A 142,918-nucleotide genomic window follows, 5' to 3' on the forward strand; every position below is an offset into this window, starting at 1 on the left:
CTGGCCTTAATTAAGTTTGATATATTTTAAGAAATGTACATGAAAATATGTTAGAACTTCTGAATTTCCTGTTAGCACTGTATGACCAATACTGTATAAATAAAAACAAAGAAAAATAGACCATTTTGTCTGATCTGGAACTTTTGACATGTTTTCTTAACACAGTCCTTGTAATATATAAGACTCATGTGAGAACTAATAAACAATCAAAATGATCACTAGGAATTTAATCCAAAATCTGAATATCAAACAAATTTTATCAAAAAGATATTGATGTTGATGTTTACTTTTACTAAACAAGGTTATTCAGAAACACCCATTCCAGGCCACTGTTCTTTTATCTGAAATATCAACATTAACAGCTAAAATTACAAAATATTTTATTCCAGTTTAGCTGTTTTTATTTTCAGTCAGGAATTCTCTACTGATGATGACCATAGTTGTATTTACAGGAAAGTTCACACATATTTGACACTCTACAAATGCAGTACTCATTTTTTTTTTTTAAAAGAAGCAATAGTTTGTGAATTGCTTCTAATAAACTTAGCTGAGAATACATGTAAATTACATGTAATTATATTTTTAGAAAATAGCTACCGGTACATGTATGCATTAGCTTGTCAATTGCCAATCAATTCAATATGGTCATTTAAAAACATTTCTGTGTAGAAAAATCATAGCCAGCGGGCTTCTCTTCTTCTCAAAAAGAGGGGCTTCTCTTCTTTTCAAAAAACAAATATATAATGCCAGAAAGCTTCTCCAGAAGCCAGAATTTGATTTTTGGGGACCTTGTTTTCCCTCCTTTGCAAATGAAGATACAATGAATTAAAAACCTATTCAAATTAAATGAATAGACTAGTAGAATAATATAATACAGAACTGATTGACATCATCCTAATTTCTATAAAATTTCAGTTGCATTAATTGTTTATGTAACCAAAGTTACATTCTACAGCAGCTACATTTAAAATGAGCAAAGTACTTATTAGAAGATAGTGACAAAATGCTATCTGTTTTTAATAAAGACTGTTTTGAATAAAACAGGACACTAATTTTTATTTGGTAGAGTAGTTAAAAGGTACAGAAAACTGAAGGAAACCTACCCTTTTCATTATTATCCATACATTCTCATGTAATTTCATTTAATTAAATATGGGGACGGTTATAATTTTGGAAAAAAAGAAGACAAATATATCACCTAATAGGATATGAAAATTCCTAAGACACTATTCTGTCCCATTTATCCTTAAGTTAGCATCGGTGTTGTGTAAATATTAATAGTATTTCGTACCAAAATACAAATTACCTTCAAATAACCTTATGAATTTAATGAAATGTTCTTCAGACCTTAAGATTACATCATTAAGGCACTTACCATTCAAGTAAAATAGATACTTATACAAATGTTGGGAAGATGGATTAGATATTTTACTAGACAAACAACTGTGAAAGTAAATTAAATCAATGTCAAAGTATGTATAAATAGTATCAAGAGTGACTGTATTTTATTGTCTGAAATGAGCACAAACACTTTCCATAGATAACACTGAAAGCAGTGCAAAGACTGATAGTAACTTATTGACTAAAGGTAGTTTTGTAAAAAGAAATACCAAATAAATCAGTGCCCTGTTTTGGTTTTGTAAAATTTTTACATAAAAGTTGGTCCAAACTTACAAAAAAAGCACAAAGTGTGTGCATAGTTCAGATCTTAGTAGTGTGCCTTAAAAAGCTGATGTTCCTAAATTTAGCATTGACTTAGAACTGCCAAAATATAAAATGTATAGCTAGAATTTGAAAGATGTACAATTATCTGGATTTTCAGAACAGCATGAATTGTAAGCAATTTCTTATTGTATGCAAGATCCTTTTCTGAATAAAAATAAAGCTGCTGAATTAACATTATTCAAGTCTGTTGGATTGCTGTTTGAAATCACAGTTAAAAAAGTTTTTCCAGGATACAAATGACGTGCCTGAGGGCCAAGGGGAAGGGGGAAAGAACAGAAGCTTAGTATGGCAATCCTCTGCCTCGACCTCTGATAGCGGATGTACTAATTTGTCCCCTGTATCCTTGTGAATATCCAGGTCCTTGAGCAGGGGAAGTCCAAGTTTCTCCATGAATGTGGCTCACACTGGCAGGAGGTTCTTGTAAATTACTTCCATAGCTATAGTTCTGCATCTTTGAAGGCAAAGAATGAGAATGAGTACTTTCAGACGCAGACCTTCCAACTGAATCACCACTGTTTTCCAGTACTGTGATGGGACCATGGCTATATTCAAATCTATGATCCTTATCACCACTAAATAGCATGGAACCACTGTTGAGATAAATGTCTCCATAATGAGTTATTGAACTATGAAATGGTTCTGAAAAGGCAGGAGTTGGAAGGGCACTATTTGAATGAGATGAAGCAATATTATAGTTCTCCAAGTGTTGAACATCTGAATTTCCAACAAAATTTGCCCTTTCTAATGTCCCAGATGATATATTTCCTATTCCATCACTACCACTATAGTGGGCACAGGAGAACGTAGTAGATGCAAAACTATCTTTATAGTCTGGACCTGCTATAAAGGAATCTCTTGACTGGAACTCCACATTAGATGTTGCTGGTTTCTCAGATGTTTGAACTTGGTGATGAGCCAGCAGCTCTAAAAGAGCTGCTTTTACTCCAGCATGAGGATCCATCCCTGAAGAGCTACTAATTGAAGGTAAGTGTTGATTTGCTGTCCGATAATCGAGGTCTTCATCAGTAACTGGTGGTGGTTCAGGGGGCTCGGGGGGTCGTTGATCTGGTGGCAAGATACGAGGACGTTCTTCTGGGGTTTGAGGTTTCATTTCAGGGGGTCTCACCAAGTCATCTTGTCCTAAATTAATTTTGAAATAGTTAGGATTAAATATGCAGCTAGAAATATAGTTTAGGATTAAATATACAGTTAACGATAGAGAATATTTATTAAGTGTTAAAGGTTGGATCAAGCAAAGTCTTGTTTGAACATAATTACTTTCAGAAATATGCTTCTCTGTCCAAACGTGCACCTGCTGTCCAAAATAATATTCTACCAAAAATTCATTTGGCCCTATCCTGAGTTTTGTTTTAAAAGGTCTTTCCTCTGGTCTTAAGACAAAGTGAATATTGTACGACTATGTTTAGAGTTGTGGGAGGTGAAGGGGGCTAGGATTATTTCCAGATCCCTGTTGTTCTTTGGTTGCATTTTTTAATTGTTTTAATACTGCACTCTCCCCAGAATCTCAATGGAATCTGGCAGCCTTATAAATTTAAAAATAAATAATACATAGGAAATTCTTCTGCCAAATTTCTCCAAATTCCTTTATTTGAAGTCCTTTTTGCCCTATCTCACATTCTTCTTGAGACTCTAGATTTCCCAGGAAAAGACATATGGGATTTAAGGGAAGGAATCAGCAAAGCTGATGTGTATGGATACCATTCTGCTCAATTTCCTCTAGAGCCAATTCAGAGTACGGACACAGAAATGCATTGATTCTGTATTCATAGTATCTGGAAAATATATTTGTATGCTGCTACAAATAACTATTACTAAAAGGAAAATATAAATGTCAATAAAGGAATTCTATAAATTTCTAATGTATTCTTTATTTGGTATCACAGGAATTTTTGAAAAATAAGTTAATCTTTATTACAGAATAATAATACTTTAACATGCCACTTAAGAGTCATTAGCAACTGAAGCAACCTAAGAAAATCACTCAAGAAATAATTTCTAATCCAAGTGTTTGAGAGAAGCAATAGTAAGCCTGACATTCTCTATCATATAAATTACCCACCTGCCTAAATATAATTTTCCTAACACCAAAACTCATACCTGCACATGTGTATAATGATTTAATAAGATGGGGATAAACAGATGCCGGAGATTCTACATCTTCCCAATTGCCAGATGCTGGGGTACTTGGTTCTGGAGGCTGTCTTGACTGTAATGATATGTCATTTCCTGATCCATTTTCCTTTTCTTCTAAGAAATTTTCTTTTTGCTTCAATTGTTGAGCCTTTAATAACTGAGATAACAAAACTGTAAATGCACTCTGCACAGCTGCTTGGGTAACTTCTGTGTCAACTTTAGCTTGGGTCAATGGAGTGGCTTGCACAGAAAACTGTGGTGTTGCTGTTTGTTTTAAAGGCTCTTTGTCTGGTGAGGGAGGCAGTGGTGGCTTCGGTGGTGGTGGTGGCGGTGGCGGTTGTTGCTGCTGCTGCTGCTGCTGCTGTTGTTCAGACTGTTTTTCAGCCACATCCAAAATGCCAGCTGGCAGATTTATTTTATTCAGTTGTTGCTCAGTCTCAGGATTCATTTTAATATTTAGCACTTGAGCAAATTGTGCCATATTAATACTAGTTTTAGACTGGAGCAGATTTAGGAGAATTGCCACTTCATTTTGATTTAGTGGCTGACCACCTGCTTTCACTGAAAGTAGCAAGAAAAACAGAAAGGAGGCACTTAGTATGCTCATATTTAAAGTCCCAAGCAAAATGCAATTGACCATGACCCACTTCAATGACTACTTAAACAGCGGTTAGATATTAAGAACATTCTTGACGTTTCTTCAATATGGGAGAATGAACATTTTGCTTTCATTGTAGAGGCAGAGTTTCACATACAAATAATCTTTTGTTTTTCAAGTTAAGCTTGGAAAATAAAGTTTATTTTAAAACAAGAACCACTTCTACTGTCTTCTACTTCACTTGAAAGTTCTATATATTTTTTGAAATCAATTAAAATACAAATAAAGCAATTTTATATATCTATCAGGCATATATTTATATTTTCCAGCATTCATAGGCAATAAGGTAAACTATTTGTTTTGTTTTTTTCATTTTATCCATTTATTAAATTTATATAAGTTTTCCCTTTAAGGTTAAATAATTTGAAGAAGTAAAGTGAATTTTGTTACTATAAATCCGTGATGGCGAACCTATGGCATGTGTGCCAGAGATGGCACGCAGAGCCCTCTCTGTGGGCACATGTGCCATCACCAACTGCTCTTTTGGTTTCTAGTGTGGGCACCAGAGTGCCAGAAAATGGCTTGAAAACGCCCCCAAAACAGGGCTTTTTTGTGGCGGTTTTCAGGTCATTTTTCGCCCGAAAAATGGCCTGAAGCAGCCCAAAAAATGGCCTGAGAATGGCCCAAAAACTGCCTGAAAATGGCCCAAAAATGGCCAGAAAACAGGCCGGAAAACGACCTGAAAAACAGCCTCAAAACGCCCCCAAAACAGGCAGGCACGCACCAGCCAGCTGGTCTCTTGAGTTTCTGGCGTTCCAGCGTGTGCACATGCACACACATTCCAGTTTGGGCACTCAGTGCGGAAAACGTTTGTCATCACTACTATAAATGATGATAGTCTACAAAGATTAATAAATGTAAATAGAACTATTTATTACTTCCCATAACAGGAAAAAAGCAGAGATGGCTAAATTGACTGTTGTAATCAAAGAAAAGAACAATCTAACTTTGTTTCCATTTAGAAATCGCTTCTGGATTGTTTTCTTGAGTTCAAAAAAATGAAACTTTAATTTAGGATTTTATTGATTAGATGGGTTTGTTATTCTAGAAACGGCTAATATATATTACTGTCTAAAAGTAACAAGTCAAGGCTGTAGTGTTACTATTATCTGTTGTGCTAAAAAACATTGGAAGTCAATGCTTTTCTTTCTTTCTTTTCTTTTACCCTACACTTTCTCCTCTTCTCTTTTAAATCTCCTAGTTTCCCATTATTTTCATTTTCCCTTATATTTTATATTATGATAAACCAATAAAAAATTGAAATAAAAATTGAAATAGCTACCCTGTTTCCCCCACAAATAAGACATCCCCTGATAATAAACCCAATCGGACTTTGAGTGCATGGCAATAAGGGCAAGCGCTTATTTCAGGGTTCAAAAAATGTAAGACAGGGTCTTATTTTCAGGGAAACATAGTATTCCAAGACAGAATAACTTCTGGGGTATTTTTAAATTATTAAATGGTTATTTTGAGTGTATTTTGTATCCCTAAGAAATAGATGTTACAATTCTTTATTATTGGGATTCATATCTAAGAATGAAAATACAGCAACATGCCTAAAATAATCTATTTTGATAATGTCTCAGGAACAGCAATTAATGAATTCTTTTCCAGCATCACAACTATTGAGGAAAAAAATAAAATGATTTCTCTAATTTCAAAAGTCAAGGTTTACTATTTGCAGGGCAAATTTATGAAAAGAATAGCCAGATTTTACCTGGCATATATATTTCAGGCACAAATATTCTGGGATGGGAGATAATGGGGGAAATGCAAAATCAACAGTATTCACTAAAAAAATATAAAGGGAAGGAAAGCAGTAGAAAGGTCCAGGAAAGATGGGAGTACTAACAAAGAAGCAAACATGCATAAATAAACAAATGTAAATTAATTGAATTAATAACTAGTGCTTAATATCACTTGCCTCTAAAATAAAGTTAGCCTCTTAAACATTAATTTCCATTTATCAAACAATCAATCTCACTGTCACACACTCTCCTTCCTTTTACTATAAAGTAGCATGAGGAAATAGTAGTTAATTGCAATGGTAAAGGAAATCTAAGGTAGAACCCAACTGAAGAAATAAAATAAAGTGGGTAAGTAATTGACAGGAAAAAAAGAATTAAAAAAGCCCAGTAAGGATTCTTATTATAAAAAGTATCACATTATTCAGACAAATACTTTATAGTATATACTAATTAATCTTCTAGTCAATTTCCAAGTTTTGAATGCCTGATCTTTGGATTCTTTTGTATTTTATCTAATTTATTTCTTTTCCAGGGTTTCTTTTGGTCTAAATGACCTCTTCTAAAAAATATAATGTCCATCTTAAGTTACAGGTTCAATTTACGACCATAAGGGAGCCTGGAATTTACATCATAAAACATAATGGTCATAAGTTGAGGCACTCATGTGATCAATCAGTTTTAAAACATTTTTTGCAGCTGTTGTTAAGTGAATCAATGAATTCTTTGAGTATGTTTCACAGAAACTGACTGAAAAGGCCAGCTTCTTGCAAAATTGGTATAAATTGCATCATATGACCAGGAAATGTTACAACTGGCCATAAAGGCTAGAAACTGTAGCGGAGTGCTACCATTAGCATGTCATAGCCATCTTTTGGAGGATCCATTGTAACTTCAAATGGCTACTAAGTGGGCAGTTATTAAATAAGGACTACCTTATATTTGGTAAAGAAAAATGAAAACATTACCAAGTGCTATATTAGAGTTGCCCTGCATCTTCAGTTGTGAAGAGGTCTGCAAACCCTGGGGGGTGTTGGCTCTGCTATCATCCATCCCCAAAGATAAATCCTTTCTTGGAACTTTAGCTGCATCTTCAGTCATGCCCATTTGCTTTTGCCTTCTACGTTTCTTACTCCACAGTTCATGGCAATCTTGCCATAATGGAAGACTATCAAGAAAGAAATTATAGTTATTCAGCACAGAGTAATCACCACAAGGATCTTGAGTGACAAAATTTAAAAAGGAGGCCACAAAAATGTTAAAAGCCAGTAGTTAACTATTATGAAAGAGAGCTCAAGAAGCCATTATCTGGACACAAGAGAGGCATGTCAACATATCAGCCTGTTGTGTCTGCGCCCCCCAAGCCGGGCCCCCTGCCAGAAAGTGACTCGGAAAGTGAGAGGGAAGGGCCATCAAGACTTACCTCTGGAGTACCGGCTTCCCTGGCTCAGCTCCAGGAGCCAGAGGCAGGCCAAGTGGAAGAGATAACGAGGCCTCCGTCCCCTGACTCTTCCCCCCCAGGCCACGCCTACAGACCCAGCTGATGGCAATCAGGCCTGGCTGGACCCTAGGTTTCATAGGCAGGAGAGGCGGGAACAACAGAAGCAAAGGTGGGCAGGCCTAGGAAGTGCTGAGTCATGGAGCCACACCCCACAGGATATAAAAGCAGCAAGAGCTGCTATACCACTTCGTGGCAAGCAAATCAACTGCTTAACTAGAGCTGAAGTACTGTTTATTTATTTATTTATTTATTTAATCAAATTTGTATACCGTCCTATCTCCCGAAGGACTCAGGGCAGTTCACAGGCCAATAAAAAACATATAAATACAGATTAAGATCACAATTAAAAAACTTATTCTAAAGCCAAATTACCGTATATACTCGAATATAAGCCGATCCGAGTATAAGCCGAGGTCCCCAATTTTACCCCAAAAACTGGGGTAAACTGGGGACTCGAGTATAAGCCGAGGGTGGGAAATGAGGCACCTACCGGTTGAAACCTCCTCCTCAGCTGAGAAGGCTGGCGGCTCCCCGCCCGCCTCTCACTGCACCGCAGGGCTTCAGTCCGTAAAATGTGAAAAAGAAAAAAACTCGAGTATAAGCCGATATATCGAGTATGCCGAGGGCTTAAAAAACAAAACTTGAGTATAAGCCGTATAGACCCGAGTATAAGCCGAGGGGACGTTTTTCAGCACAAAAAATGTGCTGAAAAACTCGGCTTATACTCGAGTATATACGGTAATTAAAATGATATAAATACTAAAACCAATTAAAATCAATATAAATTTAAAACCTAGTCCAGTCCTGCGCAAATGAATAAATATGTTTTAAGCTCGCGGCGGAAGGTTCGGAGGTCCGGAAGTTGACAAAGTCCTGGGGGGAGTTCGTTCCAGAGGGTGGGAGCCCCCACAGAGAAGGCCCTTCCCCTGGGTGTCGCCAGACGACACTGCCTAGCTGACGGCACCCTGAGGAGTCCCTCTCTGTGAGAGCGCACGGGTCGGTGAGAGGTATTCGGTAGCAGTAGGCGGTCCCGTAAGTAACCCGGCCCTATGCCATGGAGTGCTTTAAAGATGGTTACCAAAACCTTGAAGCGCACCCGGAAGGCCACAGGTAGCCAGTGCAGTCTGCGCAGGATAGGTGTCACGCGGGAGCCACGGGGGGCTCCCTCTATCACCCGCGCAGCCGCATTCTGAACGGTTTGTTCCTCGTTGACTCATCGGCATCAAGAGAGATAACAGAGACACTTGGCAGATGCTCGCTAGTTTGCTGCCCGAGCTGATAGTTGCTGGCTAATTAAGTCATCGCTCGGACTGAGGTGAGGGGGACAGAACACAGCCAGCTGACAGACCAAGCCAGGATTTGATTAAAATTGTAAATTGTTGAAGCTTTTGCACAGAATCTAGCACTATGAAAACTGACATCCTTGGGGTATGTCTGCTGTTGTTATTAAGGAGCTCTTGATAACTATAAAAACTTGGTATGTAGGTTATACTTTTAATTCTGTATGCTTTTAGCTAATAATAAAGCTTAAAAACCTCTTACTTTCTGGAATTTTCACTGTCTCTGGATCAAAAAGAACTAACTACCTGGGCACCTGATCACTGTCCTGAGACTTTTCTACCAAGTACCTATTACTTTCAGGAAATCAGGAAAAGGAATTCACTAAATGATATGTGCATATTACCTCATCGTTTTTTAACCATGCAAAATAGCCACTCAATCACTGTCATTAAGTTGCTCAAAGCAAATGGGAGAAACTTGAACACATCCTTGAAGATCAGAGAAAAAGACGACTGCTTGACTATAAGTGAGAATCACAAAACTAGTCTAGTTGTATAAGATGAAGAAAACTAATTCCACCCCTAAAATCAAATTTGCAGACAAGTGGAGCCGATCTTGAGTCCATCATTTTCAGTTAAATAAAAATATGTGGTTAAAAACAAAAAGACTGCTACTTGTCGATTAGCTAAACTTATTTTTACTTTTAAATCCTTTGTTACTGAGACGTTAAAGTTCCGAATTGTTGTTTCTATATATTTCTGTGTGAATTATGTTTTATTTTTCAAGAAGGTAAACAAATACAAAAGTGTGTCTTGGGTAGGGAATGCATATTATAGCACAACTGGGTTGTAGACTTTTCCAGATAAAGTTTGAAATATTTTCCAGATATGTTTTTGCTAAGTTAATGTGGTATGCTGAAGTGAACCTATTGAGACACTTAGTCCTTCTCTGGGTTCAGTTCTATGGTTGTTGGTACTGTAAAATCTTAGGAGATTAATAAATGCAATTTCAACAATACGTTTAGACAATGCAGTCATAATATGTAGTAAACCTTGATCCAATGTGCAACAAAAAATGAGTATATATGTATATCTGGTTTCTGTTTCACAAACAGTTTTATTTTGTAGAAAATAAACTCAACTAAGAAACACTTACTCTGGTGGAGGCATCTTTGAAGGGTCCACATCTCTCAGAAATTCACACTGAAGTGCCTGTTCCGCTGTGCAGCGTTTGCTGGGATCAAGAGCAAGCATGTAATCAAAGAGATCTAGTGCAGCTACAGGAATACTGTAAAAAATAAATAAAAGGAAGTCAAGAAAACAAAATAATATTCATTCAAAGCCTTCAAAAATATAATGTATATGCTAAATGTTAAATGTTAAATATAACAATATGAGTCTGAATGAAAAGTAATGCCTCAAAAGTTGTCAGATGACACTAGAAATTCTGACAAATTCTTTAGTATCTGTTCTTTCCTTTCAGTTGGTGGAAATTGCTATGTGAAACAGTTATATTGTTATTGTTTGTGAAACAGAAGACTCAAATGAGCATTTGTCACAGCATTTTAAGGAACATGCTTTAATTGAATGTTTGACTGCTAGAGGAATACTCCAACTGAAATTCAATTCCAAATGCTTATGCCAGTGACAGTGACATGAAAACTGCATGCTGGACCAAATTTTTTTTGTAAAAATGGTAAACTGTGCAAAAGTGTTTTGCTTGAACAACAGCACAACTTGAACTAAACAATTAATAAATTTCATATGAGAAATGTAGATGAATTGACAAATGGCCGACACTCAAAGAGGAATTGCTATCAAACATGACATTTCACAGGAACACATTGGTCATGTTATTGATTTCTTCAATTTAAGAAGATTGTGCCAGATAGCTTCTTTTCATGCTTGATGGCAAAGATGAATGCCTTAAGAACTGAAATTTACCAGCAACTTTTACCATTCTATAAGAATAAAGTTAAGGATTTCAAAAATTTTACATTGTAACAGCTGATTAAATATGGGTTCATAATTATGACCCAAAAACACATCAAAGCAGTATCATACAGAATTTTACTTGTGAAGAAAAAAATTCAAGACTCAAGTTTGGATCAGAAAAATACATCATGTGGAGGATGTAAATGATATTACGTGATCACATAGATTTCTTGAGGCCTGTGACTAACATCCAAAACATCAATTAAAGAGTTCAGAAGTACAGAAAGAAATTTTGTTGCAATATTTTGCTCCCAATGTTATGAGCCATCCAAGAAGTAAATGCCATATTTTCTCAATATTGAAGGAATGTTTTTATTAGCATCTTTTTTTACTCAAAGAGGTAGAAAGGTCTAACAGGACCAAGTTGGAGGGATAGGATATGAAGTTCTTTTGCAGTGGCTTTAAGATGCTCATCCATCATTAACAAAAGTGTGTAACAAATGATGGGATTATATAGATAAGTAAACACAGATAACTGAAGAGCTGATTTCAAGACTTATTTTTCTGTTAAATTCATTAAAATATCCTTATTTATTTATAAAATTGATATGGTCACCCATCTCACAAGTTACTCTAATACAGTGGTAGTCAACCTGGTCCCCACTGCCCACTAGTGGGCGTTCCAGCTTTCATAGTGGGCACTAGAGGTTTTGTCTGATACTGAAGCACTTTCCTTTTTTTTAATTTAATTGACTTCTTTAAAAATTTTCATAGCATTATTTAAAAACATTTTCATTAGGTTTTCATAAAATTCCGCGTGACAATTTAAATTTCTGAAAATATACTATTTGTATCGCCCGTGCATAAGTTTAGTTCATGTTATGTAAGTGAAACTAAATAGCGCTATAGTGAGACCGCAAGCAAGAGTCTCATCCCAGAATAGCTCGTGCATGTCCCCCCACACCACCCAGCTGTAACAGACAAGCAGACCTGGTAGCCAGCGCCCCCCCAACCAATCCATGATGCACAAGAAGCATGTGCAGATAACGATACACAGCGCATTACTGTGGAACTGGTGGGTGGTTAGAAAATGTTACCACTAACAGAGATACAAAAGTTGGCGGTAGGTATAAAAAGGTTGTCTACCCCTGCTCTAATAAATAAAATAGTATTTGTCTCACATGTAATATTTATTTATTTCTCTCTATGTAGAGAATAACAATTTAACTAAATAAAGACCACTTTTCAGAATTGTTTTTGAATCATACAAAAATGTGTGGAGACCTATGAAAATAGATCGAAGTAAAGTCACAGCCCGCATAAAATAAGGGCAAAAGCATTCCTTAAACTCTGGGAAGGCTTGGGAAAAGACTTAGATTGGATGAAAGGGAATGTAAAACATAAGTAGACATGCAACATTTGTATTACTACAGTTTATCTCAATAAAATTTAGTTCCACTCTCTGTTGTTTCCTGATCTGGGTCTACCTAGGCCGGATATCTTTTGTTGTCTATAAATTCTGCTTCTTTTAAAGGTGATATTATATAGATACAGGATATGAAGATAAAATAAATTCATGAATGGGGAGAAAACATATTATATTTAAATAGTTAAATTCTTACAAAGCAAACTCTTCCCTCAGTCTTCGACGATATTGCTTCTTTGGTTTCATGGTATTGAAATATGCCAATTTTATAACATCAGGCCATACTGCAGGACAAGGACTCCCACATATGCGGCTATGTAAAAATAAAATATGTCATAAAATTAACAAGTACTACAAAGGTTACTGCATCAGACATGGATTTAATTAAAACAATGCCACTCAAATCTACACAATTAGAGATACTTAAAAAGACCAAATTAATTTTAAATTGTAAGAATATCCCATCAGTAGAGAATTTTTGTTTGCCTAATAAAACTATATAACTTGTTGGCTACAACATTTTATCTTAATTAAAAAGTACTGCAACAGAAAGAAGATAAAAATTGTAAAAAGTGCTTAAAAAGCATCATTAAATTAAATCTATAATCACAGTGTATTGCAACGCTAGTTCTTCACTCTTTAAACAATCATTTTTTTGCATAAAGTTCTTTTTATTTTTGTAAAATATGGCAAGTAATAAATTTTAATTGTATGAAGAGAAATAATTGCAGACTATTTGCTGAAAAGTAGATTTTTCAGAGACCTAGGATATACTGATGGAGAAGCTCTATACAATCAGTAAAAACAAGACCAGGAGCTGACTGTGGCTCAGATCATGAGCTTCTTCTTGCAAAATTTAGGCTTAAACTAAAGAAAGTAGGGAAAAGCACCAGGCCACTCAGGTATGAACTAAATCATATCCCTGATGAATATACAGTAGAGGTGACAAATAGATTTATTTTAAAGAATTAGATCTGATAGACAGAGTGCCTGATGAACTACGAACGGAAATTCGCAACATTGTACAAGAGGTAGCAACTAAAACCATTCCAAAGAAAAAGAAATGCAAGAAAGCAAAATGGCTGTCGGAGGAAGTTCTGCAAATAGCTGAGGAAAGAAGGGAAGCGAAAGGCAAGAGAGAAAGAGAAAGATACACCCAGTTGAATGCAGAATTCCAGAGAATAGCTAGAAGAGATAAGAATGCCTTCTTAAATGAACAGGACAAAGAAATAGAAGAAAACAATAGAATAGGGAGGACCACAGATCTCTTCAAGAAAATTGGAGATATGAAGGGAACATTTCATGCAAAGACGGGCATGTTATAGGACCAAAGTGGCAGGGACCTAACAGAAGCAGAAGAGATTAAGAAGAGGTGGCAAAATTACACAGAAGAACTATACAAGAACGAGCTTAACATCCCTGATAACCATGATGAGGTGGTCAATGACCTTGAGCCAGACATCCCACAATGTGAAGTCAAATGGGCCTTAGGAAATCTGAGCAACAACAAAGCTAGTGGAGGAGACAATATTCTAGCTGAGCTATTCAAAAGACAATGCAGTAAAAGTGCTACACTCAATTTGCCAGCAAATTTGGAAAACTCAACAATGGCCACAGGATTGGAAAAAGTCAGTTTACATTCCAATTCCAAAGAAAGGCAATGCCAAAGAATGTTCAAACTATCGCACCACTGCACTCATTTCACATGCTAGTAAGGTTATGCTTAAAATCCTACAAGCTAGGCTCCAGCAATATGTGGATCAAGAACTACCAGAAGTACAGGCAGGATTTCGTAGAGGCAGAGGAACTAGAGATCAAATTGCCAACATACGCTGGATCACGGAGAAAGCTAGGAAGTTCCAGAAAAACATCTACTTCTGCTTCATTGACTATGCTAAAGCCTTTGATTGTGTGGATCACAACAAATTGTGGCAAGTTCTTAAAGAGATAGGAGTACCAGACCATCTTACTTGTCTCTTGAGAAACCTGTATGCGGGTCAAGAAGCCACAGTGAGAACTGGACACGGAACCACTGATTGGTTCAAAATTGGGAAAGGAATCCAGCAAGGCTGTATACTATCACCCTGCCTATTTAACTTATATCATGAGAACACATCATGAAAAAGGTGGGGCTAGATGAATCAAAAATTGGAATTAAGATTGCCGGAAGAAATATCAACAACCTCAGATATGCAGATGATACCACTCTAATGGCAGAAAGCGAAGAGGAACTAAAGAGTTTCTTGATGCGGGTGAAGGAGGAGTGCAAAAGTTGGCTTGAAACTCAACATTAAGAAAACTAAAATCATGGCATCTGGCCCTTTCAATTCCTGGCAGATAGATGGTGAAGAAATAGTGACAGATTTTATTTTCCTGGGCTCCAAGATCACCGCAGATGGGGACTGCAGCCAAGAAATTAAAAGACACTTGCTCCTGGGGAGGAAAGCTATGGCAAATCTAGACAGTGTACTAAAAAGCAGAGACATCACCCTGCCAACAAAAGTGCGTATAGTCAAAGCTATGGTTTTTCCAGTTCCAATGTATGGCTGTGAAGGTTGGACCATAAGAAAGGCTGAGCGCCAAAGAATTGAGGCATTTGAACTCTGGTGTTGGAGAAGACTCCTGCGAGTCCCTTGGACTGCAAAGCGAACAAACAAGTCAGTTCTAGAGGAGATCAACCCTGACTGCTCTTTAGAAGGCCAGATCCTGAAGATGAAACTGAAATACTTTGGCCACCTAATGAGAAAGAAGGATTCACTGGAGAAGAGCCTAATGCTGGGAAAGATTGAGGGCAAAAGAAGAAGGGGACGACAGAGAACGAGGTGGCTGGATGGAGTCACTGAAGCAGTAGGCATGAGCTTAAATGGACTCCAGAGGATGGTAGAGGACAGGAAGGCCTGGAGGAACATTGTCCATGGGGTCGCAATGGGTCGTACACGACTTCGCAACTAACAACAACAACAACAGGATATACTGACCTTATCAGTTCCAGTTGAGCAAGTTCTTGATTTGCTTGAAAAATTGGCTTTTTAGTAAAAAGTTCGCCCAGAATACATCTACAAAAAGAGAGCAAATAGTTCTAGACTATGGGTCCAAACTGCTATCAAATTTTGCAATTAATTCTTAATAACATTTTCTCAGAAATTTCAGCTTAAAGTCTGTAGAGATTCTCAGGCATCTAGGTCATGGCTATCCCAAAAGTGCTTTTTTAGGAGGCAACTGGACTTTCTTGTTTTTCTTTTTGAAGATATTTCTCTTCTCATCCAAGAAGCTTCTTCAGCTCTGATAGGACAGTGGGGAATGGAAGGATTTATATTCCTTGCAGACAGCTGGTATTCTGTATCCTTTTAGAGGGTTCTTGAACCATTTGGAGGTTTATCTGTGTCTTCAGGATCACCCGAGTAGTGCTCCTGGTTCCTGTAATCTGCAATTCCCCCCACTCTGGAAAATCATTCCTAATCCCACACCATTCAAAGAGTGAGCTTTTAGCTATACAATTTCGGATGAACACCCTTTAAATGGTGTGAAGTTGGAATGGATTTCTTGGGGGGGGGGTGGAATTGCAGACTACAGGAACAAGGAGCACTACTCAGGTGACCCTGAAGACATAGATAAACCTCCAAGTGCTTCCATTACCCTCTAAAATAGGGGTGTAAAACTTAATTTCATTGAGGGCCGCATCAGGGTTGTGTTTGACCTCAGAGGGGTGAGCATGGCCAGGGTGGTATTTGACACAGACTCAAGATGCATTTTTCCCCTTTTACATTCAAAACAGCTATTCCAGACAAAGGAAGGTTTATTTTCTGGCACAAATAGTCTCAATTCCATAATGTAGAGATTAAAGACATGTAGAGTCCCCAGCTGCTATGGAGCTTGACTCTTTTGTATAGGAGCAGAGCAAAATGAACTGACAATTTCTCCAGATAACTCTAAAAATTGTCTGTCCAACAGTCTATCAATCTTTGTTACTACCTGATACAGCCCTAGAGGAGGACTTAATATTAGTAACAATTTACAAAACTGATATACCACCCAATTCTCAATATCCCTGGGTGGCTCACAACAATAAAAAAATTCACAATTGAATCAATCACAGGTAAAAGATTAAGATAAAAGATGACAAACTCAGTGATACGAGGCAGCTCGTGTGTGTGTGTGTGTGTGTGTGTGTGTATTTATATATCTGTATCTATATAGCTATATCTAAATAAAATTGTTGCTATCTCTTCCATCTCTTTGATGCTTGTATCGTTTTTGGATTTATCTCCTCTATCCTTTCCTCAGCTCTCCTCTATTTTCTAAATTTTTTGCTCATTTTTTAATTGTCATTTGCCAGGGGTTTTCTACTCTCATACCTGTATCCTGCATCAATTCCATCATCTCCCTATGATTCCTTGTCATATCTTCCTTAATACATTGAAACATCAACAATATTTCTTTATAAACTGCATTTGTTTTCCCCCATTGAAACACTTTGTACTGATATATTAAACTAATCACTGCTCAATATTCCACCAAAATTTCAACATCCCAGTTATCCAGAAACACTAAAAATGCCAGTATTAGTAAAATTTAAAGTCTCAGAACTGTTCCTCAAAATTTCCTAAATTTATAGTCCTTAAAATTTTCCAGTTTGTAATTTCCAGTTTCCAAATTTTAAAATCTTGTTTATTTTTTCTTCTTTCAGCTCACAGAATGTTTTGTCAGATGATCTTAATAATCCCCAAAAGACCCACCAAATTTCCCAAATGCCTTTAGTCCACAAAGTCAGATATTCAGTTTCAAGGATGTTTCTTGTTAATTGTAATCCACTTGCTTTAAAAATCTTCAAACAACTCACTAATACTTCCAAGTAGCCAAGACTGCATAGATATGAAACCAAAATAAAAAGCCTTCCAGGTGTTGTTTGCCTTTCACTATTCTCTTTTTTCTCCTCTTTGTTGTTCTTGTATTATCAAATAATATAAAATAAATCTTACTTTCCAAGGTTATTCCCCACCATGTACTAATAAAATACCTTCTCTGACCAATAGGTGGCACCTCCGCTCTAAAATCCAGCATTAAACACAAAAAATGGGGAGGGGGACAAGAAAATATAAAGCAAAGTTCCTCTTTCTTTGTACAAATTCTTTCAATAATCAAACATTGTTATCCACAGATTAAATCACTTGTGAAGCTATTACCAGTTCCAGTCCAGTTTTTCTCTATTTTTAAAGCGTCACAGTCTTACATTAACAGTTTGTTTCACTTTTAGGTTTATAATCTTTCTCTGTGTGATAAATTGCCGATTTCTTAACATTTTGGAGAGTCTTTTTTTAAAGAATTCTTTTATTTAGGTTTAAGTCTCTAATATAGAAACTGAAAGTTGTCTCACCCAGTTTCAGTCCATTGCCCACAAATCGCTCCAGCATGTATCCTTGTTGTCCCGGTTGTCAGAGCTTCGGCCTTGCCAAAATAGCTGTGGCCTCTGCCAATCAAGAGGGTTTTCTTTGGATCAAACAAGGAAATTACTGTTTCCTCGGGATCTACAAAGCATTCCTCCTTTCTTCACTAGCCATCTAGGGTGGCTTTGGCCCTGTAGGGTCTCCTGGCAAGCAGGTATGAGCTGGATTTCGCCAGGCTCCACGAAACTCTGCTATCCCATAACCATCCCGCTGCAATGCCAACTGGTCAATTGTTTTTGGCTCTCCTGAACAACAGCCATCCAGAGGGTACCTATCTAGTTGGCAAATGCTGCTAACGAGAAGGTGAAGAAGGTGCTGCCTCCTGCAGCACTCTGCCAGCCAAAAATGGACGTGTGAGGCCTCATGGAGCCCCATGTGCCCCATTTTCAGCCTGTAGCACTCTGCCAGCCAAAACATACCAAGAAGTGCCTATGCTCCTGCAGCACTGTGCCTCCTGCCCGCAGGGCTGGCCTGGAAATATCAAAGGATCAGCCTCCAGTGCCTCTGCCGGCCAAAACAGGCCTCCTGCAGCACTCTTGCTGGCTGAAAAACGGGCCATGGGGGTGGGCATGCAATCTGGATAAGGCCCACGGCCCTTGAGTTTGACACCTGTGCTCTAAAACTATGCAGATTACCAGCTATCTGCAAGGAATACAAATCCTTCCATTCCTCACTATCTCCTGTCAGAGCTGGAGAAGCTTCTTGGATAGAAAGCGAAATGTCTTCAAAAGAAAAAACAAGGAAGTCCAGTTGCAGCACCTTTGGAACTATGTTCAGCTTAAAATATTTAGAAAGCCAAGGAATGCTGAAAATCTCCAAAAAAACCAAAAGCTCCTAAACTACTAAAAAAAACTATATTCAGAAAATATTTTGAAATCAGTGGAAACCCCTTTATTTGTAGTCCTATTTCACTGCACTGTAGTTACACTCTGATGGCCTCATTAATTCCATTAGTACATACCTGCTGTTGTATCCAATCAGTCACGTTTTATGTGAGTAAGTATCAACAGGGACTGTAACTGCATCCCTTTTTAACAGACCCTAGAGATAATCTCCAATGCTGTCAATAAAGCAGTTGCTGCTACAGTGTAATGTATCCTGGTCTCTGTTTCAAATGGACCCATTATACCACGTAATCTGTACCTTTTTCTTTTACTTTGCTGCATAAAGTTTGATAGCAAAAAATGCCTCACCCACAGCTCCAGACATCAATGGCAGGTGTGTATCGTTCCTCTCCTAGCAGAAGTTCAGGGGGACGGTACCATAAAGTGATAACTTTGTTGGTATATGGACGACTGAGAAAAAAAGAGAATATTTTTTGCATTTTTATTCAAACATAATTTCCAATTAAACACTTTTCCAAATCATGTAATCAAAATGAATTAAATCATCCTGTATGTCTTCTGAGCTTACTTTTCAACATAATTACACATTTCTTCCTGAAAATTTATTCCCTAAATTGATACTGGGCTGTTGGGAGTCAGTGGATAAATGTATTACATTTAATAAATTATTATTTTCTACATAACAGCATGAAATAAAAGTGACCAGTTTTTTTAGCTTGTGTTGATCATTATTCTTCACAAGAACTTAGGATATTGTAATGTATTGGCAAGATATATGTGCAGATCCAAACAGTTTTGTAATTGACAGATTGGATGCTTAAATATGTAATTTCTCTAAGTACCATCCAAGATTTCTTGGTACGCCACCTAGCATGCCCAATAACCAATAGGACTACCACAGCCAGTTTATGCCATAAACTTTCAATTTTAATTTTTAGATTGTGATACTCTTGTGATCTTCTCCAATTCTTTGTCCTTTTGTCCTATTATTTCCTGGTATTGTACATCAATTATACTTTCTTCTTTTCAACCATAGTCCTATCTTGTATATTATGAGTCAGATAACATACCAGTCTGTATTCTGTATTCTGAAATCCCACAATATTTTAATCTGCTATTTTCAACTACCTTTTCAATTTTTTCCCTCTTCTTGGGGGGTGGGGGGTAAGGGGGAGGGGAATCGGGGGGTTGAGGCTAGTGATGGAGTGATGGTTAATGTACAGGGATTATTGAAGATGTATAAATATAATTAATCTAGGGTCGGGTCTGCCCAGTTGCCATTTTAGAACGGTGGGGAGGGAGAAAAGAGAGTGTAGGAGGTAGGAAAGAGGAGAAGAGGAAGGAAGAGGGGTAGAAGAGGGAGAAGGAAGGCGTAGGGTGGAGGGAGGAGAGGATGTAGATAAGACAAGGAGAGGAAGGTCTGGAAAGTAAAAGAAGGTAGAAGAGGGAAGAGTGTTAAAAAGTGGGGTGGTGACTGGGCAGGCCCGACTAATTGTATATAACTGTACATTGAATGAGTTGTTCGACATGATTGTAAAAATAAAACTTTTTTATGTGGAAAAAAAATTTTTTTTCCCTCTTCTTTTGGCAACCCCTGAGATATTGGAACACAGCTATCATGTCTCCCCTAGTCCTTCTTTTTATTAAACTAGGCATACCCAGTTCCTGCAACCGTTCTTCATATGTTTTAGCCTCCAGTCCCCTAATCATCTTTGTTGCTCATCTCTTTCTAGAGTCTCAACATCTTTTTTACATCGTGGCGACCAAAACTGGATACAATATTCCAAGTGTGGCCTTACCAAGGCATTATAAAGTGGTACTAACACTTCACGTGATCTTGATTCTATCCCTCTGTTTATGCAGCCCAGAACTGTGTTGGCTTTTTTCGCAGCTGCTGCACACTGCTGGCTCATATCTAAATGGTTATCCACTAGGACTCCAAGATCCCTCTCACAGGTACTACTATTGAGCAAGGTACCACATATACGGTACCGGTGCATTTTGTTTTTTTGGCCTAAATGTAGAACCTTACTTTTTTCACTGTTGAATTTCATTTTGTTAGATAGCGCCCAATGTTCAAGTCTGTCAAGATCTTTCTGTAACTTGAGCCTATCTTCTGGAGTGTTGGCTATTCCTGCCAGCTTGGTGTCATCTGCAAATTTGATGAGTTCCCCATCTATCCCCTCGTCCAAGTCATTGATGAAGATGTTGAAGAGTACTGGGCCTAAAACAGAGCCTTGGGGTACTCCACTGCATACTTCCCTCCATGTGGATGTAGTTCCGTTGAGGACTACACGTTGAGTGCGGTTGGTCAGCCAGTTACGAATCCATCTGGTGGTGGTGCTGTCTAACCCACATTTTTCTACTTTATCTAGTAGTAGGTTATGGTCTACTTTATCAAATGCTTTACTGAAGTCCAAGTAAATTATATCGACAGCATTCCTCTGGTCTACTAATTTTGTCATTTTGTCAAAGAATGCGATAAGATTAGTCTGGCATGATCTGTTTCTGACAAACCCATGTTGGCTTTTGGTTATTACTTTGTTTGCTTCTAGGTGTTCGGTGATTCGTTGCTTGATTATCTTTTCCAGAATCTTCCCCGGTATTGAGGTCAGGCTGATAAGTCTGTAGTTTCCTGGATCTGGTTTTTTTTTCCTTTTTTGAAGATGGGAACTACATCAGCTCTTTTCCAGTCCTCTGGCAGCTCCCCTGTGCTCCAGGATCTTTGAAAGATATACTTCAGTGGTTCTGAAATTACGTCTGCCAGTTCCTTCAGAACCTTGGGGTGTAATCCATCCGGTCCTGGTGATTTGAACTCGTCTAGGGTAGACAGGTGTTCACTTACCATTTTCTTCCCTATTTTGTGTTTCTAATCTGTTTTTTGTAGTGCTGTTTTTGATAGGTTGGATTGTTTTTTTCCTTTTGTGTAAAGACAGATGCAAAATATGAGTTAAGTAGATCTGCTTTCTCCCTGTTGCTTGTCATCTTCTTGCCACTTTCTCCCAGCAATGGGCCAATTGTTTCCTTGACTTTTTTCTTGTTTTTAACATGTTGGAAGAAGCTTTTTTTGTTATTTTTTACTTTTGTAGCTAGCCTTTGTTCATTGTGAGCCTTAGCTTTCCTCACTTCATCTTTACAGGCTCGGGCTATTTGCTGATATTCTGCCTTAGTTATTTGCCCCTCTTTCCACTTTTTATATTTGTCCTTTTTGTCTTTCAATTTGTCAGATAGTTCTTTATGCATCCATGCTGGTTTCTTTTGAGATCTATTATTTTTCTTCTTCATTGGTATTGTGTTAGACTGCACTTTTATAACCTCACTTTTCAAAATTTCCCAAGCTTCTTGAGTCGTTTTCCCCCTGAGGATTCTCATCCATTGAATCCTTCTCAAGCTCTCTCTAAGTTTATTGAAATTAGCTCTCTTAAAGTCCAAGACTCTAGTTTGACTTTGTTCTACTACTTGTATTTACTTAATGTCGAATTCCAATATTGCGTGGTCACTTGCCCCCAAGGTTCCTGTAGCTTCAACACCTTCTATCATTTCATCTCTGTTAGTGAGAATTAAGTCCAGTATGGCTGATCTCCTTGTCGCCTTCTCTATTTTTTGGGAAACAAAGTTGTCTGCTAGGTTTGTTAGGAACCTGTTGGATCTTCCACTTGGTGCAGAGTTTGTTTCCCAGTTGATGTCAGGGTAGTTAAAATCCCCCATTACTACTGTGATGTGCTTCCTATATACCTTAATTAGCTGACTAGCAAAAAGTTCATCTACTTCCTCTGTTTGGTTGGGTGGCCTATAGTATAGACCTATGGCAATATCATTTTTCACCCCTTTTATATTGACCCAAATACATTCAAGATGATTTTCATCATTGTTGTGTTCTATTTCTGTAGAGATGTAGTTATTTTTTATATATAGTGCAACTCCACCTCCTCTTTTATTTGATCTATTTCTTTTAAATAATTTATATCCCTCTAGCTGTATGTCCCATTTGTCAGTTTCATCCCACCAAGTTTCCGTAATGGCAATAATATCATATCTGCCCTCATTTACTTGAATTTCTAATTCACCCTGTTTATTCCTCATACTCTGTGCATTGGTGTATAGACATTTGAGTCCATTTGGGTTGACCTTGTGTTTACTGTCTACATAACCTGTGCTGACTGCCCCTACTTTCTTGCCACCTTTTGGTTTAGTGCACATGGTATGGCACTCACTGTTAAATGCTTGGTTTTGCTTGATATGTCTATACCCATACAGACATACAGACATCTATGTTACATGCACGGATAACCCTTTTAGTTTTCGATTGCTGGGGAAGAAATTTTCTGTATCAGTTAATTCTCTGTCCCCACTGTTCAGTTTAAATGTTTATTATTATTAAATGTTTACTTTGTTTTCTTTTGCTATAATTATTCTACTTCCATTTTCAAGTCTTTGTATTTTATATTCCCCTCCTCCCTAGTTCTTTCTCTTCTCTTCTCCTGTCTCCATATATTGCCATGTCCACTATCCAAACTTTTTTGTCTTTCTTGTAAGTAATTGTTCTATCTGTTTATAAGCAGTCTGTGTGATCTTCTTGCAGCAGCAAACTTGATAGTTCATTGTTTCTTCCACTTCTGTGCAGAAGCTTCATTTGCTCTCCGTGGCTCTCTACTCAATTCTTGCTTTGTATGCATTTAGCATTTGTTCTTAAGATTTCATTTTGTGCAGCCAAAATTAGTGCATCTTTTTTTTTTCTTGTTCTTAACCATTGCCATGTTGTTATCTGCTATGCCTATTTTTTCTATATTGGCTGTATAATACTTTTCCTTGCCGTGTCTATTTTCTACTCATTTAGTCATTCTTTTAGGCCAGTTTGGTCTCAGCAAGCCTTCCTGGTATACTAGCTTCAGTGCATCTTCTTCACTATCTTTCAGATAGTCTTCCAATGCCCATTTCTTTTCTTCAACTGTCTGGTGTACTTGCAACATTCCTTACTTACCTATTTTTCTTGGAAAGCAGAGTCTGTCAAGGACATGATTTGTTGTCATTATTTTCCAGGTTTCTTGTTTGTTTGAATCTATTTCACTATTTCATCCACATGAATATTGGAATTGCCCAGGTGTTAATCACCTTGATACTATTTCCTCCTATGAGTTTGAATGCTAAGATCTTCCTCATTCTCATTATTTTATTCACTTCTGACCTTTGTGACTTCAGTGTGCTTAATACTGTCAGTTTGAAGAATACCAAGGTATTTGTAATGATTGTCTTCAGCCAGACTCTTGAAGTTATTACCATAGGGCATTAATTACTTCAGTATTCACCATGTCCCTTTTATTTATTTGACTGATTTAAGAAAATTTATGTGACCAACTCATTCTCAGTGACTCTGGGTTAAAAGAGGTTTTAGGGTTAAAAGCTCAATTAAAAAAAAGAACTAAAAAAAAGAAAAGTGCTTTTCTTCAAATGCAATTACATTTTTACACAAAATAATTGGGTGATCTGTGACTGATAATTTTGGCATTATTTTCTTAATCAGTTTCCATGGAACAGTAATTCTGATCATCTTCTGATTTAGAATGTCATTTGACATCACTGCAGTTATCAGGTTTCTTTTCAAACTACCGTAAGATCGGGTTTGAATCAATTTTTGTTGCCCAAAGCAAAAGCCAATATGGCATCCTATGCTATGTACAAAATCAGTTACTGTTACTGATTTTGCAGTTACTGACTAACAGACTATTAGTCATGTCTTACTTCAACAATGACTGTAGGATTGCCTGACACCACTGAGATCAACAGCATACCATATTTTTTTGGAGTATAAGATGTACTCTTCCCCCCCAAAAGGGTGAAAATTTGGATGCATCTTATACACCGAATGTAGCCCTGCCCCCCACTGCCCCCCCTTTGGCCTCTGCCTCCCAGCAATTTATCTTCTTGCAGCAAGCAGCAAGAAGAAACAGCCCATTTCAGCTTCAGCATAGCCTAATTAGCACAAGTTGATTGTTGGATCAGCCTCCCGACTCTCAGCTGTTTTCTGCTGCTTGCTGCAAGGAGGTAAATTGCTGAGAGCAGATTTTTTTTCTTATGCTAATCAAGCTATGCTGAAAATGCAAATGAAAATAAAGCAGGCTATTTGTAGTTTGCTGCAAGGAGGCAAAATTGCAGATTTCTTTTTCTTATTTCCTCACCAAAATAGGTAGGTGCATCTTATACTCCGAAAAACACAGTAGTTTAAGTAACACAAAGGAAACTACCACTATATTATAATCAGCCCCTGTTCTCCCCCCCAACCCGTTTTATAGAATTTTAATTTTTAAATCCACATCAATATCAATACATGAACAATGTAGCCTCTGGGTATAATTCATTTTGTTACAAATAGCAATAGCATTAATAATATTTGTTACATTATTCGAACTTGTGTAATCCCATTATTAATATACATATTTGGATTTTTTTTTAGAAAAGTTTTTTATTTTTTTGAACACAAACACACAAACAAACAATACATTTTTTCTGAACAGTGTATTGGTGGAGTCCAAATTTGTACCACTTTTCTCCAACATAATTAGTATATTTCACTTTTTGCCATAATATTTTTTCTTTTTTTCTTTTATTTTCCTTCTGCTTCTTCTGGTATATAAACAATATTACACTTTGCCCTAATCTCTAACCTTATCAATTTTTCTTTTCCCCCCCATTCCTTTTTTCAAATTGAAACGCTTTAAATTAAAATCAATCATTTTTCTAAAACCTAACCCTAACTTTAAATCATCTTATTCAAATATTTTCCCATTACTCCCTTTTCACAATATTCAAATATTTTCCATAAATTCCATTATTACAATTATAGATATTAATATTCATACAATTTTACATATGTAACCCATTTCCTTCCCTTTTTTCCATTTCTTTATCTACTTTCCAAATACTACAATCAAATATATTACCACAATTGGTAATTAAAATCATTAAAATCATTCAATTCTATTTCTCACTTCCAATTGTTTTTTTAAATAAACCCTATTTTCCCTTTTCCCAATGTTATGATTTCAAATATTTTCCCTAAATTCCATTATTACTACAACTCACTTAAGTATATAACATTAAAATCATTCAATTCTATTTCTGAATTCCAATTGTTCTTTTGTTTTAAAATAAACCCAATTTTCCATTCTTTTTTCAAATACATCTATCTTCACCTTTTCATAAGACCGTCATTATAGTCAGTGATATTTAAAAAATAATTTAAATTATTGCTAATAGTGTCTTAATCTCTTCATATTAAACAAGAAACAAAGTCATTTTTTATCTTCACAGTACAATAGAATTCCAAATGCTTTAGCTGAATTCCCATTATTACAATTAAAGACCTTCCAACTATTACATTCACATTTATTAAACTTACTACCATTCATTTATAATTATAGCTCCATTAACTAACTCTTTCTCCTTTATCCCATTCTCTTATTTTCTTCTTTTTCCCTTCCCCTCCTAATTTTAAGGCCCCATACTCCCCTAATTTGCCTTGTATTTCCATCTACTCTCCTCCTTTTTTCCCTTTTCTCCCTTTTTTATTTTACCACTGTTGATCCCAGTGTAATCATTTGATTTTTTTGTATTTTAATTCTTCCCCTTTTCTCTTCTCTTCTCTTTCCAACCTCTCTATTTCTGTCATTACATTGTCAATGTAATCTTTAAAATTCACATTCATTTCTAACTTTTTCCCCTTTCCTTTTCTTCCCTTGTTTCCTTTTTTCAGTTAATTTGCTTCTAACTCCTCTCTTTTTTCATTGCTACTCCCAACATAATCATTTAATTTTTCATAATCAATGTCTTTGTTTTTAGTACTAATTTCTTGCTTCTTGTTCATGGTTTCTTTGTCCACTTGGATGTGTTCTAACCCAGTCTCTAGTTCAGACTTAGGTTTTCTATGCATCGTTATAATCATTTCATTTAATTCCAATTTGAGTGATAGACACAACATTTTAATCATTTCAGTCAGTTCCTGTGCTATTTTGTTGTTTCTGGGTTATCTTTGTTCCAATTTTATGTTTAATTATATTCCACCTTCTTTGGTAGTCAAGATCAAATAGCTTAAATGAAAACAAATCCTCCTCAAAAGTTCCCACCGCTCTTATCATTTTAAGAATTTCCCCCCTCAAAATACAAGTTAACCGTTGTAGTGTTTTTTTCCGCCTGTAGGTGTCTCTCTCCAATCCACAATTCCAATCAACAAGCTAAGAAAATATCCAATTTATTTATTAAATCCACGTTAGTTAGTTAAATCCAATATTTGCCAATTCCCATCATCTTCTTCTTAATTTTGTATTCCCCAAATTCCAATTTAAAATCCAATTCCAAATCCAATTAAAAGATTTCTGTTGCAGGACTTTTTAATTTTCATTTTTTCTTTTGTTCTTCCTTCAATGGTCAAAAGTTTTAAAATTATTTCCAATCCTCTTCACAACTATTTCAGGTTTCTTCTTCTAATAATTTAATTATCTCCATTCAAATTCAAAACCAAAAATCAAGTTCTGTTTCGGGCTTTAACACTTTAAACTTCCGCTTTGTTCTTCTCTCTCCATTGACATTCCTGAACGCCCATTAGCTGCTGTTTCTTCGCTTTAATAATTTAAAAGTATTTCTTTTTTACCTGTGAGCTGGCCAATCACTCACCCAGTACCAGTACCAGTACTCCAAATCACTGCTCCGACTCAAAACTTAATCCGTTTGGTCCCAGGTTTATGACGGCCACTATGGCCGCCGGCCCTGCCACTGAGTTGAAGAGTTTCCTCCGACCTTTGAAGAACTTGCCTGTTCCTCTTGGTCATCCAAAGTGCCTCTCCTTCTCTTTTCCTACAGGACAGATCTGGTTCGAAGACCCCAACAGCAGTTTGTCAGCCCGGAATTTCACGAGGTTCATCAGAGCCCACTAGTTCCCAATTGTCTCACTGCGATGCTTCCAGTCAAATCCATATTTGTTTTATAATAATTATTCAGTATATCAGTATTCCATTTTAATACTGATTATTACTTACATTCTATCATATAAAATTATATATATTAATATTCCCCCTATTTCTTATTTCTGCCTCTATTCCAAATTCTAGTCAGGTCATCATTACTTATCCTAGTGTTAATACACGTTTATATTAAGACATAATCCTTCCATTATTAGTTGTTCAATATTTCAATACGCCATTCTAATGCCAATCATCATATTATTTGGACATATAGTACATAATAATACTATCTTTCAGTCTCTAATATCTGTTAAAGGTAAAGATAAAGATTCCCCTCGCACATACGTGCTAGTCGTTACCGACTCTAGGGGGCGGTGCTCATCTCCGTTTCAAAGCTGAAGAGCCAGCGCTGTCCGAAGACGTCTCCGTGGTCATGTGGCCAGCATGACTCAACGCCAAAGGAGCACGGAACACCGTTACCTTCCCACCAAACCTTTCGATCAACAAGCTCAACATCCTACCCCCTGAGCCACTGCGTCCCTCCAATATGTTACCTTATGTAAAAGTGTATATTCTTATTTCTATATCTATTCTAGTTTTTCAATAGGCCATCATATTAGAAAAGAAGAAGAAAATATTTCATTTCTATCCATCATCTCTTGTACGTTTTGCCAGAAAGAAAACACCGAGACGTCACACGGAAGGAATTACTGATGTTTTAAATGTATGTTTGTTTATAAAATAAAATTAAAAATTAAAAAAAAAATCTCTTGCCCATTTTAATACTTCAATTCTTATTCATTTTTGAACTTGCCTCCCATACTCCTCTCTTGGATCTTTATTTCTATCAATACCATACAGTAACAACAAAGCTTGGTTCACAGCTAAACTTAAGCAGCTATGTCGTTCCAAAGAGGAAGCCTACAGAAAAGGTGACAAAATGCTGTACAATCAGGCCAGAAATGTTTAACAAGGGAGATCAGAGCACCAACAAGAAGCTACTCTGAAAAGCTAAAGAATCAGTTCTCAACAAATGAAACAGCAAACATGTGGAAAACTCTTAAAAATATTACCGGCTACGGCAAACCTCCTTCCCAGGCTGAAGGAAATCAACAACTGGCAGATGACCTGAATGTCTCATTTGAGACAATGATGAATCCGCATACAGACGGGAGGTTGAACAACTAGCCTCATGGTGCGACCGGAACAATCTGGAACTGAACACACTCAAAACTGTAGAAATGGCGGTAGACTTTAGGAGAAATCCTTCCATACTTCCACCTCTTACAATACTAGACAACAAAGTATCAACAGTAGAGTCCTTCAAATTTCTAGGTTCTATCATGTCACAAGATGTAAAATGGACACCTAACATAAAAACATCATCAAAAAAGCACAACAAAGAATGTTCTTTCTGCGCCAACTCAGAAAGCTTAAACTGCTAATACAGTTCTACAGAAGAATTATTGAATCTGTCATCTGCATCTCTATAATTGTCTGGTTTGGTTCTGCAACCCAAGAAGACAGACACAGACTTCAGAGGATAATTAGAACTGCAGAAAAAACAATGCTACCAATCTGCCTTCCATTGAGGATCTGTATACTGCACAAGTCAAAAAGAGGGCTGTGAAAGTATTTACAGACCCCTCACATTCTGGACATAAACTGTTTCAACTCCTACCCTCAAAATGACACTACAGAGCACTGCACACCAGAACAACTAGCCACAAGAACAGTTTCTTCCCGAACACCATCACTCTGCTAAACAAATAATTCCCTCAACACTGTCAAACTACTTACTATATCTGCACTACTATTAATCTTCTCATCGTTCCCATCACCCATCTCCTTCCATTTATGACTGTATGAGTGTAATTTTGTAGCTTGTATCCTTATGATTTATATTGATATTGATTGATTCTGATTGCTTATTTGACCCTATAGACTATCATTAAGTGTTGTACCTTAGAATTTTTGATAATCTTTTATTTTATGTACACTGAGACCATATGCACCAAGACAAATTCCTTTGTGTCCAATCACACTTGGCCAATAAAAAATTCTATCCTATCCTATCCTATCCTATCCTATCCTATCCTATCCTATCCTGTCCTATCCTATCCTATCCTATCCTATGTCTTCTCCATTCAATCTAGGTATTCCTCCCATCCACTCAATGCCCTGATCTCCCTTTCAAAAGTATCTTCCAGCTTATCAGATTCCCTTTTTAAATCTCTTAAAGTACTTTTTCCTTGGTTTATTTCATCAGTCATTATTATTTTTGTCATCTTCTCCTTCTCATCTTGTTTTATTTGCTGATTTGTCTGTTCTGATTTTCCCTCTGTTATTTCTATTATCTCCTCTCTTTCCTGGACTCTTTAATTTTCATTCATTATCAGTTGTAAGATATTTTCCATTTTCCTATTCATACCTTGCAATAAGTTCTGTATTTCTCTGTAATTCTTCATCATAGCATCCCTAATATCTTGAAACATCAACACCATTTCTCCTGGAGTCCCACTCATTTCCCCTTGGTAAAGCCCCTTGTCTTGTTTTAATAAGTCCACACTCTTACCAGCAGTCCAGAAATCAAGTGTGATGTTGCTCCTCAGAATATTCAATAATAATTCTTTACATCTCAGGGTTATTAATCCATTCCATAGGTAGTCCAGGAAACTTTCCAAAGTCAAAAGTCACTTTACTTTTATGAAGAGTCTTCCTTGTTCTCACAATAGAATCTCTAATAATTTTGTGTTTCTCGAAAATAAGACCCTGACTTATATTTTTTTGAACCCTGAAATAAACCCTTGGCCTTATTGCCATGCTTATTATCAGGGGATGTCTTATTTTGTGGGAAACAGGGTATTTATTGAACAGTAAATCACCACAATCCTCCAAATAGGTCGTTTGGTTCTCTTATCAAAAATTTCTGAGTCTTGTTGGGATATGGTATATTTTCCAGTAGATGGCGCCCTCAGTTTATGTTTCAGTGTTGTTTCAAATCTAACGAATTAATTAATCCAAATTTTAATTCAGTTTATGAAAGCAAAGTCGGCTATTCAGCTAAATAGTTCCAGCATTTTATAATGCCTTTCCAATACAATGCCCAGCCAGTTTAAGCAATCCAATTTTCTGTATTTTTTAAAAGAAAGTCTTTAGCTTTTCTACCCTTCATTTCTTTTGGGTCTAGGATTTTTCTTTCTATGGTTATTTGCCACTTTAACAGATAGTTCTAAGAGTCTCTTTTCCTGGATTTTCTCTTTTTTTTTTCCTTTTAAGATTGGGGTCTAAATAAAAAAGGAATCTTCTCACTCAGCTCCAGTCACTGTTCATCTACATAGCTGCTTCTCATTTTCTCTGTTGCTTCAGCTCTCCCAGCTTCATGGCAGCCATGATGGCTGCCTCTTCTCCTTGTCGTGGATGAGAGAGATAAAGCCCTGGATTGAGTGGAAGAGTTGCGGCTCTCTGTGACCTGCAGGACTCCCCTTTTCTTCACCCCTAAAGGGTGGCTTTAGCTCCTTTCAGAGCCCTCCTACAGGAAGATGTCAGCACGGGAGCACAAAGACCCACCTCTCGCATCCAGTCCCGCCATGACATCAGCCAGATATTCCAAATCAGCCCCTGTTCTTCAAGGGTTTGTCATTGTTTCTGTCTTAGCACATGGTATCTTATGTAAAATCCTGCACCCTAAATAGCTTAATATTATGATATTTAGAAAAATATTCCCTCACACAATAGAATGTATTATACATTTAGTACAATGATGCAGTATAGAAAGATTTTTACTATAGACAGTTCTCATTTAGAAACTGCAATTGGAACTCACAACTTGCTTGTTAAGCAAATCTATCACTGTGAAAAATAACATCATCATTATTATGTTTTCAATTTTGAGCTTTTCTTTTCTTTAGAGAATCAGAAGAATATGACCCCAAACACTCAAATGAACCTAAGCAGCAAGGAAAGTTTCCAGAATTGGACTTACAAGGAAGCAGAGTAAAAGCACTCCCCCTCCCTTTGGAATGCTCACACTGACATAATTAGCAAGAAGAGATTTAATGTTTGCTATTTACATTTATTAGAGGTGAAGGCAAGAGAGTAAACAAGCAAACTATGATGAATATACACAAAAATGAAAGTTTTGGTGGACTGTTTGCCTTAGGAGCAAAATAAATAAATAAATCCTTGGAATGAAATTGGTTAGTTCTAAGCAGCTAAATAAGGTTGCTAAGCTTGTTAACTTGCTATTAGCATCTTTTAGGGATGAAGCTGCACTGCTGAGAAAAGCAGCTCAGGAAAAGGTAGGTTTTTTAGGTAATCTAAGGAAAATCTTTAAGAAAAACAAAAGAGGTTAGGCACAGGACAACAGGTACCAACTGGTTGCAATAGAAAACTCATAATTAAGAAAGATACTGCATTGGTAATTAATGGAAGCATTGGTTGCAAAGTTACTTTTTCATCACTGTCACAACTGTGAAAGGCAGTCACTAAACAAGGACGACTTGCATCTTCATGACAACTACGCCAATGAGTAATGTTCTGTTATAATTATATATATAAGTAATGTTACCAACTAATTATGTCCATTTATATGCTATAAGAATCAAAAGATTTTACAATAAAATATGTTTCTGGGTATATTTAAAATATACCCAGAAGTATTTAAAATATACCCAGAAGTGCATCTGAAATATTATTACCAAAAAGGTATATCTTTTTAAATTATTGTGCAAACCAATACAATAAACAAAATTGTACAATACATTTTAGATATTGTTGAATAAATAAAGGTGTGATGGAACACAGTCCAGTCACAGGAAGGAGGGACTCATTTCCAGTCAAAAAGCATGAAATATTTGGTATTTATTTTTTATTTATGAAGGAAATATGTGAAAGTGAACCTAAGCTAATTGTTTACAGGGTAGATTTAATGAGTTAGGAGATAAGTGCTTTAGTCTTACGAAATTTATGTCTATAGGTAAGCATCTATAAAGAAACTACTTTGAAATAATTTCTCATGTTGTTCCTGCTTCCTTTTCATATTGTGAAAAAAATATTCCTGTAAAAAAACCCTGAAAATGAATGTTAGTTAATTCAAACCCACTGATTTAAATTTAAGTGTAAGTTGATGCTAACCTGGTATAAACCAACTTAGAATAAAAAATAGTAAGTATAACCACATCCTTAAAGGTCATGGAAGAATTTTTTTAATTCAGCATCTTTTATTACATTTAATAGTTTTATGATATATTTTCAGAATACTTCCAAAAAAACCCACAGTTTTAAATTAATATTAAACTTACCTCTCTTCAGAGCTGTAAAGGCGAGCAAGACCAAAATCTGCAAGCTTGATCTGCCCTCTAGTGGAAACAATAAATTTTGTTTGATGTACAATTGAATAATATCCATAGTATTTATATTTAACTCAATTTTAAGGGTGTTTTTTTTTTGCTTTGGATCCACCAAAACTCTTCGCAATACAATCCTCATGCATAAAATTCAAAACTAAGTTTTACTCTTCTCCATAAACAGCTGTATTCTCATGATTTAGATGTTGCAAACATGCAATCAAAAATGAGAAAAATAAAGCATTAAAAAGTAATAAATCTTTTAATACTTAAAAACATGTTACTGTAATGTTGTATGATTAATTATCCATTTATGCCACTTAATAGCTTTTTAATTAGTTTCTCAAACTGTTATATAGTTAAAACATTATTTTAAAAGCACATAAAATACAAATATAATAAATAAACATAAATACAAATAAAATAAATAAATTACTGTAGAATTTATATGGATGGTAAACTAATTAAACCCATCTCTCAACAGTCCCAACCATGATTGGTATTCCTGAGCAACACCAGAAATGGTACTTTAGCATCCCAGTGTGAGCACTGGAGGACTGTAAGTTCTTCTCAATAAATACATGCATACAGTATGTCATTAATCTACCTCTGTGTGTATGTATCATAATGTACAGGTGAAAAAAGAAGGTTCCTTGGGAATGAAAAACGCAATCCTACTACTCAAATGCAGAGTTCAGTACACATAGTACAAGTCTTATTTTTTGTCATAATTTATTGATCCTATGGCAGTTACATAACATATCTAATCTTAAAATTAGAGAGCTTCTGCAGAATCCTTATGGGTGTATCTAGCCTAAAAATATTCTGATTTTATCAACTGAAAATTTAATCATGAGTTAGAAAAATTCACTGCTTTCATACATCTATTCCAAATATACGCCTAAGATGGACTGTCCAGGAGGGGGTTTTCTGGAACGTTGACATAGACTCTAGAGTCATATTAATTATGCATTCAAATAAATGAAATGCTGAAGTCTACCATGGAGTAGGAGTAGGAGTAGGAATAGAGTAGAGTAGAGTAGAACAGAACAGAACAGAACAGAATAGATAGAGTTGGAAGGGACCTTGGAGGTCTTCTAGTCCAGCTCCCTGCCCAAGCAGAACCTATACCATTTCAGATAAGTGACTGTCTAGTCCAGGGCTGGGCAACTATGGCCCCTTTATGACCTATGGACTTCAACTCCCAGAATTCCTGAGCCAGCATGCTGGCTCAGGAATTCTGGGAGTTGAAGTCCATAGGTCATAAAGGGGCCATATTTGCCCAGCCCTAGTCTAGTCTCTTCTTAAAAACATCCAGTGTTGAAGCGTCCATGATTTCTGCAAACAAGCTGTTCCACTGGTTAATTGTCCTCACTGTTATGAAGTTTGTCCTTAATTCTAGGTTGCTTTTCTCTTTGATTAGTTCCAACCATTGTTTCTTGTTCTGCCCTTTGGTGCTTTGGAGAATAATTTGACCTCCTCTTCTTCATTGCAGACCCTCAAATACTGGAATACTGCTATCGTGTTACCCCTAATTATTCTTTTCTTTAGAATAGCCAAACTCAAATCCTGTAGCCATTCTTCATATTTTTTAGCATCCAGGCCTTTGATCATCTTTGAAGTTGCTCTTCTCTGAATTTTTTCCAAAGTCTCAACATCTTTCTTGTAGTATGGTGACCAAAATTGGTTGCAGTATTCCAGGTGTGGTCTTACTAGGGTTTTATAAAGCAGTACTAATACTTCATGTGATTTTGATTCTATGCCTCTGTTTATACAACCTAGGGTTGTATTAGCATTTTTGGCAGCGGCTGCACACTGCTGGCTCATATTCAAGTGATCATCCACTAGGACTCCAAGGTCTCTCTCATAGTTATTGTTTTTGAGCCAAGTCTCACTTAATCGATACTTTACACATTTGATTTTTCCTGCCTAAATGTAAAACTTTGCTTTTCTCCATATTAAAATTCATTTTGTTGAATAGAGCCCATTGGCCAAAGTTTGTCAGAACTTTTTGGATCCTGAGCTTGTCTTCTGGGGTGTTGGCGATTCCTGCCAGTTTACTGTCATCTGTAAATTTGATGAGTTCCCTTTCTATTCCCTCAACTAAGTCATTTATAAAGATTTTGAAGAGTACTGGGCCTAAGACTGGGCCTAATTATTAGACTAAAAAAATTTAGTATCTCCAGCAGCTTGAACAAAAAATGCACCATATGTATCAATAAAATGTTATTCTTTGAAAATGAATTTACAAACTACATTTTGTTTCATTTCTAAATTTTGGAAATACATTTTTTATAAAACTGGATGATTACCTGTTATTTAGTAAGATGTTAGAACATTTAATATCTCGATGTAAGAAATTCTTTTTATGGCAATAATCCAAGCCTTCCATCAACTGTCTCATGAAAGATTTAATATGACTTTCATCAAAATGAACCAAGCCAGATTCCAGAAGCCCCATGAGATCATGATCCATATATTCAAATACAAGGTAGAAAGCACCTGGAACAAATTAAAATAATTTATATATCTAGTTTAATTTTAAAGATTATCACTGTTTATTCAAACTATAGCTGTGGCTTCACTATCAGAATTCATATACATATTAACACTTGCTTAATATATACACAACATAATTCCCTGGAATACTTTGTAGAAAGAGAGGAGACATTTAATTTTAAAATATCCTTATCTCATCAATCATCCTAAATAGGGAAACAATACAAATATATTCTGATTTGAGAGTTTGTTTATAAAATCACAACAAAATAATAAAATTAAAAAGAAAAGGAAAATAAGTATTTCTAAGATGGATTAAAGGATGAAAATTGAGTTAAAGTAACAGGTGGTCCTCGAGTTACAATAACTTGTTCAGTGATTAGCCAAAATTAACAACAAGGCTGAGCAACTAGTACTTATGACTCATCCTCAAAGTTCTGCCTATCACAACTCTCCTGTGTTTATGGTATCACAATTTGGGTGCTTGGCAAACAGTTCAGACTTGATTGCATTGCCCCACAAACACATGATCAACATTTGCAATCTTCCCTGCAGGCTTCCCACAAGCAAAGTCAAAAGGAAAGCTGGCAAGAACAAGAAAGGGGAGATGGACAACAGGAGGAAAAGAAAGAGCAGTCAAGGGAGATGACTAAAGAATAAGAAGAGAGCAATAAGAGAAGGAGCACGAGCAAAAGAAATTGGAGAACAAAGAGATAAGAGTGACTAGTTCAACAGCACAAGTAATTAATTAGGAATGGAGGAAGAAATTAAAGTAATATCTTTGAATATAAATGGATTAAATTTGGCAATAAAAAGAAATTAGATATTTAACAAACTAGAGAAGTTAAAATTAGAAATGATATGTTTACAAGAAGTTCATATTAGAAAACAACATAAAAAATTTCTGGAATGAACAAAATTGGGGAAGTTGTATGCAACACCGGTCTCTCAAAGTAAAAGAGGAGTGGTATTTTATATCAAACAGACAATTCAATCCAAACAAATATTTGAAGATGAGGAGGGAAGAGTATTAATGGTAAAAATTGTAATGAACTATAAAAAAATATTACTTGTGGGAATATATGCTCCAAATAGAAGAATTTTATGCAAAATTACATAGAAAAATACTAGAATATAAATATGAAGATATTTGTATATTGGGAGATTATAATGCAATAGTTGATAACGAATTAGATTATAAATCTACAAAAATGAAGAAAAAACCAAGCAAGACACTTCCGAAAACATTTCATACAATGGTAGAGGAATTAAGTTTACAAGATGCTTGGAGAAAAAATTTTTAAAGGAAAAGCAGTATACATTTTATTCAAATAGGCATGTCATGGTTAAGAATAGATATGATGTGGATGTCTACAGATTTAATATCTAAGATAGACATGATTGATATAGAGACAAATATATGGACAGACCACAATCCGATAACGATGGCATGGAAAAGCCAAAGAAAAAGAATGAGATGGACATTAAATCAAAGTTTATTAAATGAGAAAGACTTTATACAATACATGGAAAAAGAATTGACATTTTTCTTCAAAGAGAATAGAAAAAAAGATACATCATAAAATGAAAAAGGGAAAAGAAAAGAAAAGAACTCAATTATCAGACCAAGATGGAAAGATATGTTATCGAAATGAGGAAAGGAAAAAAATAATTGAGGAATATTACAAGAAATTATATCAACAAGAGCAGATATCAGAAGGGAAAATAGAACAATATTTGGAAAAAGCAAAGATCCCTAAAATACCAGAAGAATTCAAAAAAGCACTAGAAGAAAGAATATCAATGATGGAATTGATAGAGGGGATTAAAAGACAGAAGAATGGAAAACCCCTGGGGCCAGATGGATTACCAGCAGAATTATATAAAGAATTGCAAGATGTACTAAGTGATAAAATATTACTAGTTATGATTTATTAATAAAAGCCAAGGCATTGAAGTCATGGATGGAGGCATATATGACTCTTATACCAAAACAATAGACTTGCAACAAATAAATTTCATTACTAAATGCAGATTATAAAATATTTGTATCAATTATTGTGGAAAGATTGAAGAGGCTGCTGAATGAATTTATACATTCAGACCAAAATGGGTTTTTGCCCAAAAGAGATAATATACGAATTATATTGGACACATTGGAATATTATGAAGCTCATTCAGAAAAACAAATGGCATTGCTATTTTTAGATGCGCAGAAGGCATTTGATAATGTGAATTGGCAATTTATGACCACACAATTACAAAAGATGAATTTTGGGGATAGATTTGTAAACATGGTTAATACTATATGGTGAAATGACAGAAAAAGTAGATAGCAGAAAAGGAACTAGACAAGGATGTCCATTATCTCCATTGTTATTTATTTTGACGTTAGAAGTTTTAAATAGAAAAATAAGACAAGATAAGGAAATAAAAGGAATGAAAATTAAAAGAGAAGAATATAAGTACAAACATTTGTGGATGATTTAGTATTCATTATGGAAGAACCAATGGGAACGAGCCTAAAGTTAATGCAACAAATAAAGGAATATGGAGAAGTAGCTGGACTGAAAATAAATAAAGACAAAACCAAAATTATAGTTAAAAATATGAGAGAAAAACAAAAGAATCAACTAATGCAGAATCTAGATATTCAAATAGTGAAGAAAGTGAGATATCTTGGCATTCAACTAACTTCAAGATGCATTACATTGGAGGAAGATAACTACTACAAACTGAGGAACAAACTGAAATAGATTTGGAAAAATCTGCAATTATCATTAATGGGAAGAATAGCGTTAATTAAAATGAATGTACTGCCAACAATTTTGTTTTTCTTTCAAACAATTCCGATAAAATTGGAGAAGAAATATTTTGAGACATTGAATAAAATGATGTGGAAATATATATGGCAAGGAAAAAAAGCAAGAATTAACATTAAACTGTTTCAAGACTCTCAGACCAGAGGAGGATTTGATTTACCAAACTGGGAACTTTATCACCAAGCAGCGATGTTGACCAGGGTTAAAGAATGGATTTTATTGAGAAATACAAGACTACTGACTTTGGAAAGACATGATGTGCAACTAGGTTGGCACGCTTTCTTATGGTATGGCAAAAATAGGATACATGGATATTTTCAGAGACATTGTGTAAGAAATGGCTTGTTAACAGTATGGGAGAGAGTGAAAGAAAAACATTATATGGAAATACCAATGTGGCTTTCAACAACAGAAGCGTTGACACATCCAAACATGATTAACATGAACAATATTGTATGTTATAAAGATATTTTAACTGCGAAGGGAAACTTAAAACAGAAGCAAGACTTAGAAAAACAAGGGATTGAGACTGATTGGTACACAAGATTGCAAATATAATCAAGATATTATAAAGACTTGAAACAATATAGTTTTAATTTGGGGAAATCAGCATTGGATCAGATATTGACTGGGAAGAATGAAAAAATGATTAAAAGATTGTATAATTACTTATTGCAAATTAGATTAGAAGGTGAAGAAGTAAAAGAGAATGATAATATGGGCGAAAAATTTTGGTTATGCCATAGAATTAGAGAAATCGCAACAACTATGGGAAAGGAATTATAAATTGACAATGGCAACTGCATATAAAGAAAATTTATATAAAATGTTTTATAGATGGCATATCCCACCAGAAAGGCTAGCAAAAATGTTTAAAGATAAATCAGCTAAATGTTGGAAATGCTCGCATTTGCCAGGATCGTATTATCATATGTAGTGGACATGTACAGAAGCAAAAAACTTTTGTTTTTTTTAACCATGCAGACATGGTTAAAGGAAATGCTACAAAAATCTATAGAATTTAAAGTCAGAGATTTTCTTATTGGGTATTTTGCCAGAAAGATATAGCAAAGAAGAAATGTATTTAATTATTCACATAATAACAGCAGCAAGAATTGTATTTGCACAAAATTGGAAGTTAGAAAGAATCCCATCAGAAGGTGAAGTAATAAAAAAGATTTTAGACTGTGCAGAAATGAATAGATTAACTTTAAGAATCAAGTTAGAATAAAAAAGAAAAAAAAGGAATCGGTATATTTCAAGACATGGGAAAGATTCTATGTATGATTAGAAAAGAGACAGAAATAAAGGATGATAGATAGATAGATAAACAATGTTAATAAATGGAAATTAAATGAGAGAAATGACAATGAAGAAATAGAAACCCAGATATCACCAGAGTAAATGGAAAAGGGGGAGGGGGGGAAGAAGAGAAGATTATAAATATAAATGTACAATTATGAAATGGTAGATTGGGTAAAATAGAAAAGAAATTGAAATGAAGTATATACTATCAGAAGATTGGAGTTGCTCGGTTACCAAACAAGGGAAATATCATACAACAAAGATGAAAGAAAGAAGAGAGGAATAGAGGGTAAGATAGAGGAGGTGAAGGAGAGAGAGGGATGGAGGGAAGGAGAAGGAGAGGAAGATAAATTAGGGGATAAGAGTAGGAAAGAAGGTGAGAAAGGAGGGAAAGAGGAGTGGGGGAGATGTAGAGGAAGTAGATATGAAGAGGGAGAAGAGGAAGAAGAAGGTTGGAAAGGAAAAGAACGAAGAAGGAAAAAGAGGAGAAGGTTTGTTGTAAAACGGAGGGAAAGAAAGGATAGAAGAGCAACTCCAAATGCAATTAAAATGTTTTATTTTTGTGCTTTCTTTGGACAGAATATGTATGATTATCTATAAATAAGAAAATGTGTATAAGAAAATAAAAGATAAAAAACTTTTTACAAAAAAAAAAAAAAAAAGGAAAGCTAGCAGAGAAGGCCACAAGTTGCTCCTATACATTGCGTTTGCCATTTGTATTCCCAAAGAGTCCTATTATAGTGTATGAGATCCCAGTCACATATTCAACTTGCCTGTGACCCCAGAACCGACCCTTATATCATTTATGCAACTGTATGTGGCATCCATGCAGTCCCCCCCATTCCATAGTGTTTGTCTGGTGCACCTAGGACTCTTGCCTCCTCATACTTAATAATCCATACAATCCTGGGATTATGATGACAACTGGGACTTCCATCTCTAAGTAATGCAGTCATATCACATTACATTCTGGTCCCAACTGCCACCTGGAAATTAATATAAAATTGAACAACATTTATGTGTATAGGTAGTCCTTAACTTACAAATTTCATTTTGTAACTGCTTCGGTGACTTAGGACCATTTTAGAACAACTATTGCAGCATCCCCACGTGACCAAAATTCAACTGCTTGGCAACTGACTCATATTTATGATAGTTTCAGTGTCCTGAGGTCATGTGATCACCTTTTCCACCTTGCTTTCTGATAAGCAAAGTCAATGGGATGCCAGATTCACTTAACAACCATGTTATTAACTTAACAACTGAAGTAATTCATTTAACAACTGTGACAAGAAAGGTCATAAAATGAGGCAAAAGTCACAATAACTGTCTTGCTTAGCAACAGAAATTCTAGACTCAATTGTGATCATAAGTTGAGGACTATCTATATTTATACACATATATACATACAGAGCAATAGCAAGATAGTAAACTAAATAGTATTTCCTTTTACAGTCTCTGAAAAATGAATTGTGCAACTACAAAATTTAAAGTTACTTACTTTAACTAGCAACAAATACAACAATATTTAACACCTTTGTTAAAGAGTTCAGTCGAGATGTCTCCAAATAAAGCATGTCATTTCATTCAAGCAATCTTACATGACCATCAGGAAAAGTGTGTATCCAAACTGACTACAAATCTTAGTATAATACGCAATGCAGCAGATTATGAGATATTTACTCAATTTACCTTAGAATATAGGCCATAAGGCAGTGATGGTGAACCTTTTTGGCATTGTGTGCCAAAAGTCCAAGTGCGTGAGCGCTCTTGCGTGCCAGCACCCATAATGCAATGGATGCCCCCATTTGCGCATGTGCGCATGACTACCCATCACGCTCCCCATGCACAGTGTACTGTTTTTCCAAACACCCAGGCCAGGCTGGGCAGCAATTACCAGGGAGGCGGCCTGATCGAGGAGACTCAGGCTGTATCCCACGGCTTGCATAAACCACTCCTCCTTTCAAAATTGTTTCCTGGCACTTCCCTCGAATGCCTAGGGCTGGCAAGTGGCTCTTCTTCTGAGAAGTGGGGGAGAAGCAGGCGCACCGGCAGAGATAGGCTTTGGTTGCTTGTTCTGCTGCAATCCCAAAACCTTGCCTAGGCTCTTCCCTCCTGGGTGCTGGGCCCTGCACCTTTGCTGCCTCGGCCTTCCGTGCCTTCTCCGATTTCCACAGTTTCTACCCCCATTGAGTCCTAGCATTCTCCTGCCTTCCGGGCCTGGCCCTAGTGTTTGGAAAACCAGTACACTGCTGGAAGGGGAAGGGGAGAAGAGGAGGAGGAGGAGGGGCCTTACCCAAAGGCCAGCCGGCAGATAAAAGCTGCAAAGCTCTGCCATAGTTCTTTCAGGAGAACTATCCCTGCACCACTCTCAGGTCCTGCCCAAATCTGCCTAGAAGCAGTGCGGCACCATGCACCCGCAAGCGAGGCAGCGGCTGTTCCCGCTGGTAACAGAGCCCACAAATTGGCCTCTCCTGGGCCAGGAGAAAAAGGCGATCGCCCTCCACCTCGGGTGTCTGGAGAAGGGGCAGGTAGAGTGACTAGCCGCCTTGCCTTACACCTCCTGTGCAGTGCTGGAAACTGTGATGCTCTGTTTTGCCTCTCCAAGCCCTGTTTTTGGAATCGGGGAGGCAGCAGAGATTGTGGCAACAGTGTTTGCGAGTGGCATTGGGCGTGGTGGGGGCTGGGTAATGGGCCCAACCACAGGCCGCCAGCCAAACTGGGCTCTCTGGTTGTATGCCAGGGAAGGAGCTGTGGGCGGGGCAGCTGTCTACCCTGCCAGCAAATACTGCCCCATGCACCTGAGCCAGCCAGTTGCTTTTCCCGTCACCCTGCAGCTGTCACTGCTGTTGCTTTCCTGGGGCGGTACAGCTGTGCAGGAGGAACGCAGCCCAGGCAACCCATTCGGCTGGTGGAGCTAGCCAAGAGGGGCATCTTGGCCCCGCTTTGATGGCAGCCACAGGGTCATCTGTGCAGGTAGCCCCCACTAACCCATTCTCACTGGCTGCCAAAGCCCTGCCAGCCGCACCTGCTCGCTCTGCGGCTCCCAGCGGGGAGGAGCCCAGGCAAGGCTGAGCATTCTGAGCTTCCCCAGCTGGCACATGGTGCTGCCAAAGTGGAGGGCCTGAGAGCGCTGCCGCTGGCCAGGGAAAGTGACTTCCATCAGGGAGGAGTCCAGCCACAGGGTCATCTGCGCAGGCAGACCACCACCACCAACCCACTCTCACCGGCTGCTGGTCCACTGGTGCTCCGGACCACCTGGGACTGCACAAGAAGGCTGCGCGGGCAGGAAGGGAGGGAAGCCTCGGCTGTCTTGCTCTGCTCCTTTAGGAAGCAAGTGCCGGGATCCCCTCTCCGCGTCTTTTGACATGTGTGCCTGTCTTTGTCTTCACACGTGCGTGCGTGCGTGCGTGCGTGCGTGCATGCCAGAAACCAGACTAGCTGGCCGGTGCGTATGTGCACTTTGGAACTAGGAAGATCATCTTCCTGAAGCACGCATGTGCAATGGGTGGCTGGTTCTGGTTTCTGGCATGCTGGCCAACGCACCAGAACCCGGAAGAGCAACGGGCCATGGCTCCGCGTGCCGGGAGAAATGGCTCTGTGTGCCACTTCCGGCACGCATGCCACAGGTTCGCCATCACAGCCATAGGGTCTAAAGATAAAATTTAGTAATTGGCTCTTTCAACAATATGGTATTATATCCTTTATATTTAATAAAGAGAGTAACTTACATAGTGGGGAATAGCTAATGGACTGAGATAAACATTCTCTAACATACAGCTTTCAATTTTGGATCTATCAGTTTGTAAATTAAAATACTAAATATATTATTTTACCTTAAAAATAGTACTCCAGTTTCTCTTCACACAGTATCAATCTTTTGTCCCCAAGTGAGGATAAAGGCAACTATTCACTTAACTGAAAAAAACCTTCGCTTTTAAACAACAGAATATTTTTCTCCTCATTTCAGAGCAGCTATTGCAGCATCACCATTTATAGTATGTTCAAGTTCCAAAAAATAATTCTGAACTTTTACCATGATCCCTTGGTTAAACAAAAATAAATACCTTCCCTCTCGAGCCCACTTTCCATCTTGGAATTTATCAAGATCTGGAGAACAGTCTTTATTGTAATATAAAAATAAAAAGATATACCATATTAAGGATTCTTTTCAAGTTTAAATCTTTCTTAGGTTTCTGTAATTTTAAATTCCAGACATTTTAGTCAAAAAAAGTTCAACCAAAAACATAGTACCCACAAATCCAAACAACATTAGGAACTAGCATTAATTGCTTTCTTCATAACAATGTATCAAGAATGATCCAAGATTCTTCCCACTGCTGTCACCATCACCATACATTATTTTAAAGAGTATTTAAATCGGGGAACAAATACTGGGCCATCTGGAAACATTACCACCTTCTCCTATTTTATGACATATAAGTCTATGAAGCACCTGGACTTTCTTTGAAGATGTTTAGTTTCTCATCCAAGAAGTTTTTTCAACTCTGTCTGAAAGAATGTCTTTAAAGAAAAACCAAAAAGTCCAGTTGCCTCTTGAAAAAGCAGTTTTGGGACAACCATGACCTGGATGACTGAAAATCTCCACTGACTTAAGTCTATGAATTTACCTTTTATCTTAATTTAATATTTTGTATTAAACATTGTATTATCCACATATCATGTATATGTACAGGTAGTCCTGAACTTACAACAGTTCATTTAGACCTTTCAAAGTTACAACAGCACTGAAAAAGTGACTTATGACCTTTTGCAGCATCCACATGATTTACATTCAGGTGCTTGACAACTGATTCATATTTATAAACGTTGCAGTCCCAAGATCATGTGATCCCCTTCTACAAGCAAAGTCAATTGAGAAGCCAGATTAACTTAACACCGGGTTACTAACTTATCAATTGCAGTGATTCACTTAACAATTGAGGCAAGAATGGGGCAAAACTCATTAATAAATTTCTCACTTAACAGAAATTTTGGGCTCAATTGTGGTCATAAGCTGAGGACTGCCTGTATAGGTAGAATTATAGGTATGCTGACGTTTTACTTAAATTTACATATCAGTGATTACATGACCTCTACAGATGCTCACTCCAGGAGTTTGATCCTAATCTGCTCAAGGTTGACTCGGCCTTCCATCCTTCCAAGATCGGTAAAATGCGGTCCCAGACTGTTGGGGGCAATATGCTGACTCTGTAAACCGCTAAGGCTGTAAAGCACCATGAAGCAGTATATAAATCTAAGTGCTATTGCTATAATGAACAAGTAAATATGGATTTACCACAATTCCTTGCTTCTTGCCAATCTTTCATTTATTCAAAAACAGGTGCATAGGCCCAAATTAACAACATATGCTTTTAGTATATGTTACTGTACTTTGACAAACCCCAGAATTTCATCAAAATGGTGAAAAAAAAAGTCAGAATAAGTTCTTCCAGACAGTAAATCGCAAATACATACTTAAGAAACTCACTTAAGATAGTCCACTACATGTATTTTGCACCTTTTATTTTCTTTTCTATTTCCATTAAACAGATCTGGGAGGCACAATCAAGATTGCATTCCAACTTCAGGGACCTTTGTTGTAAACACGTGTATGAAAAAGAAACAAGCCATAGCAAACTTCAGGTTTGCACAGTCCTATCCTCCTCCTTCCAGATGGCCAAGAGGAGGCAACTGGAAGCTTTCACTTCCATTCTTAATTAACAACAGTTCTGGGTCTGGAAAATAAAATACAATTAATTTTAACCAAAGTTATTTAAATAAGCACAGATTTCCTATGATAGTATACTTGAAACACCCTGAGTTATTTGTATTTGAAACATACAACACACAAGGTACTCAATTCCACTGACTGTATTTTGGCTGGTATTGTTAACCAAGTATATTAGCACAGATAGCATAACAAATTGCAATTAATAAAAAGTGTATGCACGTATGTGTGTCTGTGTGTGTCTGTGTGTCTGTGTCTGTGTACATATGTATGTATGTAAACTTTTGAACTCTAACCATATTTTTTTGGAACAAACACTATTGTTGAAAAAGATTTAAACTCCTCCAGATAAGTAGAGGTTGAAAAATTGCTTCCTCTCACGAGGAAATCACAGAGCAGGAATCAACTTGACTTCTAAAAGATTAGGAATGACAAAAAGCTCTCAACTGCATCAGAGCCTTTATGGATGCTTGCATTATCTTCTACTATTGTTAAGGTTGTTTTTTTTAAAAAAAACCTTTGATTTCCAATTCCTTTCCCATTTTTAATGACATTTTTAATATCTTAGATCAATGAATCTTTTTAATTGGGAGAAGTGGGGGAAATAGTCAATTCCAATATATTGGAAATGCAATCAGAAGTAATGGAGAGGTAAAGGAAGTCATATATTTATGACTGTTTCCTCATGCCCAAAACTATCCAATCATTTAAGAGTTTGAAATGACTAAGAAATTAATTGTGACCTATTAAAATGTAGTATTAAAATGTCACAAGCAAAAGCCTCTCATAATTTTACAATATGTATGTAATCTCTAATTCACAATTTCTTTAACAAGAGATAGGAAAAAAATTAAGTAAAAGCAGTTTCGTGGTGACTGTATTTTCTCTAAATACATCCACTTATGTATACAGAGAACTATTGAAACAAAATCAGCCAAGTATCTTAGTTAATGAATAACCAAACATCAGTTTCTCCATGTTTACTCATTCTTAAACTATTAATTCCAAGAGGATTGCATATAGGACTTCATATAGGATGAAAACAGAAAAAAAATAACAAAAACACTTTCTCTGATATTGATAACTGTCAGTGAAATTTTCCAGACTGCAGGATTGCAGCAATGCCCCGGAATATCTGCAAGTTAAATACAACAGTTTCTTCACAATGATAAAAGGTCTACAAATTATCAAAACAGAAAAACAGATGCAGACTGCCCTGTTTTTTCAAAAAGACAAACCTCCCACCTCTTACACTGAAAAAGATCAAAGAATCAAACAAGAATTTTGCCACCTTACACTGCTAGTATATAAATATTTTGTTTCAGGTTAGATTGTGTAATTCAGTTTTTGTGAATACACACTCTAACTTCAAATGAAATATTTATATACTTTAATCCCTATTGTAATAGATACTATTCATCACACCACTTAATCCTCATTTTTCTTATTCACTGTTTCCACTTAAGACTTCAGGGACAGAAGTCTGACCTACTGCTTAAAACAGTAAGAATTACAGAATGACATTTCAGTTTAATTCATATAGAAAATGTTTAAACGCTTCCATAATCAAAATCAATATTTCAATCTTCTGGTTTGGTTCAAAAGGCTAAAGATATATTACTCCAATCTTAATCTATAATTTGTAAAATCTCTAAAATTATAGTACTAGCATGTTCAAGTAAATAAATACTGCTGTGTTTATGTTTCCATTATGGAAAAGGTGAAAGATTTTTTTATAGTGAGATTAAAAAGTTGATTATATTTTTGCTTCACTTTATTTACTTAAATACAAGAAAACCATAGCATAGAACAGGGGTAGTCAACCTTCTTATACCTACCACCCACTTTTGTATCTCTGTTAGTAGTAATATTTTCTAACCGCCCACCGGTTCCACAGTAAAGAGCCTGTGCTGTGTATCGTCTGTGCATGCCTCTCGTGCATCGTGGATTGGGTTTGTGGGGGAGGGGGCACACTGGCTACCAGCTTTGCTTGTCTGTTACAGCTGGGTGGTGTGGGGCGAGATGCGCGAGCTATTCTGGGATGAGGCTCTTTTGTTTGCGGTTACACTATAGCGCCACTTAGTTTCACTTATGTAATGTGAACTAAACTTATGCGCAGGTGATACAAATAGTATATTTTCAGAAATTTGAATTGTCACGGGAAATTTTATGAAAACCTAATGAAAATGTTTTTAAATAATGCTATGAAATTTTTTAAAAAATTCAATTAAATTTAAAAAAAGGAAAGTGCTTCAGTATCAGACAAAACCCCTACCGCCCACCATGAAAGCTGGAACGTCCACTAGTGGGCGGTAGGGACCAGGTTGACTACCACTGGCATAGAATATTAAAAAATTAAGACACAGATTAGATATAGATAAAACAATGTGTGTGCCTTGAATACAGTACTGTTCCAATATATATTCCTTTCTTAGGTACATACTTGCTGTTTGTATATTATCCCTTGTGCACTCAACATCCCTTGAAACTGTTCAGGAACTCTGAAATTCATATTTACTATGTTTGGAATATATTTTTAATAGCATATATAAATGTATTAATGGATTCATTTATCAAAGAGATGGAAAACATTATTATGGCCATGGATGGCACTTTTTAAAAATATTTTTAGCCCACTTTTATGATTTTTATAAATAACTCAAGTTGGCAAACATACTGTGTCAGTAGGGTTATTGCCTCTTTAAGACTGAGGATGAGTCAGCAGGGTTATTGCCACTTTAAGCTTCTAAATATAGGAGGCCATTAGAGGGCATCTTTCTCTCTCTCCTTGTGTATCACTCTCCTCGTTGTGTTCTATCTGCATTGTAATTCTCTGTGTAGAGTTGAAGATTGATTGATTAATTGATTGCCTGGTATGTGCCTACCACGTGTATGTATTTATATAGAAGTCTTGTATATAAACCAGTTTGTATGACAAACCTCTGTGTCCTGTATTTTGCTCCTGGGTTGTCTCAAAATAGTAGTCACACTGTAAACACTTTGACAGGCTATGGGCCGAGGTGAGAGAGAAGGTCAGAGTGACTAGAGAGATCAGAGAGCCAGAGGAATTGTGCAATATGGTTTGATAGTGGTTAGTGGTTTGTGAAAGAAAGCAGGCAATATGGTCTCCGTCAGCATAATGGGAGGAGTTTAAAGATGGAGATTTGACTGAAGGGAGGAGTTGTGGCCAATTGTTACTAATCCACCAGCAGTCCTAGATGATGGGGACCAGAGAAGAAATGAAAAGGCATTAGCCAGCATAATTCTGGCTTTAGAGGACAGTCAGCTAATACATGTGAGAGGTCTCCAGTCTGCGAAAGAGTGCTGGGAGGCTTTGTGCAGTGTGTATGTTAGAGAGATTGCGGGCAGTAAAGTGTTGCTGACAAGGAGACTGTATAAAGCAGAACTGAAGCTGGGGGAGAGCATGTCCACATATCTGCAGGCTGACTGTTGGGGGCGAGTCATTGGCCCCAACGGAAAGGGTGCGCAACTTGGGCGTTCTCCTCGATGGGCGGTTGTCTTTTGAAGATCACTTGACGACCGTCTCCAGGAGAGCTTTTTATCAGGTCTGCCTGATTCGCCAGTTGCGCCCCTTCCTTGACCGGGATGCCCTATGCACGGTCACTCATGCTCTTGTTACCTCTCGCTTGGATTACTGCAATGCTCTCTACATGGGGCTCCCCTTGAAGAGCACCCAGAGGCTCCAGTTAGTCCAGAATGCAGCTGTGCGGGTGATAGAGGGAGCGGTTCGGAGCTCCCATCTAACACCCATCCTGCGCAGACTGCACTGGCTGCCTGTTGTCTTCTAGGTGCGCTTCAAGGTATTGGTTACCACCTTTAAAGCGCTCCATGGCTTAGGACCGGGATACTTACGGGACTGTCTACTGCCATCTAGTACCTCCCACTGACCTGTGCGTTCTCACAGAGAGGGACTCCTTAGGGTGCCATCAGCCAAGCAATGTCGGCTGGCGGCCCCCAGGGGAAGGGCCTTCTCTGTGGGAGCTCCTACCCTGTGGAACGAACTTCCCCCTGGACTTCGACAACTACCTGACCTTCGGACCTTTCGCCGCGAACTTAAGACTTATCTATTCTGTCTCGCTGGACTAGCCTGAATTTTAATTTTTTAGTTGATTTTATGGGTTTTAATTTTTATTAATTTTTATCGGGATTGATTGTATTTTAAAAATTGGGCCAAATTTAATAAGTTTTTTAATGTATGTTTTTAGTATTGTATGTGTCTTTACTGTTTTTTATCTTGGCTGTAAACCGCCCTGAGTCCTTCGGGAGAAGGGCGGTATACGAATTAAAATATTGTTGTTGTTGTTGTTGTTGTTGTTGTTGTTGTTGTTATTATTATGAGAAAGACATTCATTGAGTTAGAGGACAGAGGAATGATGTTTACTGAGGCACACAAGGTATATGTGGTGTGCAGTTCATTGGACAGTTCATAGGACATTTTGTGACTAGTCTAGAGTCCATGCAAGAGAGGGACTTGACCATGAGATATTTGACTGGCCGATTGTTGGAGAAGGAACAGAAACGGCTGAAGAGGCGACCAGGAAAGGGAGGAGAGAACGCTCAGCACAGATCAGCATCTAAACAGTCCAGGATGCCGGCAGAGCAGCTGAGATAGTTTACACAATGAAGAGATGTTACACAAGTGGTTTCACAGCGCACCTCCAGAGATGCTGCCCTGAGAGGAGAAACAGAGGAGCAGAGAGACACATGAAGAGTAGTTCTCCAGTGTCATTTTCCCTGGCAGCGACAGCATCTGAACACACCAGGAACACTTGGTTGTTGGACAGTGGGGCAAGCCAGCATATTGCTAATAATCCACAAACCTTTTCTGATTTGAAACTAGCTATGCAAACATGGGTTAGTCTGGCCAATGGTCAAAGAGCTGCTGTAAAAGGGGAAGGTAATGTTTATGTACTTGAGATAGGAGAAACATTGTACAATATCCTATATGTGACTGGATTAGATCATAATCTGTTATGTGTATCCAGGTTAGACAGGCAGAGCTATGAAATACTATTTCCAGGAGGGCAGTACGCCATCAGGAAAGGTGGAAGGATACGTGCATGAGAGGTTAAGAAGGAAGGCAGGAGAATAGTTGTGCACGTGCACTTATGAATGTTCCTACACATGATTCCTGTGTACATTTGTTGCGTAGGGGAGTAGAGCATGCGAGTTTCAGAGGGCCACAGAAGATGCCAGACCTAGTTAGGTGGCATAAACCACAGCAAAAGCAAAAGCAGTGCAAGATGTATGTTGAGTGTGCTGTCTGTAAGGAGGAAAACACAGGGTATATCCTGTGAGAAAGAAAAACCCAAGGCAAACCAACAGAGGCATACCTAGGAGACCAGAAGGATATAATAAAAGATTTATGACCTGGAAAGTTCAAAGCTGGTGGGCTTAGGGTAGGTGGTATTCATAATGAATCCCATATGTATCAAGAGATATGGTCATGGTCATTGTCTAAGGAACAACGAGATAAATGGAGGAAGGCAGAGTTAAAGAAAATGTCAGGCAGGCAGAGAAACAAAACTGAGGAAACTAAGCTAGTGGAAAGAGAAAGTAAAGGTATCCAACCAAGAGATGGTAAACAGGATGTAATGGAGATTAATGAGATAGAGTGTACAGAGTCAATAGATAATGACCGTAGGAGTAGTTCCAGCAGCTATAGTAGTAATGATACTAGTAGCATGTGTAGCGATGAGAGTAGGAACGGAAACAGGAGGCAAGGACATAATGGAAATAGAGAGTATTGTGAATATGTTAAAGCATTCAGCTGTTCAGCTTTAAATTGGAGGAGTGTCAGGATAATGATGATTTAAAGCTGACCAGACGCTGTAAGGCTGTGAACCAGGATGAGTCAGCAGGGTTTGTTTTTTTTTATTTGAATTTATATCTTGCCCTTCTCCGAAGACTCAGGGCGGCTTACATTGTGTAAGGCAATAGTCTCATCCTATTTGTATATTTATATACAAAGTCAACTTATTGCTCCCCCCAACAATCTGGGTCCTCATTTTACCTACCTTATAAAGGATGGAAGGCTGAGTCAGCCTTGGGCCTGGTGGGTTATTGCCCCTTTAAGACTGAGGATGAGTCAGCAGGTTTATTGCCGCTTTAAGAAGCTGCCTATATAAGGGAGGCCATTAGTGGGTCTCTCTCTCTCTCTCCTCATGTATCACCCTCCTTGTTATGTTCTATCTGCATTGCAGTTCTCCGTGTAGAGTTAAAGATTGATTAATTGCCCGTTACGTGCCTACCATGTGTATGTATGTATATAGAAGTCTTGTATATAAACCACTGTTTGTAAGACAAACCTGTGTCCTGTTTTGTCTCAAAATAGTAGTCATGCTGTAAACACTCTGCCATACCTAATATTCCTTCCTCCTACTATTTTCCCCACAATCACCCTGTGAATTGAGTTGGGCTGAAAGAGAGTGGGTAGCCTAAAGTCTCCCAGTCATTTTTTTTACCTAAGATAAGACCCACAACTTCCTGATTTCTAAACTGGTACCAAACTAACTCTCCGTTTTGTTTTTATATCTTCAGTTGAGAGTTAGTTACATGTACAACAAAAGTACCATTAAAGGAGCATAGCTTAAAATTTCTCTCATGTTTTTCATTTCTGAAGCATCTTCAGGTATAAATTGTTTGTTTTATCTAAGATGGATTAATTGAATTTACTGAATGCTTAATTCCACTACTTTGAACAAAAAAAATAGTAACTGAACTACTAAAGTTTGGTTGCTGACCACTGAATATCTCCACCTAATTTCAGAAACTATAACAAGGGGCATTTTATACATGGGTTTCCTATCACAATTTTGTTTTTTTAAAAAAAGCAGTTATTTTTTTAAAAAATTGTTTAAAAACACCTTTTCTGAGGTAAGTGAGAATATGAAAAAAAATCAGCAGTCATGGTTGCAACAGACATTGTTGCAAAGGGAAAACACTGACATAATGATATCACACAAATGTACATGCTAATATTTTTCAGGGGAAATTTTATTTTGTTTTTTGCAAATGTCAACTACTTCATGTTTAATTAAATATACATATTTCAGTATCTCACTGCAACAGACAAGCAGGAATCTCATGAGAGATTAAGGGATGGGGTGGGGTAAGTTGATCCATCTTTTCATACGGATGGACAATAGCATGCATTACATATCCAACAGAGGATACTCTACCTATTCAAGATAAATAGAGAGCACCCTATCTATAACTGTTTATAAAATCAGAACAAATGGCTATTAAGAACTGGAAGCTTGTCTTTAAATATTAGCCATAATAGTGAAGCTATTCCATATTAACAGAGCTTTTAATAGGAAAATGACAATGCTTTTTCAAGGCATAACTTTTGAGTTATTAACAGAAACAGAATAATAGTTGGAAAGGACCATAGAAGTCTTCTAATTCAATCCCCTCCCCAAGCAGGAGACCGTATAACATCTCAGACAAATCTCTTCTTTAAAGTGTCTAGTGACAGAGCACCCACAACTTCTGAAGGCAAGTCTTTTCACTGATTAATTATTCTAACTGTCAAGAAATTACTACTTAATTCTAGGTTGGTTCTCTCCTTAATTAGTTCCTATCCATTGCTTCTTGTTCTGCTCTGATAAATAGGTTGTCCCTTCTTTTTTGTGGCAGCCTCTAAAACATTGAAACACCGCTATCATGTTACCAGTCATTTTTTTCACTAGACTAGACATACCCAAATCCTGCAACCGTTTTTCATATTTTAGCCTCCAGCCTACAATCACCTTTGCTGCTCTTTTTTACGCTCTTTCTAGAGTCTCGATGTCTTTTTTTATATCGTGATGACCAAAACTGGATGAAATATTCCTGGTGAGGTCTTACCAAGGCATTATGGTTCCAGGTCCATGTGGTGCCCTGGCTCTCAGAAGACTTGGCAGCAGATGGCTGGCCCGACTGGTCTCTTCTCCGCTTCCAGCTAGGGTTTGGAAGCCGCAGAAGAAGCCAGCCTCAGTGCTGGGATAACGGCAGCACGGACTCCTCAAGGACCTGGTACTCACCAGCTTTACCCACATCGTGATCCTGGGATACCACTAGGTCGGTGAGTGGTGCTCTGGCTGGCCAGAGGAGAGGGCGGTGTCCACTGGGTGGACACCAAGTGGCAAGAGGTGCCAGGCGGCTGCTCTCTTGTGAGCAGGCTCCCAAAGAGCCGGGCACAGGGATGTGAAGACGTGGGCATGGCCTCGGGCGAACAGCTGACAAGCAGCTGTGGCAGCACAACATAGCAACAACTATGAGCACCCCCAAAATAATAAGACCCTCGATAGAAAGGCCAAACTCTTATTTTGGGGTTCAAAAGAAGATAAGACCTGTCTTATTTTCGGGGAAACACAGTATGAGTTTCCCTTTTATCACCTCACAAAAGTTTACAAAAATATTGAAGAATACTGCTTAAGACAGAACCTTGAGATACCTCATTGCATGCAGATGCATTAAGGACTATATGTTGAGTGCAGTTGGTCAGCCAGTTATTCTTCCATCTGGAGATGATTATTTTATTATTTTATTTCTTAAGCTCCTTAGATTGTTCATTTACACTGAACAAATAAGTTAAATTGAGCCATTTAAAAACTTAGGCAGTTTTCAATTTATTTTTTTCTTGTACTGCCCACAGAACTTATTTAATAATTTCTACATCAGAAGGTCAGGGGTTTTCTTTCTCCAAAATCAGTAAGATTGCAAATTTGCTGATAAGTATTATACAGAAAATCTGTTTGATTATCTGTATTGATTGTCTTCTGTATCTACTTTTTTTCTGGGGAAAACTTTTAAAGTCAAACTTATCTTCCTTTTGGAAATCTATTGTGTGAGATAAAGGAAAACTGACAATTAAATACTGTCAGAGGGACATTCTACATAATTTTCTTGACAACAGTAGAAAAGTGGTTTGTCATTCCATTCTTCTGGAATATATTTTTAAATTAGTTCCGCTAAAGTTTATCCCAAGCTAGTTTATAAACCTTGGATAAAAAATCTGTTTAAGCTACTTCTTGATTACATCAGAAGGGCAAATCTATACAGTAAAAAGTAACAATGTAAAAAATGAGATCCATTAAGCATACCATTATATGTTCACTTTTATGGTTAATTCTAACATGGCCATTTATTAATCTTGCAATCTAAACTAGGCATTTTGCAAGCTAGAGTTAAAAATCCTAGCACTGTGATAACAGAATAAATAGCAAAATCACTCATGAGCCAGAATTTGTTTCCATATCATTGTTACTGCATTTCTATACTTCTAAAGTGAACCACAGTTAAGTAGAATAATAATGATAGGAACACCAAACAAGGGCAGAATCATGACATTTGTTTAATTCCACAGGTTTTTACATGTTATGAAGCAGTCCAGAAATACGTTAATATCAATTTAAATCTACAACCATTTGTCTGGCTTCCCTATTATCCTTTGACAGCTGTGCACAAAATAAAGAACAAAAAGTGTACTACTGTTCATGTCGCTAAACTTCCTCTTCCTCTTTGTGTTTACTGAATTATATTATGAGTGCAAGATCATAACTTTATGTAGAAAGAAAAAAACGAACGAACAGAAAGGATTGCTCCTAATCCTGTATTGATATGAATATGTTAATAATTAAATCCCTATTTAAAATATTAAAGCAAGCACATTTTAACTGCAGCAAAAATACCTTATAAATTAATCATTTTTCTTCATATATCAACTTTTACTATCATGTATTAACCTGATATTTTTCTGTCATTTTCTTGTACTATGAATTATTATTATAAATTGTATTTTTGGGAACTTTATGGTATCTGTGATTCTTTTTTTTTCCTTAAAATTCTTTGCCAGTTGGAATAATATGATAAAAATATTTCAATACAGCTAATCCTCCACTCATGATCGTAATAGAATCTACCTATTACAATTGCAAGTCACGATGGTCAGTAAGCGAAGTGACCATGTGATTGCCTTGCTTAATGGCCTCCACATCTGTTCTCCCTGATTAGTCATTAAGCAACTGCACAGATTATTAAGCATGAAATGCGTCAAGGATAAGCAAGCCCCTGGAAGTCCCAGCACAAGCCCAGGCCTACCTTTCCAGGCCTCCCGAGGCCTCCCCTTAATCCAAGGCACTTTGTGCTCCACTTCCTGCGACTCAGGGACCCCGCACGCCTTAGACCTGATTCCTCCCCACAATCCCCACAGACCTTGGTATTCCTTCCCATCACACCAGGCCCCATCCCTTCCACCCCACTCCCTCCACCCATTTCAGTATGCTCTGCTTTCCTAACACAATCTCCAGAGTGCTCTGAAAAACTCTGGAGCTTACATTACACTGCTCCATTGCTATCCGCTCTGCTACCCTAATGTGTCACCAGAGTGTTCTGGAGACTTCCAGAGCTCACATTAGGAAAGCGAAGAAGACCACTTGTTCACAATTTACTCTGTTTTTCTAACATGGATGATTCTCTGTAATGCTTCAAAAATATCCAGAGATGTTTTCAGGAAATAGAGCAGATTGGTCTGTTCCTAGGCTGCATAGTTTCATTCTGAATGTGGTTGCAATTTTTAGAGCAGCCACAATTCCTTGCAACCACTCCAAAAATGGTAGCTGTTTCCAGAATACAACTGTAGAGTCAGGGAAGCTGAGGGGTCCTTAACACAAGCTCTGGAGATCTTTGAAAGATAAATCAATGATCAGTGACAGAAGGTGGGGAACCCAGTGTGGTGGAAAGCAGACGCAAGGTTTGTGAAAACCCAGCAGGGCAGAATAGGGTGGAGACAGGTGGAGGGGCTGCTACAGCACCCCTGCAGTTGGTGGTAAGGACAAATGAACCAAAGAGCACTGCAACAACTTTAACTTCGAAGCTTGGTCTTAAGTAGCTTTCAGAGGTAGAGGGTATGTATCATAATTTCGAAAGGTGGCTAAGCAACTTCTCATAAGTCAAAGACTTCCTATAAAACATATAATAAATAAAGCCAACAAAATGGAAAGAAACTAGGGAGCTTTATTTATCTATTTTATCACCCCTTCTTTTTTATAAATAACTCAAAGCAGTGAACATATCTAATACTCTTTTATCTTCCTATTTTCCCCTCAACAACCTTGTAAGGTGGGTTGAGTGATTGACCAAAATCACCTAGGCAGCCTGCATGCCTAAGTGGAACAGAATTCATGGTCTTACAGGCTCTAGCATGGTGCAAGACAGAATTAATGCTGGAAAAAGTTAAAAGCATATATTACTTTTATATACAAGAATGGAAACAATATAATTCAGTACATGCCATGTTTTTAAAATCAGCAGTCTTTTCCCAGAAACAATTATAAATTACCTTACAATTATGTACTGACAAAATAATGCTTATAAACATACCTTTATCTTTCTTGAAATCTAAAGCATCTTCTTTATCTGTCACTATTTCTTTCATGTTGATTATACTTGGATGATTTAGTTGTCGAAGAATCTTTATTTCCCTAATAGCTGTAATAGGAAAACCTTCTTTTTCATTATCCAACCGTACTTTCTTTAATGCCACCATTTCCCCTAGGAAAATATTAGTCAAACTGTTATTAGCAAGAACTAAACATACTGGTGACATATGCAGAAAACAATTCCATATTATAAATATATAGAATAGATTATATTAATAGAAAAAACTACTTGCAACTAATAAATTATAGTATTTTGAATTAAAAATCTCTACAAACTCAAAGTTTGTAAAGTTCACCAAGGTCTTTTATTTGATTCAGCAAATCAAGTATTCTGTCAATTAATTAATTAATTATGCTAGCTGCAGTTCAGCAGTTCACCGGCTCAAGGTTGACTCAGCCTTCCATCCTTCCGAGGTGGGTAAAATGAGGACCAGATAGTTGGGGGCAATATGCTAACTCTGTAAACCGCTTAGAGAGGCTGTAAAGCACTGTGAAGCAGTGTATAAGTCTTAGAGCTATTGCTATAATCAAGCTTGACTTAACTTTAAAAGATTAGACAGCCAACTTAATATAATAATTAAGTCAAATAGCTAGGAATCAGAAGGCTATGAGTTCTAATCTTACCTTAAACATGTCATCTTAGGCCAGTCATTCTTTCTCAGCCTGAGAAAAGACAATGCCAAACGCCTTCCAAAATTTTGTCAAGTAAGCTGCCAAAGCTACAGATAGTCCTCAACTTACGACCACAACTGAACTCCAAATTTCCATTGCTAAGCATGGCAGTTGTTAAGCTAGTTATGCCTCATGTACATTTTTTGCCACAATTGTTAAGCAAATCCCTGCAGTTATTAAGTGAATCATGCAGTCATTAAGGGAATCTGGCTTCCCCCCCAATAATTTCGCTTGTTGGAAACCAGCTGAGGAAGTTACAAGTGGTGATCATATGATCCCAGGACAAAAGCAACTGCCATACATACATGCCAGTTACCAAGCATCCAAATTTTGTTTACATGACATGGGGATGCTGCAATAGTTGTACGAAAAATCACTTTCTTTCAGTGCTGTTGTAACTTTGAACGGTCACTAAACAAATGGTTTTAAGTTGAACACTACCTGTAGTCCAGAAAAATGCCAGGAGAAAGCACTGAATAGAATTAATTGAGTGGAATTAACACATCTTAAGTCAGCTTTCATGTCTTCTTTCATGTCTCTATACCTACCTGAACCATAATTCCATAATATATTCATTTTTATGGGGTATATACATTGCTAAACCAATTGTCTTAGCTTTTTGATAGCATAAATACTCATCTTAACCACCTCCTATCTATGTATGTATCTATCTATCTATCTATCTATCTATCTATCTATCTATCTATCTATCTATCTATCTATCTATCTATAGTTTTATACATTTATAAGTGTTGCAGCATCCGCATAGTCACATGATCAGAATTCAGATGCTTGACAACTAACTCATATTTATGATAGCTTTGCAACCTTCTAACAAATAAAGTCATTGGGGATGTTAGATTCAGTTGATAACCATGTTATTCATTTAACACAACTGCAGTGATTCATTTAACAACTGCAGCAAGAAAGGTCATAAAATGGGGCAAAATTGACTTAACAACTCTCTCATTTAGCAACAGAAATTTGGGGCTCAATTATGGTCATAAATCAAGAACTATCTGTATCCATTCTGACCTTGACTAATACAAACTACAACAATTACTTATTATATTTGTTGTGAATCATAATTTTAAACTTACCTGTATCTTTATCTCTTGCTTTGTAAACTTGCCCATATGTGCCTTCTCCAATAATGCCAATGATATCAAACTTATCTACACAACGTTTCCCCCAGTCAATTTCTTTCTGCTTTGTTTCACCATGACGTGGTCCACATATCCTAACCAAACAATAAGATTTTGTTCCACAAAAATATGTTTACATTTTTGTCTAAAATGTACTTCTCTGTACATTTTACTCTCTGTAAATATGCCATTACATATTAAATTATTTTTAAAAATATCAGTCACTCATTAGCATTTTTATATATTTTATATCTTCCTTCTTGTAGTGGTATACTACAAATCTTATGCAATGATTTTCATCATAACTTGCTGCTTTGGTTTCATGTTTCCCTTTAAACCTTTTTTGTTTTTTTCAATGGATGGATTTTTCAAAAGCAGATTAACAGTATACTGTGAAGATTGCCTATTTCTATAATTCAAACAAAATAAAGCAGCTTTTTCTTTACTGGTAAAATAGGGAAATTGAATAATCTGGAATACGAACCAGAAACATTGAAATACAACTAGTTTCTTTTTCTTTTTTCCCTTCATGGATTACTGCCTTGTTGTGGCGAAGAGGCTTGCGTAACTCAATGAAGCTATGCCATGCAGGGCCACCCAAGACAGACAGGTCATAGCAGAGAGCTCTGACAAAATGTGATTCACTGGAGAAGGAAATGGCAACCCACTCCAGTATCTTTGCCATGAAAACCCCATAGACAGTATCAAAAAGAAAAAAGATATGACACTGGAAGATGAGCCCCTCAGGTCGGAAGGTATCCAATATGCTACTGGGGAAGAGCTGAGGGCTTGTACTAGTACCGCCAGAAAGAGTGAAGCGACTGGGCCAAAGCTGAAAGGATGCTCAGTTGTGGAAGCATCTGGTGGTGAAAGGAAAATGGATGCTGTAAAGATTTTTTCTCCATAGGAACCTGGAACGTAAGATCCATGAATCAAGTCAAGCTGGATGTGGTCACACAAGAGATGACAAGACTGAACATCAACATCTTAAGAATCAGAGAACTAAAATGGACAGAAATGGGTGAATTTAATTCAGATGACCGTCAGGTATATTACTGCAGGCAAGAATCCCTCAGAAAAAATGGAGTAGCCTTCACAGTCAATAAAAGAGTAGGAAAAGCAATACTGGGATACAATCCCCAAAATGACAGAATGATCTCAGTTCGAATCCAAGGCAAACCATTCAATATCACAGTAGTCCAAGTCTATGCCACAAACACTGGTGCTGAAGAGGATGAAATTGACTGGTTCTATGAAGCCCTAGAGCACCTTATAGAATTAACACCAAAAAATGATGTCCTTATCATCATGGGGGATTAGAATGCTAAAGTAGGAAGCCAAAAGATAACCTGAATAACAGGCAAGTTTGGCCTTGGAGTACAAAATGAAGCAGGGCACAGGCTGATAGAATCTGTCAAGATAATACAATGGTCATAGCAAACACTCTTTTCCAACAACCTAAGAGACAACTCTACACATGGACATCACCAGATGGTCAACACAGAAATCAGATTGACTATGTGCTCTGCAGCCAAAGATGGAGAAGCTCTATATAGTCAGTAAAAACAAGACCAGGAACTGACTGTGGCTCAGATCATGAGCTTCTCTATGCAAAATTTATGCTTAAATTGAAGAAAGGAGGCAAAAGCAATAGGCCATGTAGGTATGAACTAAATCATATCCCTGATGAATATACAGTAGAGGTGACAAATAGATTTAAGGAATTAGATCTGATAGACAGAGTGACTGAAGAACTATGGATGGAGGTTTACAACATTGTACAAGAGGTAGCAACTAAAACCATCCCAAAGAAAAAGAAATGCAAGAAAGCAAAATGACTGTCTGAGGAAGCTTTGCAAATAGCTGAGGAAAGAATGGAAGAGAAAAGCAAGGTAGAAAGAGAAAGATACACCCAATTGAATGCAGAATTCCAGAGAATAGCTAAAAGAGATAAGAATGCATTCTTAAATGAACAGTGCAAAGAAATAGAAGAAAACAATAGAATAGGAAGGACCAGAGAGTTCTTCAAGAAAATTGGAAATATGAAGGGAATGTTTCATGCAAAGATGGGCATGATAAAGGACCAAAATGGCAGGGACCTAACAGAGGCAGAAGAGATTAAGAAGAGGTAGCAAAATTACACATAAGAACTATACAAGAACGATCTTAACGTCCCTGATAACCACGATGGGGTGGTCATTGACCTCGAGCCAGACATCCTAGAATGTGAAGTCAAATGGGCCTTAGGAAATCTGAGCAACAACAAAGCCAGTGGAAGTGACAGTATTCCAGCTGAGCGATTCAAAATCTTAAAAGACGAGGCAGTAAAAGTGCTACAATCAATTTGTCAGCAAATTTAGAAAACTCAACAGTGGCCACAGGATTGGAAAAGGTCAGTTTACATTCCAATTCCAAAGAAAGGCAATGCCAAAAAATGTTCAAACTATCACACCATTGCACTCATTTCACATACTAGCAAAGTTATGCTTAAAATCCTACAAGCTAGGCTCCAGCACTATGTGGATCAAAAACTATCAGAACTACAGGCAGGATTTCAAAGAGGCAGAAGAACTAGAAATCAAATTGCCAACATATGCTGGATCATGGAGAAAGCTAGGGAGTTCCAGAAAAATATCTACATCTGCTTCATTGACTATGCTAAAGCCTTTGATTGTGTGGATCACAACAAATTGTGGCAAGTTCTTAAAGAGATGGGCGTACCAGACCATCTTATTTTTTCTCTTGAGAAACCTGTATGCGAGTCAGGAAGCAACAGTGACAACTGGACACGGAACTACTGATTGGTTTAAAATTAGGAAACGAGTCCGGTAAGAATGTGTACTATTGCCCTGCCTATTTAACTTATATGCAGAGCACATCATGAGAAAGGCGGGGCTGGAGGAATCAAAAGTTGGAATTAAGATTGCCAGGAGAAATATCAACAACCTCAGATATGCAGATGATACCATTTTAATGGCAGAAAGTGAAGAGGAACTAAAGAGCCTCTTGATGTGGGTGAAGGAGGAAAGTGCAAAAGTTGGCTTGAAACTCAACATTAAGAAACTAAGATCATGGTATCCAGCTCTCTCAGTTCCTGGCAAATAGATGGAGAAGAAATGGAGGTAGTGACAGATTTTATTTTCCTAGGCTCCAAGGTCACTGCAGATGGGGACTGCAACCAAGAAATTAAAATATGCTTGCTCCTGGGGAGGAAAGCTATGGCAAATCTAGACAGTGTACTAAAAAGCACAGACATCACCCTGCCAACAAAAGTGTGTAGAGTCAAGGCCATGGTTTCCCAGTTGCAATGTACGGCTGTGAAAGTTGGACCATAAGAAAGGCTGAGCAACGAAGAATTGAGGCCTTTGAACTATGGTGCTGGAGAAGACTCCTGCAAGTCCCTTGGACTGCAAGGCAATCAAACTGGTCAGTCCTAGAGGAGATCAATCCTGATTGCTCTTTAGATGGCCAGATCCTGAAAATAAAACTCAAATAATTTGGCCACCTAATGAGAAGGAAGGACTCACTGGAGAAGAGCCTAATGCTGGGAAAAATTGAGGGCAAAAGAAGAAAGGGACAACAAAGAATGAGATGATGGGATGGAGTCACTGAAGAAGTAGGTATGAGCTTAAATGGACTCTAGAGAATGGTAGAGGATAGGAAAGGCTGGAGGAAAATTGTCCATGGGGTCGTGATGGGTCAGACACGACTTTCCAACTAACAACAACAAAAACAAACATTTTCTTTTTAATTCTGTTCTTAAATTGTTCTCAAATTAGTCTATTTCACAACCTGCGATTAACATATAAGACAGAGAATAACAATGAAATAATCTTATTTTACGACAGCACTCAAAACATTACATTATGATTTATGGATTGGTATATTTCTGCCTAAATACTATAATTCTGAATGCAAGACAAAAATGAGGACACTACAGAGAATTTATCTACTGAAGAACATACAAGTCCATTAATAATTTAAAATCTAACTCTTCTACTTCTTCATGCACAACATACTAAAAGCAATCTTACAATAGAATTCCGCAGTAAATCAGTTATCAGTTCCCTTAATACACGACTGAAACAAGAATTTAAAATGATTTTTGTATTTTATATTTATTATGATCTACATATAAAAAAATAAATGCACTTACTTTGGTCTCTTTCTATGATGTGATTGCACTAGAATCTTTTTCTCTTCAGGGCTTTGAGATATATCATCTCCTCCAGGAAACTCAGGTGGCAATGGCAAGTCTGCAAGCAAATGGCGTAACTTCTTCTCCACTTCTTTTTTCACTGCTTTTACTGAAATGTTACCTTGCAAACTATAGCAAAATAAAAAGATTTTTTATGTAAATGACAAATTTAAAATTAAAACAACGCATCAGGTCTAATACATTGTTCCATTATCATACTTTTGTAAACATAAGGGGAAAAGTTAAAATCTAGACATTTGGTAAAATACAATAAACAATGAACATCAATAATAATCCATGTACTTTATATACATTACTAAGTAGCCATCAAAATGGACTAGTGAAGGCTTTGGCTACAAACAATTTTTAAAGCGTATATAAAATTAGAAGTTAATAGTAAAATAACAAAAAGTATTTACACTTCATTAAACCTGTCTAGCATTTGCAGGTTGACACTGCATCTTTAAAATTATATTTCACAACTCACCAATCTGTATCTTTATCTTCAGGCAGCATAGGAGGAAAAGGCAGGGGTGGTAGAGTGGAAGTGATTGGTGCAACATTACAATCTTTCTCTTTAGATGCTGCAGTTAGGATATGAGGCTTATTTTTCTCTTTTACTGCAACAGGTTGTATTGTTGATTTCACAAGGGTTGATTTATTTTCTTTTGCTGCTAAAACGTTTTGTTTAGCCACTTTCTCTATAATCACATTGTTTTCCACTTTAGTTTCCTGAACAAAAACTTTTGTTTTTGTCTTATCATTTTTCAAGGTTGAACTATTTGAAGGGGAGGATATATTTTCTATTTTTATCTTTTTTACTTCCTTTACATTATTCACTTGTTGTACAGCAATTCCTGTATCAGTTCCCTTAGTAGGTGTAGAGGTGTTTGAAACTTTTGCATTGACTTTAGCTGCCTCTGCTGCCCTGGCTTTTTTGTTCTTGTTCAGCTCAGCTCCCAGGCTGCTTTTTAGAGTCAGAGTACTGGGAGAAATACTGGACTGCCGACTTCTGGATCTTGACAATCTGTGTCTACTACGAGATCTTGAATGTCTTGATGAGTAAGGACTTCTGCTTCTGGATTTTGCTGATTTTCTGCTTATAAAAATAAAGTTTTAGTGAGTAAATATTGTTATATTTGTAAATCACAATGAACACTTTTATAGCCACCCCTTTAACAAGTTTACTGGTTAGGTGGCTTTTTTAAATCAAAAAACTTTAATAACAGCAAAAGGTCACTATGTCACCTAACAAATTTTAAATGTGTGTTTATATTTAAGAATACTTCCAGCAAATTTTAAGTGTGTAAATCTGAATTATTAATTCAGAATATCACACAAAACTAAGATTTCATCCAAAAAATTGAAAGAAGCTTTGAAATGATTTGTTATTGAAAAATTTAATTTTAAATTTAGAAAGCAAACAAATAAATTTGAAAACTTAACCCTAATCATTAAAATATAAAAAGCCTTCTACAATAACACTGTAAATTTTTTGATGTATCTATACAAATATTCTGTAACAGATTTTTAAAATATTCAGTCCTCAATTTAAATTGCAAAAATATAATATGCTTACTTTAAAATAACCAGGTTTAAAATTAAATCTACATTTTGATATCCAATTAGAACGCTAGGCAGAAGAACAGAGTTTGGGTGAGGGAGTTTGAAAAGTTAAACAGAACAAAGTTTGATTTAGATGGCATAAATTAGAAGGAGTGATTTTTTACTTTTAAACAACAGAGATTAGGTTTGATCTCTGTATAGAAAGCAACTCTTTTAGAACTGGAGGAAATACAAATGAAAGTGACAACTGCAAAAATGACCAAGGAAATCTGACATGATACAAGACATAAAAAGTATTTCAAGTTAAATCGATAGGTATTGACTTTTTAAAAATCTTGGCATGAATTATGAATGTTCAGTGTAGAAAATCTTTTCAAATCACTTTTAAAAGGAAAAATGGATTATAATGAAAAATGTCAGAATGCCAAAATTCTTAATACTAGACCAAAAAAATAAAATATGAACTTTTGATAATTATTCCAACATCTTTTCTATGGCTTTCAAAAACGTTCAAAGAAGTAACCATTTTTTCTGGTTCTGCTGAGGTTTGGGAGAAGCTAAATTTAAAATTGAAGAGATATAAACAATGACAATTCAACTACTATATAAAAATGCATAGTAACTGAACCAGTTTATTTCCTTGTCAACATTCAGCATCAGGGTTACCGCTGGATTGTTAAGGAGGGCTCACAATGTATGGACATCATTAAAAAATATATTTGCTAATGATATATCAAGTGTATCATATTCTTAAAAGACACTAAGTTCAACTGAAAATCTTTTGAGTACTAATCCAACTATTAACCGCATTGGTTTTGATTGAGAAGAACTTTTTATTTCTTTGGAATAACTGATTCAAAACTGAAAAGCAATTTAGGAATTAAAAAAGCAGAAAAGCTGTTTTATTGTCTGCAGGCAATAAAAAAAGATACAGATAAAGTATTCACTAATTACAACCACCTGCCCCTCCACATACATTGGACAAACCAACAGAAGAATAAGTGCACGCATTGAAGAACACAAGAACTCAGTCAAAAAAGAGGAACCAACTTCTTCCCTGGTCCAACACTTTAAAGTCACAGGACATGATATTGACTTAAAAAAGACCAGAACTATCGCCAAAACTGAACATTTTAACAACAGAATAATCAGAGAAGCCATTGAGATAGAAAAACGCCCACACAGCATGAACAAACGAGATGATACCTCCCGCCTACCAGCCATTTGGAAACCTGCCCTTATTGACAAATGAGTCCCTAACACGAGGAATGACACCAGACCCACACTCACGAGGTCCACACAGGATGTCACCACTGCACATCCATCCAGAAAGCAGACCCAAACCCACACTGATCATGAAGCACGACCAAGGACCAGAAGCCAGACCGCAGCTGCAACATTAGCCATTTCAAACCCCTCCAATCCATACATGCAGCAGACTGACACCCACTATGAAGATGTAGCACGACCACAAAGCCAAACAACAGCTATGCAGCTCACCAGCTCAAGTCCCTCTGCAACACAGACTAAATTGAGCACAACCAAGCCCCCACCCAAACAGGACACCCCCCCACCCAATCAGTTCAAACCCCCACTAGCAGTTAAAAGGAAGAAACAGCTGCGATCACACATTGCTCCCAGAAGCACGAAGCTGAAGCCTGAAGATGACGAATGAGACTTCGTCGAAACGTCGCCAAGACACTTCCAATTTTACACGGGAGAAAACCCGAACTTTCTATACTCAATTCAGATTTTAAACATCAAAAGTGTTATATGTCAGCTATCAGTTATGGGAAAGATTGCAATAATCAAGATGAATATATTACCGAGACTATTGTTTTTATTCCAGACAATCCCAATAAAAATTGAAAAGACTTATTTTCAGCACCTTAACAAGATAATGACGTTCATATGGCAGGAGAAGAAAGCAAGAATTAGTATAAAAATGCTACAAGATGCGAGCCTACATGGAGGATTTGGACTGCCAAATTGGGAATTATATTACCAGACAGCAGTGTTGACTTGGATGAGAGAATGGATCGAATTAAGAAACCTAAGACTATTAACTATGGAAGGACACGATTTACAATTGGGATGCCATGCATTTTTATGGTATGGTAGAAGTAAGATGCATACGTACTTTCATAGACATTATATAAGATATGCATTATTAGTGTGGGAGAAGGTCAGAGATAAATATTATTTGAAAATACCAATATAGTTATCAACAATGGAAGCATTAATATACCCAAATATTATTAATTTTAGAAATATTTTTAGATACAAAGATTTATTAACAGATAAGGGGGAATTGAAAGGGAAACAAGAATATATGTAAGATTAGAAGTTAATATTAAAATAACAAAAAGTATTTACACTTCATTAAACCTGTCTAGCATTTGCAGGTTGACACTGCATCTTTAAAATTATATTTCACAACTCTGGAAGAACAAGGGATTGAGATGGACTGGTATATGCATATGCAAATACAAACAAGATATGAAAAAGATGCAAAACTATATGGCTTTTATTTAGAAATGACAGATCTGGATAAGATACTCACATGAACAGAGGTTAAAATAATTTTAAAAATCTATAATTTCCTACTTGGTATTGAATTAGGAGACGAGCAAGTAAAGGAAATAATGATAGCCTGGGCAAAAATTTTGGATATTCAACTGAGCTAAACAGATGGCAACAGCTATGGGAAAGGAATTATAAATTAACAATGTTCACTGAATATAAAGATAATCAATATAAAATGCTTTATAGATAGCATATGCTTCCGGGAAAATTGGCAAAAATGTTTAAAGGTAAATCAGCTAAATGTTGGAAATCCCATCAGACCCCAGGATACTATTATCATATGTGGTGGACATGCTCAGAAGCTAGAAACTATTGGAGTAAAATTAAGACATGGTTAGAAGAAATGATTCAAAAACATATTGATTTAAAACCTGAGCTGTTCCTATTGAGTATCCTTCCAGAGAAAATTAGTAAAGAAAATATATATTTGATTATACATGTAATAACTGCAGTGAGGAAAGTATATGCGCAAAGATGGAAAGCAGAGAAAATCCCTTCAGAAGGGGAAGTATTTAAAAAAAATTCTAGATTGTGCAGAAATGAAGAGATTAACTTTGATAATTAAAGAGAAGATACAGAATATTTTAAGATACAGGGACAATTTTATCATTGGTTAGAAAAGAGATATAAATAAACAAATTAATAGTTAAATAAGAGAATGGTATAATAAGAGTATTGTATTGTGGGAGTGATGTTGTAATAGATTAAGAAAAAATGAAGATGGGAGGAGTAACAAGAAGAAGAAGTCACTGAAGAAACACTGAGATGACACACGGAATGACTGATGTATTATATGTTTGTTTGTGTATAAAATAAAATAAAAAATTACCCCAAAAGTGTTATAGGTCAAAAGTAGAAATTCTAAAATCCTTCTGACTAGAAATTTAAATCAAATCCACTTTATTTAAGAAATGCTTTTTTATTAACAAAAATAATCCTATTTGAATTGTTTTCAGAATCATTAACAAATTCAAGTGAATTAGAGACAATCATAATACTTCATCAAAAAACATGCACTTTGTATTCAGATTTATTACTGGACCGCCACGTAACATCTGCAGAATACCCTTCATCAAATTCAGAAACTGAGACTCTTTTGAACATTTAGTCATAATTATTATTCTTGTCGAGTCAGCTTGGAGTAGTGATTAAGGTTTCTGAAGAAGGCACCTTTATGTCCCACCTTAAACACAAAGCCGACTTTAGGCTAGTCAGTTTCTCTCAGTCCTAGGATGAAAGAAAATAACTTCTAAAAACCCTTGCCAAAAAAACAGCCGGGATTAGTAGTAGTCTCTAGGAATCAAGTACAATTGAACAGAATTGTATTTGATTCCTAGAGATACAGGGAAAAAACCTCTTATCATGTAATAAAATTAGGGTTTAATTTATTTATTTATTATTTACATTTCTATACCGCCCTTCTCCGAAGACTCAGGGCGGTTTACAGCCAAGTTAAAAAGACATATACAAAAATTAAAACACAATATTTGAAATTTAAAAATCTGAAACCATAAGGCCGAATATTAAAATAACAAGTAATAAAACCACTCAATTAAAAATTACTCTTAGTCCAACCCTGCTCGTTGAAACAAAAAAGTCTTGAGCTCGCGCTTAAAGGCCCGGAGGTCGGGAAGAAGGCGTAGCCCCAGAGGCAGTTCATTCCATAAGGTAGGTGCCCCCACAGAGAAGGCTCTTCCCCTGGGGGCCGCCAGCCGACATTGTTTAGCTGACGGCACCCCGAGGAGACCCTCCCTGTGGGAGCGCACAGGTCGATGGGAGGCTATTGGCGGCAGTAGGCGGTCCCGTAAGTAACCTGGTCCTATGCCATGGAGCTCTTTAAAGGTGATCCTAATATGACTTAAAAATCAAAACTTTACTACTTTGATCATCTAATAGTTTCCCTGGTTCCTGGTTTATCTAAATGTAATTCAAAGTGCTGGTAACATAAAACTACCAACAGTATAAAGCAAAAACACATGAAGAAACACCTCCAAATGAAAATATATACTAACCTCATTTTCTAAGGCCCGTCTCTGTGAAGCTGGATCTCAACAAGATAAACTACCAACAAATGAAAATCACTTTTCAGCTAAAAATTGCATTTAAAATATTTAACTGCTGCTACTTCTTTTTATTTTATTCAAATAAGCCACTTCCTTTATTTTCTTAGGTTGCTTTATTTCATTTTATATTATTGACATTATAGTCCTAGTGGATAGTTACTTAAATATGAGCCAGTGGTGCTGCAGCTATTCTGACCCAGCCTTAGAAGTAATGATAATCCGCTTACTCACAAGTAAAAATAAACCCCTTTTCAAACAGGGTAGGAAGAATCTTTTATGGATAAACAAAAATCAAAGGTAATTAGTCCCAACAGACCTAGTCAAGAAATCCGAATTGCTTGCTGTATCCTAAAAGTGAATAGATGATTGTGACAACCAGCCACTCCCATTTATTTTCACTCCTATTTATTTCCCATCCAGGGAGGGATGTCTGCCTTTCCTTGAGAGTGGGCTTATTGTTTTCTTTTGCTCTTCTCTCTTTTCCCACATACGGAGCATTTGGGATGAGCCTCATCTTTTCCTCCCCCTTACTCAGCTCAGGCCCCAAAGATAACTGCCTCTCCATCTCGGGGAGGATGGAAGGCCCTGTCTCTGTCTTTGATGCTGTTTCCTTATCAGGGCCTTTCAAAGGCTCCAAAGCTGGCCCAGGCTCTCCTTCCACCTCTTCCTTGTCTGACTTTGCAGCTATCTCCGCTGGCAGGATGATAGCCACAACAGCAGCTACCAAAAAAGCCAAAGTAACACTAGGTTGCATGAACAAAAGAATAGAGTCAAAATCATGGGAAGTATTAGTATCACTTTATAAAGTCTTAGTAATACGCACTTAGAATACTGCATCATGTTTTGATCACCATGTTATAAAAAAGATGGGGAGACACTTGAAAGAGTGCAGAAAAAAGCAACAAAGATTATTAGTGGGCTAAAACATACGAAGAACAGTTGCAGAAATTGGATTTGTCTTGTCACAAAGAAGGGAGGGAGGTCAACCTATTTTTCAAAGCATCAGAAGACAAGGCAAGAAACAATTAATGGAAACTAATTAATGGAATTAATTAACAATTAATGGAAACAATTAATGGAAACTAATCAAGGAGAGAAGCAATCTAGAACTAAGGAGAAATTTCCTAACAGTGAGAATTGACCAGTGGAATGGCTTCCTTTCAGAAGTTGTGGGTGCCCTATCACTGGAGGCTTTTAAAAGGGACTAGACAGACACTTGTCTCGAATGGTATAGGGTCACCTGCTTGAGCAGGGGGTTGGACTAGTAAACTTCCAAGGACTCATCCAACTCTGATTCCATTAGGTCAGTCTTCTTTGGATGAGTTTCAGGTTTTAAGACTTGATGACACAGACACGCGTATGGGTCAATACAGTGAATTGCATTAAGTCTTATAAATCTTTACCCTTAAGGCATATTATCTAGCAGGATGCTCAAACAAGCATACATTGTCAAAAACTTTACAAAGACTAGTCACACCCTTATTTAAGCTTTAAACTTCTGCAGAAAAGCAAATCAAAAGCAAAAACAAAGCAAAAAGATGTACAAAATGATACAAGACAGGCTAGTGGCCTAATATTGTAACTGATCAAATCCAGGAAATCTTGGATAAAACAGATTTTTCAGATCAGTAGCCTCAATCTCAAATAAATATTTATACTATCATATTTATACTGCAGTCATGTGTGATGCCCATTGACCAATGACTATATACTTTTATTTTTGTTGTCCAGACTGAAATACTTTTCAGAGAAATAGGGAATGTTTAAAATGTTTATACCATAATATCGTGGTCTGTGTGTATGTACAGTATGTAGTATATTTTCACCCAGTTTCCCCTGACCTCACTTCTTATTCCAAAAGTACCTTTAGTAGTTCTTGTTTTGGCTCTTCATATTATTAGCACATGAAAGAACTAGCTGGCTTAGGAGAAGTGTGCAAGTTAGCATTGGAAGGGAAGTGTGAAGGTGGCATCAGGCCTTCTTTTCTCAATACTGCTTTCTTTGTAAAGTCCCTGGGCATTTACTGCTATTTTTCTATAGCACACCAACAAGAAAATGCAGTCAACATAGCAAAAGCAAAAGCAACAGCATTTAGACTTATATACAACTTCATAGTGCTTTACAGCCCTCTATAAGCAATTAGCATATTGCCCCCAACAATTTGGGTCCTCATTTTACCAACCTCAGAAGGATGGAACGCTGAGTCAACCTTAAGCTGGTCAGAATCAAACTACTGACAATCTGCAGAATTAGCCTGCAATACTGTATTCTAACCATTGTGCCACCATAGCTTGTTATATAGCCCGATACTGGGCAAATGTCATTTAGTTTTAAACCTATTTATTTATATATTTCTTAAACATGCTACATTACTAAGATCTATTTTATACCTATTTTATTTGCTCAGTGTTGAATGCTATGTGCTTATAATCTATAGGTGCTTCTGACTAAGAAAAGGTTGAACACCACAGCATTTACTTTTCCCATCCAATACTAGTATCTTCCCCACAACACCTGCAGAAGCTAGCACTGTGTGGAGAAATAAAACCAGTGTTGCACAAATTGATGTTACAAAACAGAAGCCATCTCTGCAGGAAAGAAAGCAGCAGGAAGAATGGCCACTACTGATTTTTTTTTAAAAAATTACACACTGGTACAAAACATGCAACAGTGGAGCCCAATAGATGAACTATCCTAGTTGCACAATAGGCAGTTGTGACCCCTATTGCACTTTCAAATGCTATTAGCACAATATTCTTTTTGAGTAGTTATCCTGCTAAGTGAGGGTAGAACCCTCACTTAGCAGTATTAAAGCCTTTAGTTTTATTTCTTTAAAGCCAGCCAGGTTTAAAGCCTTTAGTTTTATTTCTTAGTAGCCAGCTTCATCCATGCTGGGACATTCTTCTTGATCCCATTGGATTTAATTTATTCAGGATGGTACTGCACCCCTTATCAAAAGATTATAGTTTAGGGTTCTTTTGTATCCAGCTTGCATCCAGAGCACAAAAGACTTGTCATACAAGAGACACCTTTCACCAATTTATGCCCCCTGCTTAACAGCAATAATCTTGCAGTAGTAATCCATGACTTGCCAACTTCCCGCTTAAAATTATTGCAGCATTTTATGTGAGGGGCTTTGTTAATTCAGAAGGCTGAGTCAGGGAAAAAAATGCTATAACATACATACATGCTCTATTATCTGGAATTTGGCCAGTGAATGGTATTTAATTTCTGGTTTTAACATTTAAACCTTTATAATTTGGGCCATTAGCCCTTTTTTGTTATCTGAATTCCAGTCTAGCCATCATAAGATTTCCACCAGATGCCCTGTGTTGTAGAGGTATAGCAAGTTGCTACAGTGGATATAAACAGATCTACACACACAGCATGCTAAAATGTCGAACTTCCAAGATGTAAAAAAATTCAGATCAAAATATCTTTTCTACCTTTAATCGTATGAGCTGTACAATTCAATTGAAAAACAAACTGAAAAATGTACAGTAACATGGTTGCTAAGTGTGCACAACCTTAAACTAATATTTTGCTGAAACACCTCTTGATTTAATGATAACGATCAGTCTTTTGGGGTAGGAATTTATCAGCATGGCACATCTTGCCTTAGGAATTGTTGTCCACACTTTCTTGCAAAAACATTCCAAATCCATCAGATTGTGAGGGCATCTCCTGTGCATAGCCTTTTTCAGGTCATCACACAGATTTTCAATTGGATTCAGTCTGGGCTCTGACTAGGCCATTTTGATCTTCTAGGAAGCCATTCTTTTGTTGATTTGAAGGTATGCTTTGGGTCATTGTTGTGTTCAACGTTTTAACAGAAGCCTGAAGGTTTTGTGCCAAAATTTACTGATATTTGGAATTGTATATAATTCCCTCCACCTTGACTAAAGCCCCAATTCCAGCTGAAGAAAAGCAAACCCAAAGCATAATGCTGCCACCCCATGCTTCATTGTGGGTATAGTGTATTTTTGCCCCAAACATGCAATATGTTTTGTAATTATGAACCAAAAGTTCAACCTTGGTCCCATCAGATCAAGATCAACATTTTCCCACATGCTTTGGTCAGATTTGATGTGGCTAGGTTTCATCTTTTCACTTACTCCATAGATCAGATATATGTAGAATATGGGAGATTGTTGCCACAAGTAGTATGTAACCAGTATTTGCCAGTAAGTCCTACAGCTCCTCTAACAGTGCTGTAGGCCTCTTGGCAGCTTCTCGGACCAAGTTTTCTTCTTGTTTTTTCATCTGTTTTGGAGGGTCATCCACTTCTTGTGCCATATTTTTCCCCATTTTTGATCACTGTCACTTCACTGTGTTCCATGGTATATCTAATGCCTTGGCAATTTTTTTTAATCCTTCACCTGTATACCTTTCAACAATGAGATCCCTCTGATACTTTGCAAGTTCTTTGCAGACCATGGTGGTTGCTATAAAATGCCATTATAAATGTCAGAAAAATCCTACAACCACAACTGAACTTAATATGGGCTTGATCAGAGTCACTTTGATTGCAGGTATACTACTACTATAATCAGTTTGAATGTATTGGTTCCTTCTGAACATAGCCACCTACCTACTTATAAGAGGGCATGTACACTTATGCACAACTACATTATTGTAAGCTATTCATATGACTACTGGAAGTAGCTAAAATCCAATTTTTACAAGAAATGGTAATTGGGCACCCCAAAACTGAAGAGGCTAAAATAGTTTAAAATAAAGCTCCAAACATTAATTATGTCTTTCAACTCTCGGTGCTATAAAAAGCTAAACTGATAAAACAGGAATATCTTGTATTTTCCTCACTGTTAGAAAAACATGTTTAACATATCTGTTAAAACACAAACTAGTGTTCAATTCTTTAATAACAATCAATAGAGTATGCTGTATTATAAAGCTATTTATAAGTCCAGCAGCTTCTGGTGATTAATATACAATTTTGAATTCCCTGGAAGATTCTTATCTAAGTATTAAGAAAGCCTGACTTGTTGAATTTCCAGATCTCTGAAAAGATTTAAGTAGATGTAGCAAACACATGTTTCAGCCATATTAATAGTGACAGAATTCACCAGAAAGGAAACATAGCTAATCAAACTCAAACCATCAACGCAAAACAATACAATCCTAATTTTGTATCAGTATATGTCCATTCATACCAAAGTCCCTGTTGTCTTGAAGGCTACATTCTTCACTGAAAGCAATCAAGTTCCTATACAGCAAAATAAAACATAAATCCCAAAACATTCAAGAGCAATAGAAAATCACTTTAATTTCTCAGCAAAGAATTGCCAAATGTGATATTATATCATTCCCAAGACATTTTAAGGATAATCAGCTCAATAACAGGGAAAATAACATATTGGTCTGTTTTCATTACTATCTTAAATAAATACTTAAACAAGATTATGCAATTACAGATTAAGTATTTTGGATAGTTATTTTTGCTTAACTAGTTTTAGCCTATTTCAGCTTCCCACACATTCCTGTGAAAATAAGTTTTTTACAGGAATGTGAACTGATTTATAGATTTCAAAAGTAGAACAAAGACAGAATGTAAATTATATAGTACTGTCCATTATTTGCTAGGAATTGGATCTACACTACCAAATGTTTCCTAATAGTAAGCTCTTCAGAGTTGTGTTGAATTGCGAGATGGGCAGCAAATAAATTTGATAAATAAGAAATAAATAATAAATTTAATAAAGTAAAATCAACTTCATTTTTTAGAAATCAAACAATCATTGTAGCTAAGTACCATTCTCTGGCAAATTAAACAAATAACGGGATCATAAATATATCTGTAAATGAAGGTAAGATTTAAAGTTTTTCATTCCCTGACAGAATTATTAAAACCACGAGTGTTAAGAGAAATACTGATTCAAAATCATTGGTTTTATAAAATCTTTTAATCACTAACTTCTCTGACATAATTAGTAGAGAAGGAGCATATGGTTAAAGACAGAAGCAACAAAATCTGAACACTACCAACCATGAAGTTACTTTCTAACGACCTGTTTTATCAGTATGAATCAGATATCATGTCATAAATAGCACTGGAAAAGGTTGTGACTAGTTTGTAATACTTTCCTTCTATCCATAATGCAAAAAGATCTTCAACATATATGAAAATTTTCATCTAGTCAGTAGTTGAGCAGATGAAGTTATATGTATGAAATTCAATGGATCAGGTGCATGTACTTTAAAAAGTATATGATGTTTCAAAACTATCTCATTTACTCACACATACATAAACATTTCCTTTATATAATTTTCAAATACATTAGTTGTGAAAATAATTTATAGCAGAGGCCAATACTTTTAATAACATAAAAGAACTACTGAATTTAGCATAAAAGAAATCACCTCCACCCACCACCATGCAAAATGAAAACTATTTTGTAAGCTATTTTTGGAAAAACCTATAATATCATTGAGAGACAGAGATCGAATTCTCCTTGTAATCAATTATTTCTTATTTTATTTTGTAGTTCTTTTGAGAACTAAACTGCTGTATATCAGCTTATTTATACTCAATATTTCTGTTTATCTAGCAATAGTGTTGAATCATTAGCTCATTTGATGAAAGCTAATGCGCAGTTTCATAGTTAGGAAAGACATACTTTTTTCTAGAAATCCCATTGAGCCCAAAGAGGTTTACTTCTGACTATTTGTCTGTGTAAAACACACACACACAAACTGAAACATACAGCAGTTAAGAAACAATTGTCAAATCTATATTTTCAAGTAAAATCAACTGATTAACTGTAAATATTCCTCAAAAACAGATTTTGCTCTAGAGCTTGATTATACAGAACTCACAATTTAACCTGAAAAAAATTATACTCCAATATGCAAATGTATAGTATTAGCCAATAACTGGAAAGAGATTTAATTGCAAAAATATTTTTTACATCAAAACATCACTTTAATAACTGAATTTCCTCAAAAATTGTCTAATTCCAAGGACTGTCTATTTCTAGCTGCAATAGCTAATGCAAGAATAACATATTTTAAAAATGCCCATTCTAATACCATTGTAATTGATGATTTATATGCAAAAAACATTTGTTGCCCAAGTTTCAAAAATACCTTATTTTATGTTCAGTCCATCTCACCCCATTTCACCCTCTTATATTTGATTAATCAGCTGGAAGACACACACTTTATTAACGGATTATTCTGTTTTGAGAGAACAGCCTAAAGTAATGAGTTTTTAAAGAAACTTCAACCTTATGATTACCTGATGGCTGGACTATAAGGGCTGCGTGAGCGACGTCTGTAAGGATTCGGTGATACATCCCCACCACACTCGAAAGAACTGTGCCGGCTGTAGCTGGGTGACCGACGCCAGTAAGGGCTAAGGGAAGAACGGGGACTGGGAGACTTGCGGTTCCGTTGGCTTTGTGAAGCTCTGTGGCTAATTGGACTGTCATCTCGATAAGGGCTGAGTGACGATCGTTGCCGCCTGTAGGCCCTGGGTTCTGTCTTATCCTCCCGGTAAGCTTTAGGCGGTTCCTTGTAAGCTGAGGGAGGCTCTTTGCCTGCTTTCGTCCGGCTGCGGTGGCTTTTATTTTCCCGGTCTTTCCGACTGCTACTAGGCGACGCAGCTGAGCCCTTCCTGCGGCCGTCGCTGCCGCCGCCGCCGCCGCTCCGGGAGCCATCTCGGTCCTGGCCACCGCTGTGATTGTGGCGGCTGCGAGACTTAGAGGAAGAAGAGGAGGCCTCGGCTCCCCCCCTGGCAGCCGCGGCCACCCCCTCCTGCTGTAACGACGCCTTGTCCTTATCCACCCCCCGCCTGCGGTGTTCCCGGTGCCGCTCCCGAGAGCGACGCCCGCTGTTGCTGCGGTGTTCCCTGCGCGGTCGCCGGATGCTCCGATCCGCCTCACCGCGGCTTGAGCGTTGTTGGTTGCCCCCGCCGCCACCGGAGGACGCCGGACTCCCGCCGCCGCTCCCTACCCCGGCCGTCCCGCCTCCCACCGGTCCCTCCGACTGGGAGCTTACGTCGTCGTATTCTTCGGCCGCCGCCTCTACCAGCGGCCCCAAGCCCGCCCCAGTCCCGCGCCGCTCCGAGGCTGCGAGGGCGGCCCCTGAGCTACCTCCACCTGCACCCCCTGATCTGCCGCGCCGCCGCTTGCCCCAAATCCCCGAACGCCGCTTGCCTCGCGGGCGCTTCCGCTCCCCCCCTTCCCCACAGCAGGAGGAGGCGGCGCCGCCAGTGGCCGCCAGGAACAGTAGAGACTGCGGCGGCAGCGGCGGCTGCAGGAGCGAGGGCTGCAGCAGCGGGAACAGCAGCGAAGGTGCCGGCGGGCCCGCCACAGGTGACGGAGGCAACGGAGGCGGCGGCGGCTGCGCCGAAGCGTAGCCCTTCCGCCGCCGGTGATGCAAACGCTTTTTTTCTGCCGCTGGCGATTCGGAGCCGCCGGCCCAGGCCCGGACACCGCTCCCGCCTCCGGACGTCGCCGCCTCTGAGGTACTCGGCATCGGTATCTCTCTCCGGCAAACAAGAATCCGTCAAGGCGCCCAAGAGGTGGAGGAGAAAGAAGCAGTCGCCATTGAGGCCCCTTGCCAGGTTCGGCTCGGTAGGACTAGACTCTCCTGCCGGCCTTTGCCTACTCACATAGGACAGTTTCTTCGGCTGGGACCGTCAGCTGTCGCTTCCACGAGCTCCTAAAACCAGGGATGGCGGCTTCCTCTTCGCCTGACACAAACCGGTCCCATTTCCCAGCTGGGCCCCGAGTTAGGCCTCACTCTCGGTACTTATGCCTCAAGGCCGTCAAGGCCGTGTCCGAACGCTTCGTGTCCCACCGCTTCTTCTGCTGCCTCCGGCTTGTCGGTTCACTCACTCAATCCGGGAAAACGAGTAAAGGATGAGAAGGAGCGATTGCCAAATATTCTCAGTCGTCCTCTTATGTTCGCTTCTCTCTTACTCGCGCGCACACAGAAAGAGACAGAAAGAGACAGAAGGGAGACGGCCGGCGCAGCCAGTACAACTGCGCGTGCGCCACTGTGCTGAAGTAAGAAGCAATGAGCCTATCTCGAAGCTGGAGAGTTCGGTTTGTTCCTTTTCCAAACGCAATCAACAAAAGCTCGCGAGACTTTCTCCTCCCCTCCCCCCTTTCTCGCGAGTAGTAATCTCGCGAATCTTCCGGTTTTGCATTGATAGGTATTGAATATTTCGTGTCCGAGGAATAGTGGTGGTGTTACATAGGACTGAACAGCGGTTCACATAAAATGAAGCCATTCCTTGTTATATTATATATATTATATAATATATATTATGTAATATTATATATATTGTGTTGTTATAAGCATAAAACATAAAATCATCTGCTACAATGTCCTACCAACCAATTAATACTTCAATTTCAACCAAAACAATACAAGAGCACACAATAAAAAACAAACTCATGGTAAAACGATCCAAACTAGACTGCAGAAAATACGACTTCAGCAACAGTTGTCAACGCCTGGAATGCACTACCTGACTCTATGGTTTCTTCCCCAAATCCCCAAAATTTAAACCTTAGACTGTCTACTGTAGACCTCACCCCATTCCTAAGAGGTCTGTAAGGGGCGTGCATAAGCGCATCGGTGTGTCTACCGTCCCTGTCCTAATTTTTTCTTTTATTTGTATCCTTTACATATATTTATAATTATGTTTACACTTAATAATAATAAAATAATAATAATAATAATATTTTAATTTGTATACCGCCCTTCTCCCGAAGGACTCAGGGCGGTGAACAGGCCAATAAAATACAAACAGCAACAAACAACCAATTAAAACAACCCTTAAAAAACTGATTCAAGATGCCAGAAAATTTAAAATACCATTATACCCCATACTTGTATCTGTCATAAAATACATGCTTGACGAAAGTAAATAAAATAAAAATAAAATAAATAAAATAAAAAAGTTCAAGTCTGTAGAATTTGGGAGGAAGAGCCAATCTGGTTAAGACATCTGGTTACAAACCAGTTCACTGGGAGCTACTGGAATCAGTGGACGGTAGTCCCGCTTTAGCCATAAAAAAACCAGTCCTCTCTCAGTCCGGGACCTCAGACTTGGGGATAAGCCAGTCGGGTATTTCCTACCGCAACTTAAGGTTCAACTTTTGGTTGATTGGAAGGGAAAACGGAAACCCTGTAACTGATCTACTTACTTCTACTCTATTTACTTTATTTGAATAACATAAAAAATGGAATTTTTTTGATTAAATTCCATTTCAATCAAACAGTGTGTTGTCTGGATTTTTTAGGCAATCATAATCAAAATGTTTACAGTAACATCACAATAATATTAATACTATAATAACAATAATATTTAATTTGTTTATTTTATCAAATTTCTGTTTAACATTTATCCTTCTTATGACCCTGCATTTCGAACTTCTGTTTTTATTGTTTAATCATTGGTAAAATAAGTTCCATGTCAAAAAGTATTCAGTTTCTTCTTTGTCCTTAATAATAAGTGTTAGTCTATTCATTTCTGCATATTCTAATATTTTCTTAATTGCACTCTCATCTGTTGGGATCTCATCACACCTCCATTTTGAGCATATACAATTCTAGCTGCAGTTAATACGCGTAAAATCAAGTATATAGTCCCCTTGTCATATTTTTCCAGCAGAATGCCCAATAAAAATATTTCTGGTTTCATATTTATATGCTGTTTTATCATTTCTTCCAACAAAGTATATATTTTTGTCCAGTATTTTTTGGCTTTTGGACATGTCCACCACATTAGGGGTGAAATCCAGCAGGTTCTGACAAGTTCTGGAGAACCGGTAGCAGAAATTTTGAGTAGTTTGGAGAACTGCAAATAACATCTCTGGCTGACCCCAGAGTGGGGTGGGAATGGAGATTTTGCAATATCCTTCCTCTGCCATGCCCACCAAGCCACAACATGCCCACCAAGCCACGCCCACAGAATCGGTAATAAAAAAATGTCACCACTGCACCACATATGGTAATATGAACCTGGTATTTGAACCAGGTATTTGACTGCATTTCCAACATTTAGCATATCTATCTTTATACATTTTTGGCAGTCTTGTTGATGCAAAATGCCGTCTATAGAACATTTTATACAAATTTTCTTTATGTGCAGTTGACATAGTCAATTTAATAATTCTATCAATTTCTAACAATTCTAACAATTTCTGCCATTTGTCTAGTTCTATTGCATATCCAAAATTTTTCGCCCAAACAATCATTGTCTCCTTTACCTGCTCATTTTAATTATACCCCATACTTGTATCTGTCATAAAATACATGCTTGACGAAAGTAAATAAAATAAAAATAAAATAAATAAAATAAAAAAGTTCAAGTCTGTAGAATTTGGGAGGAAGAGCCAATCTGGTTAAGACATCTGGTTACAAACCAGTTCACTGGGAGCTACTGGAATCAGTGGACGGTAGTCCCGCTTTAGCCATAAAAAAACCAGTCCTCTCTCAGTCCGGGACCTCAGACTTGGGGATAAGCCAGTCGGGTATTTCCTACCGCAACTTAAGGTTCAACTTTTGGTTGATTGGAAGGGAAAACGGAAACCCTGTAACTGATCTACTTACTTCTACTCTATTTACTTTATTTGAATAACATATAAAAATTCCATTTCAATCAAACAGTGTGTTGTCTGGATTTTTTAGGCAATCATAATCAAAATGTTTACAGTAACATCACAATAACATTAATACTATAATAACAATAATATTTAATTTGTTTATTTTATCAAATTTCTGTTTAACATTTATCCTTCTTATGACCCTGCATTTTGAACTTCTGTTTTTATTGTCTATCCATTGGTAAAATAAGTCCCATGTCAAAAAGTATTCAGTTTCTTCTTTGTCCTTAATAGTAAGTGTTAGTCTATCCATTTCTGCACATTCTAATATTTTCTTAATTACACTCTTATTTGTTGGGATCTCATCACAGTTCCATTTTTGAGCATATACAATTCTCGCTACAGTTAATACATGTAAAATTAAGGATATAGTCCCTTTGTCATATCTTTCCAGCAGAATGCCTAATAAAAATATTTCTGCTTTTTTATCATTTTTTCCAACCAAGTATGTATTTTTGTCCAGTATTTTTTGGCTTTTGGACATGTTCACCACATTAGGGGTGAAATCCAGCAGGTTTCTGGAGAACCGGTAGCAGAAATTTTGAGTAGTTTGGAGAACTGCAAATAACATCTCTGGCTGACCCCAGAGTGGGGTGGGAATGGAGATTTTGCAATATCCTTCCTCTGCCATGCCCACCAAGCCACAACATGCCCACCAAGCCACGCCCACAGAATCGGTAATAAAAAAATGTCACCACTGCACCACATATGGTAATATGAACCTGGTATTTGAACCAGGTATTTGACTGCATTTCCAACATTTAGCATATCTATCTTTATACATTTTTGGCAGTCTTGTTGGTGCAAAATGCCGTCTATAGAACATTTTATACAAATTTTCTTTATGTGCAGTTGACATAGTCAATTTAATAATTCTATCAATTTCTAACAATTCTAACAATTTCTGCCATTTGTCTAGTTCTATTGCATATCCAAAATTTTTCGCCCAAACAATCATTGTCTCCTTTACCTGCTCATTTTAATTTTAAGCCATATTGATAACAGTGCATTTCTAACATAATGTCTTTGAAAGTAACTATGTATCTTATTCTTCCCATACCATAAAAAAGCATGCCAACCTAGTTGAAGGTTGTATCCTTCTAAAGTTAATAATCTTTTATGCCTCATATTGATCCATTCTTTCACCCATGTAAGTACCGAGACCTGGTAGTACAATCCCCAATCCAACAGCCCAAAGCCCCCTCTTTTTTTGGAGTCTTGCAACATTTTCAAACCTATTCTTGCTTTTTTTACCCAGCCAAATATATTTTAATATTATTTTGTTTAGTTCTTCAAAATATTCCCTCCTGATTTTATTGGAATTGTTCGGAATAAATATAATAGTCTTGGTAAAATATTCATTTTTGTTGTAGCTATTTTTCCTACTAATGACAGTTACAGATTTTTCCATTTCTCCAAATCTAGTTTAATTTGTCACATCAGTTTCATATAATTGTTCTCTTTAATTATTGCACATTTTACTATTAATTGTATTCCTAGGTGCTTCACTTTTTTAACTATCTATATATAAATTATTTCCATCAAAACACTTTTTTGTGTATCTGTGAGATTTTTAACTAAAGTCTGTCTTGTCTTTATTTATTTTCAGTCCTGCAACTTCCCCATATTCTTCTATCTTTCTGATTAACTACAGTCCAGTTTCTAATGGGTCTTTTAATATCAAGCCATCTGCAAACGCCTGTAGCTTATATTTTTCTTTTTTTATTTCCATTCCTTTTCCCCCCTTCATCTTGTCGAATTAACGTAACGTAACATAATAACAGAGTTGGAAGGGACCTTGGAGGTCTTCTAGTCCAACCCCCTGCCCAGGCAGGAAACCCTACACCATTTCAGACAAATGGCTATCCAACATTTTCTTAAAAAATTTCCAGTGTTGGAGCATTCACAACTTCTGCAGGCAAGTTGTTCCACTTATTGATTGTTCTAACTGTCAGGAAATTTCTCCTTAGTTCTAAGTTGCTTCTCTTCTTGATTAGTTTCCACCCATTGCTTCTTGTTCTGCTTTCAGGTGCTTTGGAGAATAGCTTGACTCCCTCTTCTTTGTGGCAACCCCTGAGATATTGGAACACTGCTATCATATCTCCCCTAGTCCTTCTTTTCATTAAACTAGACATACCCAGTTCCTGCAACCGTTCTTCATATGTTTTAGTCTCCAGTCCCCTAATCATCTTTGTTGCTCTTCTCTGCACTCTTTCTAGAGTCTCAACATCTTTTTTACATCGTGGTGACCAAAACTGAATGCAGTATTCCAAGTGTGGCCTTACCAAGGCATTATAAAGTGGTATTAACACTTCACATGATCTTGATTCTATCCCTCTGTTTATGCAGCCCAGAGCTGTGTTGGCTTTTTTGGCAGCTGCTGCACACTGCTGGCTCTAGCCAGAATTTTTCTGGCTAACACTTCCAGAATCAGTATAAATAGCAGAGGGGATAGTGGACATCCCTGTCTGGTGCCTTTTTTAATATCAAAGTTCTCTATCATTTTCCCCATTTACCATCATCTTATCTGATTGTTTGTGGTATACTGCTTTACTCATATTAATAAATCTCTCCCCAAAGTCCATATATTTTAATTGTAATTGCCAATTAACATCAAATGCTTTTTGTGCATCTAGGAAAATCAAAGCCATTTGTTTTCCAGGGTGTGTTTCATAATACTCCAAAGTATTTAAAATCATTCTCATATTAATTTTAATCTGACTCTTTGGCAAGAATCCATTCTGATCTAAATGTATAAATTCATTCAACCCCCTTTTTAATCTCTCTGCTATTATCGAAGCATATATTTTATAATCTGCATTCAATAGAGATATTGGCCTGTAGTTCTTTATTTGTGTTAAGTCTGAGTTGTCTTTTGGTAAAGAGTAACATTTGCTTCCATCCATGAATTTGGTATTTTTGCTTCTAGCAAAACTTCATTGTAAACTTTCAACATCACTGGGCCTAATATATCTTGTAACTGTTTATAAAATTCTTGTATCTCTTACTCTTCTTGGTATTTGTTTCCAGACTGCTATTTCTCTCCTTTTGTATTTCAATGGTGTATCTCTTGCTCTTTGAAGTATTTCAGCTCTTATTGTACCTCTCCAGGAAATTTGTTCCTTCTCAAATAGCTTGTGTATATTCTAAATATTTCATCAATCCCAGAGAGGACTTCCGGTTTACTCTTTTCCAACACATCTGCCAACAATTCTACCATTTTTTCAAGAAGATCTTCCCCCTTTATCTCCTCAATATTCTGAAATCTCAGGAAGTATTCTGCTCTATCCATCTCCAGCATAATTATGGATTACTCAAGATCATTATCTACCTTAGTCAGTCTGTAATCCATATCTTCTACTTTCTTATCTGTTTGCTCTGTCTTCTCTTCCATTTTCTGAATCCATTGCTCATTTTTAGTGATTATTTGCTGGATGTTATCTATTTTATCCTCCATCTTTTGTTCCATCTTTTGCATCCTATCTGCCAAATTATCATGATTCTTATCCATGGATTCTTGTAGTAGTTGGAACATAGTTTTCATTTCTGACTGAAAAGTATTTAATCTTTTGTTCTGCAATATGGTGTCTATAGACCATTGACCAATGGGCTTGATGCTGCTTCTGCTGCTGATGGTGCAGAGGATGTATTTTTTCTTCCTGTTTTGCTTAAATTTTTATTGCTTGTTATTTTGATAATTTTAAGTAGTAAAATATTTTAAGTAATAATTGTTTAACAGAGACAACCAATCAATAATCAAACAAGCAATAATAAATCAAACAATACAATATTCTACAGTACCCAATTTAAAGAGTATACCTGAAGCAGTCCAACAATTTCCTTTCTTAATCTCCCAGTTCTTATTTTCAGACCTCAAATCACTTCACTTTTTTGGCTGTTGTATTTCACAAAGCCAAGATATCCGTAGTTCATCTTCAAAAAGGTTGTTTTGTTTTTGATAAATTGTAATCCACAAAGATCCATCAAATCCCAAAATTGTATCAAACAGGTTATAAATCACCAAAAAGGAGAGCTAAAAGATAAACGTCTTCACTTGCTTTATTAAACAGCTTCTCTTATTTTCCAGTTTCAGAGGCTCAGTTTATAAAATCCATATCCAGTCAGAGAGCTACAGTGTTTAAAACTTACACTGTTTCCACTCTCTTTCTCTGCAGTCTCTCTGTAAACAGTTCCCAGGTGCAGGCAGTTTATCTGAGTCTTGTAACAATGTTCTTTCAATAAATTGCCCAAGGTTAATTGTTAATCTCTTTTCTTCACTTTCTCTATAACAGTTTTTTCCAGCTAGCAGGTCTCACTGTTGCTCTGTTTTTCTCCTACTCCTCTCCTTTAACTTCCTTTAACATAAGCCAAATCTTTTTCCTTTATGGATTTCAAAACCTGTGTTTTATATTTCAAATAGTTCAATGAAATCCAATTAATATTATCCTTAGAATAACCAGTCTGAATTTCCTCTTTTAATACTTATTTCTCTCAAACAGTTCAAATAATTCAAATTTCTTATCCGAATCTATTTCAGCTTTGTGCTTATTCACCACTGTTCTCAAGGGGTGGAAGACAGACAAATCCACCCCCCTCCTTTTTACAGTTCCACTGTCACTCAAGCCAATTTTTAAAGGGGTGAATTCCTCAACAGAAGTTGGAAAATTCTCACCCAGTTGCCACACTGTTCCTCCTCAATTTTCACTCATTCTTCTCCAGTCGTGCTGTCGCAGCCTTGGTCAGTCATGCAATGGCCATATCTTTCTTCCTGCCAGATTGAGAGTTTTCCTCCAGCTCAAACAAGGAGTTTGCAATCTCCTTGTGATCTACGGAGTGTCCTTTCTTCTTCACCATCCCTCCAGAATGGGTTCAGTCCCTGGGAACTTTCTGGCAGAAGGAATTCGGTGAACTTCCATAAAGCCCTATGGAAAGTACACCATATTGCCGCAATGTCAGTCTCCTTGCTAACTAACATTTGTTGAAAAAGAATCTATCTTAAAAACAAGAGAAAATCTGGAATAAGAAAATTTTATGTATCAATGGTTCACCTATGCTCAACTGTATGAAAGACAGTTATTTTACACATGAAAGAACTGATTTTGAAATGGATCTATGTACCAATGCTGAACATCTTATTGCTAAGATATATAAAACCCCTTACCGAAGATGAATGTACATGAATATGTTAAGAATGTATGGTTAAAAGAGCAAATAAATGGATATAATAATTATGCTTGAATAATGGAAAAATAAATGTATAAATGGATTGAAATTTTCATATTTAATGCCTGATAAACTGCCAGAAATGTACACTGGATGTTCAACAAAAGTTGGAAATGTGGGGATACTTTTTATCATGAACATATACAAGTGCTTAAGAAATATTTACCAACAAATATCAGATGTATTCATTAATCAGAAGATTCTTAAAGTTTGAAACTAGAAGTTTTCCTTTTAGGTTTGATGGATAAACAGACTGAAAGAGAGTAGGGGATTTTGTTTTTATCTATTATAACTGCCTTCAAGGCTTCTATATGCACTGATATGAAAGGATATTTGTTTATTTTATATGTATCCCATGTTTGTTATTTTTTACAAATAACTCAAGGCAGCGTACATATCCTATACAACTTCTTCCTCCTGTTTTCCCCACAACAAAACTCTGTGTGGTGTTTGAGACCAAGGGAGTATACAAATTCCCATAATGGATGAATGGATTGTGAAGTTAATGTGATGCCCAAATTGACTGCCTTAATTACAGATAATAATTCAATTGCTTTTCTTTCTACTTTGAAATCACTTTTGGACTTTTTGCTTGGTTAAAAAACATTAAAATTTGCCCTTGGATTTAATAATTAGATATGTTTTAATTTTAGAAATGTCCTGTACTATTGGAATTTAACAGTATAAATTTAACAGTTATACATTTTTACCTTGGGTTTTTTTATAATTTGTTGAAATTTAAAATAGAAGATGTTGTATTATAGATTTTTATTACAGAAATTCGAATTCGTATTGGAACTCTTTATTGGCCAAATGTGATTAGACACACAAGGAATTTGTCTCTGGTACATAAGCTTTCAGTGTACATGCAACAATAGTGATAGTTCATTATTGTAGTCATTGTAAAAATACATTCATCATAAAACATTAGTTACAACACTTAGTGATGGTCATGGATACTAAATAAGCAATCAACAAAAATCATACTAGGATACTAAGTAAACAATATAAATTTTAAGATACAAGCAGCAAAGTTATAGTCATAAGAAGATGAGGAGATAGGTAATAGGGAAGATGAGAATGATGATGGTAATACTGCCTTTCTAAATAGTTTGTCACTGCTGTGGGAATTAGTTGCTTAGCAGAGTGATGGCATGGGGGTGGGGGAAACTGTCCTTGTGTCTAGTTGATCTGATGTGTAGTACCCTATAGCATCATTTTGGGATGAGAAGTTGAAACCGTTTATGTCCAGGATGTGAGGAGTCTGCAGATATTTTCACAGCCTTCTTTCTGGCTCGTGCAATATACAGGTCCACAATGGAAGGCAGGTTGGTAGCAACTGTTTTTTCTGTAGTTCTAATTAACCACTGAAGTCTGTGTTTGTCTTGTCTGGTTGCAGTGCCACACCAAATAGTTATAGAGGTGCAGATAATAGACTCAATAATTCATCTGTAGAACTGTATCTGCAGCTCCTTGGGCAACCTGAATTTTCTGAGTTGGCGCAGGAAGAACATTCTTTGATGTGCTTTTTTGATGACGTATTTAATGTTAGGTATCTATTTTAAGTCTTGAGATATTAAGAACCTAGAATCTGAAGGTCTCTGCTGTTCCTACTATATTGTCTAGTATTGTAAGTGGTGGTAGTATAGGAGGGTGTTAAGTCCTCAGAATTACGACTGAGGCTCCTGCCTTGCCAACAGCAGATAGCTGCTGATTGGCTAAGATGCGAGCCGAAGAAAAGCGGGAAACCTGAGGCGCTGTTATTGGAGGAGCCATCTGACAGCTCGGGTATTTATGAGCTGTCAGAGGGCTTTTTTCCACAGAGTTTTTGTTATTGCTGTTCTGCTGTTTGCGCTATTAAATAAAGTTGTGTTGGACTGAATCCTGCCTGCCTCAGTCTGTGCCCACCTACCCACAATACATATTACTGGCGACGAAGGTGGGATGTTGAGGACCTGAGGCACCGCATTCGCTACACAGCCACCGCATCAGCATTCGAATGGCAACACAACCTTCCTTCCCCCCTTTCGAGCCCACTGCTGAAACATGGGACACCTTCCTGGAGTGTTTTGAATGCTACCTGCAAGCAAATGAGCTGGTGGACATGTCAAATGCGAGGAAGCGGGGCTATTTCCTTAGCCTGTGTGGTCGGGAGATGTTTGGGAAAGCGAAGGCATTAACGCCCCCCCAATCTTTGCGTGAGGTGCCTTGGGATGAGCTTGTGACAAAACTGAAGAATCATTATGCCCCGGTGCCCTCCCGCATCTCACAGTGGCACGCGTTTCGCCAGAGGGTACAGACAGAAGGAAAGTCTGTAAATGACTACGTCGGCACCCTAAGGTCAGCCGCTTTGTTTTGCGATTTTCCCGACCTAGATGATGTGCTGTTGGAGCAACTTGTCTGTGGGGTGAAAGATTTAAGGCTCAAGCAGCAGCTGTTGTCGAGGAAGGAGCTGACTCTGTCGGTCACCCTCAATGAGGCTCAGGCGACAGAACTATCTGACCGGCAACGGAGATGCAAAGATTCCAAGCCGCCACGTTTACGCCTCGTTTTAAGGAGGCTGAAATCCACCATGAGGACTCAAATTCATCCGACTCTTCAGAGGAAGACGGCGCAAGTGTCAGCCGCCTCAGGTCCTCCCCTACTAAGAGGCGGTCGGGGGCGGCCAAGCCTGTTCTGCCCACCAGTGTGGGTTGCCGTTTCAAAACGGCAATCTGCAGGTGTTGTAGCAAGAGGGGCCACCTGGCGAAGGTGTGCAGGGCTGTTCTGCCACCCATCGAGTCCTGTCAGGAAACCGCCAAAACCAGAAAAACAATAAAAAAACGACATGAGGAATGCTATTCTATTAGCCAAGCCACTATGGCCTCAGCCAAACAGAATAAAATTTACCTGATGGTGACTCTAGAAGGGGCTCCCTGTAAAATGGAGGTGGATACAGGGTCATCCAAATCACTAATCTCATGGGCCACCTTGAAGCAGCTTCTGCCAGGCATCGCCAAGCAACGCCTTGACCCTTGCATGGTGAGATTGCAGGACTACCAAGGGAATGCCATCCCAGTCATGGGATGTGGCATATTCTCAGTTGGCCATGGCCAAGTTCTCAGACGCCTGCCTTTGATTGTGGTCAAGGAAAGTCTGCCGTCCTTGCTAGGACTCGACTGGTTTGAGGCATTCGGCCTCAACATTCTGGGTATCCACTCGACTGCCCCGGATGTTTTCGACGATGTCACACGGGAGTTCGCAGATGTTTTCGATGACCGATTGGGGAAATATACTGATAAACCCATTTCATTTAATTTGGACCCCCAAGTAGCACCAATTCGGCTAAAGGCTAGGAAGGTGCCCTTCGCTATCAAACAGAAAGTGGACTAAGAGCTGGATAAGCTGATCTCCCAAGGGATATTGGTCCCCGTGGACCACTCCCCTTGGGAGACCCCCATCGTGGTCCCCCTTAAGCAGGATGGATCGTCAGGATCTGTGCTGACTACAAGGGGACCATCAATAAAGCTCTACAGGCCAAACCGTACCCAGTCCCCGTGGTGCAGCGTTTGCTGCACTCATTGGGACAGGGGTCAGTCTTTGCCAAGCTAGACCTGGCACAGGCATACCAGCAGTTACCGGTCGATGAAGCGACAGCATTGGCACAGACCATCGTCACGCACAGGGGGGCATTTAAATGCACCTGCCTGCAGTTCGGGATTTGCATTGCCCCGGGCTTTTTCAGAGCCACATGGAGCGGTTGCTCCAAGGGCTCGAGGGTGTCGTCCCCTACTTTGACGACATATTGCTCTCTGCTGACAATTACTCTGCCCTGATCATTAAGCTTAGGGCTGTTCTGACCAGGTTCCGGGAGGCTGGCTTGAAATAAAAAAAAAAGAAAAGTGCAAATTCAGCGTCCCTAAGGTGGAGTTCCTGTTTTCCTGATTGATTCCCAAGGTATCCATCCTACTCCGGCAAAAGTTGAGGCTATTAGGGGCGCCCCCGCCCCCACCAATAGGACCGAACTTCAAGCCTTCCTGGGGATTCTTAATTTTTATTCTGTTTTTGTTCCCCATAAGGCTTCTTTAGCGGAGCCTCTACATCGCCTTCTGGATGCCAAGGTGCCTTGGCATTGGGGTCGGAAAGCGGCCCAGGCTTTCGCAGCAGTGAAGGACGTGCTCACGTCCAATCAAGTGCAGGTACAATATGACACTGGCCAACCCCTCTCATTGGCGTGTGATGCCTCCCCTTATGGGATTGGGGCTGTCTTAAGCCACATTCTGCCCAATGGCTCCGAGGCTTCAATTGCCTATTATTCCAGGACGCTTTCCACCCCTGAACGGAATTATAGTCAATTGGACAAGGAGGCATTGGCAGCGGTGGTGGGAATCAAAAGATTCCACAATTATATCTATTGCCGTTTTTTTCATTTGGTCACTGACCACAAACCGCTCTTGGGTTTGCTGGCTGGTGACCGCCAAACACCTCCCATTTTGTCCCCTCGAATGTCCCGATGGATGGAGTTTTTGGCAGCCTATAATTAATTATCGGCTCCACTACTGACCAGGGAAGTTGCTGGGGCATGCAGATGCCCTTAGCCACTGCCCGCTCCCTCAGACACTGCCCGACCCAGCCCCTGCAGCATCAATCTTGATGATTGACAAATGGCAGGGGCCAGTCTCAGCCTCTGACATATCCCTCAGCCTCCGACAGCTCGCTAGCCCAGGTGCTTGACTGGGTGCAGAGGGGATGGCCGCAGTCAGTGCCTACAGAATTCCTGCCATTTCAGCACAGACAGCATGAGCTGTCTGCGCTGAAAGGGTGACTCTTGTGGGGGAAACAGGGTAGTGGCACCGCAGGATTTACGAGCACCAATTTTGAACGGCCTCCACAATGCCCACCCAGGCATAGTGCGCATGAAGGCACTCGCCCGCAGCTATGTGTGGTGGCCCAAGCTGGATCAGGACATAGAGCTGTGTGTGTCAAGATGCCTGCGCTGTCAACAGTCCAGACCGGCACCACCAGAGGTGCCAGTCAGGGATTGGGAAGCACCCCGGATGCCTTGGGCCCGGGTCCATTTGGATTTTGCCAGGCCATACTTGGGCCAGAATTTCCTGGTGGTGGTTGATGCCTACTCCAAATGGGTGGAGTTGGCATGGATGCCCTCCACCATGGCAGAAGCCACCATCAGGGTTCTGGAACAACTATTTGCCACCCGTGGACTGCCCGACATGGTGGTGTCGGACAACGGCCCACAGTTCACATTGGCATCCCTCCAGTTCTTTCTGGCCAAACATGGCATTTGCCATGCCCTGACAGCTTCGTTCCTTGTAAGTAGATCACAAGCTTTCTATCAGATAGGAAGCAGCAGGTGAAGCTAGGCAGAATCACATCAGATACCTGTACAATTAGTACAGCCCCCCCCTTCCCAGGGCTGTGTGTCTCCACTTCACTTCTCTCTATATACCAGGGGTGTCAAACTCGATTTCATTGAGGGCTGCATCAGAGTTGTTTGACCTTGGGGGGCATAGTGGACATGGCCAGGGTGGGCATGGTCAGCTTGACGTCACTTGTGTCAGGGATGCCTGTGATGGTCTGAGTGCTCTGCCAGAAAAAACAGGCTCCCAAGTTATGTTTTCAGCTGCAATGGCTTCCTGCAGCCCTCTGCCAGTGAAAATGGAACTTGGGTGACCACACATGGCCCTCCTGAGCTCTGTTTTTTCTGGCAGAGGCACCACAGACCGGTTATTTGCTGTTTCCAGGGCAGCCCCATGGGCCAGATCTAAGCACTCCATGGGCCGGATCCAGCCTTCCAAGCCTCCTTCCTCGCTGGAGAGCCACTTGACAAAACCTCCAGCAATGAAAAAGGAGCCCCATGCATGGCCTTCTGATCTCCAGTGAGAAAGGTGGTCCAGAAGACCAGGCATGGGCCTCCAGGCCTTCTATCTTGTCGGCAAAGCACTTGAGGATTGAATCCCTGTAGGCTTCAACCACTTTTTTCAAAAAGCCTCTGCCAATAGGAACAGAGCTTTGGAGGGAAGTATTCATCCCTGCCAAGCTGCACTGCTGACAACAAAGGCTTTTTTATTTATTTTATTTTATTTTATTTATTTATTTTGTCACAACAGTATATATAAGCATAAGCATGAAAGTAATTATATAATATATAAGCATATATATAAGCATAAATATTTAATAACTATATTAATTGTCTATAATGAAAGGAAACAATAGGACAGGAACGGTAGGCACGTTTGTGCTCTTATGCACACCCCTTATGGACCTCTTAGAAATGGGGTGAGATCAATAGTGGACAGTTTTTGGTTAAAGCTTTGGGGGTTTTGAGAAGAGACCACAGAGACAGGTAGTGTGTTTCAAGCATTAACAACTCTGTTACAGAAGTCATATTTTCTGCAATCAAGATTGAAGCAGTTAACATTAAGTTTAAATCTATTGTTTGCTCTTGTATTGTTGTGATTGAAGCTGAAGTAGTCTTCAACAGGAAGGACATTGCAATAGATGATTCTATGAGTTAAACACAGGTCTTGTCGAAGGCGGTGGAGTTCTAAGTTTTCTAAACCCAAGATTTCAAGTCTGGTGGCATAAGGTATTTTGTTGTATTCAGAGGAGTGGAGAACACTTCTTGTAAAATATTTCTGGACACATTCAATTGTATTGATGTCAGAAATTTGGTATGGGTTACAGACAGTCGAGCTGTATTCAAGAATTGGTCTAGCAACTGTTTTATATGCTCTGGTTAGTAGTGTAGTGTTTTTGGAGAAGAAGCTACGCAACATTAGGTCTACAATTCTTAAAGCCTTTTTTGCGATGTAGTTGTGGTGGGCTTTGGCACTTAGATCATTGGATATGAAAACTCCAAGGTCTTTAACAGGGTGGGGGTCATCTGTAGGGTAATGTCCATCGAGTTTGTATTTAGTGTTTAGATTCTTTTTTCCAATGTGTAAGACAGATCATTTGCTGGTTGAGATTTGGAGTTGCCAAATTTTTGACCATTCTGATACAAAGTCAAGGTATTTTTGAAGGGTAGCTGTGTTGTTGGTAGTGTTAAATAGTTTGACATCGTCAGTGAAAAGAACACAATTACTTTTAATATGGTCACAGAGATCATTAATGTATAATATGAAGAGTGTTGGTCCAAGAATACTGCCTTGGGGAACGCCACTATTGACAGGAACAGGATTTGATAGGGCACTGCCTATTTTGACCACTTGTTGTCTGTTTGACAACAAGTCAAATTTGCAAACAAGAAGTCAAATTTGCAAAGGGCTACCAAAGAACGCAATCACCCTGCAGGCTTCGGCAAGGAAATGGCAAATGGAGGGAAGGCCTGAAGCCTTCCCTCCGTTTGCAAACGTCCAGGTCTCAATTCACAGAGAAGAGAGGCCTAAAGTGTGACATCACATGAAATCAGTAGCACGAGATCTCGCAGTACATTACGCCTCTGTTCTCTGCGAATGCATTGAAAGCCTGAAGCAATGAAGCAGGCGAAGAAACCACAAAAGAGGAGATCTTTGCAAGACGATGTCTTGCAAAGTGCCTGTAAAGACCCAGCCAGGTGGGGGAATAGGCAAGGCGAATGTTGCAGAGCCCTGCTGTCATTTGTAAAAGCAAACAACTGCCATGATGCTACAATATTCATGATTTCGGGACTTGTTTGCAAATGCTAGGTGGAACTTATTGTGTAAGTTCGAACATTCACTAAGGGAACATTGTATTTGGAACATTCACTAAGGGAACATTACTATGTTTGGAATTATTGTTTTTTTATTTTTTTATTAAAAAGTTTTACAAAAAATTTTACCCATACATCCCCTCCTCCTCCCACCAACCCTCACCCTTCCCCCCCACCCTCCCACCTTCACCCAATCCCCCCTACCCCCCCTCCAGACTTCCCAGAGCAATATACAGGGTATAATATCTAACAATCATAAGCTAAAATACACAAACTATCCATAGATTCCCATCCATCCCGTAGAACCTAAACTCTCCATAGTAAAGAAAAGGGGGGGGGGAGACAAAAAAGAAAACATACAGTACATTCTATTCATTCATAGGCTATTTGACAGTTCTTAATCCAATATTTATTTTAAAAATAGTCAGTCCATCTTCTCCTTTCCAATATGCATCTTTCTTGTGAATAGTCTTTCTGGTATGTTGAAATTTCTGCCATCTCCAGTAAGTTCACTGCTTTTGGCGTCCAGTCTTCAATGATAAGCAAATATTCCATCTTCCAATATTGCGCTGCCGGTAATCTAACTACTAATATTTAATTTAAAATCAATTTACGCTCCTAAACGTTATCTTCTTCTTCAAAGTATTTTGTATAATCCACCAAATTTATATATCCACCATATATAAAAATAAATAGTATCAGCCCAACCAGATCTCCAACATTTAAATTATAAATTCAAATATGTACACGCCAGTGTTTAGAATCTAGATACCATCTCTAAGACATTTTACAAAATTTTCCTCTTAAATTTTTAACTTATATAAATTTAACATTTAACCCAATTCCCTTTTATCATACAATCCTTAACTAATTCCATTTCTTATTCTATTTTTATCAACACCTTATATAACCCCTCAGTTTTTATCCAGAATAACTTAATTTTTAACAAATCCACCATATATAATCAAATATCATTGCATTTAAATTACAGATACCATCTACAAAACATTTTATAAAACTTAACTAGTTCCATTCCTTATTCTATTTTTATCAACACCTTATGTTCCCAAAATCAATTTTTAACTTATTTTTAACAGATCCACCACTTATAATCAAATAACATTACTACAAATTCTTCTTCAAGATTTAAACACATACACAGTACTTTTTAAATATGTTCAAAATTTTCAGTTATGATTTACCCTTTCCCATAAAAGAAAACTCTTTTCGCTTGATATTGCTGCTTCTTTACTCTTTGTTCTTTTCGTTTAATTCTATTTGAGTCAATCTTTGCTCATTTAAATCCCCTACTTTTTCCAGTGTTTCTTCTTCAGCAATTGCCATCCCAACTTTAAGTTGTGTGTGCTTACTTCCTTCTCCCACTTTTTTCCAGTCTCTACTTTGCTTCCCATCTTAGCTTCTAGCAGTGGTGGACTTCCAGCCTTTAATACATTAGTATAAAAATCTCTTGCTTTAAAAACTGTGTTAAGACGATATTTTCTTCCTTTATAATTTACTGTTAGTCCAGCTGGAACATCTCATCTAAACTGCATCTGGCGATTTATAAGTTCATACACCAAGAAAGTAAACTCCTTTCTAGATCTTAACATTTTAGGAGGAATTTCTTTGAACACTAATATCTCTTGTCCTAATATTTGAATTTTATTTTTATAAGATACTTGTAAAATTTCATTCCGAATCCTCCTAGTTGTAAAATAGATAACAACATCTCTTGGTAACTGTCTCTGTCTGGCAACCCAGGAGTTAACACGATAATTTTTTTCGATTTGAGTTACAAATTCTGCTGGTTGTTCTCCAAATATATGTGCAAAAGCATCTGCAAAAATATCTTTTAGATTCTCGCGCTTATTTTCTTTGAGACCTCTCACTCTCAGGGCAAACTTCATTGATCTATATTGCAGCAAAACCAACTCTTCATTTGCCCTGTTCATCTTGGTCTGGACCTCCTCTATTTTATTTTCCAAATTCACATTAACTTGATTAATTTCTTCCACTCTTCCATCCAACTAAACCTTGTATTCAAACAATCTTTGAAATACTGCCACCATATCTTCCCTTATATCCTTATTCCTAATTTCGATAATATCTTTTATTTGAGATATTTCCTCTTCAAGCTCCATAAATTTTTGGTCTATAACAGAGGTTTGAAAGTCTAGAGCTTCTTCTAAAAGACCTTTCAAAAATTCCTTCAAATCTTCTTGTATTTTTTGCATTTGAACCGGCAAAATTCCAACATCCTTAATAACATCAAGCCTTGTTTGCTTAGAAGCCATTTTTCACTTTAATTTTCTACCTTACAGCCGTCTCAATAAATTCAATAAATCTTTAAATCTTTTAATAAACTCTGTATTTGGGTTAGGTAAATCAATTCTATAATCCTTCCACTTTTCACTTTAAAATCTCTTCATGTAAATGTAAAATCCAGCAAATTTAAAGAGGATCAAGAGCGCAACAATGTTAACAAAGACTTCCTTAAGTTTCACTTTAACTTTATACTTTGAAACAAAGTCAAATCTGTTCATAAACTCCTTATTTGGATTGGGTAAATCAATTCTGCAGTCCTTCAACTTTTCTCTTTAACATTTCTTCACATAAGTATAAAATCCAACAAGTTTAAACAAAGTTTAGGGTGCTAACAATGCTAACAAGGACTTCCTTAACTTTCGTTTTCACGCCCTATTAAGCAGAGGCACCATTTCCTTTCTTCTCAAGTAGCATTCAAAGATCGAGTTGAGGTCTGGTGCTTACCTCAGCCTGTCCTCCTGCCTTTGTTCTGTCTGCTTAAAGTAAATTAAGATTGATCTTCATCTTAATAGCAGGGATGGTCGCGGCGTTTTGTTCTGCATTAATACATTAGTATAAAAATCTCTTGCTTTAAAAACTATGTTAAGACGATATTTTCTTCCTTTATAATTTACTGTTAGTCCAGCTGGAACATCCCATCTAAACTGCATCTGACAATTTCTAAGTTCATCCACCAAGAAAGTAAACTCCTTTCTAGATCTTAACATTTTAGGTGGAATTTCTTTGAACACTAATATCTCTTGTCCTGATATTTGAATTTTATTTTTATAAGATACTTGTAAAATTTCATTCCGAATACTCCCAGTTGTAAAATAGATAACAACATCTCTTGGTAACTGTCTCTGTCTGGCAACCCAGGAGTTAACACAATAATTTTTTTCGATTTGAGTTACAAATTCTGCTGGTTGTTCTCCAAATATATGTGCAAAAGCATCTGCAAAAATATCTTTTAGATTCTCACGCTTATTTTCTTTGAGACCTCTCACTCTCAGGGCAAACTCCATTGATCTATATTGCAGCAAAACCAACTTTTCATCTGCCCTGTTCATCTTGGTCTGGACCTCCTCTATTTTATTTTCCAAGTTCACATTAGCTTGATTAATTTCTTCTACTCTTCCATCCAACTGAACCATGTATTCAACAATCTTTGAAATACTGCCACCACATCTTCCCTTATATCCTTATTCCTAATTTCGATAATTTATTTGAGATATTTCCTCTTCAAGCTCCATACATGTTTGGTCTATAACAGAGGTTTGAAAGTTTAGAGCTTCTTCCAAAAGACCTTTCAAAAATTCCTTCAAATCTTCTTGTAGCTTTTGCATTTGAACTGGCAAAATTCCAACATCCATAATAACATCAAGCTTTGTTTGCCTAGAAGCTATTTTTCACTTTAATTTTATACCTTACAGCCATCTCATTAAATTCAATAAATCTTCAAATCTTTTCATAAACTCTGTATTTGGGTTAGGTAAATCAATTCTATAATCCTTCCACTTTTCACTTTAAAATCTCTTCATGTAAATGTAAAATCCAGCAAATTTAAAGAGGATCGAGAGCGCAACAATGTTAACAGAGACTTCCTTAAGTTTCACTTTAACTTTATACTTTGAAACAAAGTCAAATCTGTTCATAAACTCCTTATTTGGATTGGGTAAATCAATTCTGCAGTCCTTCAACTTTTCTCTTTAACATTTCTTCACATAAGTATAAAATCCAACAAGTTTAAACAAAGTTTAGGGTGCTAACAATGCTAACAAGGACTTCCTTAACTTTCGTTTTCACGCCCTATTAAGCAGAGGCACCATTTCCTTTCTTCTCAAGTAGCATTCAAAGATCGAGTTGAGGTCTGGTGCTTACCTCAGCCTGTCCTCCTGCCTTTGTTCTGTCTGCTTAAAGTAAATTAAGATTGATCTTCATCTTAATAGCAGGGATGGTCGCGGCGTTTTGTTCTGCATTAATAAATTAATAAAATAAAATAAAATAAATTAATGCAGAGGGTCCCGGATCCATAGCTTTCGCCAGGCTTAAATAGGGAGCTCTCACCCTTTTTGCCCCTAGAATTTTTTCTGGGGCTCTCGGGGAGCTCTACCTCCACCTGGCAGCTCACCTTTCCCTCTTCTCCCGAGGGAAAGGTTTCCAAGCCGTCAGAAGGCTGATGAGTGCTGTCTGAATGACTTTAACAAGATCACGGGGCTGACAGTCCAAAAGGACCATCTCCAATGCCTGTGGCGCCACCCGGAAGCCGGAATTATTGTATTGACTGCTGAGCTGAAGTCTATAAAAAGAACTCTTGCATAAATCTTTAATATGTGTTAACATTTATTTAATAATATGTGTTCTAATGGAATTGATATTCCTGTATTTCCCCCCAAATAAGATCTACCCCAAAAACAAGCTCTAGCCTGATTTTTTGGGGTGGGCTTAATATAAGCTCTACCCTGAAAATAAACCCAGAGGGATCGGCATGACCAGCACAAGAGGCAGCAAGGACACGAGGGCCAACAGAGTCCAGCAGCAGCCACAGCCTGCCAGTCCCTTGGCACAGTGCAAATACCAATAAGACTGAGCGTGGAGGCAGAGGGGAGAGGACAAGCAATCTGGATGTGCTGCACAACTGCCTGACTAACGGGAGGCTCATGGGAGGCTTGCATGGTAGCACTGGCAGCAGTTAGAGGCAGAAGCATGTGGGATGGGGGAGACAGGTGATTGTGACGCCCAACCTGGGTGCTTGGTGCAGTCACAGATAAGCCAAGAGACAGTGGTATGGAGTGGGTGGCATGTTAGGATTGCCTCTGCCTCCGTCTGGTTCTGGTGTGCATACTTTTCGCCAAGAGGAATGTTCTGTTTGCGGAACAAGGCGGAAGAAAGGAGGCCAGGCAGAGAAACAGTTAAAACCTTTTTTTATGCTAACAGTGACATGCTCTGTTTGCTCATGGCTAGGCTAGAGCCAGCACTGTCTGAGGCATATACTCAGCTGTCAGTGCATGGACCAATCAGCAGGACCTGATTTTCCACTGGCGAATTGCCAGCAATTAGACCACTCAGAGGGTCTTGCTTCCTTGCGTAAGGGATGTCCATATGCAACACCCCTTTCTTCCCAGATGGCGCAGGCATAGTCGGCGAGGTACATGGGATGCCTCCTTAACCTTTCTGACCTGTGCAGTCCTCTAGCCTCTATAGAAGGGGTTGGACTTTCCTCGTGGGCTTCTGGAACTATTGGAGACTGCACAGCAACGTCAGGCCCAGGATTACCGGATTGCATTGGTCCCGGAATACAAGGTAGGTTGCTTGGCTGCCCGCTACGAATGGTGGATTTGTGTTTTCTTCGCCATCTGCTGCTGCATTTAATGTGGCTTCAGTCATTCTTGGTTTGGACAGTGACTGGTCAGGCAACTCTGGGGAAACCCTTCTGTGGCGGTGCAACTGATCTATGTGTCTTCTCCATGTACGGCCATCCTCCAGCAGGACCTTGTACAATTGTGGTCCTGTTACTTCGATTACTTGGCCAGGCAGCTAGTGCAGCTCCCTCCCCCCATAATTTTGGGCATATACACAATCTCTTTATTGGAAATAATGGGCCCCTCCCACAAAGTCTGGAGGTTTCTCTGGAAAATAGTTTGGGTGTAATTGATCCAAATCTATTCGTAGCCGGCAACCCATTAGCAACTCGGCCGGGCTATGGTTCATTGTTGGACAGGGTGTCACATGCTGTGTTAGCAGGTAGGTGGCCAGCTTGATTTGCCAGTCCCGAGGCCTGAGCTTTGTAAGGGCTTCTTTCACAGATCTCACTGTTCTTTCAACCAGGCCATTAGTAGTCGGATGAAATGGGCCACTGTAATATGCTTAATGCCATGTTTGGCTAGAAATGTTTGAAGGGAACTTGCCATTAGCTGGGGCCCATTATCTGTTACTATGACATCCGGCAGACCATGGGTCACAAACAACTTTCACCAAGCCCTGATGACAGCCTCATTCATAGTGGAGGTCATGGAGGCCACATCTACCCACTTTGAATACGCGTCTACTACCACCATGAAAGTGTGTCCTTGGAATGGGCCGGCAAAGTCAGCATGTATTCAGGACCAGGGGGCCATTGGAACTTCCCTGATCAGTGCAGTCGGAAGGACTGAGCTGGCTAGCTAGCATAGTTGGCATTCAGCAACCCAGGCTGCAATTTCCTCATCTAACTTGGGCCACCAGAGGAAACTTTGGCCCAAAGCCTTCATCTGGGAAATACCCAGATGACCATTATGCAATGTTTCCAGGACCTGGCATCTTAATTCTAAAGGAATTATTATTTGGTATCCCACAATAGGCAACCCTTAATGTGGACAGTTCCTGCTGTCTAATCTTGTAAGGCTGGAATTCGGCAGCTCCCTGGCTGAGAGGCCACCTGCTCCTCACCCAGTCCAGAATCTAGCATAGGACTCAGTCTTTAGCAGTGTACCTGGCGATGTCCAAAGTGGAGATCGGACTTTGTTGGTTGTTGATCTGCAAAATGGATGATACTGGGATGGGGTCCTCTAGGTGCAGGCAATGGGCATCCGCTGAGGCCATCTGCATTCCCCAAGTCTTTTCCCAGGCGATGAAGTAATCTATAGCTGTAAGAGGCTAGGAAGACACCCCATCTTGTCATCCTTGGTGATAGAATTGTTGGGGTCTGGCAATCGCCAGCCAGAATCCCTAGGAGAGGCTTATGATCCATGACAAAATCAAAATTGCGGCCATAAAAATAGTCATTAAATCGTTTGACACTGACCACCAAGGCCAGTGCTTCCTTGTCTATATGTCCATAGTTACGTTTTGCGGCTGACAGAGTCTGCTAAAAGTAAGCAATCGGGGCCTCAGTGCCATTTGGCAAACGGTGACTTAAAATTGCCCCCACTCTGTAAAGAGAAGCGTCATAGGCAAGAGTTAACAGCAGGTCGTTGTCATATTGAACCAACACACTACGATGTGAGGAAGGCCTTGACACCATGGAACACAGCAGCTTCCTTTCGACCCCAGGCCCATGGCATCCAGTTATCAAGGAGACGGTTCAGGGGCTCAGCAACAGTAGCCTTGTGGGGCAAAAACATGTTATAAAAGTTCAAAAGCCCCAGAAAGACCTGTAATTTGGGCTTGCCAGTAGGTATTGGGGCATTTTTGATAGCCTGGACTTTTGAAGGTGCAGGATGGAGGCCAGCAGCATTGACAAGGTAACCTAAGAACTGCACTTGAGGCACCCCCAAGTTGCACTTGTCCATTTTAAGTTTAAGGCCATTGCTCCTAAAGTTATTTCAGCACCACACAAATGTGGTCAGCAAGCTCAATCTCGTTCGATGCAGAGATGAAGATGTCATCAAAGAAGGGAATTACCCCAGGCACATCCAAGAGCAGTCTCTCCATCAGGCATTGAAAAATGCTGGGGGCAATACATACCCCAAACTGCAGTCATCTACAACGGAAAGCATCTCTCTGCGTGACAATGGTCTGAGCTTTGGCCGTCACATCATCCACCTCCAACTTCTGATATGCCTGTCCCATATCTAATTTAGCAAATTTTGAGCCACTTCCCAGAGAGTGCAGCAAGTATTGAACCACAGGAACAGGATACAGGTTTGATTGTAGTGTCTTGTTGATCGTCGCCTTATAATCTGCACATATTTTTAAGGGGAGGGAGGGGGAAGTCGGGTAATGGAGGATACTCGTCGGGGAGGGGTTTTTTAAAGGGGGGGAGGGAAGAGTCGGGTAAGGGGAGAAACCCGTCTGGGAGGGTATGTCCAGTCCCTGCGTCTGCTCACGGCATTACACCATCTAGTCCGAAGGGGGGGGGAAGGGGGTGTCCATAGTATAGAGTATCGTTCCATCTGTACGGTAAGTGGGAGGGGCAGATATGGCGGAGGCGAGGGGCCGCATCGTTCTTTGGGAACACGTGTTCGCTGTTTAAAAGCGATCACGTGCTCCGGCCCTTCAGTCCTTACTCGTTCCCCGGATGGCCAAGACCCTCAGAGCTTGGGTCTTCGGCTGATGCTGTGCAATGCCCGGTCCATGGCTAATAAGGCTCCCTTGATTTGTGGTCTTATTCAGAGGGAGGCTGCGGACTTTACGGGCAATACGGAGACCTGGCTGGGCACAGAAGGGGGTGTACCCCTGGTTGAACTGTGACCTCTGGGTTTCCAAGCATTCCATCAGCCGAGAGCCCAAGGTAAGGGGGGAGGGGTAGCGGTTGTGATTAGAGAAAGTCTAAAGCCGAGGGAGTCCACTGTACCTCAGATAGCCGGTTGTGAATCCCTCCTTGTGAAGTGGGGCCATAGGAATCAGATGGGTTTGTTGATCACGTACCTGGCTCCTTGCTGCGTGACTACAGCCCTACCTGAGCTGCTGGAGGTGCTTGCCGGAGTGGCGGTTGAGATTCCCAGACTTTTGGTCATGGGGGATTTCAACTTGCCATCAGCCGGCTTGTCATCAATGGCAGTTCAGGAGTTCCAGGCTTCCATGATGGCCTTGGACCTGATTCAAGTAACTGGTGGCCCTACACACATTGGGGGTGGCACACTGGACTTGATTTATATCTCTGGACAGTGGTTTAATGATCTAGAATTAGGAGATTTAGTGACGGAACCTGTGTCATGGTCAGATCATTTTCTCCTTCGCTTGGACTTTCGGACCGCTGCTCACCACCGCAGGGAGATGGAACCAATGCGTTGGTTCCGTCCCAGGTACCTGATGGACCTCGAGAGGTTCCTGACGGAGCTTGGGCCGTTCCCTGAGGATCTTGCCCACGGCAAGGCTGAAGAATTAGTAGCGGCCTGGGAACAGACCGCGGCTGGGGTTTTGGACTTTGTCGTGCCTTTGCGGCCTCTGACCCGGCGTAGATCTCAATTGGCTCCTTGGTTTTCTGAGGAGCTGAGAGAGATGAAACGCCAGAGAAGACGCCTAGAGAGTACCTGGAGGTCTAGCCATTCCGAGGCTGATCGGACACTAGTTAGGTCCTTTTCTAAGGCCTACCTAGTGGTACTGAGGGAGGTGAAACGTTCTTACGTTTCCACCCTCATTGCGTTGGCAGATAACTGCTCGGCCTCCCTGTTTCGGGTGACCCGCTCTCTCCTTCATCAGGAGGGGTGGGATGACCCCTTGCAGGGATGTGCTGAGGAGTTTAACGGTTATCTATACGATAAAATCGTTCAGCTTCGGGATAGCTTAGACCAAAATTGCGATGATCCAAATGAGATGACGGAGATGCGTCTTGTTGAGGTTATTTGGGATGAGTTTGATGCTGTGGCTCCCGAGGACGTGGACAGGTTAGTACATGCAACCACATTTTTACTGGACCCGTGTCCCTCCTGGTTGGTGCTGGCCACACAGGAGGTAACACGAGGCTGGCTCCAGGGAATTATAAATGCTTCATTGTTGGAGGGGGTTTTCCCCGCCGCCTTGAAAGAGGCGGTGGTGAGACCCCTCCTCAAGAAGCCTTCCCTGGACCCGGCTATTTTAGGAAACTATCGTCCAGTCTCCAACCTTCGCTTTGTGGCAAAGGTTGTAGAGAGTGTGGTGGCATGGCAGCTCCCCCAGTACCTGGATGAAGCTGTCTATCTAGACCCGTTCCAGTCCGGCTTCCAGTCCGGACATAGCACGGAGACAGCTTTGGTCGCGTTGGTGGATGACCTCTGGAGGGCCAGGGATAGGGGTTATTCCTCTGCCCTGGTCCTGTTAGATCTCTCGGTGGCTTTCGATACCATCGACCATGGTATCTTGCTGCACCGGTTGGAGAGCTTGGGAGTGGGAGGCACCGTTTATCGGTGGTTCTCCTCCTATCTCTCTGACCGGATGCAGACGGTGTTGACAGGGGGGCAGAGATCGACCGTGAGGCGCCTTACTTGTGGGGTGCCCCAGGGGTCGATTCTCTTGGCTCTCCTGTTCAACATCTATATGAAGCCACTGGGTGAGGTCATCAGTGGCTTCGGGGTGAGTTATCATCTGTACGCTGATGACACGCAGCTGTACTTTTCCACCCCGGGCCACCCCAACGAAGCTGTTGAAGTGCTGTCCCGGTGCCTGGAAGCCGTATGGGTCTGGATGGGGAGAAACAGGCTCAAACTCAATCCCTCCAAGACGGAGTGGCTGTGGATGCCGGCACACCGGTACAGTCAGCTGCAATTGCAGCTGACTGTTGAGGGCGAGTCATTGGCCCCAATGGAAAGGGTGCGCAACTTGGGTGTTCTCCTGGATGGACGGCTGTCGTTTGAAGACCATTTGGCGGCCGTCTCCAGGAGAACTTTTTACCAGGTCTGCCTGGTCCGCCAGTTGCGCCCCTTCCTTGACCGGGATGCCTTATGCACGGTCACTCACGCTCGTCAGTTCTCGTTTGGATTATTGTAATGCTCTCTACATGGGGCTTCCCCTGAAGTGCACCCGGAGGCTTCAGTTAGTTCAGAATGCAGCTGCACGGGTGATTGAGGGAGCCCCACGCTGCTCCCACATAACACCGCTCCTGCGCAGTCTGCACTGGCTTCCTGTGGTCTTTCGGGTGCGCTTTAGGGTTTTGGTTACCACCTTTAAAGCGCTCCATGGCTTAGGGCCCGGGTACTTACGGGACCGCCTGCTGTTACGTTATGCCTCCCACCGACCTGTACGCTCACACAGAGAGGGTCTTCTCAGGGTGCCATCCGCCAAGCAATGCCGGCTGGCAGCCCCCAGGGGAAGGGCCTTCTCTGTAGGAGCTCCTACTCTTTGGAACGAACTTCCCCCTGGTTTGCGCCAATTACCCGATCTTCGGACCTTTCGCTGTGAGCTGAAAACGTATTTGTTTATTCAAGCGGGACTGGCTTAAATTTTTAATTCTAAATTATTTTAATCGTGGTTATTATTTATAAATTTTAAGGGTTTTAAATTTGATTGCTTTAATTTCGCCATTTATGAATTATGCTTGTTTTAAGTTCTTGTTTTAATTGTATATTGTGTTGTTTTTTATGACTTGGCTGTGCACTGCCCTGAGTCTTTCGGGAGAAGGACGGTATAAAAATCTAATAAAATAAATAAAATAAAATAAATATGCGTATGGAACCATCTGCCTTGAGAGGAATGATGATTGGCATCTCCCACCGGGCATGGTCCACTGGTTCTAGAGGCTAGCAATTTGGCGAGCTTCCTGTCAACCTGTGGGCAAAGTGCAAAAGGCACTCTGCACAGCTTAAGCCAAATGGGAGCAATTTTGGGGTCCAAATTGAATGATATAGGTAATCCTGTATATTTTCCCAGTCCTTCACTGAATACATCAGAGAATTCTTGGACTAAATCTGTGAATACCTCAGGAGAGATGGTATGAGTAGTGGTCACAGCCAGTTCTAACACATTGAACCACTCCAACCCCAGTAAACTGGGTAGCGATCCATCTACGATAACTGTTTTTAGGTGGCCGCTGAACCTCTTATATTGAACCCTAAGCTCGACACAACCTAATACTGGTATGTGATTGCCTTGGTAATTACAAAGGCGAAAATGATAAGATGTCAAATGTTTCTTAGCCATCGAAGGCACCAGTTGTTTAAGTGTGCTCCAGGATGTAATAGACACAGATGAACCCATTCCTATCTCCATTTTACAGGGAGTATGTACATACATCGGCTCCAGCCCAATTGAAAATAGTACATTGCTATGAATTTTAACATCGAATGCAGAAGGACAGTGAGTCTATCAACCAATATGTGGAAGCACTGCAAAAGGCCACTGTCCATTGTGAATTCAGAGATTTGAATGACATACTATTAGACCAACTTATCTGCGGTGTACAAGACCTCCATTTACAATGAAGGCTGCTTGCCAAGATGAACCTGACGCTGCAAGCCACCTTGGTCGAGGCAAGGGCCTCCAAATCCTCTAACAGAGTGGACAAATTGCTCCAGAAGCTCACCACAGCACCGGCGGCAGTGAAGCCTACAGCCACCGTGCATAAAGGGCAATACCAGAATGACAAATCTGAAGGAAGCGAGAACAAGGCTATCATACTGATAGAAGAAGGGCTCCGGAGCAGGACAGCAAAAAAACATCATGTGCCAGCTCTGGGGGTCAGCACCCACGAGTCTCCTGCCGATACTGCAATGCCATCTGGAGAAGGTGTGAGTGGAAGGGGCACTTAGCTAGAGTCTGTTGGGTACCCTGCCCAGTAACCGCAGGGCTACCCCAGAGACTGCTCTGCCGGAAGCACTGAAGCTATATAAACAGGACATATGGAAGCCAAAGTGGGCAAATAAGAAGACAAGAGCTCCAGACACCAATCAAACAAGAATCAGGCTAGTCAGCACACCATCTCAAAAGACACTAAGCATGGCAATACAAATCAAAGGGTTGCCATGCAAGATGGAGATAGACACGGGGTCCTCAATGACCATCATATCATGGCAAGCATTGAAAAAGGGGGTACTGAGTTTCCAGAAATGGCAACTGACCCAGCAACAACTAAAACTAAGTGACTACCAAGGGAACCAAATTTCTGTGTTGGGTTGCAGGTCATTCAACATAAAATACAAGTTCCAAGGAAGACTGTCCTTAACAGTGATCCATAGTAACCTCCCGAACCTGCTCGGACTGGACAGGTTCAGTGCCCTCAGATTGGGGGTTACTGGCATCAATGGCATCACCAGCATTGCTGCAGATGACCTGATCCAGGAGTTCCAGGGCATGTTCAGTCCTGAGCTTGGCAAGTATGTGGGCACCCCTATCTCTTTTAGCTTGGACCCTAGCATTGTTCCCATAAGAATGAAACCACGGAGGGTTCCATTTGCATTAAGATCCAAGATTGACTTAAAACTAGACAAGTTAATCCAACAAGGCATTCTTGAACCAGTCGACCATGCCAAATGGGAGCCCCCCCTATCGTAACCCCCATTAAAGGGAATGGGTCTGTGCGCATCTGTGCTGACTATAAGTGCACAATTAATAAGGCACTTCAGCAGAGCACCTACCCTGTGCCAGTTGTCCAGCATTTATTGCATTCTCTAGGTCCTGGAACCATTTTTTCAAAATTAGATCTCACCCAGGCATATCAGCAACTGCTGGTAGATGGCACTACTGCCGTGGCTCAAACCATCGTAACGCATGGGAGGTGTTTAAATGTCACTGACTGCAGTTCGGGGTTAGCGTCACCACAGGAAATTTTCAGAGTGTCATGGAGCGGCTTTTATTTAAGATCCCCAGAGTAGTGCCTTACTTCGATGATGTGCTGATAACTGCCAGCCACGAACAGCAGCTTTACTTCCGGTTATGGGAAGTGCTGACTAAATTCCGCTCCGTGGGACTCCATGTTAAAGGCAGTAAATGCCAAATAGGAGTCAGGGAGGTAGAACTCTTGGGGTACAAAATCACCAGGGAGGGCATTCACCCGACAAAAAGTAAAATCCGACCTATACAAGAAGCACCCGTGCCAAAGAATCAGACCGAACTGAAGGCATTCCTGAGGTTGCTGAACTTCTACAACGTCTTCCTCAAAAACAAAGCTACGGTTGCAGAACTCCTCTACAACTGCTGGCTAAGTGATCCCCATGGGTTTAGGGGCATAGAGAAGCTTCTGCGTTCTGAGCAGTCAAGTGGTTGCTTTCTACTGACAGCTTCTTGATCCAGTACAATGACACGTTGCCCATCATGGTGGTTTGCAACGCTTCTCCCTTTGGTGTGGGGGCAGTTTTCAGCCTCCGCCTCCCAAATGAAACTGAAGCCCTATTAGCCTACTTCTCCAGGATTCTGTCTAGCGTGGAGAGTAACTACAGCCAGCTGGACAGAGAAGCTGTTGTCTGAAGCCTGTTTCTAGTCTCCTCATTCTCCCAACATAGCACTTAACTGTACATTGAGTGGTCCTCAACTTATGTCCTGTTGTTTTATGACCATTCAGAATTTTGATGGCCTCACAACAAGTGCTTTATGATCAGTAAAGCAGTTCTGGCTGTTACAAAATGTTAAACTGAGAATTATGTATATACTTCATTGAACAGTTCCTTTCTACCACTTTTAACTATCTTTTTCCCCCCAAGTTATCATCAAATATTTTTAGAATTCTTCAGAAGTAAAATCCTATCTAAAAATAATCTCTTAAAGGAGTACAACAAATAGAAAGATAGAATCCTTGGATTTTTTAAAGGTTCATATATATACAACAGTGACCATATGAGCAGTCAAATGGTGAAAATAGAGAATGGGTGTGGATAAAAAATACATTATAATGAAAGTTTTTAAATGTTTTTGCATTAAAATTAGATAGCGGATGGGCAGCTACTGGACACATACATTGCCTTCCTCCCAACTCCTGGGCATCTTGCTCTGTTTAAAATTTCCCGTATCGTATTAACTGTTTCTTAAGGAACAGGAAAGGATAAGGAAAGCACTGTTGCTAGCCTTTTTTCAGATATAACTTAGACTCCAGAAAAGACAAGTTTAAAAACCTATATTTTAGTGACAATATATTTCTGAGAGTTGTCAGTTTAATTTCTGTCATTAATAAAGATCAAATCCCATGATGACTGCATCTTTAAAAAGAAAAACTGCTTGAACCCAATTGAAAATTTTTCCTCTTTTTATTCATTATTCCCTCCCCCTAAAAAAGAAATACAAAAAGAATTTTGTTCTTCTCAGTTATTAGAAAGGTCATAGTGAGAAAAGGGCAGATTACTACTTTATATGGCCTGAATTAACACATGACAAATTCATTTTTTATTAAATTTAGATGTTTTTTTTTTTGTTTACATTTATACCCCGCCCTTCTCCGAAGACTCAGGGCGGCTTACAGTGTATAAGGCAATATACACTATACATATATATTTTGAGGTCATATGTCACAATAAACTACAAACTGCAGTGGCTAAGTTTATAAAACAAGTCAAAATTAAGCAAACTATATTACAGCTTTAATATGCAAGTTCTTTGTCTTTAACTAGCACAAGATTTAGTTTTTTTAATGACTAAATAAATAGCTATTTACAAATCTGGTTTTGAAAATAGTTGTTTATTAAAGATCATTTATTAATTTCAAAAATATCTAAATTGTTTTCATTCTGATTAAGGTATCAAGTACAATAGTGTAAATAGTAAATAACAATAATATTAAACTCAACCAAATTTAAGTTATTAAGAATGACAGAAACAATACTTGAAATGTCAGAACAAATCAGTGGTGAAATCCTGCCGGATCTATTTGGCTCGCATGAACCGGTAGCACCAGTGGCGGGAGGCTCTGCACACCTGCTGGGATGTCATTACGTCCCATTTTTTATCCTCTGCTCATGCGCAGAAGAGGGGTGCATGTGTGTAGTGTGCGCATGCTCCCATGCACTCCCATTCCTGAACTGGTAGGGAAGGTAAATGGATTTCACCGCTGGGACAAATGCAATGTAATTTAGCATTAAAAATATTATCTTTAGGCGGAACATTCCCAAGTCAAAAAGCCCATCAGAAAACAGCTCCCTCCCTGCACCCACAGAAGGATGGTTACTTTTTAGCCCAAAATTATTTTTATGCTAGTTAACCTTTATTATCTCTAGTGCTATGACTCTGAACAAATTATAGATTATATGATTGCTAATATTATATATATTTAACAATATATTCATGAATCTCTTTTCACAGTTTTTAAACTATCATTCTAGCTTAACAGTGGAGATAAGGAGAGAGCACCAGGTGAGGTACATTCAAGAAGTTAGTAATAGCAATAGTAACTACCATAAAGTTACATAATTTACTCAGGCAATTAATACCATATCATATAGAATATTGTTGGAGAAAAATATTTGTAGCTTTAATATCAGGATAATAAAAACTCTACAGCATGGAGCATAAGTAAAGAGGAAAACACCAGAATTATGAATAACTTGACTCAGCTGCTAAGGATATAATTCAAGACTCAACTGAACACTGTGTTTAGCCATAAATGTTTACAGCAATACAGTTAAACAACTTTTTTTTTAAAAAAAAATTAGTTCATATTTTTAATTAACTTTTTTTTTCTACTTAGGTGCAATTTTGACAAGGGCTATGAGGGATGAATGGATGAAGAAGTCAAGAATTTGAAACAAGAATGTTAAAATAGGGCAGGGCTATCAAACTCCCACCCCGCGAGTCGGATGCTTCAATGCTACAGCCATGCCTGGTTTAGTGAAGGGTAAAAGTCCCGATATGTCATGTGACACTGCCGTGACGTGAGTTTGACACCCATGAAATAGGGAGTTAGGCAGAGATTTATGTGAATATTATTCATCAGAATTGTTACTAGCACATTTTCACACAAACATTACCTGCATACATTGCAATAGATTGGAAGCTTCTATTTGCAAATTTTTATGGAATTTCATCAGGTATTGTAAATAAGCATAAATAGTTTACTTATGGGAAAAATGATTTTTTTTTCAGAATTAGATCATTTAGAACCTGAAATGAATAATTTCAAGTTGAGTACATAATAACTCAGAAGACCTGAGCATCCATTTAGATTAACATTTTTGTTTCAGTATTAGATTCAGAACAATTTTATACCAATTCCATTTGTAAGACTTCCTTGAGGTTTCTCTAGAACATCCTTCTTGAGGATGGAAAGCTTTTAACTATCTTTACTAAATAATTGGGAATTAAAACCTTATGGTAAATTACTCAGATTAGAAAAATCTTTGTACAATATCCCGTTTATAGACACATTTATGGAAAATTTAATGATCATCATTATTCTGCAACAATGTTTTATAATCAACATTCTACAATAGGTTTTTTTAAAAAAAAACTTTATTCAATGGCTCAAATAGCAAATAAAAAGTTTGGTAAGACATCTGCCTACGACAATCGTTATTATACATTGGCATCGTAACACTTTGGTTCTCATTACACAAAGAGAATGCTAGTGGTTGAACTCCCTTGGTTAGTCAGACTGAAAACAAATACACAATGAGGACCAAATCTGCTGTAGCAGCCACATCAAGAAATAATTCTGCACATAAAATCTACTGTAGGATATACAAACAAATTTTCTTGATGAACAAATGTTCTCCAAACAGCAACATCAATAAAGCCTAACAATTAGCACATTATATATATATATGCTGTCTATTTTGTTCAGATGTAGGCTTACACAGATATATTTAAAAAGCTTTTTGGAATTCATCTTTTATACTGAAACCCCAAATTCCTAAATGTCTCAGAGTTGGAGATTTATCTTTAGCTCAATTAAACATGTTAACAATGTGGTAATATTCCTTACAATAAAGAACTGAAGACAATCTGTTTTTAATATTTCGACGACAATTTTGGAAGCATATCGTCAATATTTTGATATTGCAAAGGAAGATAGTTAGCTGACTGATATAAACCAGAAGAGTATGTTTCCATTAAACAATACACAGTAAATGTTCTCAAACCTAGAAAAAAATAAAACTCTAACAACTCACATATTTTTCAGAATGGAACCTTATTTGTGCTTTTGAAATCCATAGTGCTACCCTACCTGAAGAAAATATCCTTCACAAATAGGCAATCATAAAGTACTTATACAAGTAAATGTCAGTATCTCTGAATTAAGGAACAAGTAAACACTTCTAATTGAAATGCACTGCACCCACTGCATTTTTAAATTTAATGTATCAGTTGATTTTTACTAAAGCAATTTTCACTAAAGCAAGGAAACACAGCATTCTGGATAATTCGAGATCCAGAGTATGGCACATTTTTCTGATCAACTGTACTGTTAGCTAGTAAAAATGCTCAAAAACTGCATTACAAGATATTATTTCACAATGATGCACACATACAATGTAGTGTGTTGCCAGGAAGATATAGTCTTAAATTAAGGCATATTCAAATATTGTCCTAAGTGTATACCATTAATCTAGGTCCATGTATAAATGATTCCAATAGAAGTAGAGAAGATAGTCTCTCTTCTCTAATTTGCATAATTTTAAACAGCAAAAAGGAAAGCTTATTTACTATCTTTGTTTAGTTTTCATTACCACTGTAATTTTCAAGGCAGTAAGATATAAAGTAAAAATCTGATATAAAAGTATATGCTTTAAAGAAAAACAGAAAAAATAATGCTTTTTCATTCACAGTTCAAGAAACTGCCCTTGGAAGAAAAAATTCCTTTACATTCAGAAGAACCATGGCAAAAAAAAAAAATCAGTTATGTGGATTAAATTCTGCTTTTCTTGAAACTATTTTTTTTTCAATGAAGATTTTCAGTGTTGTCCTAACCATGCCTTAAGTGATATATTAGAATTCCCCAACTATTAAGAGTAATTTCTGCCATAACAGCCTCCAAATAGCATGCTCTATGTTAATGGATTTTATTATGGTTGAAGTAGGAAAAGAGTTTGAAACTTTGATTATAAAATGCAACATCTTTCTCTGATCCTCTTGGCTAGACTTTTCCTTTTCTTTTTTCCATTCTTTTCTTTGCTGTCTTCCATCTTTCTTGCTCTGATTTCTCTCATTAAGTCAAAAAATACCTAGGAGAAATATCAGAATCAATAAATTTGATTGAGTGCTTAAATATAATATGTACTTAATTTCATTTAGTTATTAATTAAATCACGATGTATCTTTCATTCCAAATTATATGCTGAACCTAGAAATCTTTTTGCTGTGTCTCAACAGCAAAAAAAAAAAAATCTTGCACAATTAACAATAGTTTAATGTAATAATTTACATTTAAAATTTAACACATGAAAAATACAACTGAAAACTACAGAACTAGTCTTTCAATCTAACAGTCAATAAACTTTCAAAAAACTCATTGGCCATCACATATACTTCAACCATTCTGTGCTGTACTTTATAGAGCAAATTACATTTGCTGACTCAGACTCTAATATCTGACTTTAACAGAATTCTTTGCTACATAGTCACGTTTTTCTATAAGTCACCACACCCTTGCTTATAGAAACTATGCTCCTTTCTTCTTTTGCTCCCTTTCCTAATTTTTTCCCTTGTATTAAAAAACTGCTAATAAGAAAATCAGAAAATGGGCTACCACATCCTGCCAGAAAGAGAAAGGGCCATTCTTGTTATTTCCCACTTCCAAAGTTCCGTTCTCTTCCATATGAGCATAGGAGCATTGCAAATTGCTTTGCAACTAACTGCAATGAAGAGCAGAGTGACTCAGAAAGTCAGATGTGGGGGGGAAAAAATGCCATTTGCACCATTAATTTTATTCTCCTCCATGCCAAAGTTGCTGTTTTGACCCAGCTCCCCAAACATGACAAACCCTCTGATGTGAACTCAAAAGATTCTTTTATTAGGAATGCCAGCAGCCCCGGCAAAAAGTTTCTCTCGCAAGCTAATAAGTCTGGGCGGCCGGAAGATGAATAGTTGTCTGCCATACCTAATCATCTCCGTCCCCTGCCTTTTATCCCCAGTTAGAATGGGGCCTCGTTAGCAGCGGTAGCTCTTCCTTCTCCAGGATTGCCCCACGGCTTTCTACTGCTCTCCCTTCTCTGCCTTCTGTGCAGCCATGTGTCAGGCACTGGACCCAGATGTTCCTCTTCATCAACCACCTCCAGACCTGGGGGCTATTGACTCTCCATCTGAGGGATGACAGAGGGCCCAGGCTCCACCCTTGTCTCTCTCTCTCTGCCAGCTCCATTCCCTCTTCCCCCTCAGAGCTCCCAGGTTGCCCTAATGCTGACTCTGACTCCCACAGCTCCTTCTCCTCCTCCTCCGATTCGGCTGGAGGCACCAGCGGCCAACAGGTCACAACAGGTGCTTTTTTGTTTCCCAAACTCTGCTCTGGATGGAAACAATTGCAGCAGAAAATAAAGCAAACTGTAATATTGAAAAGTGGAATTATCAATTTTCATTACTTCTACCCAATTTTTTTGACCTACTTTTCGGATTTAAAATTTTCTAACTGTACTAGGATTTTTATAGCTAGTATGGGAATACATTTACTTAAAAATAATTATGTTGGCAAATCTTATGTGAAGAGGATTACACAAAATGGGAAATAGCTTTTACCTTGTCAACATTAGCTCGTGTTTTAGCAGATGTTTCCACATAATTAACATTCCACTGATCAGCTCTAGTTTTTGCTTCTTCTACAGAAACCTGTCTTCTATCTTCTAAATCAGATTTGTTGCCAACAAGCAAAAATGGCACATTTTCATCTTCCTTTACTCTTAAAATCTGCTCTCTGGAGAAGAAAAAATACCACACTTTTGATCTATACACTCAAGGAAAATACAATTATTTATCTGTGATATTTTGAACTGAATATACTGCTGTAAATGTAAACAAGCTGCCAAGCATGTAGATTATCATAATGTGACCACATAGGGATGTGTGTGCTATGTTTTGCCACAGCCAGAAGAGCTTTACATGTTGTAAAGCATCCTTTCTGAAGCTATCCTAATTCCAGATTGTTAAACAGTCGTTTTTCCCAGATCTGAGAAATGATATAGCATGTTACACATGGTTATCTGGAGCATTAATCAGACATTTCATTTATATGTAGCTTTCTTGTACCATTTTATTAGTTAGTGGATGTTTATAGAATTACCATTATAAAAAGGCAAGGAACTTATAAAACAGAAATTACCATCATTCAAAATATTAAAACAATCATCCAATTACCTGAAGTCAGCTGTAGCAGCAAAAGATTCAAGCTCTGTAATTGAAAATACACAGAGAAAACCTTCTCCGCTTCGAAAATAGTTATCCCGAATTGCAGCATAATCTTCCTGTCCTGCTGTATCCAATATATCAATCTGAACTTCTTCTCCATCCAGGACTACTCTTTTTCTGTAGCTATCGGCTTTGGTAGGTTCATAATCTTCCACAAACTGTTAACAAAATAATCAATTCCATTCTAAACAACAAGTTTTTAATAATGATTTCAAACACTCATTTCTTGTTCAGCCCTACCCTAACACTGGTGGGAGATTATATGGTATTTATTTGTTTAATGAAGTGTATAAGGCCATTTATCTTATAGAAGTGACTCAGAATGTATACAAGTATTAAAAAATTGTCAGTTGAAAATAAACCATCACATGAGAGATAAGTGTGTTCCAGTTCTAATAATCCAAATCTCAACAGACCCAAACACCTAAGAAAGTAGCCAGAGTCTTATAAAAGACCAAAAGAGCCAAGGCAATCTGGGGGATGCTGTTCAACAAGGCAGGCAGTTACAGAAAAAGCAGGACTCCCAAGTCGAACAAAATGAGATTGTTTAATGGAAAAAACCTGAGTGTGCCTATTTTATAAGATCTGATAGGGCAAACAGAAACAATGGGAGAAAGGCATAAAAAGCTTGGCCTACATGCAGGGCTTTAAGATGACGACCAGCACCTTGAATTTCATTCAGAAGCCTACAAGGAGCCAGTGCAGCTTGCAGAGCAGCTGTCTTATTAGGCTTAGTGAGAAGCAAAAAACGGTCTGCACCACTGTATTCTGGATCACTGGCAGCTTCCAAACACTCTTCAAAGACAGCTCCAGAGTGCATTACAATAACCCAAATGGGAATTATGAACCATAGTAGCAAGACCTCTCAGTCTAAAAACTGGCACAAGTAGTGCATAAACTGGACTTGCAAAAAGTGGTTAGCCATAGTGGCCACCTGTTCCTTAAGGGGAGGACTTAAAACCCTCAGCCAATCTTAAATCAAATCCCGAATACAATTGCCTTATGCAAAAATAAGTTTTTAAAGTTTTTAAATTTTAAGTTTTAAAAGTTATTTTCCATTTAAACCTGGCAGCCAGAAACACCACCACCAGTTTTGTTCAAATTTTGACTCTTCCAAATATAACTAAAACACCCCCTCAACTATTTTTAATTACTTATCAAGTAATTTTCACAGATTGTATCTGAACTGCTTCAACCACTGATACGAGTGAAATGTATTGTACTGATTAATATATTGTAATGTAATGTTTCAGTTCCTCTCATATTCCTTGAAAATACATATAGAAATTTAAAGAAAAACATTCTGAATTCTTACCTCATCATACATGAATTGTAAAGTCAATGCAGATTTTCCTACTCCCCCACTGCCTACCATAATTACTTTATGCAGAGCCAAAGAATTTTGATTTTTAGGCTTGTTTGTTGCCATTTTTACCTGCAGATATTTCACACAATGATCTAGAACAAAAGAAATTGTTTGCATTAATAGGATTTAAAACATTTAAAATATTCAGTTTTTTCTGTTCAAAAACTCAGACTGGCAGTCATAAAAGAACTACATTTTGACTTCCAAATCAGTAAATGATAAATGCTACATACACAAGCAAATTAAATACTTTCCTGAAGAATTGTTGCTTTTATTGGGTTTTAACTCCTAAATATAATTATAAATAGAACAATTAAATAAACCTTAAAGGATTGAATAAATAGAGAATATTTGTGCGCGTGTGTGCACTTTCAAGTAAATCATCTGGGTGAACACCTGAACAAATCCCTATAATTTTCAGAAGTGATCTACCTTTTTAAGGCTGACAGGGATTGGCTCAATCCCCAGCTGGCTTTGCATAAGACAGGAGTAAATCAGGGTCTCCCAGTTTCAAGCTTGGTGTCTTAACAGCTATTCCACACCGGCTCTCCAGTGGTGAACAAGTCTACCAGTGTGTATAAGCATCCATCATAACCAACAATAGAACCTTATTTAGAGGCAGCATATGTAAGAAGAAAGCTGCTGACTTCAGAAATCTGGAGATTTGCTTAGTGCTTCACCTCAACAGAGGTGAACTAAGCTTTTCTCTTTACTGGAATTGCTACCCCGTCCCCGCTAACGCCAATCACAGATCTATCTGGACTCAAGCAATAAGACGGAGTTCCAGGTAGGCCCATCTCGCTTTGAATAAGTTTAACACTGCAGGGAAAAAACGAGCGCCTTACACGGAAAAGCTTCCATCACTTTTTTCGGCAATACAGTTCAGTATAACGAAGAGGAAAGCAGCCCCGAAGCCGCCTTAACTAACCAAGCAGCTACCCGCCCACACAAGCAGCGCGGCGCGCCCATTGCGTTCAAGACCTGGGAAAAGGGAGCGCCACGGCGGCCCATTCAGGAGGGAAAAAGCGAGGACAAGCGATCGGGAAAGAAAGGAAAGAACTCCGGAAAAGGGAAGCTCTTCCTAAAGCAAGGGCTCCGCCGTCGGCCTCCAAAGGCACTCCACGCTACACTTGCCCTAGGCAGGCCCCCTTCTTCTCCTAAAACTGCCCAGGGTTTAGAAGCGTCGTCCTTCCATTCCCCACTGAGAAACGGAAAGGCTCAGCAGGTCGCACCCGCCCAGTTGTAGGCAGCCTCCAAGTGACCGAGGTGTGGAAGAGAGCACATACTTACCTGCAAGAGATGGGTCAGACCCACCTAAGATTGGAGAAGGAAGCACGGGGCTTGTAGATGCTGCCTCCGCTTCTCTCCAGATCCGCTACGGGCGAGACCGGGACGGCTGGATTAAGGGCGACACTAACCACAATCGCTTGCTGGCAGACGCGTCTCATCTGCCAGTCGACTCCTCCTCCAGAGGAAAAAGCTAAGGGGGACGGGAGGTGGGCGGGGCCCGAAATGGGTTTCACGTGCTTTCCGAAGGGAGCAGAGAAGGAGGATCAAGGGTGCGAATGTAGAAGGGCGTGGTGCTGCGCGAAGGCCACCAAGTGCTTTTTAAATTAAGAGGCCTCCATTGGTTATGCATGCTGAGGACATGGTGATGTCATTCTTTCTCGCTCATCTCTATGGTGAATGCCTTATACTCAACAGCGCATGGGAAATTTCGGAACCGAGAATTCTTCGAAGTGATTGTTCTCACCTGAGATTGAGCGAAAGGCAATTGTTCTCACCTGGGAATGACCCTGAGAAGTTCAAAATAATATCTAAATTAAGAAATCGAGTAATCCCTCCCATTTTAAGAGAAAAATCGCTAGCAACTAGTTCAATTTAACATTCATAAAGATTTTACTATACTCATTCTTGCAGCTAACCTCTTGCGCCCCTGGTGCAAGGACAACCAGTGCTAGAATGCACAGCCAAATGCCACCACTCATACCGTACAGCCACTCCCCCTGAACATTTTGCTGGGAGTTTCAGGAACACTATTTTACCAATTTTTTGTCACAATTTGACTTCTGCTGAAATTATAGCATGACTTTCCTGTGCAACATGGTGACTACTACTTACCAGTGGTGGTGCCTTCAATTGTTCTATCACTAGGCGAATAGAATAGAATAGAATAGAATTTTTATTGGCCAAGTGTGATTGGACACACAAGAAATTTGTCTTGGTGCCTATGCTCTCAGTGTACATAAAAGAAAAGACACGTTCATCAAGAATTCTAAGGTACAATAATGATAGTCATAAGATACAAATAAGCAATCAGAAAATGATCGATATCAATATAAATCATAAGGATACAAGCAACAAAGTTACAGTCATACAGTCATAAGTGGAATTTCTATTATTTAATTTCATTGATGCCGACAATTCATATTGCATTGCTTTTCCATAGAAAGTTAACTGGACAGTTCCTATTCATTTCCAGGACCATCTCTGTGCTACAGCATAGTTTAGAGCAGAGGTCAGCAATCTTATTTGAGTGTAGGGGTCACAGACATGTAGATTCCATAGTGTTTTGAAAGGAAGAGAAAGGAAAATTCTCATTGATGAATGAAAATAAATCAGGAAGAAATAACTTCATGTGTTTTAAGAGCTAAATGGATTATAAGAAATTTATGGGATTTAATTTGTCCCTCAACATGACACACAATGAATAAAATGGAAAAGAAAGTAGAGCCTTCAAGGACTGGTATGGTCTATCTGAAAAACTATATAAGCAGCTTTTGTCTATAGAAGCCGTTCAAGCACAGAATATACGTAGTTTTTCTTCTTCCCAGCTTTATAATTTTTAATTTTAATAATCATAATCATAATAATAATAATAATTTAATTTTTATACCGCCCTTCTCCTGAAGGACTCAGGGCGGTTCACAGCCAAGTAAAAACAACAGTAAATAAATGCAATACAAATAAAATCAATAATTAAAAAACTTATTCAATTTGGCCCCGATTTAAAAATACATTTAAAAACCATAAAACCCATTAAAATTTAAAACTCAATAATAAAAATTCTAAAAATTCTATGCCAGTCCTGCGCGGAGGAATAGATATGTCTTCAGCTCACGGCGGAAGGTCCAAAGGTCAGGAAGTTGGCGAAGTCCTGGGGGAAGTTCGTTCCAGAGGGTGAGAGCCCCACAGAGAAGGCCCTTCCCCTGGGGGCCGCCAGCCGGCATTGCTTGGCTGATGGCACCCTGAGGAGTCCCTCCCTGTGAGAGTGCACGGGTCGGTGAGAGGCAAACGGTGGCAGTAGGCGGTCCCGAAAGAAACCTGGTCCTAAGGTACTACCTAAAGGTGGTAACCAGCACCTTGAAGTGCACCTGGAAGACCACAGGCAGCCAGTGCAGCTTGTGCAGGAGTGGTGTTATATGGGAGCCATGAGCGGCTCCCTCTATCACCTGCGCAACTGCATTCTGGACCAACTGGAGCCTCCGGGTGCCCTTCAAGGGGAGCCCCATGTAGAGAGCATTGCAGTAGTCCAGGCGAGAGGTAACAAGAGCATGAGTGACTGTGCATAAGGAATCCCGGTCAAGAAAGGGGCGCAACTGGCGGATCAGGCGTACCTGATAGAAAGCTCTCCTAGAGACGGTCGTCAAATGTTCTTCAAAAGACAACCGGCCATCCAGGAGAACGCCTAAGTTGCGCACCCACTCCATCAGGGCCAATGACTCACCCCCAATAGTCAGCCGCAGTTGCAGCTGACTTTACCGGGATGCCGGCATCCACAGCCACTCCGTCTTGGAGGGATTGAGCTTGAGCCTGTTTCTCCCCATCCAGACCCGCACGGCTTCCAGACACCGGGACAGCACTACGACAGCTTCATTGGGGTGGCCTGGGGTGGAAAAGTACAGCTGCGTATCATCAGCGTACAGTTGGTAACTCACCCCAAAACCACTGATGATCTCACCCAGCAGCTTCATATAGATGTTGAACAGGAGAGGCGAGAGAATAGACCCCTGCGGCACCCCACACGTGAGGCGCCTTGCGGTCGATCTCTGCCCTCCTGCCAACACTGTCTGCGACCGGTCAAAGAGATAGGAGGAGAACCACCGATAAATGGTGCCTCCCACTCCCAAATTCCCCAGCCGGCGCAGCAGGATACCATGGTCGATGGTATCAAAAGCCGCTAAGAGATCTAACAGGACCAGGGCAGAGGAATAACCCCTGTCCCGAGCCCTCCAGAGATCATCGACCAACGTGACCAAAGCTATCTCTGTGCTGTACCCAGGCTGAAAGCCGGACTGGAACGAGTCCAGATAGACAGTTTCATCCAGGTACTGGGGTAACTGACGTGCCACCACACTCTCTACAACCTTTGCCACAAAGCGAAGGTTGGAGACGGGACGGTAATTTCCTAAAACAGCTGGATCCAGGGAAGGCTTCTTGAGGAGGGGTCTCACCACCGCCTCTTTCAAGGCGGAAGGAACAACCCCCTCCAACAAAGAAGCATTAATAATCCCCTGGAGCCAGCCTCGTGTCACCTCCTGTGTGGCCAGCACCAGCCAGGAGGGACACGGGTCCAGTAAACAAGTGGTGGCATTCAGCCTTCCCAGTAACCTGTCCATGTCCTCAGGAGCCACAGGATCAACCTCATCCCAAATGGTCTCAACAAGATGAGTCTCGGACGTCTCACCTGAATCTACCCAATTTTGATCCAACCCGTCCCGAAGCTGAGCGATTTTTTTTTTTTTGGTAAAAAGTTTTATTTTCATTAACAACCTATTCAATATACAGTCTCTTATTCAACATTAATCATTAACTTTCATTTGTTACTTATTCGGACCTGCCCAGCTACCACTTCCTTCCTTAACAAACCTTTCCTCCTCCCTTCTCTACTTTCTTCTACTTTCTTCATCCTTCCTCTCCTTCGCTTTTCTACGTCCTCTCCTCTTTCCCTACTCTTCTCTTCCACCCTTTCTAACCCTCTCTTTCCCTTTCTTCTTCCTCTCCTTTCCCTTTTCTACCTCTCTCTTTCCTACCTACTTTCTTCCTTCACTCCTCCTCTCCTCTCCATTCCTTCTGAAATGGCAGCTGAGCAGCCCGCTTTCATTTCAAATTATTTCTATTTCTTAATTACATATCTTCAATCATTCCTTTACATTGATCCTTCATCTCCCCTCTCCCCTTCCCCTCCCCTCCACCCCGAGACTTCCCAGAACAAAGTACAGGGTATAAAATTAACAATCATAAATTAAAATACAACATAAGTCAAATCCATAGTCACTCCTCTCTCTAAGACCTTAACTCCCCTTCCAAAAACAAAAAATACATTCTTCTTCCAGTCCATTATATATCAGTCCATTCCACTCCTAAAATCTTCAGAATCTTCCAATTAAGTTAGTATTTCCAGTTCATCAATAAAATATCTTCATCAATTAAGACCAAATATATATCCAATCTTCATTGATCAAGACCAAAACGATATTCCATCTTCCAGTATTCATCAGAAATTCTTCTATAATATACTTTTCTTCCTTAAACAGTGTCCCAAATATAATTCATATTTCCAGCTTAAATTCTTAAATTTTTATCCAATCTCCAAAAGTAAACAATATTCTATCTTCTCATATCTTTAATATCACTTACATAAATCAAATAACATTGCTAATATTAATATTTCTTACATCTGTCAGATAACATTATTAAAATTATAATTTATATCCAAAATATATCAATTATAACAATTAAATTCTATTTAACCAGATACCAACATTACCTCCATAAATTTTTCTATCCTCCAAAGGTTAAACAATATTCCATCTTCCCATTCCTTTATACCTCACATATATCAAATAGTGATATACCCAAAATATGTCAGTTATAAAAATTAAACCCTATATATATTTTTTTTTTTTAAAAAAAAGGATACCATCAAAATCACATCTTAAGCATTCTCCTTCCCCTTGTCTTCTATCTTACACATTTTTTTACACATTTTCAATCTCCAAAAATATCACTTACATAAATCAAATAACATTGCAAATATTAATATTTCTTCAATTTACCTTACATCTATCAAATAACATTATTAAAATTATAACTTATATCCAAAATATATCAATTATAACAATTAAATTCTATTTAACCAAATACCAACATTACATCCATAAATTTTTCTATCTGTCCTCCAAAAGTTAAACAATATTCCATCTTCCCATTCCTTTATACCTCACATATATCAAATAGTGATATACCCAAAATAAGTCAGTTGTAAAAATTAAACCCTATGTATATATATTAAAAAAAGAAAATACCATCAAAATCACATCTTAAGCATTCTCCTTCCCCTTGTCTTCTATCTTACACATTTCCTTACACATTTCCTTACACATTTTCCACCATCTGCTCACCAATCAGCTTAACATCTAACAATAAAAACTTTCCAATCCTTAATATATTGGTGTAAAAATCTCTTGTTTAAAAACTTATTAAGAAAAGATAAGCCTCCAAAAGTTCCTATTAAAAAAAAAAGAAAAGAATAAAAAAAAAATTCCATATTTAAAATGAAGAAGTTTGCAAGATTTTAATAGTTAGCTCTGTTTGCTTAAAAACCATTCCTAAACTGTAAAATCTGCCAAAAAGAGAAAAAAAAAGTTTCAATAAACTTTTCTTCTTAAACATTGTGATAAAGAAAAAGGTAAAAGGAGAAAAAAATCATTAACAATTCTTATTCATTCCATTTTAAAAAGTAGCTTGTTATGCTCTTCTTCTTTATAGCTTCGCTTTCCTTTGTATATTGCAAACGCCATTTTAAATCCACTCAAGTTGAAAGTTAGTTCAAAGGAAAGTATTTAGGAGCTGAAGTTAAGATTTATTACTTGCAAATTCTCTATTAAAAAAAATAATAAAAAAAAAATTTCCGTATTTGAAATGAAGAAGTTTGCAAGATTTTAATAGTTAGTTCTGTTTGCTTAAGAGCCATTCATAAACTATAAAATCTACCAAAAAGAGAAAAAGAAAAATTTCAATAAACTTTTCTTCTTAAACATTGTGATAAATCCATTCAAGTTGAAAGTTAGTTCAAAGGAAAGCTATTTAAGAGCTGAAGTTAAGATTTATTACTTGCAAATTCTTGCTAGTCCTCCTGCTTTGCTCTGTCTGTGTTGAATTCTCTTTAGGAATAAATCTTGGCACAGAGATGGTCTGTGTAAACAGAAGCACCCTGGGCACGGAGCTTCGTCAGGCTAAAGGGGAGCTCTCACCCTTCGATCCCCTGGTTAAATTCCAGGGGATCCCGGGGAGCTCTACCCAAATCCTGACCACTCTTCCCTCCCCCTTCACCCGGGGGGGGGGGAATTCCAAACCGTTTGACAGCCCATTTACGCTGTCAGGGACGGTTTGACAAAACCCAGGGCAGACGATCCCAGAGGAACGTCCACGAAGCCTGCGTTGCCAACCGGAAGTCCTCGAAGCTGAGCGATTTTATCGTGCAGATATGCACTAAAATCCTCAGCGCGCCCTTGTAGGGGATCATTCCGCACCTCCTGCTGCAGAAGAGAGCGGGTCATCCGAAGCAATAAGAGAGGAAACATAAGAACGCTTAGCCTCCCTCAATGCCACTAGGTAGGTCTGAATATATGACCTAACTAGTGTTCGATCAGCTTCCAAACGGCTGGATCTTCAGGCACTCTCTAGGCGTCTTTTCCGGTGCTTCAGCTCCCTTAGCTCCTCGGAAAACCAAGGAGCTGGTTGAGCTCTACGCCGGGTCAGAGGCCGCAAAGGCACGACACGTTCCAAAGTCCCGGCCGCAGCTTGATCCCGGGCTGCGACTAGCTCTTCGGCCGTGCCATGGGCTAGATCCTCAGAGAACGGCCCAAGCTCCGTCAGGAACCTCTCTGGGTCCATGAGGCGCCTGGGACGGAACCAACGCATTGGTCCTGTCTCCCTGCAGTGTTGAGTAGTGGTCTGAAAGTCCAGACAAAGAAGGGAATGATCTGACCATGACAAGGGCTCAATAACTAAATCTCCTAGTTCCAGATCATTCAACTACTGCCCAAGAAAAAAATCAGATCCAGTGTGCCTCCCCCGATGTGAGTAGGGCCATTAACTACTTGAGTCAGGTCCATGGCCATCATGGAGGCCATGAACTCCCGAGCTGTCGTCGATGCCACGCCGGTTGATGGCAAGTTGAAATCCCCCATGACCATAAGTCTAGGGGTCTCAACCGCCATCCCGGCAAGCACCTCCAACAGCTCGGGCAGGGCTATTGTCACACAGCAAGGAGCCAGGTACATGATCAACAAGCCCACCTGCATCCTACGACCCCACTTCACATAGAGGGATTCACAGCCAGCTATCTGAGGTACAGTGGCTTCCCTCGGTTCTAGACTCTCCTTAATAACGACCGCCACCCCCCACCCCTACCTTGGGTCCTCGGCTGATGGAATGCTCAGAAACCCGGTGGGCACATTTCAACAAGGGGAACCCCCCCTTCCATGCCCAACCAGGTCTCCATAATGCCCATAAGGTCCGCGCCCCCCTGTATAAGATCACAAATCAGGGGGGCTTGGTTCACCACAGACCTTGCATTGCACAGCATCAGCCGAAGGTCCAAGCTCTGAGGATTCTGGCCACTCGGGGAACGGGAGAAGTCTGAGGGGCCGGGACACGCGATCGCTCTTAAACAGCGAGCGCACACACCCCGCTTCCACCATATCTGCCCCTCCCACTTACCGTGCCGATGGAACAACCCTCATAAGCAGGAACACAATCCTCCCCCATTACCCTCGAAGCTGCTGGAATAACGCCGTGAGCACACGCAGGAACTGGTCCCCTCCCCGACAGGTTTCCCCCAAGACCCGTCCTTACCCTCCCCCCCTTTAAAAATCCCTTATTTAAAAACCCCCAGAGGTTCTTCTTAGAGGCATGCCACCTCTCTGGGTCCCAAGACCCGTCATTAAGGTAGGCCCTCGATAACGTGGAGGGCCACTCCTGCGAGGTGGGGGAACCTCGCACAAGAGTTCAATCGGAGAATATCTCATAGAAAATCGGCAGATGAGTGAGTCCGTCCCAAACCAGCAAAGATGTTATCACAGGATGGTTATCTAGTTAGAACCTGGTGTAAGTTGGAAAATTGGACAGTCAGTCTTCCATGGTAAGATGTAAATGAAATCCATGGTAAAATCCTGGTAAGTAAGTAAAGTAATGATCTAAACAGTCCAGGTAACAAACACTGCTGATCTTAAACTGTCCGGTAACACACAAGTCCCAAGGTCCCAAAAAAATCCTGAGAGAAGGAAAAGGAAGGGTCAACCGCCACTGCCATCACCGTCGGCCAGAAGATACAGCTAGATGCCACTGCAGCCATCTCCACTCGCCAGCGCGGCCACGTTCCCCCCCCCCAAGCAGCCAGAACTCCACAGGAGGACCTTACTGGGGCAGGCTTCCATCGCCTCTGTCGCCTCCGTCGCCATCCCCCCAAGCAAGTCCCAAAGGGACCAGGAAAAGGCCACGGCTGACATTGCGGCAAAAGGGAAACAGGCCGAAGCAGCAGACCGGGGCGCCTCTGTCGCTTCCCTCACCTCCGTCGCCGTCCCTCTAAATATGTCCAGACAAGCCATCAAGGGACCACGAAGTTCTCCATCTCCATCTCCTCCGTCGCGGTCCCTCCAGGCAAGTCCAGGCAAGTCCAAGGGGGCCAAAAACGCTGCAGCTGACATTGCAGCAAAGGGACCAGGCCGGAACGCTAGGCCGGAATGCCGCCCCGCCCCCACGTCTTAAAATGGCCCCACCATCCGCTGCTCACCCCCGACTCCGTTCTCGGCAACCGTGGGTCTCAGGAGGTCCAAAGACCTCTCCTGCGGCTGTAGAGAAGACAATCTACCGGACCTGGGGGCGCAGTCGACCAGGCAGGCAGCCAAGGCACTGCATCAGCTGGGACACCTCAACCCTGCCGCTCCGTGAACTCAGCAGACCGCCATCTTGCGCATGCACAGAACCTTTGTTTTAGAAAATTTAGAAATTTTAGAAAGTTATTGGGGAATTAAGAGTATTTTTGTAGTTGAATTATGTAGTGTTATTACCTAACCAGAGAATGCAATGAGGGCAATAGTTCTGATGAGTCCAATGACCAGATACTGATAAAAAAGTTTAGGAGCCCTATGGTCAGGAAAAGCAGCTTTTACCTCACACCATGGTTTTTCAAGGTACAGTATTTTCCTTTTCCCCAATGGTGCAAAAGAAGGGGGTGGTATAAAACTGAAAAGAAGATGTTTTTTCAGTGAAATAAAGGTTTCAGTGCAAAAATAAATAAATAATGGGGTGTTATAAGTTGTAAATTAAGGGAAATTTTTAGAACTAGCAACAAGAATCATACAGCATGAATGTAAGTGGGATCTGTCATGGATTGACTCTAATAATAAAAGTGGCCTACAGGATTTTGATCACAGCTGTTCAAAATATTGCTGACAGTTTACTATATATCACAACATACTGAGGAAATCAATGCAATCACAACTCCTCTACCTATTAGTGGCTGCTGCTTAAGGATTAAAGTGTGTCATCAAGCAAGATAGCTATGTGTTTATCCTACATTCACAGTTTAAAGAAACAGAGCAGGGCCATAATACACCAAGACGTTGCTGGAGGAATTTAGTGTTTTCAGGATGGAGCATAACAATGATCACCATTTTAAATTTGGCATAGCATCCAATAGCTATAATGATGTCTATTTTAAATAGATGTGATAAAGTTAAATGATTGTAAATATACAATGTATTACCTGGAGACTTGAAATTCATACACGGAAAAATATAAAGGGATATTAAAATATGTCAGGGAAGAGACTTCCGGTTGGTGACATTTGGACAAAGAGAGGGTTGAGGAGCTAGTTCTTAACCCCTCTTTTTTGGTGCTGGAGCGATCCTGAAAGGATACACGAAGCCCGAAGGGAAGCGTGTTGGAGTGGGGATACTCAAGGAGCAGTCTGGTGATAAGCAATCGCCAGCCTGACGGAGAGAAACCCCATTGAGCCCAGCAATCAAAAGGCCAGCATTTTCAGGCCCTGAAGTCCTGACAGCCAGCAAAGTGGGAAGCAAGATCAAATGACAGCTCATGGTGAAGACTAAGGAGAGGTCAGTGCAAAAGAACTTGCATAATAAAAGATTAGCAAGATCTTCACTCCATTATGAAGATTGATCAATTGTAGTCCGAGAAAGCACCTAAGAAGCGGAGGTGAGAGTGAGCGGAAAGGACTGGGGAATGATTGATAGCCTGAAAAGGCAGGACAGAAATAACAGAATAAGAGAAGATAGCAATTTGGGATATCTTCTGATTATTAGATTTCAGACTCTAAATTTGGAACTTTGAAAAACTGAGAGACAAACACTAGTTACGAGGTTGCGAACTCTGTATTTTACTAAAGATTGACAGACATTAAGAAGCAGCTGAAGTAACAGAAGTGGAGAGCGTCCATAGTGAAGAGCATTACTCAGCAACTTATCTGCATAATAAAGAAGACTGAGTTGATGGGAATTTTTGAGAGACTGAAATATTAATATGAAATTAATGAATTGGGATTCTTTTACTTTTGGATTTTTGAATCTGCTAATTGATTATTTTTTCTCTTCTCCTACTGGATATAATAACTTGAATGTCTTTTGGAAATCATTATTTCATTATATACATTATAGATTTAAAGTATAACTAATTTTAATAGAGTTTAGTGTAATTTTGAACTATTGTTATTCAACTTATTTATTAATTTATTCTACATAAGGCTAATTAACCTAATTAAGGAATTGATTATATTTATTGCTATATAGCAAGAGATTGAATTGTTCTAGGTAATTTATTTTTATATATTGACAGTTAAAAGTTTGATTTTTCTCTCTCTTTTTTCTTTTTTTTGATTTTTCTTTTTTTAACTTTAGATATACTTTATATATATACCTAAATACAACTTAGATTTTCCGACTGTTATATTAATATTTATATAGCATACTTATTAAGATTTACATTTACAACTTAAATTGTAAGCTATTGATATATTTATATTTGAACTGGGGAAAAAAAGTTTCATATAGATATCTATAGTTAGGCATATCAACCCTCTACTTACTTACGTACCTTACAATTACTGAATAGTGTTGTGAACATCGAGATTTACATAAATAATATAACAGCATAAAAATTTATAGCAAAAACTCTACCATATTAACAGCTAATTTTTAAGGAAAATAATTTTAAGTTGTTTAATATTAATTTGGGACAATGTGTATAATATCCTTAAAAAACAGAGAGAGATACTAGAAGAGATGACTACTACAAACACCACAATAATGAAGACAGAAAAGAAGACCACACTAACACTAACACCCTCAACAACAACAGCTTCTCCGATGACACAAAAAACAATAGAAGGAATTCTGACAGCTGAGAAACCAAACACTGCTTCGAATGTTAATATCCAAACCTTGCTACTTACACTGCAAGAATCGATGGTTAAATTCCAATAAAGAATGGTAAAGAATCATCGAGAGACAAAAGCTGATACTAGTGAGCTGAAAGAGGAAATGGAGAAATTAAAAACGGAAATGAGATCAGACATATCAAAGCTCAATGAAAAAATAGGGTCAATTCAACAAGCATTAGAAAAGAATGAACACACAATAAAGGAAGTAGAGAAAAGAACAGAACAAACAGAGAAGGAACTAGAAAAGGTAGACCAACAAATAAAAATAGTGAGCAAAGAAATGGGAGATTCTTTGATCTATATTGAGATGGATAAAGCTGCATTGTACCATTCCAAAATGTAGTGGGGAAAAAAAGATGAAGATCTGGAACTAGTGATGGCAGAAATTCTAGCTGAAGCACTAGATAGAGATAAGGAAGAAATGTTGAAGGAAATGGATGACGTTTACAGGGTCAACACGAGCTATGCAAGAAAAATCAAGCTCCCAAAAGAGGTCCACATTCGATTCACAAGGAGGAAGTTCGGGACACAATGTATAAGATATCCAGAGAAGAAGCAGTAATATATAAAGGAAAAGAGATCCAGACCCTCAAGCAAATCCCTAGAAGAGTAAGAGCACACAGAAGGGATTATAAATTCCTGGCTAAACACTTGAACAAATGAGATATTCTGTTCTGATGGCTGATTCCAAAAGGGATGCTGGTTACTTGGGAAGAAAGTAGAAATAGACACCCTGGAAAAAGCACAGGAACTTTATGAGCAACTGACGGGGTTGGAAGACGAAAGCAGTAGAGAAGATCTAGATCAACAACAAGAAAGAGAAGAGCCTAAGACACCGATCAGAACAGAAAGGGAAATAAGAGCAATCAGAAGACAAAAAACGAGATACAATTAGGGTTATGGAAAAAGAGGTGAAACTTTTATCTATTAACATAAATGGACTAAACTCAAAGACAAAAAGAAAAAGAACTTTGGCAAACTTAATAAAACAAAATATAGATATTATATGTTTACAGGAAACACATATCTCAAAAACAGACGAAAAATATTTAAATTGCCCCAAATTAGGGACTCTGTTTATAGCTTTTGCAGATCAGGAGAAAAAGAAAGGAATAGCTGTCTACATTAAAGAGGAGATAGAGGCAAACTTAATATTTGCAGACCCTAAAGGAAGAGTTCTGGCAACAGAAATACAGATAATTTTAAAAAAATTATTAGTGGTAATTTATGCCCCCAATGACAATCAAAAATAATTCTACAAAGCCCTATACGATAAAATTACTGAATTAGAAAGAAAAAAATATTTGCATCATAGGAGATTACAATGCGATAACAGATTATCAAAAAGACTACAATGGGGGAAATAAGAAAGGGGGGGGGAAGAACTACCCAAAATATATGTAGAAATGACTAAAGAATTAAATTTAATAGATATATAAAGACACTAAACCCAGAAAAGAGACAATTTACTTTCTATTCGAATCCCCATCAGTCATGGTCACGTATTGACATGGCTTGGATGAGTGGAGAATTAGCAGAAGTGACAGAAGTAGAAATCTTACTGAACTCATGGGCAGACCACAACTCACTCAGAATTAACTGGAAGGGTAAAAAAAAAACCAAGGAGAAGATGGACTCTAGACTCCCCACTATTGAAAGATGAGGAATTGATTAAGAAAATTAAGGAAGAACTAAATTTTTATTTTAAATAAAACAATAACCAATATACAATGACCCAAAACTTATGGGATACTATGAAAGCTGTTATAATAACCTATGTTGCAAAAAAAGAACAAAGAAAAATATGCCAAATAAAACAATCTGTTTCAAACAATCAAAAAATTAGAGACCAAATTACAGCACAGCCCACAAAATTCCCAATTACAAGAACAATTGATTTTTTATAAACTCAAACTTAATTTAGTTGAGGAGGAAGAACTGGTTAGAAATTTGAAGGCAACCGAACAAGTATACTTTGAACAAGCAAATAAGCCAGGAAGATGGCTATCATATAAACTTAAAAAAAGAGAGAGAAAAGAACCACCTACCAACTACAAGATGAACATGGAAATTACCAACACACAATAGAAAAGAAAAAAGAAATCACACATAAATATTTTGTGGAACTCTATAAGAAAGAAAGAATAGATGAGGATCAGATTGGGGAGTCTAAGAGAACAAAGAACTCGAGAAATAAAAGAAATAAAAGATGAATTGAAAGAAACTCTGACTATATATATAACTATGATGGAATTAAATCAAGCAATTAGATCCCAGAAAACTAACAAAACACCGGGCCCCAATGGTTTTCCAGCAGAATTCTATAAGGCAATAGAAGAACAAGTAGGACCAATAATGGTTGATTTATACAATGAGGTATTAACATCAGCCAAAATGCTGGATACGTGGAGGCAAGCATTAATTTCACTAATCCCGAAGGGGAATACTGATGCCAGACTGATACAAAAATATAGACCAATCTCTTTGTTAAATGTAGACTATAAAATATTTGCTACTATTATTGCCAACTGATTAAAGAAAATTTTGAACGACTATATACATGTAGATCAAAATGGATTTCTCCCAAATAGACAAATCAGGAATGATTTAAGAATAATAATGGACAGTTTAGAATATTATGAAGCCCACCCGGAGAAACAAGTAGCCTTTGTTTTCTTGGACGCTTAAAAGGCATTTGACAACCTCAATTGGCAATTCATGATTCAACAAGTTTACAATATGAATTTTGGCACTAAATTTGAGAATATTATAACGGCAATATATTCGATACAAAAAGCAAAAATTATAATTAATGGAGAAAACATCCAAACTTTAAATATAGAGAATTGCGCAGAAATGGACAAATTAACTCTGAGTTTAAAAGATAAAGAGGCATCGATATTTTACAATGTGTGGGAACAGTGGTATAACTGGATAGAAAGGAGATAGATTAAAGATAGATAGTTATTAAGTATAAGTAATAGATAAAATAAGAATATAAATACACACAATTTAATTTTTGTAAATAATGCACAAATTATTGTCATAAGAAAAACACCACAGCTGTTGCTGAGTGATATAATTTTTTACGTTTTTAATGCCAAAAAAGGTTAATAAGGTGTATTTTTTAAAAAAAAAATGTTAGGGATGGACTGTAGATCATATTATTACGAGGAATGACATATTTGATTTATCCTTCATAGGAAAAGTCTAGAAATTTACAAGTCATTGTGAGCTACTTCCTTAGGTTTTTTTTTACTCTTGCTTACTAAATAAAGAGGGAATTCTCATGTAGCTTCAAAGATTTTCTTACTATGAAAGTCTCAGACTTTCAATTTCCTTATCAGAATTCTGTGCCACACAGTCAAGATCAGATCTTGCACTATCCTGATCACAATCCATGAAGTCATGGTGCCAGATCTTGATAAATCCATTAGAGTTGTTGTTTGTTGGGAGCTTCTGCATGGAACCTAGGAATAAGTACTGTGGGAACTGGCCATTCTTGGGGTCCCTCTACTGTCATTATGAAGAAGCAGCTGGCAGTTTGTAAGAGATTGTAGAAAGTTAGCATCCACCCTTCTCCTAGAAGAATGAAATATTCTAGGAAATATTAAAAAGGCAGAATATTATATCTCCCTGGATGAGAAAAGCATATACATAGTCTTGGAAAGAAGCCCCCACCTTTGTTAATAGCCCCAGAAAGGCTGGACCAGCTTATCTACAACACAAAAGACCTTCACCCTCAGGACATAATAGGATTAGCCCTCTTCCCATCTCACCACATGAAGATTACATCACCCAGCAAGATTCAACCAAGCCTGGGACTCAAGACAACCTACAAAGGTACCCCTGCATGGCCCCATGAGAGTCTGACAACCAATCAGAATACAGAATACATTTCTTTCACAGGAACAGGAAGCTTTAAGGCGGGGCCCAAGAGAGGGTATAAATCTCTGTCTGTTTCTCTCTCTCTTCCATGTGGTCAGCTTCCCAGGACTTCAAACCCTGTTCCCCATTAAAACCATCCTTCCAAGCAGTCTCTATGTTTCCAGTGTCCTTCTCCCCATTTGGAACTGAACCCAGATGGACATTTCTTCCAATGATTTGGCACCCAAAGATGGGACTCCTAGATAACCTGATCAATGGATCTGGCCCAGGTAAGCCTCCGGTGCTGGTAGCACCATTGAGTCTGTGGGTGAGTTTTCCTGCACCTTGGCCATTTGGAACAAAAGTTTAAAGGGTTTTTATGTGTTGAGCTCAAAGGCTGCTTAGAAAGAAGGTGAGTACCTCTAAATTTTAATTGTATAGTCCAGAAAACGTGGGAAATGTGTGTATGCCTGTCTGTGTGTGAGTGAGGGGATCCTTCTCCCAATCACAGCTGGATCTTACTTCCTCTGTGTGTTCTATGAAGAGAGCCTGGAAAATATAGGTCAGGCCAGAGCAGAGGATCTTCTGTTAGGGAAAGGAGAGAGAGGATGTGAAAATGGAATAGAAAAGTGAATGAGAGAGTTAAACTTGGACAACCAGTGGGGAAGACAATGAGCAAGAGCCCTGTGAGAGGAAGGGGCCCTTACCTCTGGAAGCAAGCAGAGGTCCTTCAGGACGCTCCTGAGTCTGAAAACTTGTGAGTGAGGAAAAAGCCGGTAACAGGAGGTGTCTGTACTTACTGCAGGGAGCAGTAAAGTCCTCCCAGACCATTTTTTTTCGGTCTGAAAATTGCTAGGCAGGAGAATCTCTACAGGAGATGTCCATACTCTGATAGGGAATCGTAGTGCTTCCAGATATCTATTTTTATCCGAAAACTGCTGGTGGGAGGTTGTCTCACTAGGAGATTCAGTTTGCTGGGACCCAGGAAAACCAAACTGAATCCCTACATCAGAGGGGAAACATCGGATGCTGTAGCTTAAGGTTCATGATAGGCTCCCCAATGAAAGATTTGTTTGATGCCTGGTACAAAAAAAGGCATCCCCATGTGGGCATGACAAAGAAAAAAAAGAAAAAGGTTGTGTAAGAAGTGGGTTTTGCTCAGGGATGAAGCTGGAAAACTAATTTGGCTAAATAAAGGTAATTAAAAGAAAAGGGGAATATACAAATAGGAATGTTGGGTTTTTTGTTTGTTTGTTTCTCTCTCTTCCTCTCTGCCTTCCATGCAACCACATGATATATTTGTTAAGATGTGTGCCTTCTCTAATTTAAGTGAAATTTATGGTGGGAATGACCAGTGTCTCTCTGTGTGTGAACCTGAGTGTTCTGTTTTTCCTCTCATTTTCTCTTTCTTTTTGTGTCTGTTTGTGTCTTTTTTTTTTGTTTACATTTATACCCCGCCCTTCTCCGAAGACTCAGGGCGGCTTACAATGTATAGGGCAATAGTCTCATTCTATTTGTATATATTTACAAAGTCAACTTATTGCCCCCCCAACAATCTGGGTCCTCATTTTACCTACCTTATAAAGGATGGAAGGCTGAGTCAACCTTGGGCCGGGCTCGAACCTGCAGTAATTGCAGGCTTTGTGTTCTTAATAACAGGCCTTACCAGGCAGAGCTAAACCGGGTGTCTAAGCCTTTGTGTGCCCTTGAGGTAAATGTAACTGTTAAATGTATCTGATCCATAGAGAAAAGAATTTTAAATTTTTAGGTGGGAGGGAGGGAGGGAGGGAGGGAGGGAGAGAGAGAGAGAACCTTTTCCCTGGGTGTTTGTTTGGCCAACAAGAACAGAGTAAAGAGAACATTTTATTTTATTTTATTTTATTTTTTATTTTATTTTAATTTCACCTTCCTTCTCTGTACCCTTAAGTACAGCCTAAGTTTATGAGGAAACATTTTAAGTTCATTTACAAGAAAAATTTCATTTTTGCATTTACTTTGTGTTTAAATGATTTCTTTTCCTGAAGCATGTTAATCCAGTTTTTCGCCTCATCTGTGATGTCTCCATTTCGTTATAATTGCTTTATCTGTTTAATAACTGTAATACTGATGTTTTTTCCCCTTAAACTCTGTCTACAAGCTATCTACCCCCCCCACTCCACCCCCCCATCTCTAATCCTTTTACAATGCCTTTCCTGGGAGGATCACCCACATTTCTTCCAACAAGATGATGGGATATCATCTCGCTTGGTATATATGTTTTTTCCTTATGCTTGAATTAATAATAAAACTTAATTCCTTTATTAAATGGAGTGTTTCTGGATTTAAAGGAACCAATTGCTTTGGCATCTGATTATTGCCCTGACATTTGGCAGAACACACATTTATATAAATAAGAAAGGAATAATTCACTGTGATCAAATTTAGAGTTTTAGATATCCCTAATCATAAAGCATACCCCACAGCTTCTAACTCCCCAGTTAAATCATTGTCCATTCAAATCGGTCATAATCAACCTGCAGTGAACAGCTTGAACTACAGGGCAGATGAAGAAATGCTGATACTTTTGCTTAGCAAAGTAGACATACATTTCCACACCCCATAAAAATTGGAATATTATAGATGCTATCAAAGGATAAGGCTAATGAACTGATTTCTATTAAAAGCTTACTTTAGGTTAGTGTAGTTTGATTATCTCCGTGTTTGATTTTTAATTGGTCTTTTATAAGATATTAAAATGAAATTCCCATGACAGAGAAACTAATATGTTCAGCATGCTAAAATGTTCTTTGTAGGATAAATCCCATTGACTTTCATAAGGTTTATTTCTCAATAAACCTACAACCAGTGATTGTGCTACTGAATTTTATAGTTGACTTAAAAATGATATATTTTGAATGTCTTTGTTTCCCATCTTACACCCCCGCTGCTGCACAAACATATGTGCAGACACAAATAGCTGGGTTTTTAAACAGTGCAAAGAACATATAGTGTACAATATTGTTGAGCTGTCAGCCTGAAAGGGTGTGCAAGCGGGAACTCCGTGGAGCATAGCCAATTTCCAGCTTTCTGATGGGCTTTTTGAAGCCAAAGCAGCCTCGGAGGGGCAGCGGGAGAAGAAGGGGGACCTGTCAAGTGTATATGGGTTGCGGTCCATGTTGGAAGACACGGATCGCTGTTGTGAGTGTGGACAGGGAAGTCACAATAAAACTGTCACGCGAGTGGATGGGGAAGAAGATGACTTGTAATGGCTGAACCACAGAGCTGACAGCTGGTTGAGCAGTGGCAAAGTGGAACAATGGTAGACCAGAGCTGGCCAAAATTCAGTTCTAACTTCTGCAAAATGAGTAGAATGAAAGGAAAGCAATTCTGACTGATGACCCTAGTGGAGTTAAGAGAATAAGGGGCTCCAGCCAGAAGGAGGGTAGATGTTTCTTCCCCCTCCCCCATTATAGAAGTGGCAAAGGAAATTGTGGAGTATCTTTAGGACACATAAGGATAGAAGACCAAGGGAGAGACAAACTGACAAGGTGGATTTCAGCTGTTTTTTTGTGGGACTGTTTAAAAGAAGATTGTGCTGGAGGAAACTGGACAAAATGTAGAGACAAAATGGCTTTTTCCTTTCTCTTTGGACACTGACAGTGCACTTTTGGAGTTGAGACAAGACACTAGGGAGACCCTATTGGGAAAAGAGGAGATAAATCTGTAAGAGTAGAAAGCTGAAGAGAGAAAGGTCCTTTTTGTGATCTTAGCTCTGCTTACTTTTGGATATTTGGGATCTTTGATGGTGTGACAGTTTACAGCTTTGACTGGTGAATTGGGGTTACATACTGTAGCTATACCTGATGAACTAAAAAGAGAGATTCTTTGTGGATAGACAAAATAGAACATTCAAATCAAGCAGAGAGGCAAATTTGGGAAAGTTTTTGAACTAAATCACAACAGATACTCTGCTTGTTGGAAGTCACTGTTGTCCCTATTAGTAGCTTTATTATTATTAGTACTAGAAGTACTGTCAATACTGTTATTGTATTATTGTTATTACTGTGACTATTACCATCATTATCATTGTTTAGCATTGTTTAGATTAAGATTGTAATCTCTAACAACATTGGTATCACTCTTATTTTTACTATTATTTTTTTTAATCTCTATTGCTAATTTAACCAATTAAATATAGGTAGGCTAATAGAGATAACAAAAGAGGTGGTGTAAAGAGAAAGTTAAAAAGAGATAAGTTTGACATTTTGTGGTTGCTATTGATAGCCTAAATTGTGTTGAGTGGAGGGTTATATTGGTGTGAAAAGGAGGTGGACAAAAAATAACTTTGTGAAAAAACTGTTAAATATGACAAGCATCACAAACTTAGCCAAGATTGGGACAGGGAGGAGACATCATCGGCTACTTCCAGCCTGTCCAACCAGAGATCTATAGAAGATATGGTCCAAAGGGAAAGGTCAAACTCATTAAAGGATTTGCAGGCCATGCTACAATCAATGCAGGAAGCTATGATGAGCAATCATGAAATGAAGAAAGAGATAGGAGAAGTAAGAAATGACACTGGAGAACTTAAGAAAAAAATACAAAAGATGGACAAAAATTTTGAAACTTTTCAACAACAATATATAGAATAGAATAGAATAGAATTTTATTGGCCAAGTGTGATTGGACACACAAGGAATTTGTCTTGGTGCATATGCTCTCAGTGTACATAAAAGAAAAGATACGTTCATCAAGATACAACATTTACAACACAATTGATGATCAATATATCAATATAAATCATAAGGATTGCCAGCAACAAATTATAGTCATACAGTCATAAGTGGAAAGAGATTGGTGATGGGAACTATGAAACGATTAATAGTAGTGCAGATTCAGTAAATAGTCTGACAGTGTTGAGGGAATTATTTGTTTAGCAGAATGATGGCCTTCGGGAAAAAACTGTTCTTGTGTCTAGTTGTTCTGGTGTGCAGTGCTCTATAGCGTCGTTTTGAGGGTAGGAGTTGAAACAGTTTATGTCCAGGATGCGAGGGATCTGCAAATATTTTCACGGCCCTCTTCTTGATTCGTGCAGTATACAGGTCCTCAATGGAAGGCAGGTTGGTAGCAATTGTTTTTCTGCAGTTCTAATTATCCTCTGAAGTCTGTGTTTTTCTTGTTGGGTTGCAGAACCGAACCAGACAGTTATAGAGGTGCAAATGACAGACTCAATAATTCCTCTGTAGAATTGGATCAGCAGCTCCTTGGGCAGTTTGAGCTTACTGAGTTGGCGCAGAAAGAACATTCTTTGTTGTCCTTTTTTAATGATGTTTTTGATGTTAGCTGTCCATTTGAGATCTTGCGATATGATAGAACCCAGAAATTTGAAGGTTTCTACTGTTGATACTGTGTTGTCAAGTATTGTGAGAGGTGGAAGTATGGAAGGGTTTTTCCTAAAGTCTACCACCATTTCTACGGTTTTGAGTGTGTTCAGTTCCAGATTGTTTTGGTTGCACCACAAGGCTAGTCGTTCAACCTCTTGTCTATATGCGGATTCGTCATTGTCTCGAATGAGACCAATCACTGTTGTGTCATCTGCAAACTTCAGTAGCTTAACAGATGGATCATTGGAGATGCAGTCATTGGTATACATTGGTATATATATTACTATATTACTAGAAATATATTACAGATATATTACTAAAAATGAACAGAAACTTCAGGAGATAGAAGAGAGAATAGGAAAAGAAGAAAAATGAGTGGAGGAAATAAGTGATAAATTAATTCAGGCAAATATTAATTAATATTAATTAATTAATTAATTTTAATTAAATTTTAATTAAATTTTAATTATTTAATTAATTTAAATTTTAATTATTTTAATTAAATATTAATTAATTAATTAATTAATTAATTAATTAATTAAGGCAAATAAAGAATTAGAAACTACCATTATCTTTTTGGAATCTGAGAAAGCATCGCATTATTTAAAATTTCAGAATATAAAACAAGAGAAAGGAGAAGATCTACCAGATATCATGGCAGAGTTAATAGCAAACGCATTAGGAACAGAGAAGGAGGATATGCTGACAAAAATAGATGAGACCTACAGAATTCACACAAATTATTCAAGGAGGCACAACCTTCGAAAGGAGGTACATGTCATATTTGTGCAGAAATCAATCCGAGATGAAATGCTACATAGGACAAGAGACGAATTCTATGGGTTCGTAGTCCGCAACTGATAGTCCTCAAACAGGTCCCAAAAGGAGTCAAAGAGCTGTGATGGCCTTATCAATTTCTAATTATCATTGTTGACCAAATATAACATCAACTTCAGATAGATGACACTGGAAGGTATAATGGTTTCATGGAGAGAAAAGAGATATAAAGTGGATACTTTGGATAAAATGAAGGAATTTTACAATCAACATTTTGGCAGTGAGGAGGAACTAGAAGATAGGGAAGTAATAGAAGAAAGAGATCTAAGAATACCTACTGTGGAAGGGAACTACAATCAAAAAAGAGGGAAAAAGAAAAAGGAAAAAGACCAGAGAGTAACGTGGAAAGACTTAAGGAACCGAGAGAGATTAGAACAACAAGGAGTATAAGATCTAGATATAAATAGAGAAATGCAAGAAGAGTTTAGGATCTTATCGCTGAATATTAATGGACTGAATTCCACCTTGAAAGACTCTTAACAAACTACAAAGATTAAACCTAGTTATAATAGCACTACAAGAAGTACACATAAAAGGACAACATAAACAACTATTGGAATATCCCAAATTGGGGAAAACATTAATTAGTAAACTGCAAAACAAAGATGGAAGTTTATGTCATCAAAGTAAGGGGGAAAAGAGCATAATCCAGGAGTTCTATAAGAATCTATACAATGATAACAATAGTTATATAGAAGGAAAAGAATTACAATGTTTTGAGAAAGCTGCCTTGTCCAAAGTTCCAGAAGAAATTAAAAATATGTTAAACAAAGAAATAAAGATGCCAGAATTAATATAGGCAGTAAAAAACCCAAAAGAATAATAAAACACCAAGCCCTGATGGAACAATTGAAAAGGTTCCTGAATGAGTTTATACATGTGGATCAAAATGGTTTTCTGCCCAAAAGGCAAATAAGGAATAACATGAGAACAATATTAGCTATAATAGAATATAATGAAAAACATAGTGAGAAGCAAGTGGTATTATTATTTGTAGATGCTCAAAAGGTGTTTGATAATGTTAAATGGAAATTTATGTTACAACAATTAAGATATATGGATTTTGGTGATAAATTTATAAACATGTTTACGGCAATATATTCTAAGCAGGAGGCTAGAGTAATCGTGAACGGCGAAATGACACAAACTTTAGAATTCAGAAAAGTACAAGACAAGGGTGTCGGCAATTGCCGTTATTGTTTATATTTACACTGGAAATATTAACAAGGATTATTTGGAAGGATACACGTATCAAAGGATTGGAAATCAAAAGAGAATTTTATAAATTGCAAGCCTTTGCAGATGACTTAGTTTTCATCTTAGAGGAAACATTGCAGAGGGCCTGAGGCTTATGGAGGTATTAGAGGAATATGGAGAAGTAGCTAGATTAAAAGTTATTTATCTTATCGAACTACTGTCCGGTCTCTAACCTTCGTTTTGTGGCGAAGGTTGTTGAGAGTGTTGTGGCACATCAGCTCCCTCGGTACCTGGATGAAACTGTTTATCTAGATTGGTGCCAGTCCGACTTCCGGCCTGGGTACAGCATGGAGACGGCTTTGGTCGCGTTGGTTGATGATCTCTGGAGGGCCCGGGATAGGGGTTGTTCCTCTATCCTGGTCCTACTTGATCTGTCAGCAGCTTTTGATACCATCGACCATGGTATCTTGCTGCAGCAGTTGGGGGGCCTGGGAGTGGGGGGCACCGTTTTTCGAGGGTTCTCCTCCTATCTCTCCGACCGCTTGCAGACAGTGTTGACGGGGGGGGGGCAGAGATCAACCGGAAGGCACCTCACATGTGGGGTGCCACAGGGGCCAGTTCTCTCGCCCCTCCTGTTCAACATCTATATGAAGCCATTGGGGGAGATCATCCGTGGTTTTGGGGTGAGTTGCCAGCTGTACGCTGATGAAATTCAACTGTACATTTCCACCCTGGATCACCCCAATGAAGCCGTTGATGTGATGTCCCGGTGCCTTGAAGCCGTTCGGTTCTGGATGGGGATGAATAGACTTTGACTCAACCCATCCAAGACGGAGTGGCTGTGGATGCCGGCGTCCTGGTACAGTCAGCTAGTTCCATTGCTGACTGTGGGGGGGCCAGTCACAGGGAGTTGGTTCGCAGCTTAGGCATTCTCCTGGATGCACGGCTGTCGTTGGAAGAACACTTGACAGCCGTTGCCAGGGGAGCTTTTTATCAGGTTCGCCTGATCCGCCAACTGCGTCCCTTCCTGGACCGGGATTCGTTATGCACGGTCACTCATGCCCTCGTTTCCTCCCATCTGGATTACTGCAATGCTCTCTACATGGGGCTCCCCTTGAAGAGCACCGGGAGACTTCAACTGGTACAGAATGCGGCTATGCGGGGGATAGAGGGAGCGTCTCAGAGCTTCCATATAACACCTCTCCTACGCAAGCTGCACTGGTTGCCGGTGGTCTTCCGCGTGCAATTCAAGGTGTTGGTGATCACCTTTAAAGCGCTCCATGGCATAGGACCAGGTTACTTACGGGACCGCCTACTGCCGCCAATAGCCTCCCATCGACCTGTGCGCTCCCACAGGGAGGGTCTCCTCGGGGTGCCGTCAGCTAAACAATGTCAGCTGGTGGCCCCCAGGGAAAGAGCCTTCTCTGTGGGGGCACCTACCCTATGGAACGAACTGCCTCTGGGGCTACGCCTTCTTCCCGACCTCCAGGCTTTTAAGCGCGAGCTCAAGACTTTTTTGTTTCACCAAGCAGGCTTGGCCTAAGAGTAATTTTTAATTGAGTGGTTTTATTACTTGTTATTTTAATATTCGGCCTTATGGTTTCAGATTTTTAAATTTCAAATATTGTGTTTTAATTTTTGTATATGTCTTTTTAACTTGGCTGTAAAACGCCCTGAGTCTTCGGAGAAGGGCAGTATAGAAATGTAAATAATAAATAAATAAATAATAAATAAAAGTGAATGAGGATAAAACTAAAATGATAGCCAAGAACATGACAAACAAACAGAAAGACAATTTGACTAAGGGAATAAGTATTCAGTTAGTAAAGAAAGTGAAATATCTAGGAATCTGTTTAACTGCAAGGTGCATAATGATTAAGGATAACTATACCAAACTAACAAACCAAATAAAGGTAGACCTGGACTGATGGAAGAACCTGCAACTTTCCTTTATGGGCAGAAAAGCGGCAATAAAAATGAACATCCTGCCAAAGATACTTTTTTTATTTCAAAACATCCCTATAAAATTAGAGAAAAATATTTTGGAAACCTGAATAAGATAATGTCAAAATTTATATGGCAAGGAAAGAAACTAAGAATCAAAATGAAATTACTGCAAGAATCAAAAGAAAGAGGAGGGATTGACTTGCTGAACTGGAAACTGCACTATCAAGCTGCAATAATTACTTGGGTTAAAGAGTGGATAATGTTACGGAATAAGAGATTATTAACACTAGAGGGCCATGATATTCAATTAGGGTGGCATGCATTTATATGGTATGGAAAACACGTGGCACATCAATATTTCCAAAGGCACTATATATGACATGTTTTACTGGTAGTATGGAACAAAATTAAACAACAGAATTACATGAAAATACCGGTCTGTCTCTCTACCTTAGAAGTGCTGGTATACCCAAATTTCATCAATTTGGGAAAAATTGTCTCATACAAGGATATACTAAACCAAACAGGGGAACTGAAAACTAGACTAGAATTAAAAGCACAAGGGGGGGGGAATTGGAGTGGTGGTCATACCTACAAATTCAATCTTGTTATACGAAGGATGTGAAAACATGGGGTATTAATAAAAAACTAATAACTCTAGATAAATTATTATTGGGGACAGATGAGAAATTGATAAAGGTAATTTACCAATATTTACTAGATTATACAATGGAGGAGGAACAAGGCAAAGAGACAATGGTAGTATGGGCTAAAAATTTTGGGTATAACATTGAATTGGAAAAGTGGCAAAAGCTGTGGGGAAAAAATAGGAAATTAACACTGGCCACATCATAAAAGGAGAATTTATATAAAATGTTTTATAGGTGGCACCTTCCCCCAGCAAGATTGACTAAAATGTTTAGTAATGTATCCCCCAAATGCTAGAAATGCAACAAGTACCAGGCACGTACTATCACATGTGGTGGACATGCAAAAAAGTGAAAGAATTTTGGCAACGGATTCAGATGTGATTAGAAAAAATGGTTGGACAAAGATTAGAATTTAAACCAGAATTATTTTTATTCAGAATCATAACAGAAGACTAGAGTAAAGGATCAACATATTTAATATTACACATCATAACTGCAGTGAGAATGGTATACGCCCAAAAATGGAAAAATGAAAAGATACCTTTAGAAAGGTAGATAAAAAAGAAAATATTGGTGGAGAGGGGATGTGGCCAGTGTCACGGCAAGACAACAAGTTCCTCTGCTCCTGGAGGAACTGTTGATTCCTCAGCTGTTTGGGGGTCTTCATTTACCTAAGCCAGAGGTAGT

At 38.6% G+C, this 142,918-nt stretch overlaps 2 protein-coding genes across 3 annotated transcripts; both read right to left on the minus strand.

Moving 5' to 3' along the window:
- Positions 1–1,483: 1,483 nt before the first annotated feature.
- Positions 1,484–78,044, minus strand: CDK13 (cyclin dependent kinase 13). Its single transcript, XM_058180802.1, has 14 exons — positions 76,308–78,044; positions 63,322–63,930; positions 62,793–62,963; positions 58,592–58,731; positions 56,761–56,931; positions 35,328–35,517; positions 32,971–33,027; positions 19,062–19,163; positions 15,403–15,480; positions 12,621–12,737; positions 10,220–10,351; positions 7,251–7,450; positions 3,844–4,440; positions 1,484–2,865 (listed from the first exon to the last, which is right to left on the minus strand). Exons 1-14 carry the CDS (start codon positions 77,546–77,548, stop codon positions 2,006–2,008), a joined length of 4,665 nt encoding a protein of 1,554 aa, XP_058036785.1. The 5' UTR covers positions 77,549–78,044; the 3' UTR covers positions 1,484–2,005.
- Positions 78,045–108,926: 30,882 nt separating this feature from the next.
- Positions 108,927–117,376, minus strand: RALA (RAS like proto-oncogene A). Of its 2 annotated transcripts, none has more exons than XM_058182938.1 (5): positions 117,195–117,357; positions 115,854–115,996; positions 114,488–114,696; positions 113,873–114,047; positions 108,927–112,365 (listed from the first exon to the last, which is right to left on the minus strand). In XM_058182938.1, the coding sequence occupies exons 2-5, from the start codon at positions 115,965–115,967 to the stop codon at positions 112,243–112,245; spliced, it is 621 nt and encodes a 206-aa protein (XP_058038921.1). In that variant the 5' UTR covers positions 115,968–115,996; positions 117,195–117,357; the 3' UTR covers positions 108,927–112,242. The 2 variants fall into 2 exon arrangements, with proteins under 2 accessions (XP_058038921.1, XP_058038920.1); XM_058182937.1 differs by having other exon boundaries at positions 108,929–112,365; positions 117,219–117,376.
- Between the last annotated feature and the right edge of the window lie 25,542 nt (positions 117,377–142,918).

Source organism: Ahaetulla prasina, chromosome 4, assembly GCF_028640845.1.
Source record: "Ahaetulla prasina isolate Xishuangbanna chromosome 4, ASM2864084v1, whole genome shotgun sequence".
In the NCBI taxonomy this organism is placed as follows: Eukaryota; Metazoa; Chordata; class Lepidosauria; order Squamata; family Colubridae; genus Ahaetulla; species Ahaetulla prasina.

What these genes read in the sequence shown, in the direction of transcription:
- CDK13 (XM_058180802.1), bottom strand. Translation starts at nt 77,548, where the DNA reads ATGCCGAGTACCTCAGAGGCGGCGACGTCCGGAGGCGGGAGCGGTGTC. An exon ending in CATCATAGAAAGAGACCAAA is followed by an intron (nt 58,732 to 62,792) that starts GTAAGTGCATTT and finishes TTGTTTGGTTAG; the next exon opens with GATATGTGGACCACGTCATG. An exon ending in AGATTTCAAGAAAGATAAAG is followed by an intron (nt 35,518 to 56,760) that starts GTATGTTTATAA and finishes AATTTGTTCCAG; the next exon opens with GTGCTTTCTACCTTGTATTT.
- RALA (XM_058182938.1), bottom strand. Translation starts at nt 115,967, where the DNA reads ATGGCAACAAACAAGCCTAAAAATCAAAATTCTTTGGCTCTGCATAAA. An exon ending in GCTGCTACAGCTGACTTCAG is followed by an intron (nt 114,048 to 114,487) that starts GTAATTGGATGA and finishes TTTCTTCTCCAG; the next exon opens with AGAGCAGATTTTAAGAGTAA. An exon ending in CACGAGCTAATGTTGACAAG is followed by an intron (nt 112,366 to 113,872) that starts GTAAAAGCTATT and finishes TATTTCTCCTAG; the next exon opens with GTATTTTTTGACTTAATGAG.